The sequence below is a fragment of the Nerophis ophidion genome, linkage group LG07, assembly GCF_033978795.1.
Source record: "Nerophis ophidion isolate RoL-2023_Sa linkage group LG07, RoL_Noph_v1.0, whole genome shotgun sequence".
In the NCBI taxonomy this organism is placed as follows: domain Eukaryota; kingdom Metazoa; phylum Chordata; class Actinopteri; order Syngnathiformes; family Syngnathidae; genus Nerophis; species Nerophis ophidion.
In genome coordinates, this window is record NC_084617.1 from 77546902 (window position 1) to 77673552 (window position 126651).

General features: G+C 40.7%; 5 protein-coding genes across 11 annotated transcripts in view; 4 read left to right on the forward strand and 1 right to left on the reverse strand.

The window, feature by feature from the left end:
• The first annotated feature begins 12975 nt into the window (after positions 1-12975).
• msi1b (musashi RNA binding protein 1b) lies at positions 12976-75208 on the forward strand. Of its 4 annotated transcripts, XM_061907217.1 has the most exons (15): positions 12981-13241; positions 13475-13515; positions 13676-13757; positions 13882-13966; positions 36054-36095; positions 44172-44264; positions 52559-52607; positions 55063-55145; positions 55222-55339; positions 62714-62794; positions 67594-67650; positions 68317-68379; positions 68514-68668; positions 71388-71433; positions 71524-75208. In XM_061907217.1, the coding sequence occupies exons 1-14, from the start codon at positions 13183-13185 to the stop codon at positions 71427-71429; spliced, it is 1050 nt and encodes a 349-aa protein (XP_061763201.1). In that variant the 5' UTR covers positions 12981-13182; the 3' UTR covers positions 71430-71433; positions 71524-75208. The 4 variants fall into 4 exon arrangements, with proteins under 4 accessions (XP_061763202.1, XP_061763201.1, XP_061763200.1 ...); XM_061907216.1 differs by having other exon boundaries at positions 12982-13241; positions 71388-75208; XM_061907218.1 differs by lacking the exon at positions 67594-67650 and having other exon boundaries at positions 12976-13241; positions 71388-75208.
• Positions 75209-75791: 583 nt separating this feature from the next.
• Positions 75792-102122, forward strand: prkab1b (protein kinase, AMP-activated, beta 1 non-catalytic subunit, b). Of its 3 annotated transcripts, XM_061907178.1 has the most exons (9): positions 77661-77767; positions 77833-79500; positions 85568-85701; positions 88737-88906; positions 88969-89062; positions 95770-95884; positions 98032-98165; positions 98245-98313; positions 101427-102122. In XM_061907178.1, the coding sequence occupies exons 3-9, from the start codon at positions 85585-85587 to the stop codon at positions 101502-101504; spliced, it is 777 nt and encodes a 258-aa protein (XP_061763162.1). In that variant the 5' UTR covers positions 77661-77767; positions 77833-79500; positions 85568-85584; the 3' UTR covers positions 101505-102122. The 3 variants fall into 3 exon arrangements, with proteins under 3 accessions (XP_061763164.1, XP_061763163.1, XP_061763162.1); XM_061907180.1 differs by lacking the exons at positions 77661-77767; positions 77833-79500 and adding an exon at positions 75792-75871; XM_061907179.1 differs by lacking the exon at positions 77833-79500 and having other exon boundaries at positions 77615-77767.
• pla2g1b (phospholipase A2, group IB (pancreas)) lies at positions 101827-110721 on the reverse strand. Its single transcript, XM_061907181.1, has 5 exons — positions 110392-110721; positions 108503-108545; positions 108262-108418; positions 108071-108198; positions 101827-102300 (listed from the first exon to the last, which is right to left on the reverse strand). The coding sequence occupies exons 1-5, from the start codon at positions 110704-110706 to the stop codon at positions 102176-102178; spliced, it is 768 nt and encodes a 255-aa protein (XP_061763165.1). The 5' UTR covers positions 110707-110721; the 3' UTR covers positions 101827-102175.
• A 4593-nt stretch (positions 110722-115314) lies between these two features.
• LOC133556858 (cytochrome c oxidase subunit 6A, mitochondrial) lies at positions 115315-121541 on the forward strand. Its single transcript, XM_061907182.1, has 3 exons — positions 115315-115481; positions 120011-120153; positions 121277-121541. Exons 1-3 carry the CDS (start codon positions 115364-115366, stop codon positions 121364-121366), a joined length of 351 nt encoding a protein of 116 aa, XP_061763166.1. The 5' UTR covers positions 115315-115363; the 3' UTR covers positions 121367-121541.
• Positions 121542-125635: 4094 nt separating this feature from the next.
• The window catches only part of hps4 (HPS4 biogenesis of lysosomal organelles complex 3 subunit 2), a 26772-nt gene continuing 25756 nt past the window's right edge, over positions 125636-126651 (forward strand). For both annotated transcript variants that reach the window (XM_061907201.1, XM_061907202.1), the window contains exon 1: positions 125636-125953. In XM_061907201.1, the coding sequence (XP_061763185.1) occupies positions 125922-125953 (32 nt within the window). In that variant the 5' untranslated portion in view covers positions 125636-125921. The remainder of the gene's footprint in view (positions 125954-126651) is intronic.

Genomic DNA, 126651 nt, shown 5'->3' on the forward strand with positions numbered 1-126651 from the left:
ATATATATATATGTGTGTATATATATATATGTGTATATATATATATGTATATATGTATGTATATATATGTGTATGTATATATATATGTGTGTGTATATATTTATATATATATTTACACACACGTATATATACACATGCATACATATATACACACGTGTGTAAAGAATATGTATGCGTATATATATGTGTGTATATATATATATATGTGTATATATATATATGTATATATATATGTATATATATGTGTGTGTATATATTTATATATATATTTACACACACGTATATATACACATGCATACATATATACACACGTGTGTAAAGAATATGTATGCGTATATATATGTGTACATATGCATGTATATATATATTTGTCTGTGTATATGGGTGTGTGTGTATATATATACATATATATATATACACACATACATGTGTATATATGTATATATGTGTGTACGTATATATATATTTATATATATGTGTACATATGTATGTATGTATACATATGTATGTATATATACGTGTGTGTATATATAATTATATGTATACCTACACACTATATATATATATACATTATAAATATATGTGTATATATATACACTATATATACATCGTATATGTCTATGCATGTATTTATGTGTATGTATATATATGTATGTATATATATGCAAGTATATATAATATGTGTATATATATACACACACATGAATGTATACATTTTTATGTACACCTATGTATATATTTATATACATATTGATCCATTTCATTTTTACATTTACCTATTAAAAATAAAAATTCTTTACCTTCCACTTATAATGGTACGAAACATTCTAGAGAAAAATACAAGTTTTTTGCATTTGAAAGGGTTACCTTTTATGTACACTTCAATTATACATACGTCAATGTTAATTCAAACTCAGTCTTTAGCTGTTTTGTTATTGCGTAAACACAGTTATTTTAAAGGTGTTCTATTTGACATAAAATCCTAAGCAAAGTTTCAAACTAACTTTCCTTTTGTTGTTGACATTCTTGGTTCAAGCAAAATGTGATTAAAGTTAAAGTTAAAAGTACCAATGATTGTCACACACACACTAGATTACTCCATGGTTGACCCTGTCAGTCTGCCAAAGGAGGGGAAAGGGAGAAAACCTTTCAGAGTTCACAAATCTCTCTTCTTCTTTCTTCACTTTCTTTGCCTGGATCACCTTATAGCGTTCTCAGGTTCAGTCTATCAGCACCTTTTTTTTGTGCGGAGCTCCTGTTACGCCACCCCACCCTTGGGAAGATGGCATTATACTGTATTTGGACTGTAACAGAGCTGCCTCCATCTCTCACACACATGCCGCTGACCTGTGATTAAGTCCCATTGTTGCTTTGCACAGGAAACTCCTCACTACAGTGTGTGTGTTGTGTGTGTCCGTGCGTGTGTGTGTGTGTATGTGCATGTGTGTGTGTGCTGTGACAAATGCTGCAGCACTCATTGATTGATTGAGAAGTTTATTGACATGTTAAAGAATGGAGTCCTTATAATGTTTTAAAAAGTCAAATGGATGTCAGAAAAAGGCAAAAGTGTTGTTTCCATTGTGCTCCACAAAGCTCATGCTTGGGTTTATCCAAGTGGGCCACATGGAGCTCACATAGAAGCTGGCATGGCAGTCCTGATTGGTAATGAGATACAACCCACACTCTCCATAACTCCCTAGTGAGATTTCTTCTGTGTAGCCCCCCCCCCTCCCCCTCACACACACACACACACACACACACACACACACACCGCCACCATTCAACCCCATTGATCATGCATGCAGAAATTAAACACACCCCTCCATTCCTGTCCAAATAGCCCCTGTCCCACTTCCCCAGCTTCATCTGCTGTGAAGGGCAGGCACGTTAGCGTTGTCATAAAACAAATCATCTGCTTGCACTTCTTTAACCATAACTTTATGGCTGAAATGATGAACACATGAGCCATGCAGCTCACTTTTCACTGCAGTGGAACCCGCTTATGTTGACAGCCTCGTCTATGTCCACTAGGGTTGCCAACTCTGCGGTCAAATGAATAGGGGCGTCCCTAATGTTTTACCCATGCGATACAATATTAGAGCCTTGACCATTGTGTACAGTAGGGTTGCACGGTATACCGGTATTAGTATAGTGCATATTCGGTACTATACCGCCTCTTGAAAAAAAATTCACCCATCCCCTCCAAGCCCCCGTCGTCATTGTCACGTCGTGTCATTGCTGCTTTAGGAGCAGAGGAGCATGTTGGGCAGCGCACGATCACAGAGTACTTACAAGCTGACAGTGTGTAGACAGAAAAGGGAGAATGAAAGCATTTTTGCTTCAAAATGAAGAAAAGGTGAAGTTATAACACTGAAACACTCTCAGGAACAGCTGCTTTAACCCTTGTGTTGTCCTCATTTCCTGTTTACACCCCGTGTCCTCCGGGTCAAAATGACCCGTCTTCACTAAAGCCCTAATACAGGGGTAGGGAACCTATGGCTCTAGAGCCAGATGTGGCTCTTTTGATGACTGCAAGTGGCTCTCAGATAAATCTTAGCTGACATTGCTTAACACGATAAGTAATGAATAATTCCGCTGGTAAATACAGTGTCAAAATTATGTTCGAAATATAAAACATTCTCATGCGTTTTCATCCATCCATCCGGTTGCTACCGCACCTGTTCAAGAAGTCGCATTAATGGTAAGAAGTATTTTATTCATTTTTAGTTAGCCTCAGAATAACAATGTTATTAAAAAGAATAAGAGACTTATTATACTCTAAAAATGTTGGTCTTTCTTAAAAATGCATGTATATAGTTGTACTCAGTGTTAAAAAAATGATATGGCTCTCACGGAAATACTTATAAAAATATTTGGCTTGTATGGCTCACTCAGCCAAAAAGGTTCCCGACGCCTGCCCTAATATAAGCAGCTTAATAAAATTCAATCACCAAATTTCATCTTGCTTGAAGAAACAACTTGTCATTCACCATAAAATGTGTGAATAACTGAGTTTTCCCTCTTTACTTTATTTCTATAGCTTAAGAAAAGAAAAAAAAATGTGCGTTTGGAATGCCTTTTTATTCATCCCAATGACTCAGTTTCTTTCTTTTCTTTCTCCAGTAAACAATTGAAAACAAGGTACAATACAAAATTATGAAAAATAACCAGACCCATTAAACTAATGAACTAATTAACTCACCCTAGTTGGCACATGTTGGGCAGTATGCAAGTCTGCAGCCTTTGCAGATACATTTGTGTTTGTTTTACAGTCCTTTTGAGGGCAGGACTGACATCTCTTCTTACTTCTAGCTGGGGAAGTGGCTGTGGTAGCTGGATCCTCAGGTTGATCAGAGTAGCTTTGGCAACTGCTGCTGAGGCTTCTGTTTGGGGGACATGCTTCCTTCTTTCAATGAGTGGAATTACGGCTGCACCAGGATCACCCTCCTCTTGTTCTGCTTACAAGACATCCAGGTCGGGTTGATCTCTCTATAAATCACAAAGGCATTGTAGGAAGAAACATCCATGATGTTGTGGAAGATGACCAGGGCAGTCATCCTGCAGGTGTGTGTTCCAATCACCTTATGTAGGTTGTCCACATCTCCCTTGTTGCGGTTGTAGTCTAGGTTGATGACTGGCTTCCTGTCCTCACCATCGCTAACGTCACCATCTGTGTGCAGTGTGCTCAGAAGAACTACATTCTTGTTTTTCTTTGGGAGGTCAGAAACTAGAGTGGTAGAGGGCGTGAAAGCAACTTTGATGAGCAAACCTCTCTCTCCTTTGACGCAAGGAGTGCAGGTGGGAGCTCAGGCTCTTCCTTTCAAACTGTACCAAGCATGGTGATCTTCCTCTTCAGGAGCTGCTGTTGGAGTTTATAAGATGTGAAGACATTGTCGCATGTCAGATTGTGACACCTCAGTCCCATCAAGCACAACTCGCATCCCCTGGTTCTTCTCTGGGCATGAGAAACGGCATACCTTGTGGGTCCTGGGGTCATCTTTATGATGTTTTGTTCTGCATGCCTGCCATGTTGGTCATATGCTGTTGAGGCATGGCGTAGTGGGTAGAGTGGCCGTGCCAGAAACCTGAGGGTTGCAGGTTCGCTTCCCACCTATTGACATCCAAATCGCTGCCGTTGTGTCCTTGGGCAGGACACTTCACCCTTCGCCCCCGGTGCCGCTCACACTGGTGAATGAATGATGAATGAATGATTTGTGGTGGTCGGAGGGGCCGTAGGTGCAAACTGGCAGCCACGCTTCCGTCAGTCTACCCCAGGGCAGCTGTGGCTACTGATGTAGCTTACCACCACCACCAGGTGTGAATGAATGATGGGTTCCATCTTCTCTGTGAGCGCTTTGAGTGTCTAACAATAGAAAAGCGTGATATGAATCTAATCCATTATTATTATTATTATTATTAGGACTATGTTATAGGAAAGTCTCTTTCAGCTTGAGGGTTTTCTTCTTCTTCTGAAGATGATTCATCATGCTCTGGGTTGTATTCCTCCCCATCTTTTTCTTCTGATACATCCTCCACTTCCTCTTTTGAATCAAGAGTTGTCTTGCTGGACGTCTGAAATAATCAGTTCTAGAGCCTCTTCATCGGTATAGCGCACACTCATGGCTTCAGCAGAGAGAGAAATCAGGGCCCTGTTTTGATTGATTGATTGATACTTTTATTAGTAGATTGCGCAGTTCAGTACATATTCCGTACAATTGACCACTAAATGGTAACACCCCAATAAGTTTTTCAACTAATTTAAGTCGGGGTCCACGTTAATCAATTCATGGTAATCTGCAGCACCTTGATATTCTCTTGAAATCCACAGAAAATAAGCTCTGCTACTGATGGACTAAAACTACTTAAACGTTGTAACATTCTGTGATGTATAAATAACTCTGTGACTTTGATTTCAACTCTTTGTGACTCACGGGTCATTTTGACCCGAAGACCACCTTTGTAAATTTTTTTGTACAGCTTACATGGAAATGTGAATTAAAGAAACATTGAACTTTTTCTACAGTTGGTGCCAAGCTAGGAGAAGTCATGAAATTTCAAGTTAAAAAAAATATTGTTTTGGGGATTTTTTTCTGCTTTTTAACACAGTGGTGGGTCAAAATGACCCGAGGACAACACAAGGGTTAAGACGTGTCTAGCTAGCTAGCAGTTAAAATCCAGCCCCCGTCATCAGTGTTTTAGCTACTTCTAAATCACTAAACCTTGTCTCCATGGCGACAAATAAAATATGTTTCTTACAAGTATCATTATCACTGCAGGACGAGGAATAGCTAAACACCGTAGCTCACCGGCATCACAATGTAAACAAACCCCATTGGTGGATCTACACCTGACATCCACTGTAATGATACCAAGTACATTAGTGTATCTAGTCAATACTACTATAATTTCGTCAATATTTTTTGGCATATTCTTTTGTTTTTTAAAAAAAATGTTTATTATGTTTATAAAGTCAGTAAATATGTCCCTGGACACATGAGGACTTTGAATATGACCAATGTATGATCCTGTAACCACTTGGTATCGGATTGATATCCAAATGTGTGGTATCATCCAAAACTAATGTGTGGTATCAAAGAAGGGAAGAATAAGTGATTATTACATTAGAACAGAAGTGTAGATAGAACATGTAAAAAAGAGAAAGTAAGCAGATATTACCAGTAAATGCACAAGTAGATTAATAATTCATTTTCTACCACTTGTCCTCAGTCATTTTTATTACAATAATAGAATGGAAAATGACACTATATGTTACTGCTGCTGAGATAGGCTCCAGGGCCCCCTGCGACTCGTAAGGGGACAAGCGGTAGAAAATGAATGGATGGATGGATGTTTCTGCATACGTCAGCAGACTAATTAGGAGTCTTTGTTTGTTTACTTACTACTAAAAGACAAGTTGTCTAGTATGTTCAACATTTTATTTAAGGACAAACTTGCAATAACAAACATATGTTTCATGTACCCTAACACAGTGTTTTCTAACCTTTTTTGAGGCAAGGCACATTTTTTGCGTTGAAAAAATGCGGAGGCACACCACCAGCAGAAATAATTAAAAAATGAAACTCAGTTGTTGTCACAATTGTTGGATATGACTTTAAAGCATAAGCAAGCATGCATGACTATAGCTCTTGTCTCAAAGTAGGTGTACTGTCACCACCTGTCACATCACACCCTGACTTATTTGCACTTGTTTGCTCTTTTCCTGTGTGTAGTCTTTTACTTCTTGTCTTGCGCTCCTATTTTGTGGCTATTTCTCTTTTTTTTGTATTTTCCTGTAGCAGTTTCATGTCTTCCTTTGAGCGATATTTCCCGCATCGACTTTGTTTTAGCAATCAAGAATATTTCAGTTATTTTTATCCTTCTTTGTCGGGACGTTGTTGATTGTCATGTCATGTCCGGTTTTACTTTGTGGACGCTGTCTTTGCTCCACAGTAAGTCTTTGCTGTCGTCCAGCATCCTTCTTTTCTTTACTTTGTAGCCAGTTCAGTTTTAGTTTTGTTCTGCATAGCCTTCCCTAAGCTTCAAATCCTTTTGAGGACACTCACCTTTTGTTTATATTTGGTTTAAGCATTAGACACCTTTTTACCTGCACTCTGCTTCCCGCTGTTTCCGACATCTACAGAGCAATTGGCTAGCGGCTGCCACCTACTGATATGGAAGAGTATTACACGGTTAGTCTGCCGAGCTCTAGACAGCACCGACACTCAGCAACAACACATCATTTGCAGACTAGAATTACTGCTTTGCAAAAAATATTTTTTACCCCAAATAGGTGAACTTAGACAATCTCGCACGGCACACCAGACTGTATCTCACGCCCGCGGTACAGTGGTTGAAAAACACTGCCCTAACATAAGACAATAATGCTATTTTTCGGAATCCTGATTTAAAACATGCACTATGGTGGATAAAAATCAAAATAACAATAGAGCCCATTCTCCGTATGTGTCTGGTGAAAGTCTGGAAATGTCAACAAGCACTTATGTCCATTCAAGGCCGCCAGTGTCAACATAAACGTGCCCCACTGTGTATGCAAACTAAAAGTATATGGAGTTAGTTGGCACCTTCCAGCGAGCACTGTGGTCAAAGCTGCCATTGTTTTTGGGCGAATTAGCGTACTTAGTCCACTGATTGGTCTTAGCGCTGGGTAGCAGGTCACATGTTGAAGCCGCGTTGAGAAGATTAGCCCGAGCTGGCTTTGGCACGGATTGCATACTTCAGGCCCAGCGCTTAATGAGCGCAGCACCCAATCCCCCACAATTCATCAGCTGCTTGCGTTCAAAACTGGGGACTCACCAAAACCTTTAAAAGTCCGATTTTTCAGATGGATCCGTGCACTCCAACTGAACAACCTTGCAGTTCTTAGAAACACAAGCGGGTGAATTCTGAATCCCTGCTGAATACACAATTCTTAGAGCACTTTAGATACATTTGGACCGACAGTCGTCATGTTGCTCACTTCCTTCATTACAGTTGCAGTGGTCAAATATTACTTACGGACTAGCAAAGTTATTCAATCATTAATATGTCATCGTTTTTAAATCGGATATCCTAACACAAGTTTGTATTTATACCCGCATTCTAAAGCCATTACTTAATAAAAGTGCTAATTGTAATTGTAACATGTTTTTCTTTTTTTTCAATGAATTTAGTAAAGCTGGTCCAGATCAACTAGGATGTGATTGGAAGTTAATGCATTGTTCCTTCACAATAAAAGCTGGTTGTCTTAGAAGAGGGCACCTGTGTTCGTCCTTCATCAGAAGCTCCTCTTGGCTGCTGACCGACGACAAAAACATATTTTTTGAAATGTATTTACAAAAATGTATTTACAAAAATCTCAGACTGAAACTCAGGGGTTCAAAACCTAATTTTCGATGGAGGGCCACATGGGACGGCGTGGCGCAGTGGAAGAGTGGCGATTTGCAACCCCAGGGTCCCTTGTTCAATCCCCACCTAGTACCAACCTCGTCACGTCCATTGTGTCCTGAGCAAGACACTTCACCCTTGCTCCTGATGGGTGCTGGTTAGCGCCTTGCATGGCAGCTCCCTCCATCAGTGTGTGAATGTGTGTGTGAATGTGGAAGTAGTGTCAAAGTGCTTTGAGTACCTTGAAGGTAGAAAAGCGCTATACAAGTACAACCCATTTATGGAGAAAAATCTACTCCCAAGTGGGCCAGACTGGTAAAATCACGGCACGATAACTTAAGAATAAAGACAACTTCAGATTGTTTTCTTTGTTTAAAAATAGAACGAGCACATTCTGAAAATGTACAAATCATAATATTGGTGTTTTTTTTACACTTCAATTTTGCGTCTTCTATCTTTGTCGTTATTTATATTTTCTGAATAAATGATGTGATAATGTTCATCAGTCAACACATCGGGGTTCATTTTCAATCTATCAAGATACAAAAATAATATCAAAATCATATTACAGAATGCTGTGATTGATCTTTCACAGTATCATGTTCTCATAGTCATCATTGTCACTGGGTCATTATTGTCACCAATGTCCCACTGGGTGTGAGTTTTCCTTGCCCTTATGTGGGCCTACCGAGGATGTCGTAGTGGTTTGTGCAGCCCTTTGAGACACTAGTGATTTAGGGCTATATAAGTAAACATTGATTGATTGATTGAATGTTATTTATATAATAATTTTCCTTGACTGGTGCACAAACATGGTTTATTATATTGTACATATGTAGCATCATCTATGGATGGCATATGACGTCACATCTGTTTTTCTTGGCAGCTTAATCCACACGCTGGTCGAGCAAGTTGAGCGCAGCATTAAAACAAGTGAGAGTGAGTGTAGAGTCTGAGCAGCAAATGCTGTATTGCTGTTCTGTTCCTGGGTGTTGCAGTCCTTCAAACAGAGACATAGGAAAGAGCTTTCATAGAGTCCTGAAAGAAGTGGTTCATAATGGTCATAAAGTCAGGGAAAAAAAGCAAAGTGAATGACGCTTTTAAAAATATCACTGTCATCTTCATGTGGAATACAATCGGATGCTTGTGTCTGCAGTGATCACTTTGTAAAATGTTTGTTTGAACATTTGATTTGTTTGAGGAACTTTATGTGATGCAATGGAGTTGTATTGTCAGTGTTTGACAGCAGAACAAAACATAAATAAATCACAATAGATTGCATTAGTTTTTTGTTCTTTTGTGGTTGCTATGCCTGAATGTAACAACGAAGACCTGCTTGTGCAAATAAACTAACGTCATGTTAAGTCCTAGAAATAAATATTGTGACTGTTGGTCCAATCCACCATATTTTTGCTGTCGCTTTTATTTAACAGAAACTAAAAGCTTGGTGGCCTAATGGTTAGAGTGTCCGCCCTAAGATGGGTGGGTCGTGAGTGCAAACCCCGGCCGAGTCATACCAAAGACTATAAAAATGGGAGCCATGACCTCCCTGCTTGGCACTCAGCATCAAGGCTTGGAATTGGTGGTTAAATCATCAAAAATTATTCCCGGGCGCGGCACCACTGCTGCTCACTGCTCCCCTCACCTCCCAGGGGGTGATCAAGGGTGATGGGTCAAATGCAGAGGATAATTTCACCACACCTAGTGTGTGTGTGACAATCATTGCTACTTTAACTTTAACTTGTTGTGCGGAAAAGTCAAGTGCTAAATTCCACACGGATGACCACATTATTGCATTTTTAGTTATATTTGTTAGCGTCAAGAAAATATCCTTAATAGTATTAATAAAATAGATGAATATATGTCTAGTAGGCTCAACAGCATATACTGAATCTTGATATTTCTAGCAAACATTGCTGAAGAAGAGGACATATATAGCTAAATAATGAGACAAACTATACTTTACATCATAAAAACAACTGCAGACTTGAATTGGAGATGAGGCTAATATTTATAGCAGGAAATCAACTGCAAACAAACTTATCCTTTTTCTTCTCATTAGCATCACAATTACAGCACTTGCTATGTCAATCGAGTACGTTAGCCATGCATGAATAGATCCAACTCTAACTTGGTCTTTCACCAATTAATGCTTAGTTTGTGAACCCCCCAGACATAAAGACATGACCTGCCTCCAGTTTTTCAAATGAAGTGAGGTAGCAGGAACCTCTTGGTCATGAGAATTGGTTTAATCTTAAACATTTTTTTTCTTAAGAGTGTAAAAAAACACTCCGTCCAATTGAACTATTTTTGCTTTTATATTTGCCTCTAAACCTTTCAAAATAAGCCTAAATCTGCACTGATTCTCATCTTTTGGATGGGTGGCCAAATACTTTTGGCAATATAGTGTATTTGAGAATTCCTTCAAATTCTTCAGGAAAACACAGGATTGGGAATGAACTTGCTCCAAAACACAAACTGCACAACATACAATTGCCTCCAGTCTTTTGTAGGTGACGTCTGCAAGCTGATCATCAAGCAAATCAACATCTTCAAGTCTTTTGTTGCCAAACACTTTGTCTTTACACACATGTTCAATCTAAAGCAGGCTGTCCAAGTTATTTTAGATGGGGGGCCACATGGAGACAGGTCTATTCCCAAGTGTGTCGGACTGGTAAAATCACGGCACCATAACTTAAAAAAAAGACAACTTCAGATTGTTTTCTTTGTTCAAAAATAGAACAAGCACATTTTGAAATTGTACAAATCATAATGTTTTTTTTACACTTACATGATGTAGTATTATATTGTTGTCACGGTCTCTTGCTGTCGTCGTGCGGGTTCAATGGACCACCCAGGTAGGACATCTTGCTTTGCAGGTTTGACTCTTGTTTATTTTTCAATGACACAAGCTTTGTCGTTTGGTCGGATCGCTTTTCAGCTGCTCCTCTCCTGCTAGCTCCTTGCTCGCTTTCAGTCAGCCGCGTCTTCGTCGCTGTCTTTGACTCACTCTCGGTGGTTTTCGCTCATCAGGTTCTGCTGCTGGTTCTCTTACTCCTTCTGCCATGATCCCTCCTCCTTCTCCCCTTTTATACAACCAGAGGAGAAATGTCAATTGTGTGCCGGTGCGCGATCTATGCACCTAAATTTGATTGCGGCGGCGTCGCTCCCGGCAAGCTCCGCCTCTCCGCTCAGCCGCATTCTCCGCCTCCTTGCCGCCATCTTGGGCAGGGCTGCAGCGTGACCTGCCCCGCCGTCGGCCTGTCTGCTGCGCCTCCCCACAATTGTTATTTGTCGTTATTTATACTTTGCGAATAAATGATGTGATAAAGTTCATCAGTCAACTCGTTGGTGTTCATTTTCAATCCATCAAGATAAAAAAGTAATATCAAAATCAAATTACAGGATGTTATTTATGTAGTTTGGTCATTTTGCTCCACTGATGTACTAACATCATGTGCTTTATTTTATTTTTACACGATAATGTAAAAATAAAGACAACTTCAGATTGTTTTCTTTGTATAAAAATAGAACAAGCACATTTAGAAAATGTACAAATCATATTTTTGTTGTGGTTTTGCATGTTGCGGTTAATAGTATGCTATATATTTGTTGTGATCTATATTTTCTGAATAAATGCTGTGATAATGTTCATCAGTCAACTCAATGCTGTTCATTTTCAATCTATCAAGATCAAATAAATGATATCAAAATCAAATGACAGGATGTTATTTATGTAGTTTGATCATTTTCCTCGACTGATGTACTAACATCATGTGCTTTATTTTGTACATCATCTACAACAGGGGTCGGCAACCCAAAATGGTGAAAGTGCCATATTGGACCAAAAATACAACAAAAAAAAATCATTCCTGAGCCGCAAAAAAATCAAAGCCTTATATAAGTGTTATGATGAAGGCAACATATGACATAAGTGTCTATATTAGCTATATTAGCCTACTATCAAAGGCTGACGCCAATCTCCATTGACAGAAATGTTGTATTTTATTTTTTATTGAACACATTTTGCAACATTGGAAAACATTAGTAAAACGGAGGCTTCTCGGAGGGTGAGATACTTTGCAGTCATGGATTGACCCAATATCCAATCCACTTTATTTATATAGCACATTTAAACAACAATAACGTGTCCAAAGTGCTGCAGAGCCATGTTAAAAACAACATTATGCTCCACCAATGACTGAATAAAACAAAAAATAAATAAAAATAAAACAATATAAAAACAAATATGATTAAAAACTATTTTAAAGGGTAAAATCAATTAAAACAGTAAAATAAAAATCAAAGTGTATAAAAAACACAGAGGACAACAGAGGACAGAGGACCACACAACTCACATAGTGTTAAAAGCCAAAGAATAAAAGTGGGTCTTAAGACGAGACTTAAAACACTTTTTGAACATGGAGCAAATATGCCTGATTAGCACTCCAGAAAATCAATGAAATCAACAATGCTCACTATTGTGCATTCATGCACAGCATAAAACGTTTGGTGGACAAAATGAGACAAAGAAGGAGTGGCATGAAACTTAAAAAAAACTTTTTTCTGTGGCAGCATCGGAAAAAGTTAAGAACTACGATGAGTTCAAGGATCGCTGACATTAGTAGGACAAAACGGCGCTTTCCAAATACTCATCAGTGAAGCATGTATACTATAAACAGTGGGATTTCTAACAATTAGGAAGGTTTTTTTGTCATTTTTGTTCTCCTACAAAAAAAAAAAAAAAATTCTTCATCTTTTTCCATTTTCACACATCTCTGAAAGAAGTCCAGGGAGCCACTAGAGAGGCGCTAAAGAGTTGCTGACCCCTGATCTACAAAGATATAAAGAATTGCTATTGTGACATCTAGTGGACACATTTACAACAGCAGTTTCTTTCATTCAAAAGTTTCAGGTTCATTTTTATACTTGGCAAACTCATCCCGCGGGCTGAATAAAACCTGTTCTGCATGTTAGACAGATGGAAGTAAATCATTGTAGAAGATCATGTATGCTCTTATTTTATTTCATTTTCTTTTAAAGGTTTGTCCCAGAAGTGGCGCTCTGACTGATGGTGGTGCTGCGTCCCTTGCTGGTGGGATGGAGGAGAGACAGCAGAGAGGAGGAGGAGGAGGAAGAGGTGGAGTCTGGCCCAGCTCCCCTCTCTGACACCCTGGGCCAAACCTCTCACTCACTGTCCGCCTCTTCACCCACTAGCACACACACACACACACACACACTCACACGCGCGCACACACACTCACACACACACACTCAGCCATAGGGCCGGGACACGGAATGGATACGGAAGGGAGCCAGAGCAGCCTGTCCACTACGGACTCCCCTCACGACCCCTGGTAAGTTCAAATCAAAACTTTTTTCCTCTCCCAGTTTTGAGGAACAAGCCCGGCATTCTCCACCTCCTCCACACTGGGAGCCTTCATCTCACTGCTGCTGCTGCTGCTGCTGGTGCTGGTGGTGCACCTCCACTTTCAGCAACAACTTTGTTTGTGCTGCATGAGCGCACACACACACACACACACACACCTTCAACTCACTGCAAATATGAATATTCTCCTTCTTTTCACAGCAAAATGTTCATAGGGGGACTCAGCTGGCAAACCACGCAAGGTATAGCCTTTTTTTAGAATGAATGCTCCCATTCAGAACTCCCTTAGAAAAAGTGTTTTTTAGGCCAGTGACAAGACTGTCTCCTAATGATTGATTAAAGTTGACTTTAGTGCAGTATTTCTGTGCTGTTATCTAACGTGCGGCCTGCTTTGCCTCCCAGAGGGTCTGAAAGATTACTTCTGCAAGTACGGCGAGGTGAAGGAGTGTATGGTGATGCGAGATCCGGTTACTAAGCGCTCGAGGTGAGCTTGAAAGTTTATCTGTCCTCCGTGATTCCTCACTGCTCGTAAAATATCATTACGTGTCGACATAGTTTTCGCTGCAATTAATACCCCCCCCCCCCCTCCCCCCTCCTAATGTCTGCAGAGGCTTCGGATTTGTCACCTTTGTGGATCAGGCAGGCGTGGATAAAGTTTTGGCCCAAAGCCGGCATGAGTTGGACTCCAAAACAGTGAGTTCTCTGTTTTTTCCTTGATTGCTGGATTTTCTCATACTGTCCTGGAATGGTTAATACTCACATTTGGGAATTTTGCATGCTAAAGTGACAGAGAGACCCTCAAGAAAATGTCAATTTGCATAAAAATAACTGTGACGTCACTCTTTGTCGAGGAAGAGGGAAGTTTTTTCTTTTTCTTTGCCTGCTCTTTCTTCTCTGAATAAAAAGTTGGGCGAAGGCAACCTGAGAGCCTTAAAGAGGCAACAACAGCACAAAATAAACTCTTTGTGAGAAGCTTTAAGAGATAGTCGCTCGCCAGGTTCCAAAGCCCAACGTGGGTTGTTTTATTGGAGCATGTGTGCGTCAGTGATGAATGCGGGCCAGTCCAGGGAACAATGTGGCCCGCCAGTCGTCATAGGGACCGATGGCCCCCGCCTCCCCTCGGCGATGGGAGTGGTAATGGCGGCGTGTTGGGCACGGTGTTGGAATAAGGAGAGCGGGCTGCTTTCTTTTGCCCCGCTTTTGTGCACCCTCCTAAAAGTGAGGTGCTGCAGAAAGAAAGTAAAGTTGCACCTGAAACTTAAAGGGGACTTCTGATGATTTCAGTCAACATACATCCAGATAAAAAGGCTTTGTGGTACATTTTTGTAGGCCTCGGCGATACGGCCTAGGAATAAAATATCAGATTCTTTCATTAAAAAAACACCACTATCTCCAATTTTTTCCCCTACTTTTTAAAGCAGCCATTGAATACAAATGTCAGAGATATTTCAAAACAAGTTTTTCTATTATTTGACATCTTACTCTTAACAAGATTTGAATAATGTCCTTCTTTTTACATTACATATAAATAAACACGAGCATAACATGGAAATAGGAGTGTTGCACAGCCACTTTTCTTCTTGGCGGCCTAATTCACACGATGGTCGAGCAGCTTAAACGTAGCATTAAAAGAAGTGAGTGTTGTAGTCCTTCAAACAGAGACAGGAACTAGCATTCATAGTGTCCCGAAAGAAGTGGCTCATAAAGTCAGGGAAAAGACAAAAGTGCGTTGAAGGAAATGACTCTTAAAAATATCACTGTCATCATCTTGTGGAATACAATCGGACAGCTCGTGTCTGCAGTGATCACTTTGTAAAATGTCTCTTTGAACATTTGATTTGTTTGAGAAACTTTCTGTGATGCGATCCAGTTAGTCGTGTTTGACAGCAGAACAAAACATAAAGAAATGACAATAGATCGCATTAGTTTTGGTTCTTTTGTGGTTGTTACGCCTGAATATAACTAGGAAGACCTGCTCATGCAAATAAACTAACGTCATGATAAGTCCTAGTAATAAATATTGTGATTGTTGGTCCAATCCACCGTATTTTCATTGTCGCTTTTCAAAAAATAAATTCAAAACGTAATGGAAAGCCGAGTGCTTTATTCCACACGGATGACCACTTTATTGTATCTTTAGTTACATTTGTTAGCATCAAGAAAATATCCTTAATAGTATTCATAAAATAGATGAATAAATGTCAAGTAGGCTCAACAGCATATACTGAATCTTGGTATCGCTAGCAAACATTGCTGAAGAAGAGGACATGTACAGCTAAATAATGAGACAATGTATACTTCACATCATAAAAACAACTGCAGACTTGAATTGTAGATGAGGCTAATATTTGCTGCAGGAAATCAACTGCAAACAAAAGTACCATTTTTCTCATTAGCATCACGATCACAGCACTTATGTCAATCAAGTACGTTAGCCATGCATGAATAGATCCAATTCTAACTTGGTCTTTCACCAATTAATGCTTACTTCTTTTTAGATTAAATATAAATACTAGTATACTTTTTATAGAATAATTTTCAAAGAAGTAAATGAAGATCTCCCCCTGTCCGGAATAAAAATGCTTGCAACATTGCACGTTGCATGCAAACAAATAACATCCAACATTGGGAGTGCAAACTTAAAACTTCTGTCCTGAATAAAATACCTCTGTGAATAAAAATGTGGTACATTATCATAAATTGTATGCAAATAAGTCATCAAGGTAAACATTGAGAGGATTATAGTTTCAGTGAGTGGATAAAGTAAACACAACATTTTTCATTCAGGCATCTTGGCGGTGTGCTGAGCGACTCCTTTCCTGCTATCATCATATTCACCTGCTGTCAATGATGCCACCCACTTTGTTTGTTGTTGCGGTCTCCTTCCCCTCGTAAAGAGTCACATTTTCCCGCTTCGGTGTCAGATGCTGGAATAAATGTGTTGCGCTGACAAACTTTGCAAAGTGCAGTAACTCGTTGCCACAAAAGCAAACTACTGACAAAACTTTTCCTTTCTTTGGAACAAACGTCGCGCCCTTGTTAGCGTTAGCATTGGCCATGTTTTGCCATGTGTGTAAATTAACGCTACGGGGATACGGGGGAGCGTGAAAGCTAAATCTCGCCATAAGTACACCACCCCATAAAAAAGTGTAAGAATGTTATACCTTCGTTTTTGTTAATAATCTGTTCTAAAATGTAAAGGAGAACACTAAATGGTCGCTAGTGTGTGAATGAGATGGCCACTTGTCCAGGGTGTACGCCGCCTTCCGCCCCAATGCAGCTGAGATATGTTCCAGCACCCCCCGCTACCCTAAAAGGGACAAGCGGTAGAAAAATGGATGGATGGATGGAACTGTAAATTTTTCCTCAAAAAAATTATGTAAATCCTATTAATCAATTCCAAAAGTATTACTGCAAAACACATTTTTATGGAGAATGATACTTTTAGATGCAGAAAACAATGTCAAATACATATCAATGATGAAATAAATGTTTAAATTGACCTTCACGTTGACCTTTATTGAAGACTAGTGGTGGTAATGAGCGGCGAGGGAGGAGATGGGAGCGCCACTTTTGCACTTTGCCCACCAGTTTGTTTTTTCTCTTCAATTCAAGGTTGCTTCTCAACTTCTTTATCAAAGTGCACACAAGTGCAACTTTCTCTGGCCCGACAGAGACTTATTTTGTGGCCGCACTCAATAAAGACAGACTGAGTAGTTTTGTCCAAAAACTCATCTTGTACCAAAAGTAAGTTGTATGAAAAGTGAGGTACACCCAAATAATGATGAAGTTAACTGCTGGAAGAGCAGGGAATTATTCGACGTCGCTTACAAACTTATGTTACTTGTCGAAAGTACAGTCGTGGTCAATAGTTTACGTACACTTGTAGAGAACATGATGTCATGGCTGCCTTGACTTTACAATCATTTCTACAACTCTTGTTTTTTTGTGATGTAGTGATTGGAGCACATACTTGTTGCTCACAAAAAAAAAATTCATGAAGTTTGCTTCTTTTATGAATTTATTATGAAAATGTGAGCAAATCTGCTGGGTCAAAAGTATACATACAGCAATGTTCATATTTGCTTACATGTCCCTTGGCAAGTTTACTTGCAATAAGGAGCTTTTGGTAGCCATTTGGGCAGCACGGTGGAAGAGGGGTTAGTGTGTCTGCCTCACAATACGAAGGTCCTGAGTAGTCCTGGGATCTTTCTGTGTGGAGTTTGCATGTTTTCCCGGTGAATGTGTGGGTTCTCTCCGGGTACTCCGGCTTCCTCCCACCTCCAAAGACATGCACCTGGGGATAGGCCCCTCCAACCTCCAAAGACACGCACCTGGGGATAGGCCCCTCCCACCTCCAGGGACATGCACCTGGGGATAGGCCCCTCCCACCTTCAAAGACATGCACCTGGGGATAGGCCCCTCCCACCTCCAGGGACATGCACCTGGGGATAGGCCCCTCCCACCTCCATAGACACGCGCCTGGGGATAGGCCCCTCCCACCTCCAAAGACATGCGCCTGGTGGATAGGCCCCTCCCACCTCCAAAGATATGCACCTGGGGATAGGCCCCTCCCACTTCCAAAGACATGCACCTGGGGATAGGCCCCTCCCACCTCCAAAGACATGCACCTGGGGATAGGCCCCTCCCACCTCCAAAGACATGCAGCTGGGGATAGGCCCCTCCCACCTCCAAAGACATGCACCTGGGGATAGGCCCCTCCCACCTCCAAAGACATGCACCTGGGGATAGGCCCCTCCCACCTCCAAAGACATGCACCTGGGGGTAGGTTGATTGGCAACACTAAATGGTCCCTAGTGTGTGAATGTTGTCTGTCTATCTGTGATGAGGTGGCGACTTGTCCATGGTGTACCCCGCCTTCCGCCCGATTGTAGCTGAGATAGGCACCAGCGACCCCCCGTGACCCCAAAAGGAATAAGCGGTAGAAAAATGGATGGTAACCATCCACAAGCTTCTGCTTCAATTTTTCACCACAAAATTGCTGCAGTTCAGCTAAATGTGTTGCTTTTCTGACATGGACTTGTTTCTTCAGCATTGTCCACACCTTTAACTCAGGACTTTGGGAAGGCCATTCTAAAACCTTCATTCTAGCCTGATTTGGCCTTTCCTTGACCACTTTTGATATGTGTTTGGGGTCATTGTTCTGTTGGAACACCCAACTGCGCCCAAGACCCAACCTCCAGGCTGATGACTTTAGCTTGTCCTGAAGAATTTGGACCTAATCCTCCCTTTTCATTGTCCCATTTAAAGCAGCAGTTCCATTGGCAGCAAAACAGGCCCAGAGCATAATACTACCACCACCATGCTTGACAGTAGTTATGGTGTTCCTGGGATTAAAGGCCTCACCTTTTCTCCTCCAAACATATTGCTGGCTATTGTGGCCAAACAGATTCTTTTTTGTTTCATCTGACCACAGAATTTTCCTCCAGAAGGTCTTATCTTTGTCCATGTGACGTCAGCACGTTGGTTCACATCTTCAGTAGAGACATAATAAATTCGTAAAAGAAGCAAACTTCATGAATATTTTTTGTGAGCAACAAGTATGTGCTCCAATCACTACATCACAAAAAATAAGAAATGATTGGAAAGTCAAGACAGCCATGACATGATGTTCTTTACAAGTGTACGTAGACTTTTGACCAGGACTGGGAATAAAACTTTATGGTCAATGAAGAGAAATGGAATGACTTGTGTGTTTGCTGCTCTATAGTGTCACTTGCAGGCTCAGGCCTGTGACACTTTGTGCCATCATGCTTGGACGCCACTAAATCTCCATGGGGTTTGTTTCCATAGCGACACCCCCCCCCCCCACCCCCCACCCCCCACCCCCACTTCCCCGCGGTTGAAGAATGGCTCTTTCACACCAGGATAAAAAAGGCAGATAACAATGCACATCAATTACAATTATTTCTTGGAAACCACAAGGCGGCGTGTAGAAGTCGGGGAGAGTGAAAGTCATCGAGATCGTCTTTGAAAATATATTCTCTGCCGCCTGTTAGAAGGGAGCGGAGAAGGACTTTTCGAGACCCCCCGCCCCCCCGGCCCCTCATTCTTACAGGTTGTCCTGTTTGAGAGCCGAAGAGAAAAGCTTCTCCAGTGGCAACGCAAAGAATGTTGCCATGCTGAGGCCGGCTCAATTGCTGGCGGGCTGAGCGGGTCTTTGCACGGCGGTGAGGCTGCAGAGCACACACACCATGGGTTGCCATCGCCAGCACAGACAGCAAGTGCATGGCATCGCCGACATGGGCGTGACCGCTACCTTGTGAGCCACCTGCAAACTGTAAAACAGTGTCTTGGCACATTTGTTGGAGCAAAGTTTCCATTGGCAGCGCTCATGCAGTGTTGGAGGAAAGACAACAGGGGCCGAGCAGGATCACCAAGTCTGTGCTTAGTGTGTCTCTCCTGCCTAATAGGATTGCACTCAACAGGCTTCAGCTGCCCAGTCCAGTGTTGCATTAAGTAGGACTCTCCATTGAAAATATTCGCCCTTCAAATTCTTTGTTTAGGCCGGGGGTGTCCAAACTTTTTCCACTGAGGGCCACACACTGAAAAACCAAAGCAAGCTGGGGCAATTTTGATATTTTAAATTTCAAAAACCAATACAATCTATGTATAAAAATATACATTTAGGCCTCCACTCAGACTTGATCTTGGGGACGCCAAAGGGTTTTAGTCACAAAAATATTGAAAATGTGTCGTTATTCAGTATTATTATTATTATAGGCTTAAATCTCTAGATCAACATTAGGTCTATCTGTCAATATAACATTTAAAAAAAAATGAAGCTGAATGCTCTTTTTGTCAAAGAAAACAATTTTTTTAATAGAAAAACTCAAAATATGCAATATTTTCACCCAATAACATCTTTAAGTGGAATATTTGAGATTATATAATAATTGTAGCTTTAAAAAGGTCAATAAATCACAACATTGATTTTAAAGTCCTACTGAAAGCCACTACTAGCGACCACACAGTCTGATAGTTTATATATCAATGATGAAATATTAACATTGCAACACATGCAAATACAGCCTTTTTAGTTTACTAAATTGGAATTTTAAATTTCCCGCGAAGTATCCTGTTGAAAACGTCGCGGAATGATGACGTGTGCGCGTGACGTCAACGGTTGTAGCGGACATGTTCTTCCAGCCCGAGCCAAGCTATAAGTAGTTTGCTTTAATCGCAGAATTCCACAGTATTCTGGACATCACTGTTGCTGAATCTTTTGCAATTTGTTCAATTAATAATGGAGACGTCAAAGAAGAAAGATGTAGGTGGGAAGCGGTGTATTGCAGCTGCCTTTAGCAACACAAACACAGCCGGTGTTTCCTTGTTTACATTCCCGAAGGTGAAGCTTTACTATGGAACAGAGCGGTCAAGCGAACATGGTTTCCAATTGTGCTAATGAGTCGGCTCTTACCATAGACATGAGCGGAGCTTGCGTCCTCCTGCAGCTGCGGACAATTACCTCTCCCATTGGAGACACTGGCAGTCACCACACCCGTGGCCACACCCCTCCGACTTTCAGGTACCATATAATCTCACTAGAACACTAGTAACACAATAAGCAGATAAGAGATTTTCCAGAATTATCCTAGTAAATGTGTCTAATAACATCTGAATCGCTCCCACTGCCCTCGCCATTTTTATTTTTATTTTTTATTTTTTCTAGTCCTTCACTCTCACTTTCCTCATCCATGAATCTTTCAGCCTCGCTAAAATTAATGGCGAAATCGTCGCTTTCTCGGTCCGAATCGCTCTCCATGCTGGTGGCCATGATTGTAAACAATGTTCAGATGTGAGGAGCTCCACAACCCGTGACGTCACGCGCACATCGTCTGCTACTTCCGGTACAGGCAAGGCTTTTTTATTAGCGACCAAAAGTTGTGAACTTTATCGTGGATGTTCTCTACTAAATCCTTTCAGCAAAAATATGTCAATATCGCGAAATGATCAAGTATGACTCATAGAATGGAGCTGCTATCCCCGTTTAAATAAGAACATCTCATTTCAGTAGGCCTTTAATTCATTATTATTTTTTGAGCACTAACACTTAAAAAAAATCACACTAAAATTATTGGGGATCCAAAAGGGTCCTACTCTTTAAAGTGTTAAAAGATCAATTATAATTATTTTGCTTACTTTTAACACAATAATCTCAAGATCAACTTAAGATCTATCCGTCAATTATAAGTTTTATTGTTGTTTATGTTTTTTGTTTGTTCGTTTTAAAACAAAAATGTGTGGCAAACACAAAATATGCAACATTTTGTACAAAACATATCTCAAAGTGGAATATTTAATGTGAGGTAATTGGTTCCTTGAATAGGTCAATAATTCATCATGACATTGATTTTGATTCATTATTTTTTAAAGAAAGAAACAGCCTGCATGGCAGCTTTGTGTTATCAGAGTCAAAATTACAACATTTTCTTGATAAATTTCACCTGTTTGCACTTTTATACCACTGTTTATGTTTTGTATTTTTTTATCGTATTTTTATAACGTGCCGTTGGGCCGTTAAAAAATTCCCTGCGGGCCGCAAATGGCCCCCGGGCAGCACTTTGGACATCCCTGGTTTAGGCACAATGAAATCGCTACTTTAACCAAGCCCGAAAAAAAGTCCCAGAGTTTGGTAAAGGGGGAACTTTTTTGGAATTTTGCCTATAATTCACAATCATTATGAGAAATAATAACACGTGTCTTTTTTGAAGCATTCTAACTTGTTAATAGAAGTCTGCTTACAATGTGTCTGTTATTTTTATTCCAACCATAAAACCCAATACATTTTCTTTTGGTGTCCTGAATATTAGCCAAGTGTGAGCAATATTCTTATTTATTATAAGCGCTAACTACACTGCAAAAAGTCAGTGTTCAAAATCAAGAAAAAAACCCACAAAAATGAGGGGTATTTTAATTGAACAAAGCAAAATGATCTGCCAATAGAACAAGAAAATTTGGCTTGTCAAAACTTTCCAAAACAAGTCAAATTAGTTAACCTCAATGAACCCACAAAATACATTAACAGAAGTATATTCTCACTAATAACAAGAGCAGAAAAAAATTAGACCTTTTTGCTCAGTGTGTTGAAAACTATTCTTAAATGAAGTAAATGCTAGTGTCATTATTTTGACATAATGATATGTGCTCTGCCTCATGATTTTTTTTTTTTCATGCTTGAAGAAATTATTACTTAAAAAAAGTAGTTGTATACTTGTGTTGACGACACAGCGTTGCAACATTTGATATTTTAGTTTCAAGCATGTTTTACTCAATATAGCTCATCAAATCTCAGGAACAAGCTGTAATATCTTACTGAGATCATTTAGGACCAAAACACTTAAAACAAGTAAAACACTCCAACATAAAATCTGCTTAGTGAGAAGAATAATCTCATCAGACAGAAAATAAGCAAATATCAGCCTTATTTGAGATATTTCAGCTTACTTAGATTTCAGTTTTTGCAGTATATCGACCTACATTAGCGGCACGAGGATCAGAGGGAGGTATATTGACATCATCAGCTGGTGAGCTGCTTTCTCGCCTTGGAGCTGGTGAAAATGTATTCTTGATGATAAATAATGCCTCTCACCTTCGTAGTAAAATGATGTAGACACAAACTGAGAAGATAGTACACTTTGACAGCCAACTTAGACCAGGAAATGGAAAAATAGAATAAAAAAGACCTGAAAAGACAGGTTCCACACCTTTTTTTGCCGCAAAGATTACGAGTCATTCTTCATCCAAACAGGAGTCCTAACAGTTGGGCATCCCAGTCAGAGCAGACATTGTACAGTAAGTGATGTTTTATTATGTTTGTTGGCTTTCATGATGCATAAATACTGTACATATACAGCGTGTACATAAAATGTTGACAGAAGTGTTTGGGATGTTTTTTAAGCGCTTTTTAGGCAGATTAGAGCGACTCCGGTCGAGTGCATTGGAAGCAGACTTTTGCTGGCATTTATTTACGAGTGAGAATGCAGTAAATAATAAGAACATATGTGGTACTGTTTTACATAAAGATTGTGCTTGATAGGCAACGTTCCAAAAAAAAGTGCAATTCCCCTTTAAGTCTGACTCCGGTCCCCAACTCATCTCCAAAGGGAAAAAGCATTCGGCCATTCTCTGAATAGCAAAATGTGGACAGGCGCCATTTTGTATGAAAAAATATTTTTCAGCATTCTCCCAAGCACTGAGAACTCGGGCTGTCCTTGACTGAATAAACAAATATGCTGCAACACTTATGTGTAAATATCCTTCCATCCATCCATCCATTTCCTACCGCTTGTCCCGTTCGGGGTGGCTGGGAGGGGGACCTGGAGCCTATCTCCGCTGCATCAGGCGGAATAGTGTAACAGTGCCCCCCCCACGAAGGAGAGGGGGGCAGCGCAGAAAAGAAACGGCAGATCAACTGGTCTAAAAGGGGATCTATTTAAAGGCTAGAGTATACAGATGAGTTTTAAGATGGGACTTAAATGTTTCTACTGAGGTAGCATCTCCAACTGTTACCGGGAGGGCATTCCAGAGAACTGGAGCCCGAACGGAAAACGCTCTATAGCCCACAGACTTTTTTTGGGCTCTGGGAATCACTTTTAAGGTAGAGTTCTTTAAAAGCAGATTTGTTGCCGGGACATATGGTACAATACAGTCTGCAAGATAGGAGGGAGCTAGACCGTGTAGTATTTTATACCTAAGTTGTAAAAGCTTAAGGCCAAATAGTGAGTTGCTATTCAATCACCCAAAAAGTCTGCTCTGATCTTCAAAACCTCTTCCCTCCATGACATGCACCTGTGTGACATGCACCTGTGTGACATGCACCTGTGTGACACTTCTGCATGCAGCAGTCTTGCTACATTATTGCAAACACATTGAGCTGATTTCCTTTTTTGTTTTGTGATAGTGCATTCATCCCTGGACACGTGTAGTCCACCTCACAGGACATGTAGTCCACCTCACAGGACACATGTAGTCCACCTCACAGGACACATGTAGTCCACCTCACAGGACACATGTGATCCACCTCACAGGACACATGTGGTCCACCTCACAGGACACATGTAGTCCACCTCACAGGACACGTGTAGTCCACCTCACAGGACACATGTAGTCCACCTCACAGGACGTGTAGTCCACCTCACAGGACACATGTGGTCCACCTCACAGGACACGTGTGGTCCACCTCACAGGACACATGTAGTCCACCTCACAGGACACATGTGGTCCACCTCACAGGAGATGTAGTCCACCTCACAGGACATGTAGTCCACCTCACAGGACATGTAGTCCACCTCACAGGACATGTAGTCCACCTCACAGGACTTGTGTAGTCCACCTCACAGGACTTGTGTAGTCCACCTCACAGGACACGTGTAGTCCACCTCACAGGACATGTAGTCCACCTCACAGGACACGTGTAGTCCACCTCACAGGACATGTAGTCCACCTCACAGGACATGTAGTCCACCTCACAGGACACATGTAGTCCACCTCACAGGACATGTAGTCCACCTCACAGGACATGTAGTCCACCTCACAGGACATGTAGTCCACCTCACAGGACTTGTGTAGTCCACCTCACAGGACACGTGTAGTCCACCTCACAGGACATGTAGTCCACCTCACAGGACACGTGTAGTCCACCTCACAGGACATGTAGTCCACCTCACAGGAGATGTAGTCCACCTCACAGGACATGTAGTCCACCTCACAGGACACATGTAGTCCACCTCACAGGACATGTAGTCCACCTCACAGGACACGTGTAGTCCACCTCACAGGACACGTGTAGTCCACCTCACAGGACACGTGTAGTCCACCTCACAGGACATGTAGTCCACCTCACAGAACATGTAGTCCACCTCACAGGACACGTGTAGTCCACCTCACAGGACATGTAGTCCACCTCACAGGACATGTAGTCCACCTCACAGGACATGTAGTCCACCTCACAGGACATGTGTAGTCCACCTCACAGGACATGTAGTCCACCTCACAGGACACATGTAGTCCACCTCACAGGACATGTAGTCCACCTCACAGGACATGTGTAGTCCACCTCACAGGACATGTAGTCCACCTCACAGGACACGTGTAGTCCACCTCACAGGACATGTAGTCCACCTCACAGGACACGTGTAGTCCACCTCACAGGACACGTGTAGTCCACCTCACAGGACATGTAGTCCACCTCACAGGACATGTAGTCCACCTCACAGGACATGTAGTCCACCTCACAGGACATGTAGTCCACCTCACAGGACATGTAGTCCACCTCACAGGAGATGTAGTCCACCTCACAGGACATGTAGTCCACCTCACAGGACACGAGTAGTCCACCTCACAGGACACGTGTAGTCCGCCTCACAGGAGATGTAGTCCACCTTACAGGACACGTGTAGTCCGCCTCACAGGACACATGTGGTCCGCCTCACAGGACACGTGTAGTCCACCTCACAGGACACGTGTAGTCCACCTCACAGGACACGTGTAGTCCACCTCACAGGAGATGTAGTCCACCTCACAGGAGATGTAGTCCACCTCACTTGGACTCACAGGACATGTAGTCCACCTCACAGGAGATGTAGTCCACCTCACAGGACACGTGTAGTCCACCTCACAAGACGTGTAGTCCACCTCACAGGACATGTGTAGTCCACCTCACAGGACATGTAGTCCACCTCACAGGACATGTAGTCCACCTCACAGGAGATGTAGTCCACCTCACAGGACACGTGTAGTCCACCTCACAGGAGATGTAGTCCACCTCACAGGACACGTGTAGTCCACCTCACAGGACACGTGTAGTCCACCTCACAGGACACGTGTAGTCCACCTCACAGGACATGTAGTCCACCTCACAGGACATGTAGTCCACCTCACAGGACATGTAGTCCACCTCACAGGACATGTGTAGTCCACCTCACAGGACGTGTAGTCCACCTCACAGGAGATGTAGTCCACCTCACAGGACATGTGTAGTCCACCTCACAGGACATGTGTAGTCCACCTCACAGGACATGTGTAGTCCACCTCACAGGACATGTAGTCCACCTCACAGGACATGTAGTCCACCTCACAGGAGATGTAGTCCACCTCACAGGACATGTGTAGTCCACCTCACAGGACACGTGTAGTCCACCTCACAGGACACGTGTAGTCCACCTCACAGGACACGTGTAGTCCACCTCACAGGACATGTGTAGTCCACCTCACAGGACATGTAGTCCACCTCACAGGACACGTGTAGTCCACCTCACAGGACACGTGTAGTCCACCTCACAGGACATGTAGTCCACCTCACAGGACATGTAGTCCACCTCACAGGACATGTGTAGTCCACCTCACAGGACACGTGTAGTCCACCTCACAGGACATGTAGTCCACCTCACAGGACATGTGTAGTCCACCTCACAGGACATGTAGTCCACCTCACAGGACATGTGTAGTCCACCTCACAGGACATGTAGTCCACCTCACAGGACATGTAGTCCACCTCACAGGACACGTGTAGTCCACCTCACAAGAGATGTAGTCCACCTCACAGGACACATGTAGTCCACCTCACAGGACACATGTAGTCCACCTCACAGGACATGTAGTCCACCTCACAGGACACATGTGGTCCCCCTCACAGGACATGTAGTCCACCTCACAGGACATGTAGTCCACCTCACAGGACACGTGTAGTCCACCTCAGAGGACATGTAGTCCACCTCACAGGAGATGTAGTCCACCTCACAGGACACGTGTAGTTCACCTCACAGGACACGTAGTCCACCTCACAGGACGTGTAGTCCACCTCACAGGACACATGTGGTCCACCTCACAGGACATGTAGTCCACCTCACAGGACATGTAGTCCACCTCACAGGAGATGTAGTCCACCTCACAGGACACGTGTAGTTCACCTCACAGGACATGTAGTCCACCTCACAGGACACATGTGGTCCACCTCACAGGACATGTAGTTCACCTCACAGGACACATGTAGTCCACCTCACAGGACATGTAGTCCACCTCACAGGACATGTAGTCCACCTCACAGGACATGTAGTTCACCTCACAGGACACATGTAGTCCACCTCACAGGACATGTAGTCCACCTCACAGGACATGTAGTCCACCTCACAGGACATGTAGTCCACCTCACAGGACATGTAGTCCACCTCACAGGACATGTAGTCCACCTCACAGGACATGTAGTCCACCTCACAGGACATGTAGTCCACCTCACAGGACATGTAGTCCACCTCACAGGACACTTTAATGAATCCAGCCAGTGTCTAATGTCCACTATGTCTTCCCCGCTCATGTCTGATTTTGTTTGCTTGTGTGTGTTTGTTTGTGAATGTGCACAGGAGTGTTGGCCACCAGGAGGCTTGGTGACCGGAGGTGACTATCAGTGTAGTTTAGCCTCTTTAGAAACTAAACCGTAGACTCTGCATCTGATCCTCCAGTCTTAGCCTTTAGTCTTCTCACTCTTTAGACGTGAAACCATTTTTTTTTCTCCAAAAACTGGAGTGGCGTTGGAGTAGGAGCCCAGGCTGTGGTCCTCATTCCAGTAAAGGCATGTGATTTACCATAGAGGCCCTAGAGCTCTACTGTACTCTACTGTAGTCTCACTTCACCCTGTCATGGCTGCAACTAATCTTAGTCTTTGTTAGTGTAACAGCAGCACAGTGCTAGTCTAGTTGATCTCTGCCTCTGTTAGATCAGTAAATGCCAACTACAGCCTGTCTATGTTTGCATTCTCCTGGCGTGGTGCTGCTCGCTCTCCATCTATTAGTACCTTTTTTTTGTAGTTCTAAAGTGATTACACAACGACCAAAGTTAATCTTGAACCTTAAAAGGGACCTCTGGTGGTTTTAATCCACATCTAAAACTCTTCCATGTTCAAAAGCCACACGCAGTCAAGTTGTCACCTTGTGTAAAAGCTAAATAAAAAGAGAATACAACAAATCCTTTTCAACTTATATTCAATTGAATAGACAGCAAAGACAAGATATTTCATCTTCACACTGAGAAACTTTATTTTTTATTGTGCAAATGATCATGAACTTCGAATGTAATGGCAGCAACACATTGCAAAAAAGGCATTTTTACCAGTGTGTTACATGGCCTTTCCTTTTAACAACACTCAGTAACTGAGGAGACACATTTCTGAAGTGGAATTCTTTCCCATTCTTGCTTGATGTACAGCTTAAGTTGTTCAACAGTCTCCCTTCTCACATTTTAGCCTTTTGAACTTTGTGCCTAGAACAATCCGGATGGTTCTTTTCCTCCTTGGTCCACAGTTTCCAAAAACAATTTGAAATGTGGACTTGTCAGAACACAGAACACTTTTCCACTTTGCATCAGTCCATCTTTGATCAGCTCAGGCCCAGCGAAGGTGGCGGCGTTTCTGGGTGTTGTTGATAAATCGCGTTGACTTTGCACAGTAGAGTTTTAACTTGCACTTACAGATGCAGCAACCAACTGTAGTTACTGACATTGGTTTTATGAAGTGTTCCTGAGCCCATGTGGTGATATCCTTTACATGTTGATGTCGCTTTTTGATGCAGTACCGCCTGAGGGATCCAAGGTGCGTAAATACATGGCTTACGTGCAGTGATTTCTCCACAATCTCTGAACCTTTTGATGATATTACAGAGTGTAGATGGTGAAATCCCTAAATTCCTTGCAATAGCTGCTTGAGAAATGTTGTTCTTAAACAATTTGCTCAGGCATTTGTTGACAAAGTGGTGACCCTCGCCCTGTTCTTGTTTGTGAACGAGTGAGCATTTCATGGAAGCTGCTTTTATAGCCAATCATGGCACCCACCTGTTCCCAATTAGCCTGCTCACCTGTGGGATGTTCCAAATCAGTGTTTGATGAGCATTCCTCAACTGTCTTAGTCTTTTTTGCCACTTGTCCCAGCTTTTTTGAAACATGTTGCAGGCATCTAATTCCAAATGAGCTAATATTTGCAAAAAATAAGAACATTTCCCAGTGTGAACGTTAAGTATCTTGTCTTTGCAGTCTGTTCAATTGAATATAAGTTGGAAATGATTTGTTGTATTCTCTTTTTATTTAGCATTTACACAAGGTGACAACTTCACTGCTTTTGGGCTTTGTAGTTCAGATAATATTTAGTGCACTATTGCAGGGATATTCCACTAAATCGTTTTGCTGGCGACATTTCTGGGAGGGCCGTACTCCTCCCTTCAATATTAGCCTTTTTTTGTATATTTGAAAGAACCAGCGTCCTCTACAGTAGACATTTGATTTTGGTCCATTTATTCTGTCAGAGTTAACTCTCAGCTGTTTTTAAGGACCTTCTCCAAATACAGCTAATCAAAGATCATCTCTATGATACGACTCCAGTATTTTTTAAGAATAAGTTGCAAAAATGTGAGTTTTCCAACTGAACTCAGGGGCCACCAGTTAAATAACCCGCATGAGAAAAAAGAGAGGAGTTGGAACTGAGCCTTGAGAAAAACGACTATCGAGGTTGAAGACATGACGACTGACTGCATCTGACGTGAACAAGCTGCAGCAACACGGTAGTTACATAAACCACACTACGGAAATGAATGATAGCTGCCAAAAAGGAGAGGACCTCTAGGGGTGCCTTGAGGAACGCCTCAGTTATGTCAATCACAAGTTCGAAGCCCGGTCTTCCAGGTCTGCTAGCAAGGTTAAAAGGTCAATGCAAGGATCTACCAAAGTGTTTACAGTTCCTCATACACCAGGAGCACTCTAGTGTTTTAGGAACTTGCTGCAAGAATATTTCTCTCCCAACTTTTAAACTGAACTTGGAGGCCGGTGCAGCGTCAATAGCGGCCCCTGCGCTGCCAGATGAATAGGACTTGTGCATTGGCCGTGCTTAGGTCTCTTTTCTTTGTTCCACAGTCACTTTGACAACTCTTCTTTTGAGTCTGTGTGCAAGATCTTAGATTCTGCAGGCGGTGCCTGATTGCAAATGAAATAACCATAATTTCGGATTATAAATCGCTCTGGAGTATACGTCGCACCGACCGAAAATGCATAATAAAGAAGGAAAAAAAACATATATACGTCGCACTGGAGTATAAGTCGCATTTTTGGGGGAAATGTATTTGATAAAATCCAACACCAAGAATAGACATTTGAAAGGCAATTTAAAATAAATAAAGAATAGTGAAGAACAGTCTGAATAAGTGTAGGTTATATGAGGCATAAATAAGCAACTGCTATGTTAACCTAACATATTATGGTAAGAGTCATTCAAATAACTATAACATATAGAACATGCTATAACTTTACCAAACTATCTCTCACTCCTAATCAATAAATCCCACGAAATCTTTTACGTCTAGTCTATTTCGTGAATGAGCTAAATAATATTATTTGATATTTTACGGTAATGTGTTAATAATTTCACACATAAGTCGCTCCTGAGTATAAGTCGCACACCCGGCCAAACTATGAAAAAAACTGTGACTTATAGTCCGAAAAATACGGTACCCTCATCATCATTTGTTTTCAAAATGTACACTCTTTTAATATATATATATATATATGTATATTTATACATATATATATATGTATATTTATACATATATATATATGTATATATATATATATATATATATATATATATATATATATATATATATATATATATATATACATCGCTATTTGTTTTTCCAGACACTGTCAAAAATAAACTTCACAAACATTATATACACTATATTGCCAAAAGTATTTGGCCACCTTCCTTGACTCACATATGAACTTGAAGTGCCATCCCATGGAATTGTCCAACATCTTTTGGTATCCTGGAGCATTCAAAGTTCCTTTCACTGAAACTAAATGGCCGAGCCGAACTCCTGAAAAACCAATACCACACCATAATTCCTCCTCCACCAAATTTCACACAGTCTGAAATGGAGCGTTCTCCTGGCAACCTCCAAAGCCAGACTGGTCCATCAGATTGCCAGATGGAAAAGTGTGATTCATCAGTCCAGAGAAGGCGTCGCCACTCCTCCAGAGTCCAGTGGCGACGTGCTTTACACCAGTGGTTCTCAAATGGGGGTACTTGAAGGTATGCCAAAGGGTAGGCGATATATATATTTTTTAATATTCTAAAAATAGCAACAATTCAAAAATCATTTTTAAATATATTTATTGAATAATACTTCAACAAAATATGAATGTAAGTTCATAAACTGTGAAAAGAAATGCAACAATGCAATATTCAGTGTTGACAGCTAGACATGTTCCATAAATATTGATGTTAAAGATTTCTGTTTTTGTGAAGAAATGTTTAGAAGTAAGTTGATGAATCCAGATGGATCTCTATTACAATCCCCAAAGAGGGCACTTTAAGTTGATTACTTCTATGTGAAGAAATCTTTATTCATAATCGAATCACTTGTTTATTTTTCAACAAGTTTTTAGTTATTTTTATATCTTTTTTCCCAAAATGTTGAAGAAAGACCACTACAAATGAGCAATATTTTGCACTGTTATACAATTTAATAAATCAGAAACTGATGACATAGTGCTGTATTTTACTTCTTTATCTCTTTTTTACAACCAAAAATGCTTTGTTCTGATTAGGGGGTACTTGAATTAATAAAATGTTCACAGGGGGTACATCAATCAATCAATGTTTATTTAGGGACGGCGTGGCGCAGTGGAAGAGTGGCCGTGCGCAACCCGAGGGTCACTGGTTCAAATCCCACCTAGAACCAACCTCGTCACGTCCGTTGTGTCCTGAGCAAGACACTTCACCCTTGCTCCTGATGGGTGCTGGTTGGCGCCTTGCATGGCAGCTCCCTCCATCAGTGTGTGAATGTGTGTGTGAATGTGGAAGTAGTGTCAAAGCGCTTTGAGTACCTTGAAGGTAGAAAAGTGCTATACAAGTACAACCCATTTATCATTTATATAGCCCCAAGTCACAAATGTCTCAAAGGACTGCACAAATCATTACGACTACAACATCCTCGGAAGAACCCACAAAAGGGCAAGGAAAACTCACACCCAGTGGGCAGGGAGAATTCACATCTAGTGGGACGCCAGTGACAATGCTGACTATGAGAAACCTTGGAGAGGATCTCAGATGTGGGCAACCCCCCCCCTCTAGGGGACCGAAAGCAATGGATGTGGAGCGGGTCTAACATGATACTGTGAAAGTTCAATCCATAGTGGCTCCAACACAGCCGCGAGAGTTCAGTTCAAGCAGATCCAAGACAGCAGCGAGAGTCCCATCCACAGGAAACCATCTCAAGCGGAGTCGGATCATTAGCGTAGAGATGTCCCCAACCGATACACAGGCGAGCGGTCCATACTGGGTCTCGACTCTGGACAGCCAGTACTTCATCCATGGTCATCGGACCGGACCCCCTCCACAAGGGAGGGGGGGACATAGGAGAAAAAAGAAAAGAAGCGGCAGATCAACTGGTCTAAAAAGGGAGTCTATTTAAAGGCTAGAGTATACAGATGAGTTTTAAGGTGAGACTTAAATGCTTCTACTGAGGTAGCATCTCCAACTGTTACCGGGAGGGCATTCCAGAGTACTGGAGCCCGAACGGAAAACGCTCTATAGCCTGCAGACTTTTTTTGGGCTTTAGGAATCACTAATAAGCCGGAGTCTTTTGAACGCAGATTTCTTGCCGGGACATATGGTACAATACAATCGGCAAGATAGGATGGAGCTAGACCGTGTAGTATTTTATACGTAAGTAGTAAAACCTTAAAGTCACATCTTAAGTGCACAGGAAGCCAGTGCAGGTGAGCCAGTACAGGCGTAATATGATTAAAAAAAACATCACTGAAAAAAGGTTGAGAAGCACTACATCCCACGCTTTGCATTGGACTTGCTGATGTTTGGAGCTCTGTAGTAACTGACTGTGCAGAAAGTCTTTCCCAAACTCTTCACTTTTCTTAGAAATAAAGTTGACTTTGGAATATTTAGGAGCAGGGAAATTTCAGGACTGGATTTGTTGCACAGGTAGCATCCTATGACAGTTCCACGCTGGAAATGACTAAGAGCGGCCCATTCTTTCACAAATGTTTGTAGATACAGTCTCCATGCCTAAGTGCCTGATTTGATACACTGGGCCAAGTGATTAGCACACCTGATTCTCATCATTTAGAAAGGTGGCCAAATACTTTTGGCAATATAGTGTAGATTCACCCGCTCACAAAGTTAGTCGCACTTACAGATCAATTCAGCCTCTGCATAAATCAACTGTTTCTAGCAGCCTTTATCAGTATCATTATGCATACACCAAGATTACATGAAAATAATATACTTTATCCTACTTTTTTTTTGTGCTTTCTCATATCATAAAACTCCGCCCCCTCTGTCTTGTCACTTTACTTCATATCTAAGTACATCCACTTCAGGCCACGTCACCACATAGCCAGACTGCAAAACCCCAGGAAATAAAGCCTCCAAAAGTGCATGAAAGCTCACGCCATAAAGCATGAGCTTTAAGATTGAACACGTGTTCAACTCCAGTTTCCAACGTCGTAACAACATCTAAGTCAGGAAAAAAATGAATTCCTTATAGGTCACCTTTATGCGAACCACGCAGGACCTCTGTAGGTGAGCTTGAGGGCACACCTTGTTGTCACAATTTGAAAGAGGCAGGAACAAAGTGTGCACCTTCTGTCAGTGTGCTGTGATTGACAGCTCCCTCTGTCAACCTAGCCCCGCCCCCGGCGCTCTGTCCGACACACTCCTCTCACAGAGGTGAGGTGTGTTTGTTACTGTGCTGCCCGTGTGACATTCCAGCACGTCACATGTCGCAGGGTGGTGGCGAGGGCAGCCGCTCTGGCAACGCGCGCACACCAAGAAATCAAACATGTTATTTTACATTTGTGCCGTAATGTCCTGTCCAGTTGTTTTCTCCTGACTTGAAACATCTGCCGTTACTTGTCGTCATTGGCTGCGTTTAAATTACTCAAATTGGGTGGTGTGGCGCAGTGGAAGAGTGGCCGTTCGCAACCCGAGGGTCCCTGGTTCAATCCCCACCTACTACCAACCTTGTCACCCTTGCTCCTGATGGGTGCTGGTTAGCGCCTTGCATGGCAGCTCCCTCCATCAGTGTGTGAATGGGTAAATGTGAAGTGAATTATATTTATATAGCGCTTTTTCTCTAGTGACTCAAAGCGCTTTACATGGTCAAACCCAATATCTAAGTTACATTTAAACCAGTGTGGGTGGCACTGGGAGCAGGTGGGTAAAGTGTCTTGCCCAAGCACACAACGGCAGTGACTAGGATGGTGGAAGCGGGAATCGAACCTGCAACCCTCAAGTTGCTGGCACGGCCACTCTACCAACCGAGCTAAACTGTGGAAGTAGTGTCAAAGCACTTTGAGTACCTTGAAGCTAGAAAAGCGCTATACAAATATATTTATCATTTATTTAAATTGTAAAATTCACACAAAGGTCAAGTTAAAGTAGCAATGATTGTCACACACACACACACACACACACACACACACACACACACACACACACACACACACACACACACACACACACACACACACACACACACACAAAAGCAAGCTGTGGCGAAATGATTCCCTGCATTTGACCCATCACCCTTGATCACGCCCTGGGAGGTGAGGGGAGCAGTGAGCAGCAGCATGGGCCGCACTCAGGAATCATTTTTGGTGATTTAACCCCCAATTCCAAGCCTTGATGCTGAGAGCCAAGCAGGGAGGTAATGGCTCCCATTTTTATAGTCTTTGGTATGACCCGTCCGGTGTGTCTGTGTGTGTGTGTGTGTGTGTGTGTGGGTGTGTGTGGTACATGAGCTCCGAAATGTGTGTTGATGTTCTTGACAGTGTCCACATTGACAAGCAACCTCACTACTAGAAACTTCTAACAAGACCTAAATGACATTTGTCTTTGGAAATCAGTTTTTACCAATATTTCAGAATTTGCATGAGTTTATGTTGAAAGAGTACACCATAGCTTTGAAACCTTGTTAATTCATGAGGTCTGCCTAGAACAGGGGTCGGCAACTCCTAGTGGCTCTCTGGAGCTTTTTCAAAAATGTATGAAAAATATAAGGGGAAAAAATATTTTAAAAATATGTTTTTGGTTTTATTATTGTTTCTGTAGGAGGACAAACATGACACAAACCTCCCTAATTGTTATAAAACACACTGTTTTTATTAAACATGCTTCACTGGTTCGAGTTTTTGGCGAGCGCCGTTTTGTCCTACTAATTTTGGCGGTCCTTGAACTCACCGTGGTTTGTTTACATGTATAACTTTCTCCGACTTTCTAGGACGTGTTTTATGCCACTTCTTTTTCTGTCTCATTTGGTCCACCAAACTTATAACGTTGTGCATGAATGCACAAAGGTGAGTTTTGTCGATGTTATTGACTTATGTGGAGTTTGCTAATCAGACATATTTGGTCCCTACATGACTGCAAGCTAATCGATGCTAACATGCTATTTAGGCTAGCTGTATGTACATATTGCATCATTATGCTTCATTTGTAGCTATATTTGAGATCATTTAGTTTCCTTGAAGTCTTCTTTATTCAATTTATATCTCAAGACACACTATCTGAATGTAATATGGCTTTTAATTTTTTGCAACAGATTTGTTTTTGTATTTTTGTTCCAATGTGGCTCTTTCAACATTTTGGGTTGCCGCCCCCTGGCCTAGCAGAATAATATTGATCTATGATTGAGTTGAAGATGCACACACTCACCCAGCAGTCACTCAATCTACCTTTCTGTCTATGTACTCTCCTCCATAGATTGATCCCAAGGTGGCATTCCCTCGCAGGGCTCAACCCAAGGTGAGTCCTGACTTCATCTCAACAATGGTCTTCATAGTTGAAGCTCCACTTAAGCACAATAATATATTTGCAACACACTGGAATGGAATCTAAAAGCCTGCACTTGTACAAAGTATGTATTATTTTTATTTAGTATTCATATTACACATAGAAAATAAAAGCTGAAGTTGAGGTTTGCAGCACCAGTTTTCCAGCAGGCTGTGTGACACTTTAGAGTGTGAGTGGCTTGTAATGGAGCTCAGACCTGAGAACATGTTGTCCGGTGTCATAGACGGAAATCTGGCTGGTCTCCTTGCTTTGCTGAGTACCAACACAGCTGCAGCCAGGCGACCAAAGACATGAAACAATTTGTGGAATCAACAGTATTTCATTTATTACAAGCAAACTTTGTTGGCGACGTGACGCTCGTCCTGCTGCTGCCGAGTTAAAAACCCAACAAACCCAAAATAAATACAGGTGTCAAGTACAGGATGTACCAGCGGAATCAAACGATTACTTTTCTTTTTTAACAAGGTTTATTAGACTTTATTAGACTTTATTATGACCAATATTATCACAGTTATCATTTTATGCAGAAGAACAATCGCTGCACTGTTTTTGTTCAAGTGTTTAAATGTTTATCTTACATTTTAATTTGCAAATGTTTTACTGAGGAATGTTTTTTATTATAAATGAAAAAGTGGGTGTTCACTTCTGCTTTGAGACCCCTCCATCTGTGTCGAGTGTAGATCGATCACTTTGTGCAAAGACAGCGCCGCCTTTATACGTACGTAGGTAGGTAGGTAGGTAAATAGGTAGGTAGGTAGGTAGGTAGGTAGGTGGGTAGGTATTTATTGTCATTGCAACAGTACAACAAAACATTGTTTTCAGCACAAACACGATCAAGATGAGACAAACAAACAGTGTAAGGACCAGATGAGTCGCCCGCTAGCCTGTCCTAAAAATAGCTCAAATAGCAGCACTTACCAGTGAGCTGCCTCTATTTTTTACATTTTATTTATTTACTAGCAAGCTGGTCTCGCTTTGCTCGACATTTTTAATTCTAAGAGAGACAAAACTCAAATAGAAATTTGAAAATCCAAGAAAATATTTTAAAGACTTGGTCTTCACTTGTTTAAATAAATTCATTAATTTTTTTACTTTGCTTCTTATAACTTTCAGAAAGACAAATTTAGAGAAAAAATACAACCTTAAAAACTACTTTAGGATTTTTAAACACATATAACTTTTTACCTTTTAAATTCCTTCCTCTTCTTTCCTGACAATTTAAATCAATGTTCAAGTATTTTTTTATTTATTGTAAAGAATAATAAATACATTTTCATTTAATTCTTCATTTTAGCTTCTGTTTTTTCGACAAAGAATATTTGTGAAATATTTCATCAAACTTATTATGCTTAAAATAAAGATACAAATATTCTGTCATATCCAGAAAATCTATAAAATCAAATTTATATCTTATTTCAAAGTCTTTTGAATTTCTTTTAAAAAATTTTGTTGTGGAAAATCTAGAAGAAATAATGATTTGAATTAGCTATTTTTTCTCTTCTTTTTTTCGGTTGAATTTTGAATTCTAAAGAGTCGAAATTGAATATAAACTATGTTTCAAAATTGAATTTTATTATTTTTCAAGTTTTCTCCTCTTTTAAACCGTTCAAATAAGTGTTTTTTTTCATCATTTATTCTCTACAAAAAACTTTCCGTAAAAGGAAAGTAATTAATGATTTGTTAAAAAATGTTAGTGGCTAGCTAGTTAAAATGGGATATTGTGATTTCCCAAGACTGTCTTAGAAGTGATCATTTGAAAATGGTCAATTTGAAAAATGTGCACTTAGAGAAAATATAAAAATAAAGTGTTGCATATTGATATTTATCTATTTCTATGTATATTTATTGTGGGAAATAATTAAGATGATTAGTGTTTCCACAAAGATAAATATCATTAATTATTAATAATAACATAGAGTTAAAAGTAAATTGAGCAAATTGGCTATTTCTGGCAATTTACATAAGTGTGTATCAAACTGGTAGCCCTTGGAATTAATCAGTACCCAAGAAGTAGCTCTTGGTTTCAAAAAGGTTGGTGACCCCTGGTGTAGAAGGTCACAAGACAGGAACACTGATGGGTTGCCTCAAAGACCCCCGTAAAAATGGGAAAAAGGTAAAGGCTGGGGAAGGATGAGTAAAAAATACAATCTAGACTGGGTTCCTAAGGGGGTGTCATGATCATTCATTCATGTATTCATGTATTTATTTGACAGGGACAGTACAATGAAACATTGCTACCTGCAGGTAACCCATGTCAAAGTACATAAGACTTCTAGCCACGGGCTAATTTGCAACCCTTGTCCCGAGTTAGGCTTTTTAAAAGAAGATGAGCAAAGTGACACACACAAAAGCATTAAGACAAGTACAAAAAAAACCACACTGAAAGTAATTGTCCCCATTTGTCCATGACCACACCCAATCTAGTCCGCACACTTCCTCAAGCCACTTTTTCATTTTTTGGGAGAAAAGTTTAATGTCCGACTGTGACTTTAACTCCAGTGGCAAAGACTTCCACAGATGTGAGGTCTTCACTGAGAAGGCAGACTGACTAAGAGTAGTCAATGTGAATACTGTGTCCTAGTTCTACAGACAGTCCTGTGTTTATACAGACTTACAAGGGATTCATGGGGAATGACCAGGAATTGATGAAGGTGGACCCCGACCTAAACAAGTTGAAAAACTTATTGGGGTGTTAGCATTTAGTGGTCAATTGTACGGAATATGTACTGTACTGTGCAATCTACTAATACAAGTTTCAATCAATCAATCAATCAATCAAACGACGTTAATGTCTCTGTTGTTCATGATTGCTTTTAAGCTAATTAGCAAGCTAATGCTAGTCGGTCCACAGGTTTATCAAGGTGTGGTTATCAATCACAGTTTTTAGATCATTTTAATTTATTACGGCATTACTAGCTGCCTTGAGTTTTACCACGAATGCCATTATTATTAGGATTAATCACAGGAAATGACTTGCTTGCATAGTTTAAATAACCTCAAAAAAGACCCCGATATTCGGAGACAAGTGCAATTGTCAGAATGTCATTCAGGAACATACTTGTCGTTTATTTGCCTAAAACCTGCTAGCTTAAGTCCCGTCCGGGAGTATTGTGAAGCCAGATTTGGTGGTACGCCAAAGAATCACTTGATTAAAGTAGTGTTTTTTTCTTCTCTAATCAAACAGTGTTACTGTTCAAAATATGTGTAATGTTACAGTGGCCAACAATATTAAATACACTTGTTAAATAAAACCTTTGTCTTCTTTTTAATGAATACTTAAGCCTGCAATGCTACTGTAATTTAACATTGGTCATTATTGTGGTACTTGGAGAGCTAAGTTTTTTCTTAGGTGGTACTTAATGAGACAAATCTAAGATCCACTGCACTAAGCTGCTAGTTTAGTAGCTAAACTTTGCCAAATGGCCATCATTAGCTGAGGAAAAGAGGTAACTAAAGTGTGTGTGTGTGGTATGTGAGATAATGCTTACAACACTTTGGAAAGTTAGTGCCCTCGAGTCCCATTAATCTGTGTTCATACATGAATAATGGGGTCATTTTGTGAGTCATCCAATGTGTTAACTCTTGACAGCAAACAAGCAAAAAGTACCTCGTTGGAAACAGTTTAGGTGGTCCACCTGTTTAGGTCGACCACTTATCAAGTCCTGGTCCACCGCGTTCTTCATCTTGCTCAAGTGCCCGCTTAAGCCGTCTTGGACATACCTGTGCATGGTGTGCGTGGTGTTCATGGTGTGCGTGGTGTGCATGGTGTTCATGGTGTTCATGGTGTGCATGGTGTGCATGGTGTGCATGGTGTGCGTGGTGTGCGTGGTGTGCGTGGTGTGCATGGTGTGCATGGTGTGCATGGTGTGCATGGTGTGCATGGTGTGCATGGTGTGCATGGTGTGCATGGTGTGCATGGTGTGCATGGTGTGCATGGTGTGCAAGGTGTGCATGGTGTGCATGCTGTGCATGGTGTGCATGATGTGCATGGTGTGCATGGTGTGCATGGTGTGCATGCTGTGCATGGTGTGCATGATGTGCATGGTGTGCATGGTCAACTACTTTTGTGGAGACTTGAGACAGGAAGGGGTCATTTCTATGAAAAATCAGTTTATTTATGTGGACCTGTGGTTGTCATTATCAGTCTTCGCGACTTGACAGACGTTCTTTTTACCTTCTTTTCTGCAAATATAAAAATGCACTCATTGAAATTGTGCATGAGATGGCGACTTGTCCAGGGTGTAGCCCGCCTACCGCCCGATTATAGCTGAGATAGGCTCCAGCGCCCCCCGCAACCCCGAAGGGAATAAGCGGTAGCAAATGGATGGATGGATGAAATTTTGCGCAAATAAAGGAAAAAAAAGGTAAAACATTATTTTATTATTGACCATTCTCCGAATGTTTTTTCATCAAAAGTCACAAATAAATCTGATCTAATTAATGACTTACTGTATTTCCCAGAATTGCCGCCGGGGCACTAATTAATTTAAAAGCTCTTCTCACTCCGGCGTTTACCAAAGGCATGCGGTAAATTTAGGCCTGCGCTTATAAATTTGAGTGTGATGTAAGGATACCATCACGAAAAGCACATTTAATAAAAAAAAGCGTTATTATGGTCTTACCTTTACTTATAAATGAAGTCCATGCGCAGCTCCTTCTGATCAAAAGCATCGATAACTTGTTTATAGAAGTCTTTCTTATCTTTCTTCAGTTTTAAAAGTCTCTCTGTCTCGATGGAGATCTTCATTTATTACCTCCTGCTTCGATTGAAAGTCCAATTTAAAAAACTGTGTTATTTTAGATATGTAATCCTCCATGTTAAAAGTGCAAGCGAGAGGAAAAAATAAAGGATCGCTGCTCACTCTTGCTGCTTGTTGTCACTTCTTCTGCAGCCGAGTAGTCGCAAGAAGGATCACTAGCGCCCTCTACCACCAGGAGGCGGGAGTCATTAAATGACTCATGTTTGACACACGCAGCTACGGTATATTAATAAAACATAGCTCCTTACTGTTCTTTTTAGCATATTCAATAGCTTGGACCTTAAATCCTACTGAATAACTCTTAATCTTCTTCCCTTTATGGAATTTCAAATTATTGAAATCAGTCTCCTCCATTTTGAAAATGATGACAGGTGAAGTGTCACTCGTGACGTGACGAGTTTGACCCGGTGGAAATTCTAGGCATATGCTAATTATTTTGCGAAACGAGTTTGACCCGGCGGAAATTCTAGACATGCGCTAATAAAAATTATATTTTGCGTAACGAGTCTGACCCGGCGTTAATCCTGAGCCAGCGGTTATGCTAAGCATGCGCTAATTATTTTGCGAAATGAGTTTGACCCTTCAGTAATTCTAGGCAGGCACATACTATATACCTGGCGGCAATTCAAGCAAATACGGTATGTACGTTACAACGCTGTTACTTCTTTATTTTCCCGACTATTTACATTGTAGATTGTCACATCACAACTATGAATGAACACATGAGGAGTTATGTACTTCACAAAAAAAAGGTGAAATAACTGAAAACATGTTTTATATTCTAGTTTCTTCAAAATAGCCACCGTTTGCTTTGATTACTGCTTTGCACACTCTTGGCATTCTCTCCATGAGCTTCAAGCACGCTGTGAAGTGAAAACCATCTCAGGTGACTACCTCTTGGCCCCCCCTTGTTTACGTGGATAACGTTCTCCGATGCTGCCACAGACTGCTGTAAAAATGTGTAGAATTAATTTTTAATTTCAACATTTCTGTCAACAAAGATTTGCGTCCGCCTGCGACACCTTTCTTTGCGGCGTGCTGCCAGACAGGTGCCTGTTGCAAACCAAACTAATATCTGTGCAAGCAGACACGATCAAATCCAAATCGAGCGCCCGCCTCACACATAAGAGCTTGCAGGCTAATATAGACACTTACACATGTGTTGCTTTCATTATCAGACTTGTAGAAGAAGGCCTTTCATTTTTTGCGGCTCCTGGCAGATTTGTTTTTGTATTTTAGGTGCGATATGGCTCTACGAACATTTTGGTTTGCCCACCTCTGAGCTAGGACTATTCAATTTAATGCATCTCATGCGCTTGATCACAAAAAAAGGATTGCATTAATGGTGTATGTTATTTTGAGAGCCCATTGTCACATCGAGTTTGCGACGAACCCCAAGATGCAGAGAAGGCGGCAGGCATAGTAAAGGTAAACATGATTTAATTTAAAACTAAAACAAAAACAAACAAAAGGCGCGCACAAGGTGGAGAACAAACTTGGCTAAGAAACAAAAACACTTACTGTGACACAAAGGAACTATGACATGAGCAGAAGTAGACGCAGCCACAACGATAAATCTTAATGACATTGACAGGTAGTGGTGACATCGACACGACAATAATCCAGCACTGACTGGAGGACAAAGCAGGTAGAAATAGGAGCGGGCTGATTGACACCAGGTGTGGCCAGGTGCCAATCAGCCGCAGCTGAGCGGAAACAGCGCTCAGGGAGAAAAACGGGAAACAGACAAAATAAGAGCGCTGACAGGAAACAAAGACAGGAAAAACTAAAACATGGCCACACTGTCAGGGACAAGCCTGACTCCCAAGTTCCTATGCCTTAACCGTAGATGGTGACCTGAAAGGTGTGTGCTGTTAGATGGTAATCAGGTCAAGTGCAGAAATGAGTGACTGATTTTAACAATTTTTTTCTTCTGTTTTTATATTCTGACAATAAAATTGTGTTTGTGTTCAAATATCAGGGTCTTTTTTCAGAAAAATGTAAAATATGCGAGCAAGTAACAACCTGTGATTAATCCGAATTCAAAAGTGTGATTAAAAAAAAAATAGTTTGACAGCACGAGCATTTTTAAAGCATGTCGATTTAAAAAAAAATACAGAAAGATAAGTTGATTTTCAGTTACAACAAGCAAATGATTGGGAGGAATAACCCTAAAATAAATGAACTATTTAAAGACAATCAAATTTATTGACATGCATCCAAACATTAAAAAAACATAATTATTTCAATAGGACATGATCAAAATTTTACACAGTAACACAAACAATACTATTGTTTTGTTTTAGCAATGTTGAAGAGGAAAAATGAGCCACACATATCTGTTGCATAACCATATATATATATATATATATATATATATATATATGTGTGTGTGTGTGTGTGTGTGTGTGTGTGGGAAAAATCACAAGACTACTTCATCTCTACAGAACTGTTTCATGAGGGGTTCCCTCAATCGTCAGGAGATTGAGGGAACCCCTCATGAAACAGTTCTGTAGAGATGAAGTAGTCTTGTGATTGTTCCCACACATACATTGCGCTCTACCACGGTATCGAGCACTATTCTCTGGATAATCCAATTAATATATATATTTTATACAAACACCTGTACTAAGATAAGGGCCGCCCTTCATGTAGACAGAACTAGGCACTAGGCATAGGGCCCCATAATCCATGGGGGCCTTTTTTTTTTATGAAGAAGTGTTACGTATAAAATTCATATGAAATTTTACTCAAACTTATTCTTAGTCCCTTCCTGCTCCGTCATTGCTAAGAATGAGATGGGACATTTCCCCAAATATTGGCCCGCAGTATTAATTAGCGCTGGGCTGGTCATTTTGTCGGGCAGGGTTCAAATCCTGGTTGGGGTTATGCCAGTAACGTGCAACTTTGTTTTTTATTATATTAAATATATTTCATACAATAAATATTTATCTTTAAAAAATGTATTTGCCTTGAAATAATTTTAGTCCAAATCATGCATAATATTAAATAAAAGTGTGATTAAAGTGAAACATTTTTTGTATATAAATTTTAAAAAAAGTTTTACATTTTTTTGTAATGAGGCATCAATATAAAATTCTGCTTCAGCCCCCAATTTAGCCTGACTGACTTAAATACACATGACAAATGAAGTAACATAGGCTCACTTCAACTTATTTTCATGAAAACTGATTCAAAAATCCATATTCCAAACCTTCTCAGTCAGAAGAAAGTATTTATTGATATTTTTCCCCCCCACTGCTGACAGTTAGTGACTCGCACCAAGAAGATCTTCGTGGGAGGCCTGTCAGTCAACACCACCATCGAAGACGTCAAGCAATACTTTGACCAGTTTGGAAAGGTGAGTGATGCTCTAACTCCATTTTGGCCGTAATATGAATGGATGATTATGAATATACATAAAATAATCATCCTAACTCTGATATACCTGTCAACTTTCCTACCTTTGCGAGAAAGTCAACTTTTTTGTGTTCTCACTGGGAAGCCTTTTATCATTCATGTTGTATAATATATGATCATCATCCATCCATCCATCTTCTTCCGCTTATCCGAGGTCGGGTCGCGGGGGCAACAGCCTAAGCAGGGAAACCCAAACGTTCCTCTCCCCAGCCACTTCGTCCAGCACTTCCCGGGATATCCCGAGGCGTTCCCAGGCCAGCCGGGAGACATAGTCTTCCCAACGTGTCCTGGGTCTTCCCCGTGGCCTCCTACCGGTCGGACGTGCCCTAAACACCTCCCTAGGGAGGCGTTTGGGTGGCATCCTGACCAGATGCCTGAACCACCTCATCTGGCTCCTCTCCATGTGGAGGAGCAGCGGCTTTATGTTGAGTTCCTCCTGGATGACGGAGCTTCTCACCCTATCTCTAAGGGAGAGACCCACCACCCGGCAGAGGAAACTCATTTGGGCCGCTTGTACCCGTGATCTTGTCCTTTCGGTCATGACTCAAAGCTCATGACCATAGGTGAGGATGGGAACGTAGATCGACCGGTAAATTGAGAGCTTTGCCTTCCGGCTCAGCTCCTTCTTCACCACAACGGATCGATACAGCGTCCGCATTACTGAAGACGCCGCACCGATCCGCCTGTCGATCTCACCATCCACTCTTCCCTCACTTGTGAACAAGACTCTTAGGTACTAGAACTCCTCCACTTGGGGCAGGGTCTCCCCCCCAACCTGGAGATGGCACTCCACCCTTTTACGGGTGAGAACCATGGACTCGGACTTGGAGGTGCTGATTCTCATCCCAGTCGCTTCACACTCTGCTGCAAACTGATCCGGTGAGAGCTGAAGACCCTGGCCAGATGAAGCCATCAGGACCACATTGATGGCGGTGTGACTGCAGCCAGGCTTTCACTCATTTGCTGCTTTTCCACTAACACAGGGGTAGGCAACCCAGAACTTTGAAAGAGCCATTCTGGACCCTGTGAAGATGACTCTTACTTGGGTTCTTCTGGGACCACAGGAAATGGCCCCAAACTCAGACGCAGCGTTTACAATTGTTTTAATGACCTACACACAAAGTCTCTTTGGCTTTTCAGCCCCTCTCACTCAGGCGGTGTCTCTTCCGTGTTCTCCTCTCCTCCGACGCTGCTAATAAAGGAACAGGTGATTAGATAACTTGTTCCAGATGAGATTATCCACTCACCTGTCAGCTGCTTCATGGCCGGCCTCTGCACACACCCCGCCCGCAGGGAACGCGGGCCACGCCCCTCCCCACAGACCCAAATAACACAATGTTGTCAAGCGCCAATCATATTAAACTTTAAACATTAAAATTTCATATTAAGGTGGGGGTCGCAAAATAACGTCTCGCGGTCCGCAATTGGCCCGCGGGCCGCGTGTCTGAGACCCCTGGTTTAAAGAGATGAGGCTTTGAGTCACGGCATGACCACATTTTATTTATTTATTTGTATTGATTTAATGGAAATTTGTAATTAACATCCCTCGTTTTTCCTGTGAAAAATGTTTTGGTGTTTTGAAATGCAAATGTTGAGAGATAAGTAGTGAGGACATTTTGGGCGAGTTACTGTGTGACAAGCAGGCAGAGGAAGGCCCGACTGTGAGCTGGACGGCCAGAAGAAAACCTGGCTAACGAGGCTGAGGGGCCGGGGGGGCTGGGGGGTGAGGGGCTCCTCGGGGCCTGAGCAGCAGGCAAAGTCGGGGGGGGACCACACCAGCGAGGGGGGGGCGGGTTTGGGCCGAAAAGTTTTGTGAGTCTTTGGTGACGGCGAGGAAGGAGGAGGGATTATCAGAATCTGAATTAATCTGATGTAACAGCTGCTCCTACCCACAACCCCCTCCTGACCCGTTACCGTGGTGACCCGGCTTGTCCATTGTCCCCAAGTAATACTGTGGGTAAGGGTGTTTTGTTCTGAAGGAGGAGGGTGGTGTTTGGGGGAGTTGGAGAGGGGGGGGGGTGTTGGCCGGAGGGGGTCAACACGAGTTTAGAAACAATAAATGAAGTTGGCTATGGCGCCAAAATGTAAATGTTTGATCAGAAGGTATTTCTTCAACGTCTTTTGATACAACTCAACGCAGAGTGATGGCGTTTGTTTCTTCTTCTTTTTTCGGAGGGCTCGCTGCACAGAATAGATGAGGGCTCTCTAAAGGCCCCAATGAGGGAGGGGAGGGCGGGCTTGATTGAGAGGCGTGCGGAAGGGAAGTAGGGCAAAGATGATGTGTGGGGGGAGACACTTCTATCCGCATTCTGGAACTTTCCTGATAGTCCCCCCCCCCCCTCACTTAGCTGACCGAGCAACAGGTGCGCGGCGCCACAGACGTCTCCAAAGTCAAAGCGGCGAAGGATCGTCCTCCATCCATCCTGTCTCCGACAGTGTGCCACCTTTATTTTCCCCGCCAAAAGGTATGGCCTCCTGGCGCCCCCCCGTGCTCCCATCTCAATCATGGCAGCGAGATGGATTTTTTGCCCAGAGAGATATGGAGGGATGGTCGGTGAAATGTGGGCTCCAGCCATCCATGGAAGTTCCTGATTAGACTGCCTCACTGGAGCTTTTGTGTCCCGTCATGGCGAGGACAAAGGAGTGCGGAGAGGGATGGGCCGGGGATAACAGGGAAGATGAGAGGTGGAAAAAAAGGGATAAGGGGGAATATTGTCCGGCGCCACACCATTAAAGTTTGAAATATCAAGCATTGATGTGCAATTAACACACTTTGCAGCACTGAAAAGTGATGTGGTGTCTTGCTGCTTGTTGGCGAGGCATCACTACACTTTTATCCCCAATGTCTTGGCAGAAATGGGAGGAACCTTTCATTCGGAATTTTGGACAAACTTCACCTAGCAAATAAAAAGAAAAGCAGAGGTCCAAATATAGAGAAAGTGAAGTATGCAGGGCTGCCAAGAGGTGGCGACTTGTCCAGGGTGTAGCCCGCCTACCGCCCGAATGCAGCTGAGATAGGCTCCAGCGACCCCAAAAGGGACAAGCGGTAAAAAATGGATGGATGGATGAAGTTTGCAGGGCGCCACTTGGATACAATATTTTCTGGCCCATAGGGCGCACCACCGATGATTGGTCTATTTTTGATCTTTTTTCATATATAAGGCGCATTAAATGTGTCTTATTATTATATATTTCTTTGTAAATATAAAAGACTTCCTTGTGGTCTTAATCAGTGATTTTCAACCACTGTGCCGTGGCACAATGGTGTGCCGTGTCGTACCTATTTGGGTTAAAAATATTTTTTGCAAACCAGTAATTCTAGTCTGTGAATGTTGTGTTGTTGTTGCGTGTCGGTGCTGCCTACAGCTCGGCAGAGTAACCGTGTAATACTCTTCCATATCAGTTGGTGGCAGCAGATAGCAAATTGCTTTGTAAATGTGGGAAACAGCGGGAGGCAGTGTGCAGGTAAAAAGGTGTCTAATACTTAAACCAAATATAAACAAAAGGTGAGTGTTGCTAAGAAAATGTATTGAAGCTTAGGGAAGGCTATGCAGAACCAAACTAAAACTGAACTGGCTACAAAGTAAAAAAAAAAACTGAATGCTGGACGACAGCAAAGACTTACTGTGGAGCAGACGGCGTCCACAAAGTACATCATAACATGATATGACAATCAACAATGTCCCCACAAAGAAAGATAAAAATAACTTCAAATGTCGTGATTGCTAAAACAAAGCAGGTGCAGGGAATATCGCTCCAAGGAAAGTACCAAAAAAGAGTAAAAGCCACCAAAATAGGAGCGCGAGACAAGAAGTAAAAGACTACACACAGGAAAAGAGCAAAAAAGCTCCAAATAAGTCAGGGTGTGATGTGACAGGTGGTGACAGTACACCTACTTTGAGACAAGAGCTATAGTCATGCATGCTTGCTTATGCTTTAAAGTCATATCCAACAATTTTGACAACCACTTTTTACTGTCAATCGAGTTTAATTTTTTAGCGATTTCTGCTGGTGGTGTGCCTCCGCATTTTTCCAACGCAAAAATATGCCTTGGCTCAAAAAAGGTTGAAAAACACTGGTCTACTTAACATGTGATGGTGGTTCTTTGGTCAAAATGTCGTGGAGATTCATTCATTCATTTTTTTATTTATCTCCTTCATTGAGGTGCATTTTTGATCAATAGACAATTCAACTTTAGCAACTAAACACATATTTACACACCTGTGCTTGAGAAGGAACAGGATGAAGACAATCTTATATTTCCTGCCCCCTTCAACATAATATGTAGTCTTACTTCATGGATGGCTCAGATTCACAAGCATACAAATCCAACAAATTCATCCAAATATAATAAAAAGAAACAAAAAACACTCACAAAAAAATCCAACAAGTGCGAAACTTCATGAAGTACAAACCGAACAAAAAAAGTAATATACACCTCATGGGATGATACAAAACAAATATAAAATCAGACAAAAAATAAGTAAAATAATAAATATAAAGCAAAATGATGATGTTTCACACATCTTCAAGCCGCTTTCTGACAGTTGCACCGTTTTGTGGGAGCTCTTGTTTACGTGCCTCCACTTGGACAGCGTCTTCTCCCCGTCATCTTTGTTGTAGCGGTGTAGCGTGCAAGGACAGGAGTGGAAGAAGTGTCAAAAGATGGCACTAACTGTTTTAATGACATTCACACTTCAATCAATAACGGAGCAGCATCTCCTCATCCGTCCGACCGGAACTGTCTAAAAACTAGAGTTCCTTGGGTGAATAATGTAAACTCACTATACCGGTAGGTTTTAGTGCTTTCATGGCGAGTTTACTGACGGATATAAGTAAGAACTTTACACTACTTTATATTAGAAATTGCAACATTGGAGGATGAATGTCACATAACAAGAAGATAGAGAAAAAGAAGAAGCTTATCAACTACGGTGTTACCGCGGATTACAAAGGCGGACACACGCAAATTTTCAGGATCTATGTAAATCCCAAATACAGATCAGCAGGTACTAGAAGGTAAGAAAAGTTGCTTTTGCATAATATCGCGAAACAAAACAGCATATAATATGTCTTACCTTATACACACAGCATAATAATACTCCTACGTTGCAGCACAGTACAATCCATCAAGTGGTGTGGCTTCATAGCTTACCAAAGTCCTACTAAAACATTTTGTGTGTAATGTTCTATATTGTCAAAGGAGAATATACAATTTTGGTGTTGTTTACTTGAGTCATATTGCCATCATAGAGCAGCCTACACTTATCTCTTATGTTTGACTGCCATCTCCTGCTGACACTTGTCATTACACCATGTACCAAATAAAATTGCTACGAGGTCAGTAAGCAAAACCATAATGATTACAGTAGGCGCACCGGGTTATAGGGTGCTCTATAAAGTTTTAGGGGGGGGGGTGGAAAGGATTTGAAGTGCTTTTTATAGTCTGGAAAATAGGGTACATTTTGTACAATAACCATCTGGGGACAATCTGTTTTTAATTATCTTCAAAGCCAAGCGGAACATAAAAGTCTTTCTGACTGTCTCGTTTTGTGGGCGGTCTTATTTACGTGCCAAACTGCTCCTCCAAGCCACACCCCCTTTGACTGTGTCTCCACCCCTCAGCCATGTTGTAGTTTTTAACACTTTGCTAGAAATGGCAACAGCGGAGGATTTAGCATGCATGTGCATGTAGGAGCCAGTCTTCCCCAAAACAAGAGGATAGAGGAAAAGAATCAATCAATCAATGTTTATTTATATAGCCCTAAATCACAAGTGTCTCAAAGGGCTGCACAAACCGCAACGACAACCTCGGTAGGGCACACATACGGGCAAGGAAAAACTCACCCCAGTGGGACGTCGGTGACAGTGACTATGAGAAACCTTGGAGAGGACCGCATATGTGGGCAACCCACATTATTACAGAATATGTGGCAGCCGCAGCATAAAATAGAGAGTAAATCCAGCAGAAAATAGAAAATAAACATTAAAAACAAAGAAGTAGCTGACATGTCAGGTGTCAGGTAATAGACAGATATCATCTATTGCTGTATGGCCAGTGTTTTATACAGGTAATAGACTGATATCATCAGGTAATAGACAGATATCATCTATTGCTGTATGGCCAGTGTTTTATACAGGTAATAGACTGATATCATCAGGTAATAGACAGATATCATCTATTGCTGTATGGCCAGTGTTTTATACAGCTGCATGGAGTGTGGAATGAAGGAGTTCTTGAATGGAACAGTGTGGGAAGGAAGCTGAGGGAGCCTGTTGGAGTATGAACTCCACTGTCCCTCAATTGTCTGCTGGACTGGATTGTCCATGATGGCCAGCACTTTGTCCACTGTCCTCCTGTCCCTCACTGACACAAACACTTTGTCCTCCTGTCCCTCACTGACACAAACACTTTGTCCTCCTGTCCCTCACTGACACAAACACTTGACTTTGTCCTCCTGTCCCTCACTGACACAAACACTTGACTTTGTCCTCCTGTCCCTCACTGACACAAACACTTTGTCCTCCTGTCCCTCACTGACACAAACACTTGACTTTGTCCTCCTGTCCCTCACTGACACAAACACTTGACTTTGTCCTCCTGTCCCTCACTGACACAAACACTTTGTCCTCCTGTCCCTGACTGACACAAACACTTTGTCCTCCTGTCCCTCACTGACACAAACACTTTGTCCTCCTGTCCCTCACTGACACAAACACTTTGTCCTCCTGTCCCTCACTGACACAAACACCTCCAACTGCGAGCCAATAGTTTGGCCGGCTTTCTGAATCAGTTTGTCAACCCGGTTTGAATCCCTTCTGCTGGTGCTGCTGCCCCCACAAACCACTACAAAGTACAGGGCACTGGTCACAACAGACTGACATTTCAATAATTCAACCAAAAAAAAACTTAAAAGAGAAAGAAATTAACAAAATCACTTCCACCTCCCAGGCAACATTGAAATATCATCAGTCAATACAGCAGTCAACGTACTTTCAGCCTTTTCCTGGTCTGCAAAGGACGTGGATGGTGTGTGTCTCTGTAGACCATGTGACTCTGTAGACCATGTGACTCTGTAGATCATGTGACTCTGTAGACCATGTGACTCTGTAGACCATGTGACTCCTGGAATATACCACATTTTTCAGAGGGGGGACATTTTTTGTTGATATAAAGCCAATAATGTGGTCCCCTTTATTTAGAAAAGTATCAAAAAGTACTGAAATAATTTTGCTACTGCTAGCAAAATGTTGGTATGGGGACAACAGGAGTGTGAATCAATGCAGGGGACAAGAAGGAAGAAAATGGATGGATGGGACGGTCCAACATTTGGATGTAGGGAAGGTCTGCTTTCACACTGACACTCCTCACTCACCTTTGACCTTTCTGGAGGCCGACTTGCCTTGGGGGTCTACACACACACACACACACACACACACACACACACACACACACACACACACACACACACACACACACACACACACACAGACTATTGCAGTGTCCTGGCACAAGCACACAGTATATGAGTATGGATGATATCCACAGCAGCCTTTTATAGAGCAAGTGCACTGAATGATTTAGCAAATGTGTGTGAGTGTGTGATGTTGTTCCCTGGAGGCGGACTCTGACTGGAGAAGGTGTGTGAGGAGGACAGACACCTGTGTGTAACGGGGAGGTCAGAGGGAATGATGGTGGAGTGTACCAACAAACAGCCTTTGTTCTCCCTCTCCTTTGTCCTTTCTTTCTACCCCTTTTTCCACTTTGACCCACTCCTTTTTTCTTTTCTTTCTTAGCGGTCTCTCTGTACTCTCTCACAATATATCCACCTGCCCCCCCCCCCCCCACACCATCCACCTGCCGGCAAGATTCACCTTTCTACACCATTTTTCCCCCCTCACTGCTATTCATTTGATGTTTGCTCCTGCTGTCTTTTGTACAGTTGCCATGGGAATGTCAAAGTTTGGAGGGGAGAAAAGGGGGCCGATTATGTGAACGTCAACTTTGCATGCCACCCATTGTGCATACCCAGCCTCCTTCTGCAGGCGTCCTCCATGTTTTCCTCTCTTTCATAACCTGTCACCTCCCTCCTCCTCCTTGCGTCTGTCCATCTGTTGCTGAGCCTTCCTGCAGAACTTGAGAAGGGCTGAGGTCAAGCAATATGCCGCCCGGCCAGAGAGAGAGAGAGAGAGAGAGAGAGGGCGAGTGTCAACTGTCTTGTTTGTCCCCTCCAGGTAGACGACGCCATGCTCATGTTCGACAAGACCACCAACAGACATCGAGGTGAGGCCTCCTTTCTCTTCCTATCTTTTCCTCAAGTTACTCCTTTCCCCCCAGTTTTCCCGGGTATGTATTGATCACCCCCAAGCAGGCCGACTTCCTGTGGGCCCAAGCTGGAGGAGACAAACGGGGCTAGTCTAATTAGCCAGTCCGTTAATCAGGATCAGGATAAAGCCTCCTTAAGCACCTCCTCCCCACCCTGGGACTGATCGATCATGACAGCCTTCCAGCTTTGCCCCGGCCTTCTGGCCAGGAAGGAAGGGCGGGATGTGTGTGCGTGTGTGTGTGTGTGTGTGCGTGTGCGTGTGTGTGCGTGTGTGTGTGTCCTTGTATCGCTGCCCTTCTTGAGACATGGAGGAAAAGTATCTTCCATATGAGTAGGTTTGAACAAGTGATCATGGTCCCAATAACGAGAATGTCTCATTTGCAGCCCTGCTGGTGACATCTATCAAATAGGAGGGATTTTTCCAATTGAATAGAGACATACTGTAATAACCTGAAGTAAATAATGAAGATTAAAAAACAATTACAAACAAAAACAATTTTTTTTTTTAACAAAAAGCACTTTTTCTCAGAATGTGTCGACTTTTTTCTCATAAGTTGTGAACAATTTCTGACATTCTGTTTTTGTGATATTGTAATATTTTCTCGTACAATTATTACTTTTTTATGTAAAACAATTACTTTTTCATGCAAAATGGCGACATTTGTCATGTAAAATTCCGACTTATCACAATATTGCTAATTTTTTTGTCGTTCTTGTAAAATTGTGACATCTTTGGAGTAAAATTCTGATTATTATGATGATGCAAAACTTTCAAGTGTTCTTATAAAATTGCGACTTGTCGAGTACAATCATGACTCTTTTTATAAAATTGCCAACATTTTAAGCTTTTCTTGTAAAACTCCAAAATTTATTGAGTAAAATTCCAACTATTATAATATTGCACAAATGTTGCAAAATGTTGACTTCCATTGAGTAGAATGATGACTTTTATTATAATATTGCCAGAATTCTAAGTTCTTCTTGTGGAATTGTGACCTTTTTCTTGTGAAATTCCAACTCATTTTTCACAACAAACTATTTTATACTTGCATAGTATGTATATATTATTAATGCTGTAAATACACATCTTTATGTATCGAGAAAGGCTGCTCCTAAAGAGGGAGGCATTTTTCTCAGGTCCCCAGAAGGTAACAAATACAAGAATGTGTGTGTGTGTGTGTGTGTGTGTGTGTGTGTGTGTGTGTGTGCGTGTGTGCGTGTGTGCGTGTGTGTGTGTGTCCTTGTATCGCTGCCCTTCTTGAGACATGAAGGAGGAAAAGTATCTTCCATATGAGGAGGTTTGAACAAGTGATCATGGTCCCAATAACGAGAATGTCTCATTTGCAGCCCTGCTGGTGACATCTATCAAATAGGAGGGATTTTTCAAATTGAATAGAGACATACTGTAATAACCTGAAGTAAATAATGAAGATTAAAAAACAATTACAAACAAAAAAAAAAGTTTAACAAAAAGCACTTTTTCTCAGAATGTGTCGACTTTTTTCTCATAAAATTGTGAACAATTTCTGACATTCTTTCTGTTTTTGTGATATTGTAATATTTTCTCGTACAATTATTACTTTTTATGTAAAACGATTACTTTTTCGTGCAAAATGGCAACATTTGTCATGTAAAATTCCGACTTATCACAATATTGCAAATTTTTTTTTTGTTCTTGTAAAATTGTGACATCTTTGGAGTAAAATGATGACTTTTGTCATCATTTTGCAGAGTAAAATTCTGATTATTATGATGATGCAAAACTTTCAAGTGTTCTTATAAAATTGCGACTTGTCGAGTACAATCTTGACTCTTTTTATAAAATTGCCAAAATTTTAAGCTTTTCTTGTAAAAATGCAACAATTATTGAGTAAAATTCCAACTATTATAATATTGCACAAATGTTGCAAAATTTTGACTCTCATTGAGTAAAATGATGACTTTTATTATAATATTGCCAGAATTCTAAGTTCTTATTGTGGAATTGTGACCTTTTTCTTGCGAAATTCCAACTCATTTTTCACAACAAACTTTTTTATACTTGCATAGTATGTATATATTATTAATGCTGTAAATACACATCTTTATGTATCTAGAAAGGCTGCTCCTAAAGAGGGAGGCATTTTTCTTCAGTCCCCAGAACGTAACAAATACAAGAATGTGTGTGTGTGTGTGTGTGTGTGTGTGTGTGTGTGTGTGTGTGTGTGTGTGTGTGTGTGTGTGTGTGTGTGTGTGTGTGTGTGTGTGTGTGTGTGTGTGTGTGTGTGTGACTGCAGGGATTAAGTGGCTATTACAACTGATTACTCAGGACTATTACCTTGTAACAGTTTGGCATAAAGGCCTAAAGCGTCCCAACCCCAAAAGCCTCCTGTGTCCAACGTTCCTCTCACGTGCTCGTCTCATCCTGGTCAGGGTTCGGCTTTGTGACCTTCGAGAACGAGGATGTGGTGGAGAAGGTCTGCGAGATCCATTTCCACGAGATTAACAACAAAATGGTGAGAAGCGACTCACCCAGCTGGGTGGAAGTGTCCAGGATGATTTGCTCCTAACAAGCGTTGCCGTGGCAAACAGGTGGAATGCAAGAAAGCCCAACCCAAGGAGGTGATGTCACCGACCGGCTCAGCCAGGGGGCGCTCTCGGGTGATGCCCTATGGAATGGATGCGTTCATGCTGGGGATCGGTATGCTGGGTAAGTTCCTATTGATTAGGACAGGAAGGATGTATGGCTCAGCAACAACTCTGCAGAGGTACACTCTCATCCCGTTTGAAGGTCACGTGACCTTCATGGCCTTCACTTAGCTCACATGGAGCTTCAGACATCTTCACCTTGCCATCAGCCCAGCAAGGTGGCAGGCCTGACCATAAACACTCATTATGTCCTCTTTTTATTTTGGAGCTGCATCTTCATGCAATCTTGAAGAAACCAAGTGGAACAGAATTCAAAAGGAGTCCAATTCCAATCTCCTTTCAGTCTATTTGTCCCACCTTCAACCCATCATTCCAATCAATCCTGAGAAAAGTCCTGGGAAAATTGAAACTTTTCAATATGTCTCGCCGGACATTCCCAAATCATTTCTGTAGATGTTTAAGATGTAAAAGGTAGCTGCCACTATGGTGAATGGAAAATGGTTGTACTTGTAGAGTGCTTTTCTACCCCTTTTTAAGGAGCCCAAAGCGCTTTGACAGTATTTCGATCCACACACACTAATGGTGGGAGCTGCCATGCAAGGCGCTAACCAGGACCCATCAGGAGCAAGGGTGAAGTGTCTTGCCCAAGGACACAACGGACGTGACGAGGATGGTAGATGGTGGGGATTGAACCAGCAACCCTCAGATTGCTGGCATGGCCACTCTACCAACCTCGCCATGCCGTCCCCACTATGATGTGCACTCATCTTTTCTAATGACCCCAAGTCTTCAACTACGTACACTAAGTCTTTCTATGCTTGGAATCTGCATGGTTTACTATTTACTGTGCTCATCTAATTAGTTATTATGGTCATCTAATTAGTTATTATGGTCATCTAATTAGTTACTATGGTCATCTAATTAGTTACTATGGTCATCTAATTAGTTACTATGTCATCTAATTACTTACTATGGTCATGAAATTAGTTACCATGGTCATTTAATTAGTTACTATGGTCATCTAATTAGTTACTATGGTCATGTAATTAGTTACTATGGTCATCTAATTAGTTACCATGGTCATCTAATTAGTTACCATGGTCATCTAATTAGTTACTATGGTCATGTAATTAGTTACTATGGTCATCTAATTAGTTACCATGGTCATCTAATTAGTTACTATGCTCATCTAATTAGTTACTATGGTCATCTAATTAGTTACTATGGTCATCTAATTAGTTACTATGCTCATCTAATTGGTTACTATGCTCATCTAATTAGTTACTATGGTCATGTAATTAGTTACTATGCTCATCTAATTAGTTACTATGCTCATCTAATTAGTTACTATGGTCATCTAATTAGTTACTATGCTCATCTAATTAGTTACTATGCTCATCTAATTAGTTACTATGGTCATCTAATTAGTTACCATGGTCATCTAATTAGTTACTATGCTCATCTAATTACTTACTATGGTCATGGAATTAGTTACTATGCTCATCTAATTAGTTACTATGCTCATCTAATTAGTTACTATGCTCATCTAATTAGTTACTATGGTCATGTAATTAGTTACTATGGTCATCTAATTAGTTACTATGGTCATCTAATTAGTTACTATGGTCATCTAATGAGTTACTATGGCCATCTAATTAGTTACTATGGTCATCTAATTAGTTACTATGGTCATCTAATTAGTTACTATGGTCGTCTAATTAGTTACTATGGTCATGTAATGAGTTACTATGGTCATCTAATGAGTTACTATGGTCGTATAATTAGTTACTCTGGTCGTATAATTAGTTACTATGGTCGTCTAATTAGTTACTATGCTCATCTAATTATTTACTATGTCATCTAATTACTTACTATGGTCATGTAATTAGTTACTATGCTCATGTAATTACTTACTATGGTCATGGAATTAGTTACTATGCTCATCTAATTAGTTACTATGCTCATCTAATTAGTTACTGTGGTCATGTAATTACTTACTATGGTCATGAAATTAGTTACTATGGTCATCTAATTACTTACTATGGTCATCTAATTACTTACTATGTCATCTAATTACTTGCTATGGTCATCTAATTAGTTACTATGGTCATCTAATTACTTACTATGGTCATCTAATTAGTTACTATGGTCATCTAATTACTTACTATGTCATCTAATTACTTACTATGCTCATCTAATTACTTACTATGCTCATCTAATTAGTTACTATGGTCATCTAATTAGTTACTATGCTCATCTAATTAGTTACTATGGTCATCTAATTAGTTACTATGCTCATCTAATTAGTTACTATGGTCATGTAATTAGTTACTATGGTCATCTAATTAGTTACTATGCTCATCTAATTACTTACTATGCTCATCTAATTAGTTACTATGGTCATCTAATTAGTTACTATGCTCATCTAATTAGTTACTATGGTCATCTAATTAGTTACTATGGTCATCTAATTAGTTACTATGCTCATCTAATTAGTTACTATGGTCATCTAATTAGTTACTATGCTCATCTAATTAGTTACTATGGTCATGTAATTAGTTACTATGGTCATCTAATTAGTTACCATGGTCATCTAATTAGTTACCATGGTCATCTAATTAGTTACTATGGTCATCTAATTAGTTACCATGGTCATCTAATTAGTTGCTATGGTCATCTAATTAGTTACCATGGTCATCTAATTAGTTGCTATGGTCATCTAATTAGTTACCATGGTCATCTAATTAGTTACTATGGTCATGTAATTAGTTACCATGGTCATCTAATTAGTTACCATGGTCATCTAATTAGTTGCTATGGTCATCTAATTAGTTACTATGCTCATCTAATTAGTTACTATGGTCATCTAATTAGTTACTATGGTCATCTAATTAGTTACCATGGTCATCTAATTAGTTACTATGGTCATCTAATTAGTTACTATGGTCATCTAATTAGTTACCATGGTCATCTAATTAGTTGCTATGGTCATCTAATTAGTTACCATGGTCATCTAATTAGTTACTATGGTCATCTAATTAGTTACTATGGTCATTTAATTAGTTACTATGGTCATCTAATTAGTTACTATGGTCATCTAATTAGTTACTATGGTCATCTAATTAGTTACTATGGTCATCTAATTAGTTACCATGGTCATCTAAGTCCCAGCAGGTGAGACATGCACCAAGCAGTGTGGGTGGGAAGTGTTTCCACAGAGTGTTTCCAGAGTGTGAAATGTGGGTGTCAGGTACAGACGTGGAAAGAGATCTATACAACAAAGTTGTAAATCTCAGTAATATCCATCCATTTTCTACCTCTTATCCCCTTTGGGGGCGCTGGTGTCTATCTCAGCTACAATCGGGCAGAAGGCGTATTACACCCTGGACAAGTCTCCATTAGCAATATATCACATATATCGGATTGTAAGTGGGGTTTTTTCTCACCCTCTACAGTCATATTTTGCTGTCTTTGTTGCATTTTTGTTGGGCTCCGCTTGATTGTTTACATGTGTGGATGGGGAGGGGGTGTGATGTTCATATGTTGTCAATAATTCAGTGTTTTATCCTTCATAGTTAATATTGTCAATCCCACATTCTTTACTTTCATGTACATTTTGGGTGTGTTATTCCGAAAAATAACGTAAAATTGCATTTCGTTTTTTCAGGCGGTCTGTCGTAATGTTTTTAGCTTTCAATCAGACATTATTGTGAGGTTTTGTATTAGTGTTCCTAAAAATCAGATATCGGCCCCCAGACACACGTTTTTCTCTAAATATGGCCCCCCTGAGTCAAAATAATCGCCCAGGCCTGACCTAGACATTTATTATTGATTATTTGATTGATTGATTGGTATTATGACTGTGCTTATCAACATAATAATTCCCCATTGTGGGATAAAAAAAAAGTCCTAACAGAAGACTGAATAATAAAAGTATTCAAATGGCTGTATGTGTGATCTTGGCACTTTAGACCTTTAACAAAGTTCCATCCATCCATCCATTTTCTACCGCTTATTCCCTTTCGGGGTCGCGGGGGGCGCTGGCGCCTATCTCAGCTACAATCGGGCGGAAGGCGGGGTACACCCTGGACAAGTCGCCACCTCATCGCAGGGCCAACACAGATAGACAGACAACATTCACACTCACATTCACACACTAGGGCCAATTAGTGTTGCCAATCAACCTATCCCCAGGTGCATGCCTTTAACAAAGTTGTATTTCCTAATCAGCAAGTGTTCATCATGGGCAGGCCTTAAATCAACATAATTGGCCAATGCTGCCACCCAGTGTCCAATCTGAGAACTGCACCCTTGCCACTGATTTGATTTGACACAGTATCAATTAATCAAAGTTTATTTATATAGCCCTTAATCACATATGTCTCAAAGGGCTGCACAAGCCACAACCACATCATACCACATCAGGACAAGGAAAAAAGCCAACCTAATAGGAACTTTTTTGATTGATTGATTGATTGATTGAAACTTGTATTAGTAGATTGCACAGTACAGTACATATTCCGTACAATTGACCTCTAAATGGTAACACCCCAATAAGTTTTTCAACTTGTTTAAGTCGGGGTCCACGTTAATCTATTCATGGTAAACAACAAGAAACCTTGGAAGGGACCGCCTTCGGATAGGGTTAATAACGTGAGAGTCCAGTCCATAGTGAGGCCAGCAGGGGATCCTGGATACCGAAGCATATGTTCTGACATGGTGTCGCAGTCTGCACCACAGGATGCAGAGACAGCAGGCGAGGTGAAAAACACTTTTGGGTAAACTAAACAAAGTGCAGCAAGGATGTGCACAAGTAAAACCAGCTGTGCACAAGAAGCACGGGGAAAGCTATTGAACTACAGTGCAAAGTCAAATTACTTAGAAAGCAGCCTGATTGGCAACCAGGTGCAAGTTTTTCCTGATTGCCAATTAAGTACAGGTAAGGCAGCCAGGGCTGAGACCAGGGGTGTCAAACTCATTTTAGCTCAGAAGCTGCATGGAGGAATATCTGGTCCCACACGGGACGGACTGGTAAAATCGTGGAATTAAAATTGAATAAAGACAACTTTAGATTATTTTCTTTGTCTGAATTTGGCCAAAAATAGGACAAGCACATTCTGAAAATGTACACGTTACAAGTAATGCTTTTGGCAAAACACTTTGCTAGTTGTAAATTCTGAGGTGGTGCAGTTTCAAAAACACCATGAAGAGCACAATGAATAATTCAACTTTAAGCACTTCCTGTTTAGGACTCTCACGTTGGCAGTTCACCATTAAAATGGTAACCGAGTGTTCCCTCAAATCCACAACTGCCACAACACATTCAGTTTTCAGCAATTATTAGAATGACACAGCCAAAATCAAGGTAACATAACTACAAACTTAACCAATGTAAACATAGTAGATTTGAGCATAAAATAAAATGAAAGAAACATAACAAATGTAGAAAGATATTTTTACTATGGAGTTTAGGGTGCACATCGTGCATTCAACCATTTGCAAGCGCTGCATGGAACTCCAACTACAAAGATAAAAAGTCTTTGCGTCCTACCTTTTCATTTTTATCCGTGGAGTGGATCATTTACAATGAAAGAAGGTATTGTGCGTGGATACCGCTGCCATCTGCTGCCGCCACAACAGGAGCAGCTGATTGCTTGCACCTGCATTGATTGGCGTAGCTTAAGATCAACCGACCCTGTCAATCAACAGGGTCGATCGCTATTGCGACATCCAGTGGACATATTTAGAACAGCCGTTTCTTTCATTAAATAAATGTAGCAAATGTCTGATCTTGTGAGCTGTGGGCCGGATTAAACCTACTCGTGGTACTCCTGATACGGCCCGTGCAGACACTATTTTGCCAAAAGTATTTGGCCACCTGCCTTGACTCACATATGAACTTGAAGTGCCATCCAATGGCATTGTCCAACATCTTTTGGTATCCTGGAGCATTCAAAGTTCCTTTCACTGGAACTAAGGGACCAAGCCCAACTCCCAGAAAAACAACCCAACACCAAAGTTCCTCCTCCACCAAATTTCACACTGGGCACAATGGAGTCCGAAATGCAGCGTTCTCCTGGCAACCTCCAAACCCAGACTGGTCCATCAGATTGCCGGATGGAAAAGTCTTTTTCATCAGTCCAGAGAAGGCATCTCCACTGCTCTAGAGTCCAGTGGTGATGTCCTTTACACCACTGCATCCCACGCTTTGCATTGGACTTGGTGATGTATGGCTTAGATGCAGCTGCCCGGCCATGGAAACCCATCCCAAGAAGCTCTCTGCGTACTGTAGGTGGGCTAATTGGAAGGTCACATGACGTTTGGAGCTGTGTAGCAAGTGACTGTGCAGAAAGTCTTTGCACTATGCTGACCTCTCTGACAGTTTACCTGGCCTACCACCTGGTGGCTGAGTTGCTGTTGTTCCCAAACTCTTCACTTTTTTTATAATAAAGTTGACTTTGGAATATTTAGGAGCGAGGACATTTCACGACTGGATTTGTTGCACAGGTGGCATCCTATGACAGTTCCACGCTGGAAATCACTGAGAGCGGCCATTCTTTCACAAATGTTTGTAGAAACAGTCTCCATGCATAAGTGCTTGATTTGATACACCGGGCCAAGTGATTAGTGATTCTCATCATTTAGATGGGTGGCCAGATACTTTTGTCAATATAGTGTATGTTTAGACTAAAGAAGTGTTGGCAAACAGAGGAAAACAGGAAGTGGAAACAAAAACAAGATCGCTGGACAGGAAATAAAAACAAGAAATGAATAACCTTCAAGTAAAATCATGACAGTTATTGTCCCTCATTTTTCAGTCAATATTGATTAACGGCCAGGAAAAAAAACACGATTATGTAAAAATGTTTGCAATATTGTGATGATTTAAATTTGAATTTTTGGATGGATAAATTCTTGTAAAGTCTTCCCAAACTACATCAGACTTCAATGTTTGCGACCTCACTCTATTGAGCTGTTTTCTAAAGCACATTTTACATGTTTGTCAGCAAACTTAAACATTTTGAAGCATTAAAGTGCCAGAATGAAGTAAAAATGTCAATGTTGCAGTAGTACTGGCCGCTAGGTGAGACCAAACCACCGTTCAGTATCGTGGCCACTGATTGGCTCAGCCTCAGGCAGCATGGCTGTATTGGATCAGAGTGTGAAGGCGACGACATGGCTGCTACTTCATGTCTCGGCTCCAATAAACATCTTGACTACACGGCTGCTATTTCATGTCTCGGCTCCAATAAACATCTTTGGAAGAGCATTAAGACTTTTTTATTCTCTAGCTAAGAAAATGTGTGATTTATGATGAATAATTCCTACTTTGCGGGAATTCATTTAACAGTTGTAAACAAGGGATGACTGAATTATGTTTGTGTCCTGCATTATTGGAAGACATTTCATACAGTTTGTCTCTTTGTCTCCACAGGCTATCCCAGCTTCCAGACTGCCACCTACACCAGTCGGAGCTACGCAGGCATCACCCCCGGATATACCTACCAGTTTCCTGGTAAACACAACATCCGCTCTCCTTACGATGCACGCTTTAAAGTCTTATTTGCAAACACAAGGCATGAAAGATAGAACATTTTTTGAACTGAACACACAAGAATAGTCATTTCTTAGAGTATTTAGCAGTGGTGGGCCGTCATAATTAAAGATAAAAGTCATTTTTAATGTACTTCCTCTAAATATGTAAAAGTATTCATTTTCTTTTCATTTCATATTATGCTCCTTCCAATGCTGTCATTTTTAGTTTAGACTTTGTATCCAATCAGAATTCAGCTAGCTTATGTTGCCATGCTGCACCAAATCTGCCCGGGGCCTTCAGAATCAACAATGTCTGTGCACTGTAAGTGAACAGGCACATACAGTTGATAGACAATTGCGATAGCCAATCAGATCAGGAGTTGTTGTCAGTATGGCCTTCTAGCTGGCCTCACGCTGTGATTGGATACTGTCAGGTTCAAACACCGAACTATTTATCAAACAAGACAAGAAGCAAGGAATCAGGCAGAGACAGTTCAATTTTGCTCATGAGGAGAAACGTATGGGGCTGCACTCTCAATTACAGTCTCCCACCACACTCTAAGGTACAGCCCCCGCGTTCCTCTATTTATTCAGGAGTTCCCTAGTTTACATGGCTGAGGCTGCTTCTGAAGGGAGGGGTAATGCAAGCAGCCCCTATAGACACAATTCTTTTAATTTTGACAGTAGCACGTAAGATTTGAGACACTAGTGATTTAGGGCTATATAAGTAAACATTGATTGATTGATATGTTTTAACTGTTGAAGCAGGTATATTGAATGTTAAATGCGCCGAAAAAGAGACAGTTTTGAACACCGTTTAGGGGATTCAATGCTCATTAGTGTGCAAGTGTGTTTCTGTATAGTATCTCAGTCGTGTCATTTTGAGAGGTTAGGTGGGACTAAGCAGGACTTGACTCCAGGCCGAGGTGAGAAAGGCACGGCCCGCCACTGCTATTTAGAATATATTTCTACTTTTAAATATGAGCTTTGATGGCAAGGGAAAATCTGTCATGCAATGTTCTGAAATGTAGTTTTTAATGGTACTGTCCAAAGATGTTCTTTTGACTGTACCTCTGTTGGTTACTTGGGAGTACTGCGCTCATGTTTTATCTCAAGATGTCATTCATTAGCTACTTCAGGCAATTCATCAATCAGATAGCATGCCCATCTTCCCATCTTTCTTCATCTCAGTGTGTGTGTAATCAGAGCCGTGTGTGTGTGTGTCTGTGTGTCTGTGTGTGTGTGTGTGTGTGTGTGTGTGTGTGTGTGTGTGTGTGTGTGTGTGTGTGTGTGTGTGTGTGTGTGTGTGTGTGTGTGTCCATATTCGGATTTTTTGTGTTAAACAAGAAATCTCAGTTGGCTGTCTTTTTACACGGGACTTTTAGCTCCGTTTCTGCCGTGATTGTGTGTGTGTGTGTGTGTGTGTGTGTGTGTGTGTGTGTGTGTGTGTGTGTGTGTGTGTGTGTGTGTGTGTGTGGTGATTTTAGTTGTCTACCGCTACATATACAGTATGTGTGTCTGTGTATATATATATATATATAAAGGTTTATTTGAGATAGGGACATATATATATATATATATATATATATATGCCTATTCCTGACTGCTTATTCATCGTAAATCTTATCGATGTTTGTTGTTGTTTGTTTTTATCCAATTGATTTTATTGTTTTGATTTTGTACGGTGTCCTTGAGTGCCCAGAAAGGCGCCTTATAAGTAAAATCTATTATTATTATTTACACAGTGGTGGTCAAAAGTGTACGTCCACTTGTAAAGAACATGATGTCCAACTCTTATTTTTTGGTGATGTAGTGATTGGAGCACATACTTGTTGCTCACAAAAAACATTCATGAAGTTTGCTTCTTTTATGAATTTATTATGTCTCTACTGAAAATGTGAGCGATCAAAAGTATACGTACAGCAATGTTCATATTTGCTTACATGTGACCTTGGCAAGTTTACCTGCAATAAGGTGCTTTTGGTAGCCATCCACAAGCTTCTGTTTACATTTTTCACCACATATTGCTGGGCATTGTGGCCAAACAGCTCCATTTGTGTTTCATCTGACATCACACGGACAAAGATAAGACCTTCTGGAGGACAGTTCACATTTACACTATTTTCATCCAACATTGTAATGCTGCCTGAGGCTGAGCCAATCAGAGGCCACAATACTGAGCAGCATGATCTGACTGGTTTGCTCTAGTCTAGTGGTCAATACTACCGTAATATTTATATGTCCAGTTCTTTTTTTATGCTTGAAAATGCTTATTAATTTACAACACACATTTTGTAGAATATGTTTTAAAAGATGTTGTTTCTTAAAGTGCAATGTCATGTGACGTGGGATTGGCCGAGGAACTACTGCAGTCGGGATAAACAGTAACACAAATGTGTCAAATAGATAACATTTCTGGGTGATATAAATGCTTATATTTCATGGTAAGTCTAATGTGAGCAAACAACGGCAGGCAACAAAAGGTATTTTCCACTGTTCAACATAAGTACAATTAATCTTTTACATTAGATTTAATGAATATGCAAATAAAGCAAAATCACCTTCAGCATTCATGTTGTTTACTGGCACCAATTCTGTGGAATGGCACCAATGTTTCACACAAATATGCATTATTAAGTTTTAGGACAAAATTGTAATATTTGCTGTTTTATTCGTTTTACAATCGAAAAACCAATCCTGCTTCCTTCACCAAAATCCTATTTGCTCCTCTTTCAATACTCCACACTCCTTGTCCTTACCACCGAGGTGTTATCCTGCCCCCTTGTGTGTGTGTGCGTGTGTGTGTGTGTGTGTGTGTGTGCGTGTGTGTGTGTGTGTGTGTGCATGTATATTCATGTATTTCTACCCTTATTGAGACATCAACAAAGACAAGTAGCTTCCATATGAGGAGGTGTGAACAAGTAAGGACATAAATCACCGTCCCAATAACATTCATCTAATAGAGAGCCAAATACTAGAGTCTGTGAACATTGCTCCAAAGTCAGGATTTTTGGTTGACTTAATGTGCATAGAAAGGTAAAGATAGACAGGTGCAAAGGCAGCAATATATGATCAAACAAGATAAAGAAGGACTTCCCTATTCATCCCCGAAAAAAGCCGCCAAGTGAACAGCTGATTTGACCACTTCCGGTGCTGACGTAAAACAACCCATATGTGAGCATAGGATGAACAAATACACTACGCTACTAAGACTATAGTGGCCATAAACAGTTAGATTCTACAGGTGTGTTGCCCAAAGTGCGGCACAGGGGTCACCTGTGGTCCCTCACTCCTTTGTCATCGTCCCAGCATGTTACAAAAGACAAAAAATAGAGATCTCATTTGCACCCCTGCTGGTGAAATCTATCAAAATGAGGGTGGTCCCAAAAAGGAGGGATTTTTCAAATTGACTCTGCGTCGGTTTTAAAAGTGCTCCACCTCTGGCCAACATATGAAACAACAAGTGTGTGTAAGAAATTGAAATGCGACCCCTTTTGCCACAATTAATACAAAAAATAAAATAAAAAATACATTTTATATATATATGTATATATATATATATATATATATATATATATTAGGGGTGTGGGGAAAAATCAAATCGAATACGTTGTGCGATTCAGAATCAATTCTCATTTTTTTAAAAATCGATTATTTTTTTTTTTTAAATTAATCCAACAAAACAATACACAACAATACCATAACAATGCAATCCAATTCCAAAAGCAAACCTGAGCCAGCAACACTCAGAACTGCAATAAACAGAACAATTGAGAGGAGACACAAACACCACACAGAACAAACCAAAAGTAGTGAAACAAAAATTAATTATCAACAACAGTATCAATATTAGTTATAATTTCAGCATAGCAGTGATTAAAAATCCCTCATTGACATTATCATTAGACATTTATGATAATAATCAAAAAGAACAATAGTGTCACAGTGGCTTACACTTGCATGGCATCTCATAAGCTGGACAACACACTGTGTCCAATGTTTTCACAAAGATAAAATAAGTCAGATTTTTGGTTCCTTTAATAGTTAAAACAAATTTACATTATTGCAATCAGTTGATAAAACATTGTCCTTTACAATTATAAAAGCTTATTTTTAAAAATCTACTACTCTGCTAGCATGTCAGCAGACTGGGGTAGATCCTGCTGAAATCTATGTATTGAATGAATACACAATCCTTTTGAATCATGAAAATATCATTTTTAATCGAGAATCGCGTTGAATCGAAAAAATCGATATATAATCGAATTGTGACCCCAAGAATCGATATTGAATCGAATCGTGGGACACCCAAAGATTCGCAGCCCTAATTTATATATATATATATATATATATATATATATATATATATATATATATATATATATATATATATATATATATATATATATATAGAGAGAGAGAGAGAGAGAGAGAGACATACTGTAATAACTTGAAGTAAATAATGAAGATTAAAAACCAATTGCAAACTGAAAAAAAAACTAACTAAAAGCTTATCTTTTTTATATTTGCATAGTATGTATATATTATTCATGTTGTAAATACAACTCTTTATATATCTAGAAAGAGGTAGGCATTTTTCGGTCTCATAAAGGTCACAAATACAAGAACGTGTGTGTGTGTGTGTGTGCGTGTGCGTGTGTGTGTGCATGCGTGCGTGCGTGTGTGTGTGTGTGTGTGTGTGTATTTTCTCCTTGCTGTCCTTTCCCAGGTGTTGGTGTGTAACTGACGTGTAACAGCACTCTGATGTTTCTGTTTTAGAGTTCCACTTAGAGAGGACCCCCCTTCTGACTTCACCCCACCCCCCTGAGCTCACAGGTCAGTCAGTCCCTCCTTCGGACTTTGCAAGCAGCATGTTGTCAGTCTGCTACACACTCCGCCATTACACACACACACACACACACACACACACACACACACACACACACACACACACACACAACAACATCTTTGTTTGTTGGTCAGGATTTTCTGACTAGTTTGACTTTAATTATTGCTCGGCTTTCATTTCTTGCTTTATGTGAGCATTTGGTCCTTGTTGCTGTCAGCAGACTGTACCAACTTTATTTCTGTCAGCAGACTGTACCAACTTTATTTCTGTCAGCAGACTGTACCAACTTTATTTCTGTCAGCAGACTGTACCAACTTTATTTCTGTCAGCAGACTGTACCAACTTTATTTCTGTCAGCAGACTGTACCAACTTTATTTCTGTCAGCAGACTGTACCAACTTTATTTCTGTCAGCAGACTGTACCAACTTTATTTCTGTCAGCAGACTGTACCAACTTTATTTCTGTCAGCAGACTGTACCAACTTTATTTCTGTCAGCGGACTGTACCAACTTTATTTCTGTCAGCGGACTGTACCAACTTTATTTCTGTCAGCAGACTGTACCAACTTTATTTCTGTCAGCGGACTGTACCAACTTTATTTCTGTCAGCAGACTGTACCAACCTTGGTCATGCTTCTGTTGTGTCTCCTCAGCCATTCCCCTCACGGCGTACGGACCAATGGCGGCAGCAGCGGCCGCAGCAGCCGTAGTCCGAGGTAGAAACTGCTGGGATGTTCATCTCATGCACATATCATTTTTAAAAAAAATCATATTCAGATTTTAACCATTCTGATGAAATGGTTTGGATTGTCAAATAGTAATCTTGAAAGGCTGGTTCTGGCACCTTTAGGCTCCGCACCAGGTCGCACAGCCGGCTTCTTGGGAACCAGCAGCCCGGGTCCCATGGCAGACCTTTATGGAACAGCTGCTCAGGAGTCAGCGGTCAGCAGTTACCTGAGTGCTGCAAGTCCTGCACCCAGCACAGCATTCACTCACAGTCTCGGGGTACGATACCAGCAATGTGACCTCGCACTGTGTCAGAGGGACAAAGTCTTTCTATTGATTATTATTGTTGTGATCAGCCACAGTAATCACAATATTGTTGAGGAGCTGTCAGGTGACTGCAAGTCAAAATAAGCTATTAGCAGGAATCACAAACTAATATCATCAGTAAATGACAAAAAAAACGTGAATAGCCATAAACAATAGCCTTGAAAAGCCATAAAAATGACTATTTTTGATAAAAAGATTTCCAAACCCAAGTAAAAGACGAAAAACGCAAATAATGGTCACATTCGTAAAAAACGCCAACAATTTTTCTTTTTGATACAAGATTCCAAAACCCACAGCCAAAGGCTGGAAAAGTATATAATGGCCGCATACTTATAAACACTAAAAAAATATTTTTGATATAACGTTCTAAAACCCACAGCAGATGGCCAAAAATAATGGTTAATAATAATTTTTAAAAATTGTTAAAATCACAAATATTTATGTTTTGTACATACAGCTCCAAAACCCACGGCGGAAAAAGCAAATAATGGACGCACCCATAAAAAAGGGGAAAAAAAACGCTTCTTTTTTAAATCACATTCCAAAACCCCCGCAAATGGCAAATATTGAACACATGCATGAAAAGACCAATTCTTTATATAACGTTCCAAAATAAAAAAAACGCAAGCAATAAATGCACCCATAAAAAAATGCTTCAAATTTAAAATATTGATAGAACATTGCAAAACCCCAGCAAATGGCCCAAAACCAAAAAGCTGCAGTCATGTGAGTGAGAGCCTTTGGTTAAATCAGTGAGGAGGTCGCCTGAAACCCAGTTGGCTAAACTCTCTTCTAACACATTTGTTTGTGATGCAGCGCCCTCTGCTGGATTCATAGCTGACACACTCTTTTTCTCAGCCCTTGCATAAAGTGCAGGGGTGTCAAACGTACGACCCGAGGGCCGAATCAGGCCCGCCAGCAGGTTTTATCCGGCCCGTGGGACGAGGTTAAGTATAAAAATGAGCCAACATTTTTTCAATGAAAGAAACTGCTGTTCTAAATGTGTCCACTAGATGTCACAATAGCAATTATTTGTATCTTTGTAGATGATGCTACATAAATAAATAACATCTTGTCATTTGATTTTCATTTTTTTTTATCATGATGAATTGAAAATGAACACAATGAGTTGAGGTGGTGACTTGTCCAGGGTGTACTCCGCCGTCCGCCCATGTGCAGTTGAGATAGGCTCCAGCACCCCAGAAAATATAAATACCGACAACGTACTGTATATATACTATTAATCGCAACATGTAAGTGTTAAAAAAACAACATTATGATTTGTACAATTTCAGAATGTTCTTCTATTTTTAAACAAAGAAAACAATCTGAAGTTGTCTTTAGTTTGTGCAAGAAAATATTTAGTCAGCCAGCGATTGTGCAAGTTCTCCCACTTCAAATGATGACAGAGGTCTGTCATTTTCATCATAGGTACACTTCAACTGGGAGAGACAGAATGGGGAAAAAAATTCAGGAATTTTAAAGAATTATTTTGCAAATTATGATGGAAAATAAGTATTTGGTCAACCATTCAAAGCTCTCACTGATGGAAGGAGGTTTTGGCTCCAAATCTCACGATACATGGCCCCATTCATTCTTTCCTTAACACGGATCAATCGTCCTGTCCCCTTAGCAGAAAAACAGCCCCAAAGCATGATGTTTCCACCCCCATGCTTCACAGTAGGTATGGTGTTCTTGGGATGCAACTCAGTATTCTTCTTCCTCCAAACACGACGAGTTGAGTTTATACCAAAATGGATACATGGATGATACAGCAGAGGATTGGGAGAATGTCATGTGGTCAGATGAAACCAAAATAGAACTTGTCGTGTTTGGAGGAAGAAGAATACTGAGTTGCATCCCAAGAACACCATACCTACTGTGAAGCATGGGGGTGGAAACATCATGCTTTGGGGCTGTTTTTCTGCTAAGGGGACAGGACGATTGATCCGTGTTAAGGAAAGAATGAATGGGGCCATGTATCGTGAGATTTTCAGCCAAAACCTCCTTCCATCAGTGAGAGCTTTGAATGCTTGACCAAATAATTCTTTTCCACCATAAATTCTTTAAAATTCCTACAATGTGAATTCCTGGATTTTTTTTTTACATTCTGTCTCTCCCAGTTGAAGTGTACCTATGATGAAAATGACAGACCTCTGTCATCATTTGAAGTGGGAGAACTTGCACAATCGCTGGCTGACTAAATACTTGTTTGCCCCACTGTATTTAAGTTATGATGCCCTGATTTTACCAGTGCGGCCCACTTGTGAGTAGATGTGTCTCCATGTGGCCCCCATATCTAAAATGACTGACACCCCCGACATCGTGTCAGAGATCCGCTTTCTATTTAATTGACTTATTGTAAAAAAAACATAATTTACTGTTCAAAGCAAAGAAAATAAATCTGCAAAGATCAACTTTTATATTTATTTGACCTTCAATTCGAGTAGATGTGTCTCCATGTGGCCCCCTTATCTAAAATGACTGACACCCCTGACATCGTGTCAGAGATCCGCTTTCTATTTAATTGACTTATTGTAAAAAAAACATAATTTACTGTTCAAAGCAAAGAAAATAAATCTGCAAAGATCAACTTTTATATTTGTTTGACCTTCAATTCACGCAGCAGCTTCAAAATGGGCAAAGTTAACCCTTTATGTTCCCCCTGCAGGGCCCTTTGATCGCCACGGCCTTCACTAACGGCTACCACTGAGGACGTGAGGACATTGTCTGCTTTTTTAGATCATGGAAGCAGTCGCTTTAATAGCAGCTGCAAACTAATGCATCCTGTTTGTGTGTCGGTGCAGATGTGTGTGTGGACGCAGAGATGCAGGGAGTTGAAGCTGGTTGACAGCTGATCTAGTCGGTCTCTGGCCACCTGCACACACACACACACACACACACACACACACACACACACACACACTGACATCAACCTCACCTCAGTAAAATCTCCCTTTAAAAAAAATGGCATATTTTTTCGTAAAAGCCAGCAAAAAGAACACAAACAAACACACACACACACACACACACACACTGACATCAACCTCACCTCAGTAAAATCTCCCTTTAAAAAAAAAATGGCATATTTTTTCGTAAAAGCCAGCAAAAAGAACACAAACAAACACACACACACACACACACACACACACACACCTGCACACACACACACACACACACACACACACTGACATCAACCTCACCTCAGTAAAATCTCCCTTTAAAAAAAAATGGCATATTTTTTCGTAAAAGCCAGCAAAAAGAACACAAACAAACACACACACACACACACACACACACACACACCTGCACACACACACACACACACACACACACACTGACATCAACCTCACCTCAGTAAAATCTCCCTTTAAAAAAAAGGCATATTTTTTCGTAAAAGCCAGCAAAAAGAACACAAACAAACACACACACACACACACACACACCTGCACACACACACACACACACACACACACACACACACACTGACATCAACATCACCTCAGTAAAATCTCCCTTTAAAAAAAAATGGCATATTTTTTTGTAAAAGCCAGCAAAAAGAACACAAACAAACACACACACACACACACACACACACACACACACACACACACACACACACACACTGACATCAACATCACCTCAGTAAAATCTCCCTTTAAAAAAAAATGGCATATTTTTTTGTAAAAGCCAGCAAAAAGAACACAAACAAACACACACACACACACACACACACTGACATCAACATCACCTCAGTAAAATCTCCCTTTAAAAAAAAATGGCATAGCAAAAAGAACAAACACACACACACACACACACACGCACACACACACACAGATGCTGTAATTTTATTGTTATTTTTATCCTGTTCTGTTTGGCGTTTTGAGCGATGGCTGCATTCTTGGCGACTAGGTTCCCTGACCTCTGACCCCAACTCCTCCCCTAAAGATCTGCCGGTGAGGAGAACTCGACTGAAAAAAGTGTTCATAATGAATTTTAACACATGGTTTGTGATCAATTCTGTTTCTTGAAAATGTGTCACAAAGTGTATCTCTTGGTAGGTTTTTTTTAACACAATTGCGTGACTTTTAAAACAAAAGGCAGAAGCAGTGAAGTTGTCACCTTGTGTAAAAGCTAAATAAAAAGAGACTACAAGAAATCCTTTTCAACTTATCTTCAATTAAATAGACTGCAAAGACAAGATATTTCATCTTCACACTGAGACTCTTTATTTTTTTTTGGCAAGTAATCATAAACTTAGAATGTAATGGCAGCAACACATTGCAAACAATGCATTTTTACCAGTGTGTTACATGGCCTTTCCTTTGAACAACACTCAGTGCAGGTTTGGGAACTGAGGAGACACATTTTTGAAGTGGAATTCTTTCCCATTCTTGCTTGATGTCCAGCTTAAGTTGTTCTGCCTCATATTTTAGCCTGCACACATTTTCAATGTCTGGACTACAGGCAGGCCAGTCTAGTACCTGCAATCTTTAACTATGAAGCCACGCTGTTGTAACACGTGGCTCGGCATTGTCTTGCTGAAATAAGCAGGGGCGTCCATGATGACGTTGCTTGGATGGCAACATATGTCAACATTAATGGTGCCTTCACAGATGTGTAAGTTAGCCATGCCTTGGCCACTAATACACCCCCATACCATCACACATGCTGACCTTTGAACTTTGCACCTAAAACAATCTGGATGGTTATTATTCTCTTTGGTCAGGAGGACACGACGTACACAGTTTCCCCAAAAAAATTGAAATGTGGACTCGTCAGACCACAGAACACTTTTCCACTTTGCATCAGTCCATCTTAGATGAGCTTGGCCCAGTGAAGCCGGCGGTGTTTCTGGGTGTTGTTGATAAATGGCTTTGGCTTTGCATTGTAGAGCTTTAACTTGCATTTACAGATGTAGCGACCAACTGTAGTTACTGACGGTGGTTTTCTGAAGTGTTCCTGAGCCCGGGTGGTGATATCCTTTACACACGGAAGTCGGTTTTTGATGCAGTACAACCTGAGGGACGTAGGTCATGTTGGTCTTCGTCCTTGCTGCTTACGTGCAGTGATTTCTCCACATTCTCTCAACCTTTTGATGATATTACAGTGTAGATGGTGAAATCCCTAAATTCCTTGCAATAGCTGCTTGAGAAACGTTGTTCTTCAACAATTTGCTCAGGCATTTGTTGACAAAGTGGTGACCCTCGCCCCGTCCTTGTTTGTGAATGAGTGAGCATTTCATGGAAGCTGCTTTTATAGCCAATCATGGCACCCACCTGTTCCCAATTAGCCTGTTCACCTGTGGGATGTTCCAAATAAGTCTTTGATGAGCATTCACCAACTTTCTCACTCTTTTTTGCCATGTGTGCCAGCTTTTTTGAAACATGCTGCAGGCATCAAATTCCAAATGAGCTAATATTTGCAAAAAATAAAGTTTCTCAGTGTGAAGATGAAATATCTTGTCTTTGCAGTTTATTTAATTGAATATAAGTTGAAAAGGATTTGTTGTAGTCTCTTTTTATTTAGCTTTTACACAAGGTGACAACTTCACTGCTTTTGTACTTTTGTAAAAGAAAAGGAGGTTCATTGGTCTCAGTTCCATGGTCGGCCTACGTGAGCTACACAATGTTGTAAAATACTGTAAATATGACTTTTGTTTGGGGGTGAAGGAAGAGCTACTTAGAAAAGTGCAACATTTGCTTCTTGACCTCAATCCTGGCATCGGACACGTGACACATCATAGTTGGAACACGCGTCCGTCACTCTAGACCCGACATACTTTTGCTTTCTATTTCTCTGTCATTTCACTGAAGATCTCAGCAAGGAGAGAACTCTCTATTTGTATTTGATTGTTTTGGGTGGGGGGGGGGGGGGGGGGGGGGGGGTACAGGCATGGTAAAATGCTCTCTTCATGGGTGTTTTGCTACATTGTCATATTGTTAAAACTGTGATTTTTAAGATGTGAATATTGTCTATGGAGGAACATGAAGGACTAATCTGTTAAGCGGCTCACACACACACACACACACACACACACACACACACATACACGGCCGCTTTCTGCGGGTTGTGTGTCTGCGTGTGGCATTATTTCCCAAGCATGTTTTTTTTTTATTGTTATATTTTTGGGGGTTGGGTACCTCCATGCAAATGTGAAAATCGAACTTTTTAATAATACATTAACATTTTTACTGGAAAGGTGGAAGAGTCACATCCATCTCTGCATATCACAGCTATGTTTACAGCAAAATTGAAAGTGAACAGAATGTTGCACTGGCTGACCAATATCAAGTAAATTGGTGGAATAATAAAGCACTCTCAATCTCCAGCTTATTTACCTGCAGACTTAAAGACAGGTCGTTTGTACTTTGATGCTGGAAATATAATACTCTTGTCAACACTGTAACCTGAATTTCATTATTCTGTCATGTTGTTTCTTTTGAGGAAAAAAAAAACTTTTTAAAATTCCTAATAAATTATTCAAAAACATTGCAGTGATGTTTCATTTCTCACCCTTTTTTCCCCACAACGACACTCGTCTTTTTTTTAATGATATTGTTTTTTCTGTTTTGCTGTCTGATTTTACTCTTAGTAAAAAGAAGCACACTTATTGAATAGTTTTCTTGTTTTATTACTCTTAAACAATGTTGTGGTTCCTGAGACCCACACATTGCAATGCCAAATACATTATTCTTTTGTCCATAATCTTATTTTAAATCAACTTCTAACTATTACTACTTAACAAACCACATGTTTTTGTTTACAATGTGAAGCCGTTTATAGCGCTACTTGCCTTTAATTTTATATTAATTTTTTACACTTATACAAACACTGAGCATGAAAAAAAAAACAATTCCACACACTTTTCATTATTGACACTGAAAAAAATGTGTTCTTGGTTCCAACTTCCAAACGTCCATTATAGCAATTCAAGTATTCAGTTCAAATATCCTAAATGTTGCTGTCCATGTTGATTGCGGCTTTTCCTTGTAATGAGAGTTTACTTGCTGACTTTGTGATTTCCAAAAGACTATATAACCTTTACCACAACAGCATACTGATGACTTTGCATATTTTATTAGGAGTGTCTGGTAACAGGTCTCAGTGGAAAGCTGTGGGAACCAGAAGAGAAAGCAGACCAGGACAAAGACGGTAAGCCTAAGTGGTCTCTAAGTGGACACTGCAGTTTATTTCTTAAATGTGTAAATGTTACTGCACACGTGTAATATTTTGGCTACGTACTACTGGTTCAAGCACTTGGCGGAGAAACAAGTACTCATGCAATGCACATCCAGGTAATGTTGGAATTTTCCATGCCAACAAACTAAGCATGCCTGAAATAGACAGAAAAGTAAAAGGACTCCACCTTCTAAATGTGTTTGCTTGATGCTAATTTAGCATTGGTGAATTTATATTTATATTTCAACACCTCTAAATGTAGTAATAAAAACTACTAAGATGCACATTACAATCAAACAAAGTGTGAAAAATAAAATATGCACAGCATAAACACTTAGTAGGGCACAACAAAAGACAAGACTGGCACATTCATCTTAATGGCAAAGACTACTTCCAAGCTCCAGTATTTACACTACTGCCCTCTAAGGTCTTGGAATTGCAATTGCATGCAAAGTCTACTATATAATACTTGCAAATGGGACCCTTGTATGGACAAAAAGGAAATGACGACTGGAGATTTATTTATTTATCACAAACAGCTCAGTGAAAAAAGGATTTTAGACTCATAAAGGTTGATTGAATCATTATTTGAAAATGTATTTTTCTAAGATATTGACACAACATACAACTTTTATCCTTTTTACAAACAAATACTTATGTGCACACAATTTGGAGTCTGTGTGTAGTCATTTATAAAAGGCTGAAATAACAAAACTCACACAATTTAAGTACTGAGACTTGATTAAAGGAATTCCAATACGCCGTAAGACAGGAGTGTCAAACGTCCGGCCCAAGGGCCGTGTCAGGACTGCGAACAGGTTTTATCCGGCCCACGGGATGAGTTTGCTAAGTATAAAAATGTGTTGAAATTTTTGAATGAAAGAAACTGCTGTTCTAAATGTGTCCACTAGATGTCGCAATAGCAATTCTTTGTATCTTTGTAGGTCGGGGGCGGCAACCCAAAAGTTGCATGTGGCTCTTTAGCGCCGCCCTAGTGGTTCTCTGGAGCTTTTTCAAAAATATATAAAAATGGAAAAATATGAAAGGAAAAAAACGTTTTTTGTTTTAATATAGTTTCTGTACGACGAACATGACACAAACCTCCCTAATTGTCATAAAGCACACTGTTTATATTAAACATGCTTCACTGGTTCAAGTATTTGGCAAGCGCCGTTTTGTCCTACTCATTTTGGCGGTCCTTGAACTCACCCTAGTTTGTTTACATGTACAACTTTCTCCGACTTTCTAAGACGTGTTTTATGCCACTTCTTTTTCTGTCTCTTGTTCTGTTTTCAAACAAAGATCTGAAGTTGTTTTTATTTTGAAGTTATCCTGATTTGATTTTTGACTAAAAGGACTTCGACTTTCCTGCTCTAAGAAAAGGAAAGTGTTTTGAATATAATTGTCATGAATACATTTTTAGTCACAATTTTTTCAAATTCTGAAAATAAAAACCCTTCCACACTTTTCACAAAAACTCTCTCACTTCTCATTTTTTAAACTCATGGACAAGAAATAAGCTGTCAAACTATTTTATGCAATTAACAAACACCGTTTAGTAGAAAACCCCATTCTGTTTTTTGTTTTTTTTTATTGTTGCAAATTTTTCTTTATTTGTCTTTCTCTATTCTGCCTGCCTTTTACAATATGTATCGGAATTTTACTTGATAATAACGCTTCATTTGTTGTTTCATAATTATAAAAATAAAAACAGTCGGTGTGACGTCACGAGGTCTGGTCACGTGATACGTGACGCGTCGAAGAAATGCTCGCTGCACTTCCGCTTCGTATCGACTATTGTCCGGACGGAGCCGCGCGGACACACAAGGACACAAAATCACTGCGGAGGACCTTCTAAAGACACTCCAGGTTGGGGAAATATTTCACTTTTTCACGCAACTTCACCCCCAACCGTGTCCGGTTTGTCCCACTAGCGAGGAAACTGCTGCTCAGTGACGAGCCCGAGTCGACGTCTTCATAAGAAGACCTGATGATATCACCTCCACAAGTCTGAAGATATCACCTCAACAAGTCTGATATCACCTCCACAATTCTGATGATATCACCTCCACATATCTGAAGATATCACCTCAACAAGTCTGATATCACCTCCACAAGTCTGATATCACCTCCACAAGTCTGAAGATATCACCTCCACAAGTCTGAAGATATCACCTCCACAAGTCTGAGGGTATCACCTCCACAAGTCTGAAGATATCACCTACACAAGTCTGATATCACCTCCACAAGTCTGATATCACCTCCACAAGTCTGAAGATATCACCTCAACAAGTCTGATATCACCTCCACAATTCTGATGATATCACCTCCACATATCTGAAGATATCACCTCAACAAGTCTGATATCACCTCCACAAGTCTGATATCACCTCCACAAGTCTGAAGATATCACCTCCACAAGTCTGAAGATATCACCTCCACAAGTCTGAGGGTATCACCTCCACAAGTCTGAAGATATCACCTAAAGAAGTCTGATATCACCTCCACAAGTCTGAAGATATCGCCTCCACAAGTCTGATGATTTCGCCTCCACAAGTCTGAAGATATCGCCTCCGCAAGTCTGATGATATCGCCTCCACAAGTCTGAAGATATCGCCTCCGCAAGTCCGAAAATATCACCTCCACAAGTCCGAAGATATCACCTCCACAAGTCCGAAGATGTCACCTCCTCAAGTCCGATGATATCACCTCCACAAGTCTGAAGATATCACCTCCACAAGTCTGAGGATATCACCTCCACAAGTCTGAGGATATCACCTCCACAAGTCTGAGGATATCACCTCCACAAGTCTGATATCACCTCCACAAGTCTGAGGATATCACTTCCACAAGTCTGAAGATATTACCTCCACGAGGCTGAAGATATCACCTGCACGCATCTGAAGATATCACCTCCACAAGTCTGAGGATATCACCTCCACAAGTCTGAGGATATCACCTCCACAAGTCTGAAGATATCACCTCCACGAGTCTGAAGATATCACCTCCACGAGTCCGAGGATATCACCTCCACAAGTCTGAGGATATCACCTCCACAAGTCTGAGGATATCACCTCCACAAGTCTGAGGATATCACCTCCACAAGTCTGAAGATATCACCTCCACGAGTCCGAGGATATCACCTCCACAAGTCTGAGGATATCACCTCCACAAGTCTGAGAATATCACCCCCACAAGTTTGATGATATCACTAAAACAAGTCTGAAGATATCACCTCCACAAGTCAGATGATATCACCTCCACAAGTCTGAGGATATCACCTCCACAAGTCTGAGGATATCACCTCCACAAGTCTGAGGATATCACCTCCACAAGTCTGAGGATATCACCTCCACAAGTCTGAGGATATCACCTCCACAAGTCTGAGGATATCACCTCCACAAGTCTGAGGATATCACCTCCACAGGTCTGAAGATATCACCCCCACAAGTCTGATGATATCACTACCACAAGTCAGATGATAACACCTCCACAAGTCTGAAGATATCACCTCCACAAGTCTGAGGATATCACCTCCACAAGTCTGAGGATATCACCTCCACAAGTCTGGATACAGCTACTGGTGTTCCGAGGATCTGTAGGTGGGTCAGGTGTTGTGGACTAACACTAACTTCACTTCACTAGTCTTGCACAAGGTAGGCTTGGACGATATTTCACATGCAGGCGTCGACTCGATACCAAGTAAAACAAAAAAACCTGTGCCACTACTGCCGATACAGGAACTTATTTACTTGGGTTCTGTCAGCTCTTTGGTTTATTTTGTGATTTTTGCCTGTAATTTGTGTGTATAATCAGAATAAATATTTGAGGAACAATCATAGTTGTGAACAATATCTACAAATAATATTTGTACAGCCCTCAATCACAAGGGCCTCTAAGGCCGTGGTGTCAAACATGTGGCCCCGGGGCCGGAGCAGGCCCACAAACAGTTTTTATTTGCCCGCAAGATGACTTTGCTAAGTATAGAGATTAACTGCTGTTATAAATGTGTTTATAGGCAGTCTTTTTCAACCACTGTGCCGCGCCGTGAGATACAGTCTGGTGTGCCGTGGGAGATGATATCATTTCCCCTAATTAGGTTAAAACTATTTTTTGCAAACCAGTAATTCTAGTTTGCAAATGATGTGTTGTTGTTGAGTGTCGGTGCTGTCTAGAGCTCGGCAGAGTAACCGTGTAATACTCTTCTATATCAGTAGGTGGCAGCCGCTAGCTAATTGCTTTGTAAATGTCGGGAACAATGACGATGGTTTGTCGTGATCACAATATGCAGACGACAGCAGGAGGCAACGTGCAGGTAAAAAGTTGTCTAATGCTTGTACCAAAAATAAACAAAAGGCTAAGCAGAATGAAAGTAAAACTCAACTGGCTGCAAAGTAAAGAAAAACAGAATGCTGGACGACAGCAAAGACTTACAGCGTGTGGAGCAGCAGACGGCGTCCACAAAGTACATCCGTACGTGACAATCAACAATGTCAACACAAAGAAGGATAAAAACCACTTGGGACTTTAATGTTTCTACTGAAGCATTTAAGTCATGGACATGTGCGAGTCGGTCTGCCCCACAACAAGAGGATAGCCAAAAAGAAAGAGGTTATTCATTACAGCGTCGACTACAATGGCAGATTTGTGCAAAGGATTTTGGGTAATTCCATCCTTATATGGAGATATCCAATGATGTCACTATCGGGAGAAAAACCCCACTAACGAAGTATATTCCAAACGATTTGTCTGGAGGTAGTGTGGTGGAAGGCAAGTTTTTGGGACTTTTGCAGATCCCAAATACACAAAAACTGGTACCAATAATTAAGAAAAGATGGTTTTGCCTAATAGGTCACTTCTAGATAAATGAATTAGAGTCTGTGATAGTGAAGAGGCAAACTTAGCTGGAGTGTCTCCTAGTGGCCAAGTCATGAACAACCACTGTGAAGCCATGTTAACTAACTATAGACTACTTTGCATGGCCAAGTTAAAACATGTTGTTTGATGTCAGTCAGAACATGTTGTATGATGTCAGTCAGAACATGTATGATGTCAGTCAGAACATGTTGTATGATGTCAGTCAGAACATGTTGTATGATGTCAGTCAGAACATGTTGTATGATGTCAGTCAGAACATGTTGTATGATGTCAGTCAGAACATGTTGTATGATGTCAGTCAGAACATGTTGTATGATGTCAGTCAGAACATGTTGTATGATGTCAGTCAGAACATGTTGTATGATGTCAGTCAGAACATGTTGTATGATGTCAGTCAGAACATGTTGTTTGATGTCAGTCAGAACATGTTGTTTGATGTCAGTCAGAACATGTTGTTTGATGTCAGTCAGAACATGTTGTATGATGTCAGTCAGAACATGTTGTATGATGTCAGTCAGAACATGTTGTATGATGTCAGTCAGAACATGTTGTATGATGTCAGTCAGAACATGTTGTATGTCAGTCAGAACATGTTGTATGATGTCATTCAGAACATGTTGTATGATGTCAGTCAGAACATGTTGTATGATGTCAGTCAGAACATGTTGTATGATGTCAGTCAGAACATGTTGTATGATGTCAGTCAGAACATGTTGTATGATGTCAGTCAGAACATGTTGTATGATGTCAGTCAGAACATGTTGTATGATGTCAGTCAGAACATGTTGCATGATGTCAGTCAGAACATGTTGTATGATGTCAGTCAGAACATGTTGTATGATGTCAGTCAGAACATGTTGTATGATGTCAGTCAGAACATGTTGTTTGATGTCAGTCAGAACATGTTGTTTGATGTCAGTCAGAACATGTTGTATGATGTCAGTCAGAACATGTTGTATGATGTCAGTCAGAACATGTTGTATGATGTCAGTCAGAACATGTTGTTTGATGTCAGTCAGAACATGTTGTTTGATGTCAGTCAGAACATGTTGTATGATGTCAGTCAGAACATGTTGTATGATGTCAGTCAGAACATGTTGTATGATGTCAGTCAGAACATGTTGTATGATGTCAGTCAGAACATGTTGTATGATGTCAGTCAGAACATGTTGTATGATGTCAGTCAGAAAATGTTGTATGATGTCAGTCAGAACATGTTGTTTGATGTCAGTCAGAACATGTTGTATGATGTCAGTCAGAACATGTTGTTTGATGTCAGTCAGAACATGTTGTTTGATGTCAGTCAGAACATGTTGTTTGATGTCAGTCAGAACATGTTGTATGATGTCAGTCAGAACATGTTGTTTGATGTCAGTCAGAACATGTTGTTTGATGTCAGTCAGAACATGTTGTTTGATGTCAGTCAGAACATGTTGTTTGATGTCAGTCAGAACATGTATGATGTCAGTCAGGACATGTTGTATGATGTCAGTCAGGACATGTTGTATGATGTCAGTCAGAACATGTTGTATGATGTCAGTCAGAACATGTTGTTTGATGTCAGTCAGAACATGTTGTATGATGTCAGTCAGAACATGTTGTATGATGTCAGTCAGAACATGTTGTTTGATGTCAGTCAGAACATGTTGTTTGATGTCAGTCAGAACATGTTGTTTGATGTCAGTCAGAACATGTTGTATGATGTCAGTCAGAACATGTTGTATGATGTCAGTCAGAACATGTTGTATGATGTCATTCAGAACATGTTGTATGATGTCAGTCAGAACATGTTGTATGATGTCAGTCAGAACATGTTGTTTGATGTCAGTCAGAACATGTTGTTTGATGTCAGTCAGAACATGTTGTATGATGTCAGTCAGAACATGTTGTTTGATGTCAGTCAGAACATGTTGTTTGATGTCAGTCAGAACATGTTGTTTGATGTCAGTCAGAACATGTTGTTTGATGTCAGTCAGAACATGTATGATGTCAGTCAGAACATGTTGTATGATGTCAGTCAGAACATGTTGTATGATGTCAGTCAGAACATGTTGTATGATGTCAGTCAGAACATGTTGTTTGATGTCAGTCAGAACATGTTGTTTGATGTCAGTCAGAACATGTTGTTTGATGTCAGTCAGAACATGTTGTATGATGTCAGTCAGAACATGTTGTATGATGTCAGTCAGAACATGTTGTTTGATGTCAGTCAGAACATGTTGTTTGATGTCAGTCAGAACATGTTTGATGTCAGTCAGAACATGTTGTATGATGTCAGTCAGAACATGTTGTATGATGTCAGTCAGAACATGTTGTTTGATGTCAGTCAGAACATGTTGTTTGATGTCAGTCAGAACATGTTGTATGATGTCAGTCAGAACATGTTGTATGATGTCAGTCAGAACATGTTGTTTGATGTCAGTCAGAACATGTTGTATGATGTCAGTCAGAACATGTTGTATGATGTCAGTCAGAACATGTTGTATGATGTCAGTCAGAACATGTTGTATGATGTCAGTCAGGACATGTTGTATGATGTCAGTCAGAACATGTTGTATGATGTCAGTCAGAACATGTTGTTTGATGTCAGTCAGAACATGTTGTATGATGTCAGTCAGAACATGTTGTTTGATGTCAGTCAGAACATGTTGTTTGATGTCAGTCAGAACATGTTGTTTGATGTCAGTCAGAACATGTTGTTTGATGTCAGTCAGAACATGTATGATGTCAGTCAGGACGTGTTGTATGATGTCAGTCAGAACGTGTTGTTTGATGTCAGTCAGAACGTGTTGTTTGATGTCAGTCAGAAAATGTTGTTTGATGTCAGTCAGAACATGTTGTATGATGTCAGTCAGAACATGTTGTATGATGTCAGTCAGAACATGTTGTATGATGTCAGTCAGAACATGTTGTATGATGTCAGTCAGAACATGTTGTATGATGTCAGTCAGAACATGTTGTTTGATGTCAGTCAGAACATGTTGTATGATGTCAGTCAGAACATGTTGTTTGATGTCAGTCAGAACATGTTGTTTGATGTCAGTCAGAACATGTATGATGTCAGTCAGAACATGTTGTATGATGTCAGTCAGAACATGTTGTATGATGTCAGTCAGAACATGTTGTTTGATGTCAGTCAGAACATGTTGTATGATGTCAGTCAGAACATGTTGTTTGATGTCAGTCAGAACATGTTGTATGATGTCAGTCAGAACATGTTGTATGATGTCAGTCAGAACATGTTGTATGATGTCAGTCAGAACATGTTGTATGATGTCAGTCAGAACATGTTGTATGATGTCAGTCAGAACATGTTGTATGATGTCAGTCAGAACATGTATGATGTCAGTCAGAACATGTTGTATGATGTCAATCAGAACATGTTGCATGATGTCAGTCAGAACATGTTGTATGATGTCAGTCAGAACATGTTGTATGATGTCAGTCAGAACATGTTGTATGATGTCAGTCAGAACATGTATGATGTCAGTCAGAACATGTTGTATGATGTCAGTCAGAACATGTTGTATGATGTCAGTCAGAACATGTATGATGTCAGTCAGAACATGTTGTATGATGTCAGTCAGAACATGTTGTATGATGTCAGTCAGAACATGTTGTATGATGTCAGTCAGAACATGTATGATGTCAGTCAGAACATGTTGTATGATGTCAGAACATGTTGTTTGATGTCAGTCAGAACATGTTGTATGATGTCAGTCAGAACATGTTGTATGATGTCAGTCAGAACATGTTGTATGATGTCAGTCAGAACATGTTGTATTATGTCAGTCAGAACATGTTGTATTATGTCAGTCAGAACATGTTGTATGATGTCAGTCAGAACATGTATGATGTCAGTCAGAACATGTTGTATGATGTCAGTCAGAACATGTTGTATGATGTCAGTCAGAACATGTATGATGTCAGTCAGAACATGTTGTATGATGTCAGTCAGAACATGTTGTATGATGTCAGTCAGAACATGTTGTATGATGTCAGTCAGAACATGTTGTATGATGTCAGTCAGAACATGTTGTATGATGTCAGTCAGAACATGTTGTATGATGTCAGAACATGTTGTTTGATGTCAGTCAGAACATGTTGTATGATGTCAGTCAGAACATGTTGTATGATGTCAGTCAGAACATGTTGTATGATGTCAGTCAGAACATGTTGTATGATGTCAGTCAGAACATGTTGTATGATGTCAGTCAGAACATGTTGTATGATGTCAGTCAGAACATGTTGTATGATGTCAGTCAGAACATGTATGATGTCAGTCAGAACATGTTGTATGATGTCAGTCAGAACATGTTGTATGATGTCAGTCAGAACATGTATGATGTCAGTGAGAACATGTTGTATGATGTCAGTCAGAACATGTTGTATGATGTCAGTCAAAACATGTATGATGTCAGTCAGAACATGTTGTATGATGTCAGTCAGAACATGTTGTATGATGTCAGTCAGAACATGTTGTATGATGTCAGTCAGAACATGTTGTATGATGTCAGTCAGAACATGTTGTTTGATGTCAGTCAGAACATGTTGTATGATGTCAGTCAGAACATGTTGTATGATGTCAGTCAGAACATGTTGTTTGATGTCAGTCAGAACATGTTGTATGATGTCAGTCAGAACATGTTGTATGATGTCAGTCAGAACATGTTGTTTGATGTCAGTCAGAACATGTTGTATGATGTCAGTCAGAACATGTTGTATGATGTCAGTCAGAACCTGCTTTCTTTGTGTTGGTGAACTTGATGAAGTGTCCTGTGTGTCTTGCAGTGTTTGACGCCATCAGAATGGGGAACAGCAGCAGTGACCGGGCTAGCGGGGGTCATGGTGGGAAAGAGGCCCGGCCCAACATCCTGATGGACAGCACGGAGGATGCAGACATTTTTCAGAGGGAGGATCAGAAGGTAACTGCAAATCTACGTCTACACAGTTCAAGGAAAACTGCACTTTTTTCCTGTTGTCGTTGTTGTCGACAGAGGTAGCATTCCTTGCTATGTGGTCTGTGAAATCAATACGCCCCGGGAAGAAGTTACCGTAATGCTTAAAATAACCACAACACTTGAAAGAATCAATCAATCAATCAATCAAATGTTTATTTATATAGCCCTAAATAACAAGTGTCTCAAAGGCCTGCACAAACCACAACAACATCCTCGGTACACAGCCCAAATAAGGGCAAGGAAAAACTCAAACCCAGTGGGAAGTCGGTGACAGTGACAATGATGACTATGAGAATACATGTTATCATGGATGTGCCTGTTACACCATTGTTACATTATCTATGTACATGTTGTTACTACATGGTTATATCATGACATGACATGTAATGCATTATGTTGTGCCAAGCAAACACCACCACATATGTGCCTGATGCACATACAGTACCAGAAACACCACCACATATGTGCCTGATGCACATACAGTACCAGAAACACCACCACATATGTGTCTGATGCACATACAGTACCAGAAACACCACCACATATGTGCCTGATGCACATACAGTACCAGAAACACCACCACATATGTGTCTGATGCACATACAGTACCAGAAACACCACCACATATGTGCCTGATGCACATACAGTACCAGAAACACCACCACATATGTGTCTGATGCACATACAGTACCAGAAACACCACCACATATGTGCCTGATGCACATACAGTACCAGAAACACCACCACATATGTGTCTGATGCACATACAGTACCAGAAACACCACCACATATGTGTCTGATGCACATACAGTACCAGAAACACCACCACATATGTGCCTGATGCACATACAGTACCAGAAACACCACCACATATGTGCCTGATGCACAGACAGTACCAGAAACACCACCACATATGTGCCTGATGCACATACAGTACCAGAAACACCACCACATATGTGCCTGATGCACATACAGTACCAGAAACACCACCACATATGTGCCTGATGCACATACAGTACCAGAAACACCACCACATATGTGCCTGAGGCACATACAGTACCAGAAACACCACCACATATGTGCCTGATGCACATACAGTACCAGAAACACCACCACATATGTGGCTGATGCACATACAGTACCAGAAACACCACCACATATGTGCCTGATGCACAGACAGTACCAGAAACACCACCACATATGTGCCTGATGCACATACAGTACCAGAAACACCACCACATATGTGCCTGATGCACATACAGTACCAGAAACACCACCACATATGTGCCTGATGCACATACAGTACCAGAAACACCACCACATATGTGGCTGATGCACATACAGTACCAGAAACACCACCACATATGTGCCTGATGCACAGACAGTACCAGAAACACCACCACATATGTGCCTGATGCACATACAGTACCAGAAACACCACCACATATGTGCCTGATGCACATACAGTACCAGAAACACCACCACATATGTGCCTGATGCACATACAGTACCAGAAATCGCATTTAGCCGTGCTAACGTCGGAACCCATTTCCTGGTGTATCAGCATATTGAGAAGGAAATAGGCACTGAAACTACTCGTATCCACTTAGGTTTTATTCGTCCAAAATATATTTTTCCCTGTCAGTTGTATGTCACATGGACATATAGGCTAACGGGCATATATTTCCCCTGTTGGCCTTTGTTGACGTGTCATTGACCGGGTTAGCATGCTAAGCTACACTAGTGTGATGGTGCTTTGCTCCTCAGAATTCGTTGCACGAACATACTAGCTTTGCTAGATCATAGACTGTATTGGTTTACATACAAAATGTCAATTTCCATTCATTACAAGTAATAATAAAACGCAAATGCCTAACTTACCTATCAAGGAGGAAACTAGCAAATTTGGCGTTAGATGAAAAAATCTCCTCCGCCTTCAATTGTCTCCATCTGTCAAAGGCATCTACGATATAAATCCTTGTTTTGTTCCTGGCTATGTCATGAATGAGTTGAGAATCGTAACGATGTCTTTTAGATTTACGAAGGTCTGACATGTTTAGTAACTTTACCAGTGGCAGTAGCTGGATGAAGAGGACAGTGTGTAACTGGCAACCTGGATGTGACACACTCACAGACTTTCATTCGTCAAACGGTACACGGAGGGACATCGAAAAGAAAACAATAACAATATTTCGGGGCTGTAAATCAAATTTTGAAATGAGCATATCCCGGCTGAACTACTGTTATCAGTTATAGAGGTATTGGAAAAGAAGATGATTTATTAATGCCTTTTGACATGTCAGGGCCATGTAATGATGACTTGACATGACATTATTACATATGGCTCCTTTAATTGTTACATAAAGCTTCTTGTTATTGGGCTCTATCGGTGAGAGCGGGCAGTGTGTGCACACAACACATACTGTTTGTGTTTTGTGCTGTTAGTGACCGCTGCTACTTCACTTTCCTTTTAAAGCTTGCTGTTAAAAACAAATCCATATTTGAGAGGTGTTCTCTGACATGTTTAGACCTCTCATATAAGAACACAATTGATGTATACTAGGACAAAAAATGCAGTTACATCTTGTGGCCATTATGTGCCATCTTGCAAATTTGTACATTTATTTTTATATATTTATGTTATTTAGTTTAATATTAATCTGTTAATGCTTATGTTGCTTTTATATGCACATTTAATTTCTACTTGAGGTACATGTAACAGTTATCTACAATAAGGTTTGTTCTACAAAGTATACCATTTTGAATGTTTCATTAGTTTTTGTGAGAATAAAACTTAGTTAAAACATTTCAGTATCGGTACTTTTTGGACATATTCAAAAGTACTGCGATAATAATGATAATCGGGATAATTTGGGTCACAATAACCGTGATAAGAATGTTCATATCGTGACATCCCTCGTCTAGATACATATTAGATTGTGTGTGTATGTACACAACGTATAGATTGTAGAATAAAGTAGCAGAAATCTTGTGTCCAGGCTCCCCAGGAAGAGCAGGAGTTTCTGGCCTGGCAGCAGGACCTGGAGAGTGACAGCAAAAGTCCAAGCCCGGCAAAGTCCACAGTCTTCCGTTGGGCGGGAAACGCCAAAGAAGTCTTTGTGTCCGGCTCCTTTAACAACTGGACCACCAAGATCCCTCTCAATAAAAGGTATCAGCTTTTTGGTGAGACATTCCAAGGACGCCACTTTGACTTGTGTCTCTTATCCCCAGTCAGAACAATTTTGTGGCAATCATGCACTTGCCAGAGGGAGAGCACCAGTACAAGTTCTGTGTCGATGGGCAGTGGACTTTGGATCCTACCGGGGTGAGCAACGACAGTCTTACTGCTTTCATGAATATATGCAAAGTTATCTGAGGTAGAGATTGTCCCATCAGTTGGCCACTGATCAGCAAAGCCCCAAATTTAATAATCATTTCCACATTTGCAGCAGAAAACACATTTTTTTACATGTAACTGGAAAACTAAACACGTTACAGACAGTGTAAGAACCAGCAGGAGCAGACAAGAAGGTATGATCATTGTTAAACGAGCTTGAAACGACACAGGACACAAATGCTTAATAAAGTTTGAAGCAATGTAGCTTGAACACCATTGCAGCAGTGGGTAAGCAGCTATCAACAGGAAATTACAAGTAGAATAGCCTATTTTCCGGACCGCCAGATTATAAGGCGCACTGCCGACGAGCGGGTCCAGTCAGGTCTATTTTCATACAAAAGGTGCACCGGATTATAGGGCACATTAAAGGTGTCATATTATTATGATTTTTTCTAAATGTAAAAGACTTCCTTGTGGTCTACATAACATGTAATGGTGCTTCTTTGCTTAAAATGTTGCATGGATGATGTTTTACACATCATCTTCAACTCACTTTTTGACAGTCTCTTAAGGATGCGCCTTTTTGTGGGCAGTCTTATTTACATGCCTCCACTTGGACAGCGTCATCTTTGTTGTGGTGTAGCGTGCAAGGACGGGACTGGAAGAAGTGTCAAAAGATGGAGCTAACTGTTTTAATGACATTCACACTTTACTTCAATCAATAACAGAGCAACATCTCCTCTTCTGTGGCTCGCTAGTGCAACAACAACAACAACAACCATGTCCTGCCCCGCTCATGTCTGTCTGCAGTCAATTTGAAGTTTATAGCGATGTAAAAAAATAAATGTACTGGTACTTGGATTTGTGCGTGCGAACACTTTAATACATCTGGATTTTTACCTGTGTACGTAGTTTTCTGAATTTGAACCTACGTCAGTTTTTACTCGGAAATCCATACAACTGTAGTGACCTGAGGCACAGAGTACTTTTTTGGGAATTTGAAAGATTTTGTGCTATCAAAGTCAACATTTTCTGATGAACCAAATGATTGTACCTAAAAGATTAAGAAGGAAGAGGGCACACATTTTGACTTTCAGTTTGTGGGACATTTGCTTCAACGTCTGCCCCGTAGAGCGTGTGGACGAGCAGTTGGAGACAGGAGTAATGGAACATTGATTCCAGTTCCTAAAACATATTATTTTTGCCTGTTTTGTGCTCATTCGTCAAATATTTATTTTGCATCCGTTTATTGCCGTGTGCGGACGTATTGGTCGAATGATTGCCACTCGATGGTTCTGGTTTGTAGCCACATTTGAAAGAGGCCTGCGTCGGATTTGAAAAATGTAGAATTGTACTGTTGACAATGACGTGGAAAAATCCGATCCAGGTCACGTTTGGGCAAAACATCTGAATTTATCGACAGTCAACAAGGCCTTAGTTTAGTTCTGGAGTACAATTGACTTGATTTGCTCAAACAATTGTATGTAAGAAAAGAAAATGCACAAATTGTTTAAATACTATGTTGATAATGTTTCACTGCCATTGTGTGTTTTTCTAATTGTGATTAAGATTTCCAGTTAATACAGGTGCTGTTCATATTGTTAGAATATCATGAAAAAGTTGATTTATTTCAGTAATTATATTCAGAACGTGAAACTTACATATTATATCAATTCATTACACACATAGTGATATATTTGAAATGTTTATTTCTTCAAATTTTGATGATGAGTACTGACAATTACTGAAAATCCCAAATTCAGTATCTCAGAACATTAGAATATTAGTTACGACTAGTACCAAAACATTTTTTAGAAATGTGGGCCAACTGAAAAGTATGAACATGGAAAGTTTCAGCAATCAATACTTAGTTGCAGCTCCTTTTGCCTGAATTGCTGCAGCAATACATGGAGTCCAGCAGTCTGTTGCACCCTCAGGTGTTATGAGAGCCCAGCTTGCTTTAATAGTGGCCTTCAGCTCTTCAGCATTGTTGGCTCTGGCATCTGGCAACTTCCGCTTCACAATACCTCATAGCTTTTCTATGGGGTTAAGGTCCGGTGAGTTTGCAGGCCAATCAAGAACAGGGATACCATGGTCCTTAAACCAGGTACTGGTAGATTTGGCACTGTGTGCAGGTGCCAAGTCATGTTGGAAAGTGAAATCTTCACCTCCATAAAATTGGTCCGAGGCAGGCAGCATAAAGTGTTGTAAAACTTCCTGGTAGACTGCTGCATTGACCCTAGACCTCAGGAAACACAGTGGACCAACACCAGCAGATGACATGGCACCCCAGACCATTACCCATTGTGGAAATTTGACACTGGACTTCCGGCAACGTGGATTCTGTGCCTCTCCTGTCTTCCTCCAGACTCTGGGACCTTGATATCCAAAGGAGATACAACATTGACTTTCATCTGAAAACATAACTTTGGACCACTCAGCAGCAGTCCAGTCCTTTTTGTCTTGAGCCCAGGCGAGACGCTTTTGACGTTGTCTCTTATTCCAGAGTGGCTTTACACAAGGAATGCGACAGCTGAAGCCCATATCTTGCATACGTCGGTGCGTGGTGGTTCTTGAGGCACTGACTCCAGCTACAGTCCACTCTTTGTGGATCTCCCCCACATTTTTGAATGGGTTTTGTTTGACAATCCTCTCCAGGGCGCGGTTATTCCCTCTTGCTTGTACACTTTTTTCTACCACATCTTTGTCTTCCCTTCGCCTCTCTATTGATGTGCTTGGACACAGAGCTCTGGGAACATCCAACCTCTTTGGCAATGACCTTTTGTGTCTTGTCCTCCTTCTTTAAAGTATCAATGGTCATCTTTTGGACAGTTGTCAAGTCAGCAGTCTTCCCCATCATTGTGTGTCATACAGAATCAAAACAAGAGACCATTTAAAGGCTTTTCCAAGTGTTTTGAGTTAGTTAGCTAATTAGAGTGTGGCACCAGGTGTCTTCAATATCTGACCTTTTCACCATATTCTCATTTTCTGAGATGTTGAATTTAGGGTTTTCATTGGTTGTCAGCTATAATCATCTCCTTTTTGGCAAAAAACACTTGAAATGTATCAGTCTGTTTGGAATGAATGTATACATTCTACAAGTTTGACTTTCTAAATGGAATTAATGAAATAAATCAAGTTTTTCATGATATTCTAATAATATGACCAGCACCTGCAAATATGATCACTTAAGGATGATTGGTATCAGAATTGGCCGTCTAAAACCCTGATCAGAACACTTCTAATCTGGACAAAACCTTGCTGTATTAGCTATGTGCAACAACAAGGTGACGAAACAAATTTGTGGAATTTATGTTCAAATATATCATTGATGATTAATAACATTTTTACAATATTCTGTAGGCAGATAAAAACAAAACCAAAAAAAGGTGCAAACTCAACATGATTTTCACTTTGGATGCCACTGTCTACATCAGCTTCCACTCTTCTACACATTGAGAAGAACATTTATGCCATCAAAAGACCTTGTGGGCTCTCAAATGCTTCCTGGTGGCTTCATTGATTGATCGGTCTGTCTCAATACTTGAGTTCATTTACAGTTTGACATAGGCCAGGCCGGCTTGTCCAAAGTCCAACTCCGGTTGCAGATTTCTGGGAAGCTTCTTTTAACGTTGTGTAACCAGAGAGTAGTTATGCTGCAATACTTCATTCGACTCCCAACTTTTATGTCGAGAAAAGCAGTCTAAAGATTTAAGGATTTGAAGATTTTAATATCGAAAAATGACCACTGTTGAAATGTTCACTTTATTGTTAAATGTGCTCAAAAGTAGGCTACTCAAACACACACTGAAATATTTTAGACAAGTTTATCAAAAAATAAATTTGGCGAATGAACTTTAAATATTGTTGTGGCTTCTTAAAGGGGAACAGCACTTTATTGGAATTGTGCCTATAATTCACAAAATGAACACAGGTTTTTCTCTTTTCTGTTCATTCTAAATAGTGAAACACTGCTAGTGAAAGGCGGCTAACAATACAAGCAATAAGGAGTCCACTATTCCGCTGATAATGCCCTCCAAAAAACTTTTGATGAATCATCAAAAACGCTTAATTAGAAGTCGTGACCTGCATATTAAAGGCCTACTGAAATGAGATGTTCCTATTTAAACGGGGATAGCAGCTCCATTCTATGTGTCATACTTGATCATTTCGCGATATTGCCATATTTTTGCTGAAAGGATTTATTAGAGAACATCCACGATAAAGTTTGCAACTTTTGGTCGCTAATAAAAAAGCCTTGCCTGTACCGGAAGTAGCAGACAATGTGCGCGTGACGTCACAGGTTGTGGAGCTCCTCACATCTGAACATTGTTTACAATCATGGCCACCAGCAGCGGGAGCGATTCAGGCCGAAAAAGCGACAATTTCCCCATTAATTTGAGCGAGGATGAAAGAATCGTGGATGAGGAAAGTGAGAGTGAAGGACTAGTAAAAAAAAAAAAAAAAAGACTACAGTGGGAGCGATTCAGATGTTATGAGACAAATTTACTAGGATAATTCTGGAAAATCCCTTATCTGCTTATTGTGTTAGTAGTGTTTTAGTGAGATTACACTGTATGGTCGTACCTGTACAACCTGAAAGTCGGCCCCGCACCTTTCTTCAGCACCTGTCGACGGGTGGTGGCGATGCCCATCTCTGCCCTTCACAAGGGACCCTCTTCGAAACACGATCTTTTGAAATGATCGCTGCATAAAACACTGTACTTTGTGTGTGTGGCCCAATCCAACTGTGTTCGCTTGACCGCTCCGTTCCATAGTAAAGCTTCACCGTCATCTTTCGGGAATGTAAACAATGAAACACCGGCTGTGTTTGTATTGCTAAAGGAGGCCACAATACACCCCTTCTCAACTACAGCTTTCTTCTTTGACGTCTCCATTATTCATTGAACAAATTGCAAAAGATTCAGCAACACAGATGTCCAGAATACTGTGGAATTATGCGATAAAAACAGACGACTTATAACTGGGAACGGTGCTGGAACAACATGTCCTCTACAATGCGTGACGTCACGTTCACACGTTATCATACCGGGACGTTTTAGCATGGTACTTCTGCGCGAAATTTAAAATTGCAATTTAGTAAACTAAAGCGGCCGTATTGGCATGTGTTGGAATGTTAATATTTCATCATTGATATATAAACTATCAGACTGTGTGGTGGCTAGTTGTGGGTTTCAGTAGGCCTTGAACCAAGTTATAACGACATTGTTAGATAGATAGATAGTACTTTAGATAGATAGATAGATAGATAGATAGTACTTTAGATAGATAGATAGATAGTACTTTATTGATTACTTCAGAAGAGTTCCTTCAGGAAAATTAAAATTCCAGCAGCAGTGTACAGAGTTGAGATCAATTTAAATGAAAGTAAAAAGTAAATAATGGGGGTTTAAATGGAAACAAAATAGATAGATGGTACTTTATTGATTCCTTCAGGAGAGTTCCTTCAGGAAAATTAAGAGAAATATTACAATAAGAATAAAAACTAAAAAGCAACAATGGGAATAACAATATAACAGTAAAATAAGAATATAACAAGACAAAGTAGGCAGTAGTGACCATGTTATGAAAACGTATTGCACTGTTATTGTTTTGCATCCCCTGTCATCCTAGTACCCCCTGCCCCCCGCCCCAGAGAGGAGTTGTACAGTCTAATGGTGTGTGGGACGAAGGAGTTCTTGAGTCTATTAGTCCTGCACCTGGGATGAAGCAGTCTAGAACTGAACAGGCTCCTCTGGCTACTGATAACACTATGCAGAGGGTGACTGGCATCATCCAGGATGCTCACTAGTTTGTCAACAGTCCTCTTCTCTGCCACCCTCACCAGTGAGTCCATTTTCATTCCCATTGTAGAACCGGCCCGCCTGATCAGTTTCTCAAGTCTGGAGCTGTCCTTCTTAGATGTACTGCCCCCCCCCCAGCACACTACCATGTAGAACAGAACACTGGCAACCACAGACTGGTAGTACATCCACAGGAGTGTTCTACAAATGTTGAAGGAGTTCAGTCTCCTGAGGAAGTACAGCCTGCTCTGTCCTTTCTTGTACTGGTGGTCCGTGTTGACAGTCCAGTCCAGCTTATTGTCCACCCAAACCCCGAGGTTATTGTAAGAGCTAACATAGAGGAACTATTTTTTTGGCGTGGTTACACAGGCCTTGCTCCTTACTTACAATACATTGTGATAGGACACCAATCAAGAAATAAGAACAATCATGAACTGCTGCAAATAAACAAGCAAATTTGTACACAGCTAGCTCGAGTGTTTGTATAGCTGTGATATCAAACCCTACATGTTCCAAGGAGTGAGTGCACCAGAACCACTATCGAGGTGACTTCATCCACGTCTGGTCCCACTGGGCCGGGGCGGGGAATCCAGTTGATTTTGTTTTAGCTGGAAAAAGGTGTCATTCATTTCTACATTGCATTGGCTTTAGCAAGTAATACAAGTAGACCAAATGTGACTATTAATGTATATAATGTGGTCTTCTTTTGGAAATAGTTTTGGACATTCATTGGGTTTAGGGACATTTAAATCCTCAGGTTTTACAAAGCCCAAGAAAAGATTGACATTTGGACACGCATGAGACAAAACAGCAAGAAAAGTGGTGTAGCCCTCGCTTTGATTCATAAATGTTTTGATTAATGGCTGCATTTTCTTACTTTGTCTTCTTAAGGCGGTGATCACCACCAAAACCGGGACAGTAAATAACGTTATTCAGGTGAAAAGGACCGACTTTGAAGTCTTTGACGCTCTCAGGCTTGATTCCCAAGAGTCTGCTGAAATTTCAGGTATGATATCTTAGTGCTTGTGACAGTGTCATCTCCATCCATCCATTTTCTACCGCTTGTCCCTTTCGGGGTGGCTGGGGGGGTGCTGGGGCCTATCTCAGCTGCGTTCGGGCGGAAGGCAGAGTACACCCTGGACAAGTCACCACCTCATCACAGGGCCAACACGGATAGACAACATTCACACACTAGGGACCATTTAGTGTTGCCAATCAACCTATCCCCAGGTGCATGTCTTTGGAGGTGGGAGGGGCCTATCCCCAGGTGCATGTCTTTGGAAGCGGGAGGGGCCTATCCCCAGGTGCATGTCTTTGGAGGTGGGAGGGGCCTATCCCCAGGTGCATGTATTTGGAGCTGGGAGGGGCCTATCCCCAGGTGCATGTCTTTGGAGGTGGGAGGGGCCTATCCCCAGGTGCATGTCTTTGGAGGTGGGAGGGGCCTATCCCCAGGTGCATGTCTTTGGAGGTGGGAGGGGCCTATCCCCAGGTGCATGTCTTTGGAGGTGGGAGGGGCCTATCCCCAGGTGCATGTCTTTGGAGGTGGGAGGAGCCTATCCCCAGGTGCATGTCTTTGGAGGTGGGAGGGGCCTATCCCCAGGTGCATGTCTTTGGAGGTGGGAGGGGCCTATCCCCAGGTGCATGTCTTTGGAGGTGGGAGGGGCCTATCCCCAGGTGCATGTCTTTGGAGGTGGGAGGGGCCTATCCCCAGGTGCATGTCTTTGGAGGTGGGAGGGGCCTATCCCCAGGTGCATGTCTTTGGAGGTGGGAGGGGCCTATCCCCAGGTGCATGTCTTTGAGGTGAGAGGAAGCCGGAGTACTCGGAGGGAACCCACGCAGTCACGGGGAGAACATGCTAACATAGAAAGATCCCGAGCGCAGGGTCAAACCCAGAACCTTCGTATTGTGAGGCAGACGCACCAACCCCTCTGCCACCGTGCTGCCCAAGTTCATCTCAATTTGCATAATTGACCATGACACACAAAAAAGCCAAACAAATTTGTTAAGAAATATAAATTAACTTTAATGTCGCTTTTTATGTAGTTGTTGTTTTCATGTCATAACAGCCCATATTCCCCAATATTTGACATTGTTTGTCACAAAGTGTTGGATGGGTGAGGGGCCCACAGCAGCCCCCGGTGCTCGATGAGAGGAGCAAAAGCTGCTTTGGTGTCAGCCTTTCCAATAAGACTACAAATGGTCGCTATAATTTTCAGGAGTCTCCTTTATAAAAGAGTATCCAGAAGGTTCTGAATACTGGCTAATGTAGCAACATAGTGGACACTGGTGCCTCTTGCTTTTGCTGCTTTTTCGTAGATGGATTAGATTAGATAGTACTTTATTTATTCTGTCAGGAGAGTTCCTTCAGGAAAATAAAAATTTTCAGCACAATCCCATTCAAGATCAGACAAACATTACAGGGAGACAGAACAGGATCGCTGACGGGTCTGCCGGCTTCCAGCGCCCCTTACAAAAAAGGTGGGATACAGGTAAACAAGAGGGGGGAATGGGAGAAAAAAATAGAAGATTAAAATAAAATAAAAAAAATCGGTCTTAGCCTGGGCCCTGGAGAGGGGGTCCAGACTGAGGCCAAGGGAAAAAAACAACTCATAGCCATAGTATACATCCCTCTTACATGTGTGTAAGAGGGAAACATCAAAGAACACAGAGGACATGAAAGACATAAAGCAGCAGATACAACCAGACACTTTTACATTCAGCTATGAATAAAAAGTAAAAGAAACATATCCACTGTGGTGTTCCACGCCATCATCTGCTGGGGTGGAGGGAGCATGGCCAGAGACAGGAGCAGACCCAACAAAGCAACCAAGACAGCCGACTCCACTCTCGGCCAGTGTCCAGTCCGCATGGATGAGCATGATACGTCCAAGGAGTGTTAGAATAATTATGTATAAGTTATCACATAACTCATATGCTTAAAGGTTGTTGCCATAGTTATTATCAATTGTGATGAAGTTGTACTTTTCTATCTGTGCAGAGGCACTCAACGGGTAATCTTGCTTTGCGAAATGAATGAATGTTTGGGAAAATCTATACTTCAATGTAAACATGATAAGTTTTGTGTGTCAGTTTGTCTGCATGAGCTGCTGGACCGTAACTTCCTGTTTGGCCAACTTGTTCATTATTTGACAGACTTGTCCAGTTCCCCTCCTGGCCCCTACCAGCAGGACGCCTACGTCATCAAGTCCGAAGACAAGCTCAAACATCCTCCTATCTTACCTCCACACCTGCTGCAAGTACTGCTCAACAAGGACACGGGGATCTCTGTATGTTGCATGGCCTATCATTTCAAATTGTTATCAAATGTACTCCATATGTATAGTTCATGTTGTATGCACTCCCCAGTGTGACCCAACACTGCTTCCTGAACCCAACCACGTGATGCTCAATCACCTGTATGCCCTCTCCATCAAGGTAATGCTGGATCATGTTGACATGCTACAAACTACTGGGGTTGAGGAATGTTGCACATTTACTAGGGTTGGGTATCAAGTATCGATTGGAACCGGGACTAACTTTCCGATTCTCCTGGAATTGTTCAAAAGTTTAAATTTCCATTCCTAGTTTCGATACCCAGTCTGCTGACCGGAAAAAAAGAATAAGTCCGCCGACCGGAAGAAGAAGCCGCTGAACACCAACGAAGAAGCGCCCACCGCCGGAAGTGTTAGCTTAGCTGAGCTTATGTAGCCGAGCGAGTCAGTCAAGCAGGGATAGCGGGCGTCGGCGGTCGAAAGTTTGGCTTTATTTGACTAAAATAAATGAAATATGGAGGAGTTCAAGTACCTAGGAGTCTTGTTCACGAGTGAGGGAAGAGTGGATGGTGAGATCGACAGGCGGATCGGTGCGGCGTCTTCAGTAATGCGGACGTTGTACCGATCCGTTGTGGTGAAGAAGGAGCTGAGCTGGAAGGCAAAGCTCTCAATTTACCGGTCGATCTACGTTCCCATCCTCACTTATGGTCATGAGCTTTGGGTCATGACCGAAAGGACAAGATCACGGGTACAAGCGGCCCAAATGAGTTTGGGTCTCTCCCTTAGAGATAGGGTGAGAAGCTCTGCCATCCGGGAGGAACTCAAAGTAAAGTCGCTGCTCCTCCACATGGAGAGGAGCCAGATGAGGTGGTTCGGGCATCTGGTCAGGATGCCACCCGAACGCCTCCCTAGGGAGGTGTTTAGGACACGTCCAACCGGTAGGAGGCCACGGGGAAGACCCAGGACACGTTGGGAAGACTATGTCTCCCGGCTGGCCTGGGAACGCCTCGGGATCCCCCGGGAAGAGCTGGACGAGGTGGCTTGGGAGAGGGAAGTCTGGGCTTCCCTGCTTAGGCTGTTGCCCCCGCGACCCGACCTCGGATAAGCGGAAGATGATGGATGGATGGATAAATGAAATATCGGCGAAATGTAACACGTGCGACAGGACTGTTTGGTGCTTAGGAGGGTGCACGTCCAACATGATGAAGCACCTCCGAGTTCATGGAGTACAAATAAATGTGTGTCCCGTCTTGGACGCGCTGCGCCGACCGTCTTCCTCTGCCTCTTCCTCTGGCTCCGGCTCCGACGCCCAGCCTGGTATCTCAGTGACTGCACTGCAGTCCGAATCCGGTAAGTAAAACAATATATATGCAATAAATGATGTGTTTTGCGCCAATATTGAGGCAGCTAACAAATCAGCCCGCGTATTTTTTCATTGACAATCTACAAGCTGCTAGCCAGGCGCTCAGCGTACTCCGGCAAGGGGGAAGATGTCGCTGCCACAGACAGAAGAGTGCCGCAGAAAGGTCACTGCACACATAGTCAAAAGACTGCATCCCTTTTCAGAGGTGGAATCTCCAACATTTAGGTTAGTTCAGCAATAACGTTAGAGCTAAGATAATTGATATTGGGCTAAACAGTAACAGCAACATTACATCTTTGTTTATGTTTGCCGGGATATGGTGAAAACTCTCATAAAATACATAGCACCTTCCAGGGCAAACACATTGATTGTATGGTATAAGAAGAATCGGAATCGAGAATCGTCAGGAATCAGAATCAAAACAAAGAATCGGAATCGTTCGAATTCAAATGATACCCAACCCTAATATTTACTCTTTTATATCCTACAATTACTTTGTGGAAAATATGGCTACTATTAGTGGTAAGTAAGAGGTGGTGCATAGTGACACATGGCTTGCAAAGAGGTGGAAACTTTCCAGAAATTTTACCACAGGAAGTTAATTTTGGGAAGTTTGGAAATATTGACCATTTTTTGATTATTCAAAGTTGAACACCGTCCATGGGAATGAATGGGAGATTCCAATCATGATATATTATTGGACACTTGTCTCTATGCTGCTGCATCTTTGGGGCATTTCTGACGTAGGTCTTTGAATATTATTTGCAAATTTCTGCCTACGTTGGTTGGGGTGGAATGTCTCCACACATCAGATGGTGTACGTGGCATTATTTGGTCTGTTTTTAGTTATTCTTGTGAAACTAATGCAATGCCACACACAGATATCAATAGCCAGCTAAACAATTGGAGTAGTCTTTAAAAATATTTTACAGATGGAAAAATGAATAGAAATATGCTAGATGAATAATCAATCAGCATGCTAAATCAAACTATAAGCTACATTCTTGTATGACAACAAGATGGCTAGCAGAACAGAAGGCAGAGAAAACGACACCTTTTAATTTACTATTTGCTACTTGAGTTTACACATCACAAAAAAGGTAAATTCGGATCACTAATGAATAGGATTTCATGTCGAGAGAATTAGCATCACGGCTAACGGAGAAATATTTTGGGTTCATTATGAGACTGTGGTGGTACATAAACCTAGTTAGCCAGAGATATTGGCCCCAAAATCATTGAACAAGTACAGGAACAGCTAGCTAGCTTGAGTGGAAGTCTGCTGGAGTATTCTACAGCAATTACGCCTTTATTACACTTTAGTACCATATCTCAAATATATTTACCTCGGTAATATCAGCAACACTTACCTGGAGGGCTCAAATACTAGTGTGGCCTCAGTAGTCCTGCTGTAGTGTGTGGCATGCTGGCAATTATCCCAGCATGTGATGGAGGAATGCACAGTGCAGGGTTGAAATTCAACTGAATTTGCATGAAATCAGGTTGTTTTAGCTAATAATCATGTAGCAAGATCTAGCATGTTGCATTCAATGTTTATTCCCATTAATTCTCATATTTTCCCATTAATTCCCATGGAAAGTTTCCAACTTTGAATATTCCCGGAATTTTGCAACCCTGGTGACACACTTCTACTTTGCTGGAATAAGACAAGCTTACTGTAAGTCTACACTGGCTCGCAATGAATAGAAGTTGAAAAGGATTTGCAAATCGTTGTATTCTCTTTTTATTTACCATTTTTACAACGTGACAACTTCACTGTTTTGGAGTTTGGTAACGTGAAATAAATTGACCACAACTTTTTTTCCTCCATGCTGGTAATGATTTCCTCCTAAATCGGAACTATTCAGAAAGCGTCACTTGCCCTGAAATGTTCTACTTTTGCTGTCTTCCAGGATGGAGTCATGGTTCTGAGTGCAACACACCGTTACAAAAAAAAGTATGTGACCACACTTCTCTACAAGCCAATATAGTGACTTCCTTGTGGACACACATCACTCTGTTAATAACTTTGTGTTTGCTTTAATTAGAGCGTTTGTATAAGCAAGGGGTGTCCAAACATTTTCTCGCGGGGGCCGCATACAGAAACAGTGAAGTATGCAGTTTTTTTTAAATACGTTTTGTAAATGAAAGCTGTCCAAAAAGATAGTATAGGTTCAGCTATCTGAACTTTGTGTTATAGCTGACAAAGTTAATCAGTGTAATATCAATCATCCATCCAGCCATGGATTTTCTACCGCTTGTCCCTCTCGATATATTATTAGTCATGAATGAGTTTTCTTTTTGCACTGGCCAAGGGTCAAAGAAAAACTGAATGATGCTACCTGGATGTATGTGAACTGTAATCAATGGACATGTTCTTCAGTTCAAGTCAATAATGTCGCTCTAATAACCTTTGTTGCTTCTCATCACATCCAAGTAGTCCATTGCTGTATCGGACCAAAGCTGTACACGTGCAGTGCCTTTCTATTCCAAGCTGAAAATAGAAAGCAGGAGACCAACAATTCTAAATGTTCATTTCACTTCATTTTGTCTCGTCCAAAAAATGAATAAATGTACATTTTCACATAAAAAGTGTGGTTATGCAAAAATTCTCAGGTGTTTTTTTCTTTCCCCATCATTATTTATTCAATGATTGTGAAGCTTAGTTGACACAGTGGACTGTAGGATCCACATTCTTGTTGTCAGAGTTGAAAGTGGCCTGGGCAAAGCAGTGAGCTGCCAGCCGGTCACACTCACACACCGCAGCCTGGCACTTCTCGTTGCTGGCTGTGGAGACACATGTAAGGCACGTTACAAGGAAGGCTTATGCTGCACAACCACAAAAATGATTTCAAAAAAATTATACTTTTTTTTAAATTGTTGCTGATTGCATTGATTTATATGTGACTTTAGCACAGATCTGGGCAAATTAGAGCCGGAGGGCCCGTTAAACTTTTCAATCTGACCCGTCGGATATACACTAATCATTTTTTTAGAAGTTTGAGAGTGTAGCTGCCATTGTGATGTGCACTCATCTCACAGAAAAGAGTAATTGGTATCATTTTTGGCATGTTAATTGCTTAACAGCGGGAGGGAGGGTGCAGGTAAAAAGGTGTCTAATGCTTAAACCAAAAATAAACAAAAGGTGAGGGCCCCTAAGAAAAGGCATTGAAGCTTAGAAAAGGCTATGCCGAACAAAACTAAAACTGAACTGGCTGCAAAGTAAAGAAAAACAGAATGCTGGACGACAGCAAAGACTTACTGTGGAGCAAAGACGGCGTCCACAAAGTACATCCCAACATGACATGACAATCAACGATGTCCCCACAAAGAAGGATAAAAAGAATTGAAATATTTTTGATTGCTACAAAACAAAGCAGGTGTGGGGAATATCGCTCAAAGGAAGACGTGAAACTGCTACAGGAAATTAGCAGAAAAAGAGAAAAAGCCACCAAAATTGGAGTGCGAGACAAGAAGTTAAACACTACGCACAGGAAAAGAGTAAAAAAGTGCACATAAGTCAGGGTGTGATGTGACAGGTGGTGACAGTACACCTACTTTGAGACAAGAGCTATAATCATGCATGCTTGCTTATGCTTTAAAGCATGGGTGTCAAACTCTGGCCCGCCGTGTAATTTAATTTGGCCCTTGAGGCAATATCAATTTAGTATTAGAGCTGGCCCGCCGGTGTTATACAGCGTCTGTGTCGCTGTATAACACCGCATTCACCGCTAATACTCATACTTGCCAACCCTCCTAATTCTCCCGGTAGACTCCCGAAGTTCAGTGCCCCTCCCGAAAATCTCCCGGGGCAACCATTCTCCCGAATTTCTACCGATTTCCACCTGGACAACAATATTGGGGGCGTGCTTTTAAGACACTGCCTTTAGTGTTCTCTACAACCTGTCGTCACGTCCACTTCTCCTCCATACTAACAGCGTGTCACATAATATTTGTGGCTTGTACACACACACACAAGTACATGCAAGGCATACTTGGTCAACAGCCATACAGGTCACACTGAGGGTGGCCGTATAAACAACTTTAGCACTGTTACAAATATGCGCCACACTGTGAACCCACACCAAACAAGAATGACAAACACATTTCGGGTGAACATCCGCACCGTAACACAACAGAAACAAATACCCAGAACCCCTTGCAGCACTAACTCTTCCGGGAAACTTCCAGCAAACTGACCAATAATTAACGTTTTATTTATGCATTTTCTCTTGCTACTTCAAGGCTTGAATGTTTGGTTCATTCATTATTGTTATTTTATTTTCAAATGTATTATTAGCCTGTGGAAATTTTTTTTATATTTACCTCAGAAGATTGCAAATAGAAAAAAAGGCATAAAATTTTTATTTAAATTGTATTTTATTATTATTATTTGAAACTGGATTTTGCATGTCACTAAAGTTATAAAAGCCTTGCTTGTTCAATATTTATTGCAAAACTTGTTTGGGTCCGTATTAAAAGGTTGATTTGTTCAACCTTGGCCCGCAGCTTTGTTCCGTTTAAAATGTTGGCCCACTCTGTGTTTGAGTTTGAATCCCCTGCTTTAAAGTCATATCCAACAGTTGCAACAACCACTTTTTTTGTCAACTGAGTTTCATTTTTGACTGATTTGTGCTGGTGGTGTGCCTCCTAAAAAGGTTGCAACACAGCAGTGTGGACTAGAGCAGACTGCTTGTGGGACCAGAACAGGTGTCTGGGAGTTGAATGGTGGCCAACGATTAATGGAACTTGTGTGAGACTTCAGCAGGTGTGGCACGCTGTTCATTTCCCTTTGAGATCTGCATCCTTAAACCTTCCATCCATGTGTTGTCGATGTGTAGCTTGTACTGTAGCTACCTACATGTTGTAGTGAGGTGTACTCCTACAATCTGGGCCACAATACCACAACTCTCTAAAACAAGGGTTTGCAACCCGCATGCGGCTCTTTAGCGTCGCCTAGTGGCTCCCTAGAGCTTTGGCAAAAATGTATGAAAATGGAAAAAGATGAGGAAGAAGTAAATATTCAGTTGTAATGTGGGTTCATGACATGAAACACACCTACCTAATTGTTAGATTAATATTAAACATGCTTCACTGATAAGACTACTTGATGAGTGCCCATTTGTCCTATTTTCGGCGGTTCTTGAACTTTACATGTACAACTTTCTCCGACGCTGCCACAGAAAGACTTGTTTTATGCCACATCTTCTATGTCTCATTTTGTCCCCCAAAATGTAGTTGCTTTGTTGATGTTATTGACTTGTTGGAGTTCTAATCAGACATATTTGGTCAGTGCATGACTGCAAGCTAATCCATGCTAACATGCTATTTAGGCTAGCTGTATGTACATATTTGTAGATATATTTGAGCTCTTTTAATTTCCTTTACTTGTGTCCTCTTTGTATATATTTTATATTTGCATGTCTGGGGACACATTATCTGGATGTAATATTGCCTGCATGTCTCATTGTGGGCCATGTTGTTCCAGACCACAGCAAACATTACCCAGCTTGCAAAGACTGTAATAAATCTATTAGAAGAAGACAACCTGCTGTTACCTACTCAGTGGCCGAGTGGTTAGAGTGTCTGTCGTGAGTTCAAACCCCGGCCGAGTCATACCAAAGACTATAAAAATGGGAGCCATGACCTCCCTGCTTGGCACTCAGCATCAAGGCTTGGAATTGGGGGTTAAATCACCACAATTATTCCTGGGCGTGGCCACCACTGCTGCTCACTGCTCCCCTCACCTCCCAGGGGGTGAACAAGGGGACGGGTCAAATGCAGAGGACCAATGTCACCACACCTAGTGTATGTGTGTGTGTGTGTGTGTGTGTGTGTGTGTGTGTGTGTGTCTGTGTGTGTGTGTGTGTGTGTGTGTGTGTGTGTGTGTGTGTCAGACAATCATTGCTACTTTAACATAACTTTAACTTGGACACACACATCTTTACCTTTGGCCATTCTAAGCCAGTCTTATCCAGGAGTTATCTCACCTTCTGAGAAACTTCTGTTTTACAAATGTTTTCCAATGTTGTACGAATGTTTAAAATAAATATTAAAATTTCCGTAATGAAGATTTGCGTCAGCCTGAGACACAAAGTTATTTTGATAGTTAGCTACTACAGCAAAAATAGACACTTACTTGTTGTCTTCATTATAACACTTACTGTATATAAGACTTTTAAAGTCATTTTGATAGTAGGCTAATATAGACACTTACATTATGTGTTGCCTTCATTATAACACTTATATAAGACTTTTAAAGTCATTTTGATAGTAGGCTAATATAGACACTTACATTATGTGTTGCCTTCATTATAACACTTATATAAGACTTTTAAAGTCATTTTGATAGAAGGCAAATATAGACACTTGCATCATGTGTTGCCTTCATTATAACACTTAAATAAGACTTTTAAAGTCATTTTGATAGAAGTCTAATATAGACACTTACATCATGTGTTGTCTTCAGTATAACACTTATATAAGACTTTTAAAGTCATTTTGATAGTAGGCTAATATAGACACTTACATCATGTGTTGTCTTCATTATAACACTTAAATAAGACTTTTAAAGTCATTTTGATAGTAGGCTAATATAGACACTTACATCATGTGTTGCCTTCATTATCACACTTATATAAGACTTTTAAAGTCATTTTGATAGAAGTCTAATATAGACACTTACATCATGTGTTGCCTTCATTATAACACTTAAATAAGACTTTTAAAGTCATTTTGATAGTAGGCTAATATAGACACTTACATCATGTGTTGCCTTCATTATAACACTTAAATAAGACTTTTAAAGTCATTTTGATAGTAGGCTAATATAGACACTTGCATCATGTGTTGCCTTCATTATCACACTTATATAAGACTTTTAAAGTCATTTTGATAGAAGTCTAATATAGACACTTACATCATGTGTTGCCTTCATTATAACACTTAAATAATACTTTTAAAGTCATTTTGATAGTAGGCTAATATAGACACTTACATCATGTGTTGCCTTCATTATAACACTTAAATAAGACTTTTAAAGTCATTTTGATAGTAGGCTAATATAGACACATCATGTGTTGCCTTCATTATCACACTTATATAAGACTTTTAAAGTCATTTTGATAGAAGTCTAATATAGACACTTACATCATGTGTTGCCTTCATTATAACACTTAAATAAGACTTTTAAAGTCATTTTGATAGTAGGCTAATATAGACACTTGCATCATGTGTTGCCTTCATTATAACACTTAAATAAGACTTTTAAAGTCATTTTGATAGAAGTCTAATATAGACACTTACATCATGTGTTGCCTTCATTATAACACTTAAATAATACTTTTAAAGTCATTTTGATAGTAGGCTAATATAGACACTTACATCATGTGTTGCCTTCATTATAACACTTAAATAAGACTTTTAAAGTCATTTTGATAGTAGGCTAATATAGACACTTGCATCATGTGTTGCCTTCATTATAACACTTAAATAAGACTTTTAAAGTCATTTTGATAGTAGGCTAATATAGACACTTACATCATGTGTTGCCTTCATTATAACACTTAAATAAGACTTTTAAAGTCATTTTGATAGTAGGCTAATATAGACACTTACATCATGTGTTGCCTTCATTATAACACTTAAATAAGACTTTTAAAGTCATTTTGATAGTAGGCTAATATAGACACTTACATCATGTTTTGCCTTCATTATAACACTTATATAAGACTTTTAAAGTCATTTTGATAGTAGGCTAATATAGACACTTACATCATGTGTTGCCTTCATTATAACACTTATATAAGCCCTTTAAAGTCATTTTTATAGTAGGCTAATATAGACACTTACATCATGTGTTGCCTTCATTATAACACTTAAATGAGACTTTTAAAGTCATTTGGGTAGAAGGCAAATATAGACACTTGCATCATGTGTTGCCTTCAGTATAACACTTAAATAAGACTTTTAAAGTCATTTTGATAGAAGTCTAATATAGACACATCATGTGTTGTCTTCATTATAACACTTAAATAAGACTTTTAAAGTAATTTTGATAGAAGTCTAATATAGACACTTGCATCATGTGTTGCCTTCATTATAACACTTAAATAATACTTTTAAAGTCATTTTGATAGAAGTCTAATATAGACACTTACATCATGTGTTGCCTTCATTATAACACTTAAATAAGACTTTTAAAGTCATTTTGATAGTAGGCTAATATAGACACTTACATCATGTGTTGCCTTCATTATAACACTTATATAAGACTTTTAAAGTCATTTTGATAGTAGGCTAATATAGACACTTACATCATGTGTTGCCTTCATTATAACACTTAAATAAGACTTTTAAAGTCATTTTGATAGTAGGCTAATATAGACACTTGCATCATGTGTTGTCTTCATTATAACACTTATATAAGACTTTTCATTTTTTTGCAGCTCCAGGCAGATTGTTTTCTTGTATTTTTCTTCCAATATGGCTCTTTCAAGGTTACGGGTCGCCGCCCCCTGCTCTAAAAGGATGACTGAGTGTATGTCGGCGCTCTCACCTGAGCAGGTGACTTTCTCATTGGAGCAGGTGTAATCATAAACCAGGACATGAGGCAGGTCAGCGATGTTGTTGCATCCAGGAGTCTTCCTGCTTCTCTCGTAGCATTTGTCATGAACGTAGCAGCACCTAAAAGCAAAATATTGAGTATGCACACTTTTCATGGGTGACTGGGAGACGTCCCGTCCTCACATGTCCAGGTCGTCCAGCGGGCTCCCCGTGCCGCCTAAGCCGCACCAACATCCGTAGTCGTTGTACTTGAGAGGGTTAACTCCTGGTTGGGGGCAGCGGATCATGTTGCCAAACTGCCAGAAGGCCTTGGGCGCCACGGCAGCGCTGACCACGCAAGCTGGCACACACGCAGCACACAACTCAGCAAAAAGGACAAACTGTCGCTCTTTATTTCATTTTATTTGAGGAGATCTGTCATCACCTGTGGCGAGCAGCAGCAGAGGAGCGATCAACTTCATGGCTGCCTGCAAGGGAACAGACCGCTGTGAGGCCGCTGGTACTTATAGGCCAGCAGGAAGTGCAGATAAGGGGGGGGGGGGCTTTCACACTCAAGGAATTTTAGCCAACCGTTTTCTTTAAACCGGCTTTTAACAAATGTATTATTTCTCTTTCTGCTTTTAACTTATTTGGTCCTGTAAAGCACTTTGTGAAGTTGTAAGGAGCTACACAAATATACATTGATTGATATTTTCAACAATCGAACATGGGAAGTTTGGAAATGAAATTGTGTTTTTACAAACTACAAAAGCAGTGAAGTTGTCACCTTGTGTAAATGCTAAATAAAAAGAGACCACAACAAATCCTTTTCAAGTCACATTCAATTGAATAGACTGCAAAGACAAGATACTTAACGTTCAAACTCATAAACGTTTTTATTTTTTGCAAATATTTGCTCGTTCGTAATTTGATGCCTGCAACATGTTTCAAAAAAGCTAGCACAAGTGGCAAAAAAGAGTGAGACAGTTGAGGGATGCTCATCAAAGACTTATGTGGAACATCCCACAGGTGAACAGGCTAATTGGGAACAGGTGGGTGCCATGATTGGCTATAAAAGCAGCTTCCGTGAAATGCTCACTCATTCACAAACGAGGCGAGGGTCACCACTTTGTCAACAAATGCCTGAGCAAATTGTTTAAGAACAATATTTCTCATCCAGCTCTGGAGAAATCCCTGCACGTAAAGAGCTAAGCCCGTGACCTTGGATCCCTCAGGTGGTACTGCATCAAAAAGCGACATCAGTGTGTAATGGATATCACCACATGGGCTCACGAACACCTCAGAAAACCACTGTCAGTAACTACAGTTGGTTGCTACATCTGTAAGTGCAAGTTAAATCTCTACTATGCAAAGCCATTTATCAACAACATCCAGAAACACCAGCGCCAGATGGACTGATGCAAAGTGGAAAAGTGTTCTGTTGTCTGACGATTCCACGTTTCAAATTGTTTATGGAAACTGTGGACGTTGTGTCCTCCGTAACAAAGAGGAAAAGAACCATCCGGACTGTTCTAAGGTGAAAGTGTGGTAGTCAGCATGTGTGATGGTATGGGGGTGTATTAGTGCCCAGCTCATGGGCAACTTACACATCTGTGAAGGCACCATTAATGCTGACATATGTTGCCATCCAAGCAACGTTATCATGGACGCCCCTGCTTATTTCAGCAAGACAATGCCAAGCCAGATGTTACAACAGCGTGGCTTCATAGGAAAATAGTGCAAGTACTAGACTGGCCTGCCTGTAGTCCAGACATTGAAAATGTGTGAAATATGAGGCAGGAGACTTTTGAACAACTTAAGCTGTACATCAAGCAAGAATGGGAAAGAATTCCACTTCAAAAATGTGTCTCCTCAGTTCCCAAACCTGCACTGAGTGTTGTTCAAAGGAAAGGCCATGTAACACACTGGTAAAAATGCATTTTTTGCAATGTGTTGCTGCCATTAAATTATTTGCAAAAAAATAAAATGTTTCTCAATTATTGTCTTTGCAGTCTATTCAATTGAATATAAGTTGAAAAGGATTTGTTGTAGTCTCTTTTTATTTAGCATTTACACAACTTCACTGCTTTTGGCTTTAAAACGTGCTAAAACTGAAGAAAAGGTTCTTTTTTTTAGAAGATTTTGTAATGCTCTTCAAACCACTAAATCCTGCTTCTTGATCCTAAGGAAAGTAAAGGTCAGAGACAAGTTCAAATTCAGACTGGGAAAAGACCAAATCCCATCTGTGACAGGAAAAGACTGCTGGTAAGCCAAGGTCAGGTCTTCAACTGCAGTTTTAAGGACACAGAATCCATCAAGGAAATGAGCACCAACCTCAAAAAGGGGACGAAGGCAGTGGACAGGTCTGGTCTTCCTGGGCGACTGAAGACTTTGGTCCACCAACATGGAGTCCTCCCAAGAATCCTGGGGCCTGTGCTCAGGTATGAGGCTCCAATGGTGGAGGATTTGAGCGGCAGGTGAGCAGCTTCCTCCTCGGGTGGTTGGGCCGACCTCGCAGCGGTTTGGGAGAACCGAGCAGCTCAGGCGGACATTTTGCTGTGTCAGGAAGAAGTCCGTCCAGCCTCCAAAAGCCCGGATTAAGGGATAACGAAGGCTCTGGGGCAGGCGTTTATTGCGAGGACTGGGCATTCTTGGAAGTACAGAACGTGGTGGAGCCGGGCTCTGAGCTTGTCCACTGACCTGAGTGACCACCGCGTTTATTTTGTTGTGCACTTTTCATTTTCAAGACTTTTTGCTTCACCTTTTCAGTCTTGTTTTCCTTGGTCTACCAGTATGTTGGCCTTATAAAACTGTTGTTTGTACTCGGTGCACGTTCCAGTCCCAGCGGACTGGACTATCAATCAAACTTTACTCGTATAGCCCTCAATCACAAGTGTCTCAAAGGGCTGCAAAAGCCATAACGGCATCCTCGGTTCGAAACCCAAATCAGGGCAAGGAAAAACTCAACCCAACGGGATGACAATGAGAGACCTTGGAGGGGACCGCAGATGTGTAGTCAATCTTCTTTTTCCTCTATCTTCTTGTTATGTGACATTCATCCTCCACTGTTACCATTTCTAATATAAAGTAGTGTAAAGTTCTTACTTACATCTGTCAGTGAACTCACCATGAAAGTGATAAAACATAGCGGTGTAGTGAGTTTACATTATTCACCCAAGTAGCTTTAGCTTTAGGGAGTTCCGGTCGGATGTTTTTTCACAGAATCTTCTGGTGTTGTTGTTTCCTGATGAGAAGATGCTGCTCCGTTATTGATTGAAGTGTGAATGTCATTAAAACAGTTAGCGCCATCTTTTGACACTTCTTCCAGTCCCGTCCTTGCACGCTACACCGCTGCAACAAAGATGACGGGGAGAAGATGCTGTCCAAGTGGAGGCACGTAAATAAGACCCGCCTACAAAATGGCGCATCCCGGAATCAACTGTCAGGTGATGTGTAAAACATCATCTATGCAACATTTTCAGCAAAGAAGCAGCATGACATGTTATGTAGAGCACAAGGAAGTCTTTTACATTCACATTTTAGTTTTTACTCCGCCCTGTTACCCTAACACATGTAAAAAAATATGGAATATTCCACAGCATAATTGTGCCGTGTGTTTATATTTCATGTACGACATTTGCACATGCTATGCTAACTCCTCTCTCCAATGAGTCATAGTTGCCATAGCAACCTCAAAGACAAATGAAATAATGTTGCCTGGACTCATTTGGAGTCTTTTATTGTGTGTATTATTACATTTAGAGTTGGCAAAGAAATGCTCTCTTTAATCAGCGTGCAGTCGGTTGTACTTTTGTGTTTGTTCTTCATGCCAGACAGCTGAGTAAATAGCAAACATTTGTTGAAGTTCCCAGAACCTTCCGCTGGACATTTGCTGATAACGACCAACCTTCCTTTGCACCAAGTGGTGAAAATGTGTGAAAACATGCACAACTAATTAACTACTCTTATGTCGCCTGATCTGCTGTTTCCTGACCGACACAACAGAGCCTATGATTGCACCACCACTATAGCACCACCACTATAGCACCGTCACTATAGCACCGCCACTATAGCACCGCCACTATAGCACCATCACTATAGCACCGTCACTAAAGCACCGCCACTATAGCACCGCCACTATAGCACCGCCACTATAGCACCATCACTATAGCACCGTCACTATAGCACCGCCACTATAGCACCGCCACTATAGCACCATCACTATAGCACCGTCACTATAGCACCGCCACTATAGCACCGCCACTATAGCACCGCCACTATAGCACCATCACTATAGCACCGTCACTATAGCACCGCCACTATAGCACCGCCACTATAGCACCATCACTATAGCACCGCCACTATAGCACCGTCACTATAGCACCGCCACTATAGCACCATCACTATAGCACCGCCACTATAGCACCGCCACTATAGCACCATCACTATAGCACCGCCACTATAGCACCACCACTATAGCACCGCCACTATAGCACCGTCACTATAGCAGCGCCACTATAGCACCGTCACTATAGCACCGTCACTATAGCACCGTCACTATAGCACCGCCACTATAGCACCACCACTATAGCACCGCCACTATAGCACCGCCATTATAGCACCATCACTATAGCACCGCCACTATAGCACCACCACTATAGCACCGTCACTATAGCAGCGCCACTATAGCACCGTCACTATAGCAGCGCCACTATAGCACTGCCACTATAGCACCGTCACTATAGCACCGCCACTATAGCAGTATCACTATAGCACCCCCACTATAACACTGTCCTTATAGCACCACAACTATAGCACCATCACTATAGCACCGCCACAATAGCACCGTCACTATAGCACCACCACTATAGCACCCCCACTATAACACCGTCACTATAGCACCACAACTATAGCACCACAACTATAGCACCGTCACTATAGCACCGCCACTATAGCACCGCCACTATAGCACCGTCACTATAGCACCACCACTATAGCACCGTCACTATAGCACCGCCACTATAGCACCGTCACTATAGCACCACCACTATAGCACCACCACTATAGCACCGCCACTATAGCACCGTCACTATAGCACCACCCCTATAGCACCGTCACTATAGCACCGTCACTATAGCACCGCCACTATAGCACCGTCACTATAGCACCACCACTATAGCACTGTCACTATAGCACCGCCACTATAGCACCGTCACTATAGCACCACCACTATAGCACCGTCACTATAGCACCGTCACTATAGCACCACCACTATAGCACCGTCACTATAGCACCGTCACTATAGCACCACCACTATAGCACCCACAGCCTTCAGATGACTGACTTTTCAACAAATTCTCCTTGTGTATTTTTGCTCCTAAAAGAACGTGGCAGTCACATCAGTTAGTTTGTGGGTAATCAGTAGACAATTATATTAGGAACGCCCCTTTCTGACTGGAAATGCTTCTCCCTCTTGCTGTGATGTCATCCCCGCCAGTCTCTTTCAACCTTTTTGGAGCCGCCACATGTTTTTTTGCATTGAAAAAAATCCAAAGGCACACCACCAGCAGAAATCATGAAAAATGTAACTCGACTTTGACAGTAAAAAGTGTTTGTCACAATTGTTGGATATGACTTTAAAACATAAGCAAGCATGCATGACTATAGCTCTTGTCTCAAAGTAGGTGTACTGTCACCACCTGTCACATCACACCCTGACTTATTTGCACTTTTCTGCTCTTTTCTGCTGTAGTCTTGCGCACCTATTTTGGTGGCTTTTCCTGTTCTGTTGGTATTTTCCTCCAGCAGTTTCATGTCTTCCTTTGAGCCATATTCCCCACATCTACTTTGTTTTAGCAATCAAGAATATTTCACTTGTTTTTATCCTCTTTGTGTGGACATTGGGTCATGTTCGGATGTACTTTGTGGACGCTGTCTGCTGCTCCACACGCTGTAAGTCTTTGCTGTCGTCCAGCATTCTATTTTTCTTTATTTTGCAGCCAGTTCAGTATTATTTTCGTTCTGCGTAGCCATCCCTAAGCTTCAATGCCTTTTCTTAGCGGCACTCACTTTTTGTTTATTTTTAGTTTAAGCATTATATACATTTTTACCTGCAGGCTGCCTCTCGCTGTCGTCTGCATATTGTGATCACGACAAACCATCGTCGTTGTTCCCGACGTCCACAAAGCAATTAGCTACCTGCTGCCACCTACTGATATGGAAGAATATTATACGGTTACTCTGCCAAGCTAGAGAGTGTTTTCTATTGAGGCTCCAGTACTCTGGAATGTTCTAGAAGTAACAGTTAGAGATGTTACCTCAGTAGAAGCATTTTAGTTCCATCTTAAAACTCACTTGTATACTCTAGCCTTTAAAAAGCCCCCTTTTTAGAACAGTTGATCTGCCGTCTCTTTTCTGATCTGCCCCCCTCTCCTGCATATATATATATATATATATATATATATATATATATATATATATATATATATATATATATATATATATATGTCTTGATTGGATTATATATATATATATATATATATATATATATATATATATATATATATATCTATATATAGATATATATATATATATATATATATATATATATATACATATATATATATATAGATATATATATACATATATATATATGCATGCACAAAAGACAGGTGGGATATTGAGAAAGTTACTTTTGTGAATATAAAAGTTAGCCAAGAGTAAAAGTAAGTCCGGGGTTTGGAAGGCTGTGTCACGCCAAATTTCTTCCCCCATACAAAAACCTTCCCCCCGGAAGAAATTTGGCGTGACAGCCCCTCCAATGCCTGAAGGACCCCAATGAGGGCGTGACAATACCAAGTGATATGACTCTTAAGGGTTGCAGATGCAAAATTAGCAAAGCAGAAATAGTTTGAAAGGTTAGCATGCTGGAATGCTAATATTTTTTCCTCACCGTGAATTGATTAACGTGGACCCCGACTTAAACAAGTTGAAAAAATTATTCGGGTGTTACCATTTAGTGGTCAATTGTACGGAATATGTACTGTATTGTGCAATCTACTAATAAAAGTATCAATCAATCAAAACCGTTATTTTTCACCTATGAAAAACAGCCGATTATAATGATTTTAAAACAGGCAGCTGTGTGGGCTGCTTTAAGGTCCTTCCACCCTCATTGGGGTCCTTCAAGTAGTTTTTGTAGGGGGGAAGACATTTGGTGTGACAGCTGCTGTCAGCGGTGATTCCGGTCACGTGACTTTCCCCGCCTGACGTATTTCCGGTGTGTCCAGGCTGAAGTGCAGGCAAGATGGCGGCTCTTGGACGCTCGACTCAGTCACTGCTGAGATCTTCTTTGTCTTCTTTGTCTTCTCTCACACGCCGCCAGCTGTCTGCTGCTGCTGCTCATGGAGAGGCCGACAACGCCAGTGAGTCTCACTCAAATGTTCACCTTGTTGTCTTGGACGGAAACATGATACTTTTACTGTGACCTTGTGCCGCGGCCTTAGCACGTTAGCACTGACAGCTAACACAACTAACCTTTTATTTAATACACAACTAACATTTTATTTAATACACAACTAACCTTTTATCTACTACACAACACTAACCTTTTATTTACTACACTTTAGCACTGACAGCTAACACAACTAACATTTTATTTAATACACAACTAACATTTTATTTACTACACAACTAACCTTTTATTTACTACACAACACTAACCTTTTATTTACTACACTTTAGCACTGACAGCTAACACAACTAACCTTTTATTTACTACACAACTAACATTTTATTTAATATACAACTAACCTTTTATTTACTACACTTTAGCACTGACAGCTAACACAACTAACCTTTTATTTAATACACAACTAACATTTTATTTACTACACAACTAACATTTTATTTACTACACAACACTAACCTTTTATTTACTACACTAACATTTTATTTACTACACAACTAACATTTTATTTACTACACAACTAACCTTTTATTTACTACACAACACTAACCTTTATTTACTACACAACTAACATTTTATTTACTACACAACTAACATTTTATTCACTACACTTTAGCACTGACAGCTAACACAACTAACCTGTTATTTACTACTCAACTAACCTTTTATTTACTACGCAACTAACATTTTATTTACTACACAACACTAACCTTTTATTTACTACACAACTAACATTTTATTTACTACGCAACTAACATTTTATTTACTACACAACTAACATTTTATTTACTACACAACACTAACCTTTTATTTACTACACAACTAACATTTTATTTACTACACAACACTAACCTTTTATTTACTACACAACTAACATTTTATTTACTACACTTAAGTACTGACAGCTAACACAACTAACATTTTATTTACCACACAACACTAACCTTTTATTTACTACACTTAAGTGCTAACACAACTAACTTTTTATTTACTACACAACACTAACCTTTTATTTACTACACAACTAACATTTTTATTTACTACACTTAAGTACTGACAGCTAACACAACTAACTTTTTATTTACTACACAACACTAACCTTTTTACTACACAACTAACATTTTATTTACTACACTTAAGTACTGACAGCTAACACAACTGACATTTTATTTACTACACAACACTAACCTTTTATTTACTACACAACACTAACCTTTTATTCACTACACTTAAGCACTGACAGCTAACATAACTAACCTTTTATTTGCTATACATCTAACATTTTATTTACTACACAAAATTAAACTTTTATTCACTACACTTTAGCACTGACAGCTAACACAACTAACCTTTTATTTACTACTCTACTAACATGGTATTTACTACACAACACTAACCTTTTATTTACTACACAACTAACATTTTATTCACTACACTTTAGCACTGACAGCTAACACAACTAACCTTTTATTTACAGTGCCCTCCATAATTATTGGCACCCCTGGTTGAGATGTGTTAAAAGCCTTAAAATAAATTCAGTGTTTATTGCAGAAGAATACTGTCACACTGAAAATTGTAGGAAAATGTAGCCTTCAACTCAAATGAATTGTAAGAAAATAAAAAAATCCCTGACTAAAAAATAATTATTTTTCATTAAATCACCTGTTCCACAATTATTGGCACCCTTAACAATTCCCAGGAAATAAATATAATTGAAGCATTTCTGTCATTTCTACAGTAGTTTACAAAGTTTACCAGAGTACATAGGAACATTTAATTAGTAATTCATCACTTCCTGTTTCCCTGGGGTATAAATATGACGTGACACCGAGGCCATTTCTCTTATCCACTCTTAAACATGGGAAAGACAAAGGAACACAGCATACAAGTGAGGCAGATGTGCGTCGACCTTCACAGGTCAGGCAGAGGCTACAAGAAGATTGCCACTCAACTGCAGCTGCCCATATCCACTGTGAGAGGAATAATTAAGAAGTTCAAAACAACTGGAACAGTGGTAAATAAGCCTGGACGAGGACCCAAGTTTATTTTGCCACCACGCACAGTGAGGAGGATGGTAAGAGAAATCAAAAGATCTCCAAAGCTCACTGTTACAGAATTACAACAAATGGTAGCATCCTGGGGTCACAAAGTCTCCAAATCAACCATCAGGCGCTGTCTACACGCCAACAAGCTGTTTGGGAGGCATGCACGGAGAAAACCTTTCCTCACTCACAATCATAAACGCAAGCGTCTGGAGTTCGCCAAACGGTATTGGGGCTTCAACTGGGACCGTATGCTTTGGTCAGATGAGACCAAGATTGAGCTTTTTGGCAACAAACACTCTAAGTGGGTCTGGCGTACCACGAAAGATGCGCATGCTGAAAAGCACCTCATACCCACTGTGAAGTATGGGGGTGGGTCAGTGATGCTGTGGGGCTGTTTCACTTCCAAAGGCCCTGGGAACCTTGTTAGGGTGCATGGCATCATGAATGCTTTGAAATACCAGGACATTTTAAATCAAAATCTGTTGCCCTCTGCCCGAAAGCTGAAGCTGGGTCGTCACTGGGTCTTTCAGCAAGACAATGACCCTAAACATATGGCCAAATCTACACAGAAATGGTTCACCAGACACAAAATCAAGCTCCTCCCATGGCCATCTCAGTCCCCTGACCTCAACCCCATTGAGAACCTGTGGGGTGAGCTGAAAAGGAGAGTACAGAGGAGAGGACCCAGGTCTCTGGATGATTTAGAGAGATTCTGCAAAGAGGAATGGCTGAAAATCCCTCTTTCTGTCTTTGCCCATCTTGTGAAACATTATAGGAGAAGATTAGGTGCTGTTTTGTTGGCAAAAGGGGGTTGTACAAAATATTAACACCAGGGGTGCTAATAATTGTGACACACATTATTTGATGTCAAATAATTATTTCTTTATGTGGGATTTTTTCCCCACTGAATAAATGCACTTGTATTGAAGGTTGGATTTTTCTCTTTTTTTCCATTAAGGTCCCATATTATTTAGAAAAAAAATAAAATAATTGGAAGCTAAAAAACACATCTCAACCAGGGGTGCCAATAATTATGGAGGGCACTGTACTACACAACACTTAACATTTTATTCACCACTCAACACTAACTTTTATTCATTACTCAACACTAACTTTTATTCACTACACAACTAACCTTTTATCCACTACACAAATGCCTTTCAAAGACAAAGCAAGGAGTGTGTTAGTATTCATGAGTAATGACAAATGGACAACAGTTTCAAGGACGTATAGTATGGCATAATAGAAGGTATTGTTGATTCACTTCATAATGAACTTACTAACTAGACTACATTAAAGGTCAATTAGGACATTAAATAATGCTGTTATTGGGAACGCAGAAGTCATTTATGTTTAAAATCACTAACATTTTTAACTACCTTTCATTTCAAACAATCATGCTCCAATCAAACGTGTTTGATACAAAATTATTTATACGCATGCGCAACAAGTCTGTTCAAATGTAAATACAGCGTGCCTCGCTATACAAGAACAACCCAATTATCATTATTTATTTACCTCGGTTTCTGTTAAAGCAGGGGTGTCCAAAGTTTTTCCACTGAGGGCCGCACACGGAACAATTTATTTTCAAACCATAACCAAATATATGGGTTGATTTTTTTTAATCCTTAGGGCTCCTAGATAGAGGGTTTCAGTCACTGAAATGTTAAAAATAAGTCAAATTATTATAATTTTTTTTAATTTAATGCTTACAGTAAATCTCTATCAACTTGAGGTTGATATAAAGTAAAACAAATACGTTTTTATGCCTTTTCTGTTAAAGACAACTTTGTTTTTTATAGTAAAACTGAAATATGCAGTATTTAGATAGTTAGTTAGTACTTTGTTTTGTCCAATCCATCCAATATTCTTTATTTTCACTCTGTCGTTATCCAATATGTCGGCTGTTCTGGTTTGGACTTCCCAGCGTTGCTTTCACCAGCATCACGGCTTGATTTCCATGTGAGTGCTTGAAGTAGCACCTCATTCAAGATAACGGACAAGCGCTTTATCCAATCACATATAAGGATTTGTTTACAAGGCCCCGCCTTCTGAAATACATTTCCTATTGAGAAGTCCCAGATCCTTGTGTGGAGCTCAGCCAACTACAAGGATCTGGCCACAGTCAGGTTATAGAAATGAACCAAATTGCAGGAAATGTGGTCTATGATTTTCCAAATGTTCTTTCCCGGCTTGTGTGGCAGTACTGTGTCTCGATAGAAATATTCATTTTTTTTCCTCAAAGGGTGTTCACCTGCCTGAAACTGCTGGCAGTAGTATAGTAGTCAGGTGTGCAGACTGCTAGCATTCTCTCACGTTCCCTTTAATCTCTTGGGTGGTGCTTTTTCTAATGAATAACACATTTGTTGTGTAGCAAATAACTTGTATATTAGCTTGGTTTATGCAACATATTTTTAGTAAAACTGTTTTTCCTCACCAGCTAGGACATGGAAGATCCTTACCTTTGTGGTTGCCCTGCCTGGTGTGGCGGTGTGCATGCTCAACATGTACCTGAAAGAACAGCAACACAGCCACGAACAACCCGAGTTCATCCCTTACTCGCACCTCCGCATCCGCACCAAGGTTAGACTTCATCTGATATTTCATTTCATTTCATATAACAAGAGCAAGCCTGATCCAACACAGTGCTACAGCCTTTACAGCCATTATAACTAAATGAAAACAATGGAGAATAAAAAACAAATGAGTATTTAATCTTTTTTTTTACATATTTGAAAAGGAGTGAGAAGAAGTTTACACTTATTTAATACCAACCCTTTTCTTTAAATCATAAATTACTCTGAGCTAGAACCAACTGTTCACGCTTATGTACCAACTTGATGAAGTTGCATATACATAAGTGATGTACACATACATATAAGTGATGTACACATACATATAAGTGATGTACACATACATATAAGTGATGTACACATACATATAAGTGATGTACACATACATATAAGTGATGTACACATACATATAAGTGATGTACACATACATATAAGTGATGTACACATACATATAAGTGATGTACACATACATATAAGTGATGTACACATACATATAAGTGATGTACACATACATATAAGTGATGTACACATACATATAAGTGATGTACACATACATATAAGTGATGTACACATACATATAAGTGATGTACACATACATATAAGTGATGTACACATACATATAAGTGATGTACACGTACATATAAGTGATGTACACGTACATATAAGTGATGTACACGTACATATAAGTGATGTACACGTACATATAAGTGATGTACACGTACATATAAGTGATGTACACATACATATAAGTGATGTACACGTACATATAAGTGATGTACACGTACATATAAGTGATGTACACGTACATATAAGTGATGTACACGTACATATAAGTGATGTACACATACATATAAGTGATGTACACGTACATATAAGTGATGTACACATACATATGCACACTATACACATCATGCCACAGCAGCAGCACCCACCACTGTCTCAATGGGCAACCCCACACTCTTCTGGGACACAAATAAGCCAACTTTGAAGCCCTTCTTCATCTCTGTACCTCTGGAACACAACGTGTCTATACTTCTTTTTGAACTTAACATTTAAATGAGTGGAAAGCAAAATATAGTTGACATTGTCATAATTGATGGCATTAAATGTGCCTTTTTTCCCCATTCATACAGCGGTTCCCCTGGGGTGATGGCAACAAATCCCTCTTCCACAATCCACATCTGAATGCTCTTCCTAATGGCTACGAGGGCCATGATGAGTAAACCCTTCCAAACCTAACTGGGACAGGGACCACTTTCCTTTTTCTTTGTTTCCAGGACCACACTCACTTGCAGTTTACTCTTCTACTCACCCTGAAACACAGGGCACCAATGTGACCATTAGGTACAACAAAGTCTCAGCTTAAGTATCTGAAATAAAGTAACTACTATATCTCCATTTGGTCTCCTGCTTCTTCCAGGGTTCAGATGGGTGACTAAAAACCTTCAAAATGCTTGGATTTTAATGTTGCGTTTTCAAGGTTTGATAAATGCTTGTATTTTTGGTGAAATGCTTGGAAATATATGCCGATAATATAATTATAATGGGGGACTTTAATATCCATGTAGGGCTATATAAATAATCATTGATTGATTGATTGAAATGTTCGTCCTGTTTCTCGGCAGTCTGACTCAATACGCTAAAAATAAAATGGAAAAACATAAACTAAGTCCCCTTAAAATTGAAAGCCACACGCTTGATCTGTTGGCTTTGCACCAGCCCTCACATTAATTTAGGGAGGTGGGGGGGCGTAGTTAAGAGGGGAGGAGTATGATTATATCTAGAATTCACCAAGTCAAGTATTTCATATATATACATGTGTGTATATATGTGTATATGTATAAGAAATACTTGACTTTCAGTGAATTATAGCTATATATATATATATATATATATAGTTTATTATATATATATATAAAAAATAAATACTTGAATTTCAGTGTTCATTTATTTACACATATACATCTACTCATTGTTGAGTTAAGGGTTGTATTGTCCATCCTTGTTCTATTCTCTGTCACTATTTTTCTAACCACCACTACTTCTTCCCGGAGGCTATCCAGGTCCAATCACAGCTACAGCTTGGAACTTACAAGCGTATTTCTTTGTCTCACTCGGCGTCGCCATGGCTGTATCTTCCTCGTTCTTCTGCTTCGTCTCCTTATTGTGTGCGCAGTTGTGCACTGCACTCTCTAAAAGCCGTAGATGTTATTGTCACATATTCATGTACAGTAGATGGCAGTATTGTCCGGTTTAAGAGTGTCACAACATTGCTGTTTACGGCAGACAAACTGCTTTACGGTAGACGAAAACGTGACTGCTGTTGTTGTGTGTTGTTACCGCGCTGGGAGGACGTTAATGAAACTGCCTAACAATAAACCCACATAAGAAACCAAGAACTCGCCCTCGATCATTCTACAGTTATAACTTCATTGGGCAGACACGCTGTTTATACTGTGGGAAAGCGGACGTGAAAACAGGCTGTCCTCACTCAGGTCTGCATGGACCTGGAGGAGGTGTGGCTTCCAGCTCCGCCTGATTTTCGGGAGAAAATTAGTCCCGGGAGGTTTTCGGGAGAGGCGCTGAATTTCGGGAGTCTCACGGAAAATCCGGGAGGGTTGGCAAGCATGGGCATGCCAGAGCCGTGTATAAGGCTCTGTGTCGCCCCCAAGAGGACAGTAGTGCATTGCTCCATCATGCTGTTTTAAGAACATCATGTATGCATGAATTATGATACAATAAAACAAGTAAACAGTAATTAATGTTATTTCTTGTAAGGAGTTATGTATACATGAGTGATGATACAAACCAGTAAACAGTAACAGATGTTATTTACTTATTATTCTGTTATTAGATGTTATTTACTCTGGCGACCCCTGTTTCCATCAGGGGGGTCAATGTGGACATGGTGGAGGATTATAAATACCTGGGAGTACACATGGACAACAAGCTGAATGGGTCAAAACACGCTGAGGTCCTCGACAAGAAGGGACAGAGCCGCCTCTACTTCCTCAGGAGGCTAGGATCCTTCAACGTCTGTACAAAGATGTTGAAGATGTTCTACAAGTCAGTGGTGGCGAGCTCCTTCTTGTACGCCGTGGCTTGCTGGGGCAGCGGGCTGAGAGTGAGGGATGCAAACAGACTGGACAAGTTGGTAGAGAAGGCCAGTAACGTGGTGGGGGTGTCAGAGAGGAGAAGTCTAGCAAAACTCGTAGCCATTATGGACAACACCTCCCACCCACTACACTCGGACCTTGCGGAGAGAATGAGCACGTTCAGTGGAAGACTCAGACTCCCTAAATGTAACACGGAACCACACAGGAGGTCCTTCATGCTGACAGCCATCAGACTGTATAATGCATATGTTCCTTGACTGCACTTAAATGTAGAATATATCCATATTATTTATATATTCTATATATAATATATGTCATTTTTATTTATTATTATTATTGTTTATTGTGAGCAAACTGTGGTGCTGAATTTCCCCCAGGGATCAATAAAGTACTTTCTATTCTAGTCTATTCTATTTCTTGTAAGGAATGATAAAAATACAAACATTAATAAATATTATTTATTGTAAGGAGTTATGTTTACATTAATGTTGATGATACAAACAAACAAGTAAACAAATGTTATTTCGTGTAAGGAATGATGGATACATGAATGATGAAGATACAAACAAGTAAACAATGTTTGCAAACACCAATCACATTGAATAGTCTACAGAAACTCTGCTTCATTTTCTATGCTCCATTCAGTTAATAACTGCTGGGTTGATGTCAGGTTTAGGTTTTAGCAGATTTCCCTATTTTTCCTATTTGGTGACCTCAAACAAGTCTGAGGGTTGATTCACACTGACCTTCTGAAGGGTGCTGGACAAACTGGAAAACTGATCTTGAAAGTGCTTGAATTTGGCCATGGAAAAGGTGTACCAAGCCTGTTGTTTTTATTTTGAAGTTATCATGCCATGGTTTTACCATTCCGGCTCACTTGGGAGTGGATTTTCCTCCAAGTGGCCTTTGACCTCAAATGACTTTGACACCACTGCTTTAGTCTCTACATCAATGACCTGCCATGTCCATCCATCCATTTTTTTTACTGATTATTCCCTCTGGGGTCCATCTCAGCTACAATCGGGCGGAAGGCGGGGTACACCCTGGACAGGTCGCCCCCTCATCGCAGGGCCAACACAGATAGACAGACAACTATCACACTCACATTCACACACTAGGGACCATTTAGTGTTGCCAATCAACCTATCCCAATATATATGTGTACATATATGTATATATATATATGTATATATATATATATATATGTGTGTGTATGTGTGTGTGTATATATACATATATTTGTATATACATTATGTAATTATCTATCAATACATATATACATACTGGTATATATATTCTACAACAGTGGTTCTCAACCTTGTTTCAGTGATGTACCCCCTGTGAACGGGCTTCACGGTGGAAGAGGGGTTAGTGCGTCTGCCTCACAATACGAAGTTCCTGCAGTCCTGGGTTCAAATCCAGGCTCGGGATCTTTCTGTGTGGAGTTTGCATGTTCTCCCCGTGAATGCGTGGGTTCCCTCCGGGTACTCCGGCTTCCTCCCACTTCCAAAGACATGCACCTGGGGATAGGTTGATTGGCAACACTAAATTGGCCCTAGTGTGTGAATGTGAGTGTGAATGTTGTCTGTCTATCCGTGTTGGCCCTGCGATGAGGTGGCGACTTGTCCAGGGTGTACCCCGCCTTCCGCCCGATTGTAGCTGAGATAGGCGCCAGCGCCCCCCGCGACCCCGAAAGGGAATAAGCGGTAGAAAATGGATGGATGGACCCCCTGTGAACATTTTTTTAATTCAAGTACCCCCTAATCAGAGCAAAGCATTTTTGGTTGGGAAAAAAAAGAGATAAAGAAGTAAAATACAGCACTATGTCATCAGTTTCTGATTTATTAAATTGTACAACAGTGCAAAATATTGCTCATTTGTAGTGGTCTTTCTTGAACTATTTGGAAAAAAGATATAAAAATAACTAAAAACTTGTTGAAAAATAAACAAGTGATTTAATCCTAAATAGAGATTTCTCCACATAGAAGTAATCATCAACTTAAAGTGCCCTCTTTGGGGATTGTAATAGAGATCCATCTGGATTCATCAACTTACTTATGAACATTTCTTCACAAAAAAAGAAATCTTTAACATCAATATTTATAGAACATGTCCACAAAAAATCTAGCTGTCAACACTGAATATTGCATTGTTGCATTTCTTTTCACACTTTATGAACTTACATTCATATTTTGTTGAAGTATTATTCCATAAATATATTTATAAAGGATTTTTGAATTGTTGCTATTTGTAGAATATTTCAAATAAATCTCATGTACCCCTTCAGGTACCCCCATTTGAGAACCACCGATCTAGAACATTATGAGTATGTATTTAAAAATTCCGTGATGTCCGTGAACTCAGCAGCAGCTTGACCCTCCTGTCTCGCCGTCCCTTCACATGACTGCTGCGTGTGACCTCCCTGCCTGCATTCTGACTATCTTCTCCTCACAAATGGAACTCTTTCACCGGCGGCTTTACCGCACACAACCTCTACTTGCACACCGGAGTTGGCGATGACGTGACATGTTTTTCACCCGCCATGTTTCGTCTGTGTTTTTATTTTATTTTTCCTAAGTTTGTAACTTGACGTGACGTCGAAGCTCTGACGTCATCACCGGTGGCGGAGAACTGATGAGTGCCAAAAAGGTCATTTTGGACAATGGCCGACTTTATTCCGTCTGACTCAAAAGGGTAAGACCTTAAGTTTCCTTTTCTTTAGTCCCAGACACAACCTTTGTCCTGTAACACACACACCTAGCTCACTACTGCCTCTTCTATTACTACAACAACTCACACAATTCTAGTCCATCCATCCATCTTCTTCCGCTTATCTGAGGTCGGGTCGCGGGGGCAGCAGCCTAAGCAGGGAAGCCCAGACTTCCCTCTCCCCAGCCACTTCATCCAGCCACTTCATACATACATATATGAATATACATATATGTATGTATATATAAATGATAAATGGGTTGTACTTGTATAGCGCTTTTCTACCTTCAAGGTACTCAAAGCGCTTTGACACTACTTCCACATTTACCCATTCACACACACATTCACACACTGATGGAGGGAGCTGCCATGCAAGGCGCCAACCAGCACCCATCAGGAGCAAGGGTGAAGTGTCTTGCTCAGGACACAACGGACGTGACGAGGTTGGTACTAGGTGGGATTTGAACCAGGGACCCTCGGGTTCCGCACGGCCACTCTCCCACTGCGCCACGCCGTCCCCATATATATATATATGTATGTATGTATGTATGTATGTATGTATGTATGTATGTATGTATGTATGTATGTATGTATGTATGTATGTATGTATGTATGTATGTATGTATATATATATATGTATGTATGTATGTATGTATATATATATATATATATATATATATATA

Coding starts and splice junctions, on each gene's coding strand:
- pla2g1b (XM_061907181.1), bottom strand. CDS start 110,706: ATGCCCAGTCCTCGCAATAAACGCCTGCCCCAGAGCCTTCGTTATCCC. Junction 108,419..108,502: donor TCTGCTGCTGCTCGCCACAG/GTGATGACAGAT, acceptor CGTGTGTGCCAG/CTTGCGTGGTCAGCGCTGCC. Junction 108,199..108,261: donor CCGCTGGACGACCTGGACAT/GTGAGGACGGGA, acceptor TTTTGCTTTTAG/GTGCTGCTACGTTCATGACA.
- msi1b (XM_061907217.1), top strand. CDS start 13,183: ATGGATACGGAAGGGAGCCAGAGCAGCCTGTCCACTACGGACTCCCCT. Junction 13,242..13,474: donor GACTCCCCTCACGACCCCTG/GTAAGTTCAAAT, acceptor TTCTTTTCACAG/CAAAATGTTCATAGGGGGAC. Junction 13,516..13,675: donor CAGCTGGCAAACCACGCAAG/GTATAGCCTTTT, acceptor TTTGCCTCCCAG/AGGGTCTGAAAGATTACTTC.
- LOC133556858 (XM_061907182.1), top strand. CDS start 115,364: ATGGCGGCTCTTGGACGCTCGACTCAGTCACTGCTGAGATCTTCTTTG. Junction 115,482..120,010: donor TGGAGAGGCCGACAACGCCA/GTGAGTCTCACT, acceptor TTTCCTCACCAG/CTAGGACATGGAAGATCCTT. Junction 120,154..121,276: donor ACCTCCGCATCCGCACCAAG/GTTAGACTTCAT, acceptor CCATTCATACAG/CGGTTCCCCTGGGGTGATGG.
- prkab1b (XM_061907180.1), top strand. CDS start 85,585: ATGGGGAACAGCAGCAGTGACCGGGCTAGCGGGGGTCATGGTGGGAAA. Junction 85,702..88,736: donor TTCAGAGGGAGGATCAGAAG/GTAACTGCAAAT, acceptor TCTTGTGTCCAG/GCTCCCCAGGAAGAGCAGGA. Junction 95,885..98,031: donor AGAGTCTGCTGAAATTTCAG/GTATGATATCTT, acceptor ATTATTTGACAG/ACTTGTCCAGTTCCCCTCCT.